This window comes from Styela clava, chromosome 8 (assembly GCF_964204865.1).
Source record: "Styela clava chromosome 8, kaStyClav1.hap1.2, whole genome shotgun sequence".
NCBI lineage: Eukaryota > Metazoa > Chordata > Ascidiacea > Stolidobranchia > Styelidae > Styela > Styela clava.
The window spans coordinates 3,532,044-3,676,222 of record NC_135257.1 but is presented as its reverse complement, the minus strand read 5'-3'; the positions used below and the strand labels follow the sequence as shown (position 1 = coordinate 3,676,222).

The 144,179-nt window shown below is 35.4% G+C and overlaps 10 protein-coding genes and 1 long non-coding RNA gene across 21 annotated transcripts; 6 read left to right on the top strand and 5 right to left on the bottom strand.

Moving 5' to 3' along the window:
* Nucleotides 1–798: 798 nt before the first annotated feature.
* LOC120346314 (uncharacterized) lies at nucleotides 799–6,008 on the bottom strand. Its single transcript, XM_039416022.2, has 3 exons — nucleotides 5,688–6,008; nucleotides 3,288–3,517; nucleotides 799–2,588 (listed from the first exon to the last, which is right to left on the bottom strand). The coding sequence occupies exons 1-3, from the start codon at nucleotides 5,937–5,939 to the stop codon at nucleotides 2,297–2,299; spliced, it is 774 nt and encodes a 257-aa protein (XP_039271956.1). The 5' UTR covers nucleotides 5,940–6,008; the 3' UTR covers nucleotides 799–2,296.
* Nucleotides 6,009–10,907: 4,899 nt separating this feature from the next.
* LOC120346023 (uncharacterized) lies at nucleotides 10,908–13,015 on the bottom strand. The gene is made up of 2 exons (XR_005569944.2): nucleotides 11,771–13,015; nucleotides 10,908–11,513 (listed from the first exon to the last, which is right to left on the bottom strand). It is a non-coding gene; the product is annotated as an uncharacterized LOC120346023 (long non-coding RNA).
* A 9,911-nt stretch (nucleotides 13,016–22,926) lies between these two features.
* LOC120345644 (transmembrane protein 115-like) lies at nucleotides 22,927–27,296 on the top strand. 2 transcript variants are annotated; one of them, XR_013477605.1, is made up of 3 exons: nucleotides 22,927–24,913; nucleotides 25,527–26,355; nucleotides 26,407–27,296. XR_013477605.1 is itself a non-coding variant. In XM_039415173.2 (2 exons), the coding sequence occupies exons 1-2, from the start codon at nucleotides 24,054–24,056 to the stop codon at nucleotides 25,765–25,767; spliced, it is 1,101 nt and encodes a 366-aa protein (XP_039271107.2). In that variant the 5' UTR covers nucleotides 22,927–24,053; the 3' UTR covers nucleotides 25,768–27,296. The 2 variants fall into 2 exon arrangements, 1 of the variants encoding a protein (XP_039271107.2); XM_039415173.2 differs by having other exon boundaries at nucleotides 25,527–27,296.
* An 8,271-nt stretch (nucleotides 27,297–35,567) lies between these two features.
* Nucleotides 35,568–45,596, top strand: LOC120346560 (uncharacterized). 3 transcript variants are annotated; one of them, XM_078115604.1, is made up of 11 exons: nucleotides 35,568–35,758; nucleotides 37,294–37,403; nucleotides 37,965–38,137; nucleotides 38,532–38,587; nucleotides 38,761–38,901; nucleotides 40,757–41,904; nucleotides 42,426–42,664; nucleotides 42,933–43,080; nucleotides 43,155–43,336; nucleotides 43,587–43,904; nucleotides 44,269–45,596. In XM_078115604.1, exons 1-11 carry the CDS (start codon nucleotides 35,649–35,651, stop codon nucleotides 44,533–44,535), a joined length of 2,892 nt encoding a protein of 963 aa, XP_077971730.1. In that variant the 5' UTR covers nucleotides 35,568–35,648; the 3' UTR covers nucleotides 44,536–45,596. The 3 variants fall into 3 exon arrangements, with proteins under 3 accessions (XP_077971730.1, XP_077971728.1, XP_077971729.1); XM_078115602.1 differs by having other exon boundaries at nucleotides 35,569–35,758; nucleotides 38,755–38,901; XM_078115603.1 differs by having other exon boundaries at nucleotides 35,571–35,758; nucleotides 38,755–38,901; nucleotides 43,590–43,904; nucleotides 44,269–45,594.
* Nucleotides 45,597–46,131: 535 nt separating this feature from the next.
* On the bottom strand, nucleotides 46,132–48,457 carry LOC120346803 (uncharacterized). The gene is made up of 4 exons (XM_039416634.2): nucleotides 48,201–48,457; nucleotides 47,910–48,060; nucleotides 47,495–47,607; nucleotides 46,132–47,215 (listed from the first exon to the last, which is right to left on the bottom strand). The coding sequence occupies exons 1-4, from the start codon at nucleotides 48,450–48,452 to the stop codon at nucleotides 46,898–46,900; spliced, it is 834 nt and encodes a 277-aa protein (XP_039272568.2). The 5' UTR covers nucleotides 48,453–48,457; the 3' UTR covers nucleotides 46,132–46,897.
* Nucleotides 48,458–53,872: 5,415 nt separating this feature from the next.
* Nucleotides 53,873–64,974, top strand: LOC120346797 (uncharacterized). Of its 3 annotated transcripts, XM_039416622.2 has the most exons (11): nucleotides 53,873–54,119; nucleotides 54,839–54,894; nucleotides 55,162–55,188; nucleotides 57,382–57,435; nucleotides 57,807–58,026; nucleotides 58,315–58,465; nucleotides 59,084–59,231; nucleotides 62,143–62,283; nucleotides 63,024–63,124; nucleotides 63,340–63,447; nucleotides 64,728–64,974. In XM_039416622.2, the coding sequence occupies exons 1-11, from the start codon at nucleotides 53,983–53,985 to the stop codon at nucleotides 64,887–64,889; spliced, it is 1,305 nt and encodes a 434-aa protein (XP_039272556.2). In that variant the 5' UTR covers nucleotides 53,873–53,982; the 3' UTR covers nucleotides 64,890–64,974. The 3 variants fall into 3 exon arrangements, with proteins under 3 accessions (XP_039272556.2, XP_039272557.2, XP_039272560.2); XM_039416623.2 differs by lacking the exon at nucleotides 55,162–55,188 and having other exon boundaries at nucleotides 53,874–54,119; XM_039416626.2 differs by lacking the exons at nucleotides 53,873–54,119; nucleotides 54,839–54,894; nucleotides 55,162–55,188 and adding exons at nucleotides 57,089–57,241; nucleotides 57,569–57,639.
* A 1,669-nt stretch (nucleotides 64,975–66,643) lies between these two features.
* On the bottom strand, nucleotides 66,644–71,973 carry LOC120346783 (DNA (cytosine-5)-methyltransferase 1-like). The gene has a single exon (XM_039416604.2). The coding sequence runs from the start codon at nucleotides 71,921–71,923 to the stop codon at nucleotides 67,823–67,825; it is 4,101 nt and encodes a 1,366-aa protein (XP_039272538.2). The 5' UTR covers nucleotides 71,924–71,973; the 3' UTR covers nucleotides 66,644–67,822.
* A 20,107-nt stretch (nucleotides 71,974–92,080) lies between these two features.
* LOC120346788 (NADH-ubiquinone oxidoreductase 75 kDa subunit, mitochondrial-like) lies at nucleotides 92,081–94,583 on the top strand. Its single transcript, XM_039416611.2, has one exon. The coding sequence runs from the start codon at nucleotides 92,185–92,187 to the stop codon at nucleotides 94,354–94,356; it is 2,172 nt and encodes a 723-aa protein (XP_039272545.2). The 5' UTR covers nucleotides 92,081–92,184; the 3' UTR covers nucleotides 94,357–94,583.
* On the top strand, nucleotides 94,554–104,227 carry LOC120346799 (phosphorylase b kinase gamma catalytic chain, skeletal muscle/heart isoform-like). 2 transcript variants are annotated; one of them, XM_039416627.2, is made up of 10 exons: nucleotides 94,554–94,694; nucleotides 95,345–95,514; nucleotides 98,111–98,165; nucleotides 99,655–99,720; nucleotides 100,507–100,579; nucleotides 101,058–101,148; nucleotides 101,437–101,557; nucleotides 101,632–101,755; nucleotides 102,099–102,233; nucleotides 102,391–104,227. In XM_039416627.2, the coding sequence occupies exons 1-10, from the start codon at nucleotides 94,612–94,614 to the stop codon at nucleotides 102,769–102,771; spliced, it is 1,299 nt and encodes a 432-aa protein (XP_039272561.1). In that variant the 5' UTR covers nucleotides 94,554–94,611; the 3' UTR covers nucleotides 102,772–104,227. The 2 variants fall into 2 exon arrangements, with proteins under 2 accessions (XP_039272561.1, XP_039272562.1); XM_039416628.2 differs by lacking the exons at nucleotides 94,554–94,694; nucleotides 95,345–95,514 and adding an exon at nucleotides 97,183–97,708.
* An 11,959-nt stretch (nucleotides 104,228–116,186) lies between these two features.
* On the bottom strand, nucleotides 116,187–125,860 carry LOC120346796 (somatostatin receptor type 2-like). 2 transcript variants are annotated; one of them, XM_078115558.1, is made up of 11 exons: nucleotides 125,619–125,860; nucleotides 124,354–124,543; nucleotides 123,061–123,213; nucleotides 122,380–122,600; nucleotides 122,175–122,244; nucleotides 121,950–121,985; nucleotides 121,620–121,646; nucleotides 120,148–120,326; nucleotides 118,844–119,036; nucleotides 118,412–118,558; nucleotides 116,187–117,226 (listed from the first exon to the last, which is right to left on the bottom strand). In XM_078115558.1, the coding sequence occupies exons 2-11, from the start codon at nucleotides 124,524–124,526 to the stop codon at nucleotides 117,091–117,093; spliced, it is 1,335 nt and encodes a 444-aa protein (XP_077971684.1). In that variant the 5' UTR covers nucleotides 124,527–124,543; nucleotides 125,619–125,860; the 3' UTR covers nucleotides 116,187–117,090. The 2 variants fall into 2 exon arrangements, with proteins under 2 accessions (XP_077971684.1, XP_039272555.2); XM_039416621.2 differs by having other exon boundaries at nucleotides 116,189–117,226; nucleotides 121,950–121,988; nucleotides 125,619–125,859.
* Nucleotides 125,861–133,447: 7,587 nt separating this feature from the next.
* On the top strand, nucleotides 133,448–138,955 carry LOC120346790 (aromatic-L-amino-acid decarboxylase-like). Of its 4 annotated transcripts, none has more exons than XM_078115332.1 (12): nucleotides 133,448–133,651; nucleotides 134,146–134,325; nucleotides 134,474–134,682; nucleotides 134,818–134,938; nucleotides 135,623–135,781; nucleotides 135,870–135,988; nucleotides 136,387–136,453; nucleotides 136,721–136,818; nucleotides 137,029–137,096; nucleotides 137,509–137,599; nucleotides 137,929–138,150; nucleotides 138,466–138,955. In XM_078115332.1, the coding sequence occupies exons 2-12, from the start codon at nucleotides 134,154–134,156 to the stop codon at nucleotides 138,649–138,651; spliced, it is 1,512 nt and encodes a 503-aa protein (XP_077971458.1). In that variant the 5' UTR covers nucleotides 133,448–133,651; nucleotides 134,146–134,153; the 3' UTR covers nucleotides 138,652–138,955. The 4 variants fall into 4 exon arrangements, with proteins under 4 accessions (XP_077971458.1, XP_077971457.1, XP_039272548.2 ...); XM_078115331.1 differs by having other exon boundaries at nucleotides 134,139–134,325; XM_039416614.2 differs by having other exon boundaries at nucleotides 134,126–134,325.
* Nucleotides 138,956–144,179: the final 5,224 nt, after the last annotated feature.

Here is a 144,179-nt window from a genome sequence, read left to right as displayed (position 1 = left end):
TATCTGCACACTTACGAATATTCACGGGCAACGTTCTCTCTAAGAGCTTGCCTAGTTGCGCGGAATAGAAGGCCATGTGACTGATGTGAGCTTAAAAAAAAGGCTGCGCGGAAAATTAGAAAAAATAAAATAGAACACAACATTTTAATACGTATGCAGCGCGCGGCAGGACGAAGTACTTCGCGGGGACGCGCAGCTTAGAGGGAACGTTGTTCTCGAGGCGTCGTTACTGCAATCCTGAGTAGCAATTTCTGTTGTCGAAATATCTATTGCTGTTGGTAATAGTTGGTAACACAATTTGCCTACGACGACATTACACGCTTATCATGTGACAAACAACCATCATTCGGAAGGCCATTTTTTCGCTCTCAAATATCGACAATGAACATGAACGATGCGTCATATCACATGACATACGCGTGATTAATTGTACGACAAAATCGCATAATATAGTATAATTTAGGCTCTTTGTACTTACTGGTGCTTAATTGCATGGTATAGCATAATTTAAGTTATACTTATCAGTGCATGTGTGATCATCATGGTTGACAAGTATTTCAATTTTTATAAATTTGTTGTAATTTGCGCATATTTAGTTAAAAGTTGGACAATGGATATAGATGTATGATTCTGTATGAACTTGCGTAAACTGGAGACGCGCTCAATGAATTACTGCACGGTGAAAATGCATATCATCGTATGCCATAATTGAACATACTTGTTGACCAGACCGTCAATGCACCTCGTGATAGCAAATAGTAATATAATAATCCTCCAGCCCATTTAATAATGATCAACTTCTACATGTATGACAAATAAATTAATGTAATCTCAACACAATATTTCACAATGTTGAATCAAATACATATATCGTTATAAAACTTTGCATTGGCTGGCAAAAACTTCAAAATAGCAAACATGGTTGCTTTTTTATTCAGTCACAATCGATCAAATGTTAGTTATATTTTAATTCCTCGTTTATGACGCACGTCTCCTCCCTCTGCCGAAAGGTGAAGCACTTAGTTTTGACTAAGTTACAGAGATATTACTGGGTTTACAGTTGCACTGTTGCTGTTTCGGGCCTCATTCAACGTACGAATATAAACTAATTCTGTCAAAATACATCAATTCTGTTTGAAGGCACAAAATTGAACCTTATTTTTCGCTATTAATGAATTTTAGAATACTGTTCACTCAAATTTGATTATAAGAATATACAAATTTGCAAAACATAATTACTTATTTGTTGGTATGGGAGTATTTGAAAAGAGTATTTAGAAAAATGTAAAAAATTTTAATTTCCACTAAGACTAATCATAAAATATTAATCAGTTATATCGATTGTAGAAAAAAAAAAAATCGCCGAAAAGCCTTCATTTCACCCGAAAGTAAATCGGACTTTCGATATGTTATCAATACATAGTAGTATATAGTATTTCGTTGAAATCCAAAATTATCCAAATTTTCAAATAATAAACAATATAAAGATGATCTATGAAATTTACAATCAAAATTATAGATTGGTAATAATTTTGTATCAAAATTGAAACAGATGTGTTTTGACGATCCTTCAATATGACATCATTTCATCAGCCTATATCTAGTTTATTGTTTACGTTTGTAGATTGCTGGGACTTAAGTAGGTAGTACTGTCTTTCTAAAAGCCACAAAAATGCGTGGCATTGTATAGAAACTTCACGTTTAGCCGTTAGGCATGTTTACTCGTTAAATTCGAAGAAAAAGGAAGAAACGAGAGTTATCCCATTTACAATTAGTGCCAGTGACACGAGAAATTTATCAATCTGCAAAGTATTTATGACTTCCATATACACGACACATCATTTTCAATAATATTGCATATTATAATGATAGTTAATGTATAAAGAAATAAGTAAGAAAACTAAGTAACAAAGTCAGAACATTTTTGACAAGCAGGAATTCCCAGACATATTTATGTACTTCACGCATCTTATGTTCTTGTTTTAATAAATATTGTAACAAAATAAACTTCGGTATATTTGTGGCAGAATTAACTACGACATAATTAAATGATGCGACGAATAATTAAAATATTTTATTTATGACATTTCCGTAACTCCTCCACCATTTTTCAATGAAAGCGAGTTATCTGTAATTGATTGAGAACACACCGCACTCATCATTTACTTCATCATATGCTGAAGTAGGGCATGCAAATGAGGAATTATTTAAAATCCTAGTACGAGGTCAGTGGATTTCACATAGGTCAGAATCGGTATGGATTGAATTGAAAATGCTCAAATTAAAAATAAACTGATCAAATCATGATAAATACACCAACCAATAGACAAACAAATACAAATTTCATAAACAATCCCGAGATTAATTGGTTAACTAATGTCTTTTTAAGTGTTGCCAAATTTTCAAACCCGAGGTTGTCTGGTATGATTTCGCCGTTCTTGTTCACGTGTGGAAAAGGTCCGCGATCCGACAAATCATGACCAAGAAATTCACATAACGGTTTCCAACCGGATTTCACGTTAAACACGAGTAACTGATCAGATCGGCAACGACCTTCGACGTAAGCATTGTGTCTACGGTACGCTGACCTGTGTAATATGAATACATACAATACTGATAGGTGATTTGTTGTACATTGCTCTATTTTTTGGTACAATTTTCAAGTAAGAAAATAAAGCATATTGTTGATTTGAAAATGAAATGATTGAAAAATATAATGAAACACAGAGGTTTATAAATCTGAAACCTTTTGTTAGATAGTTTTACATACGGACTTCGAATTCCCAGAATGCGGTGGGAATTCTTATTCAAGGCAAGGCGAATACAACCCCCTGCATTCGTCAATTGCAGTGTTAAGCTTTAGTAACAGTTTCTGGTTTCAACTGAACTTTGTTCAATATTTGCATTCAGTTACCAATTAAAATTAAAAACAAATAAATTCCAAGTATATTGGATGAATTTGACACGAAAATGTGTCACTTTGAGCACGAGCACTTACAGGGTGACCCCAAAACAGAACCATACATTTCTTAATTCCTTCTACGAAAAGGAAGAAAAAGACTGTTTAGCACTGGAACTTCTGTTCGTGCTCCGAATGATGTGGGTTCTGTTTTAAATGGGTCACTCTGCAGAAAATAGCCGAAGTGTTACATTGCGTTTTCCTTTTTTAGATCATTCATCTAATCTTCTAATCATTTTTGTGAGTTGGTGCAAAATTAATCGTATTTGATGGACAATATTTACAAATATATGAATAACGCCGTCATTATTGAAAAAAATATACATACTTGGCAAGCATTTGGTTTGTGTTGTCTGAGCAAACCTGGAAACCAAAACAGGCAATCAATCCATTGTTAATCGTTTTCCAGTGTCGATTTAAACTTGACGAAGCGAGTCTTGTAATGATTTCGAGTCGCTCAGAATTTTTTGACAGAGGATAGACTTCGCCGTACTTTTTGAAATGTCGTCTGAAACTATCATACCAAGTGTCTTCGTTGTCCCGAACTGTTAATATTACCTGTTATGTTAATATTACCAGTTAGGTTGTTAACAGGAATTAACAATTTCTGTTACAAATTAAATTAGAATGAATATGTCGTGGGCACGATGAATTAGATTAGACTCGGAAAACATTTTGAAATAAAAAAAAAATTGAAAATAATAATCTTTAAATGGTCGTGTTCACCGAACTTATGGGTATTGTAGGAATTGATTTTCAGCCAGACTAAATATCGATATGAACCATATTTTTGCCATTATGAAAAATGTGGTATTTCCAGCCTTGTCGAGAATGAAATAATGATTTGCAATGCTGAAAAGACTTGAATTTATGTGTTCTAAGCTTTACCAAATATTAGCAAAGAAAATGGGTGCGGCAGTTATGACGTAATATTTATTTTTCGATCCCATATATTCTGGACCACTAACAACGAAAAACAAATGCTACATTTCTCATTTATTGTTAAATAGTATTATTATTATTTGGGATAATAATAATTCATACAACCTCGTAATGACGATCAACGTTTGTCCAAACTCTAGGATGTGTTTGCGAACACCATTCTTTGCGAAAATGGCAGATGGCGAAACGACTACATCACGAGCGCTTTAGGACATTAACCTTTATACCTATTTGGCATAGCGGAGATGGCGATAGTTGCGTTATAGATAGCATAATATGCTGATCCCCATTTGTTCCTAAAACCAAATACCCATCATACGAACGTGAACTTCTACCGCAACATAAACCTCTTTTATATCCAAAACTGCGTTAGTTCATGCCAGAGGAATACAGTTTAAATAACAACTATAGCAAAGAAAAATCAATCATGTTTAATGAGGCTTGAAAACTCATTGTAACACTATATTCTAACTAAAAAGTTTCATGTTAAATAAATTCAGCTTATCAATGATATAAGTCTCTAATAAATTCGAATCCGTTTGGGCGCGCAAACGTGTAACGATCGACAGTAAGGTTAACAAGAGCCAGAGTTAATTATTAATTCCATAAAATTTATTGCAGGGCGTGGTTAGTATTGGGAATTTCTATAATATGTTCTGTGACACATGGCCTAACGATATAGTAGTACAAGTCATGCTGTCCATCGAAGTGACGCAACGTTTCGTGCGTTTGACCGCACGCGAAGATAGGTCGACGACCCTTTTCAATCTGATTGATTTTCCTTTTACAACTCAAGAATATTGATAGTTTTATAAATTGATGTATTTAACTTCCTAAGAATGAAATTAAGATCACGAGTTACCAACATACTAGACGCATTAAGAGTCACATGATACTGCATAAACTTTCACCTAGGTGCCCTGTACATGTTGGGCCGGACTCGGCGCTTCAGAAACTATGCTATGAGTGGGTCAGTAGTTTATTTTTCACCAAAAAGAACATACACTTCATGGAAACAAAAACATGAAAAAAAAACATGAAAATGGCATTTCACGGTGAAGGGTGACGCGAAAAAACAATGTCGGTTATCGAGCAGCGACACCTGTGATAAAAGTCTAAATGACGCTGGACAACTGTGCATTTTGTCCACGTTTAGGCACTACTGACAGAAACGTCTTCAACATAATTTGAGTTATTTCCGCTATTTCTTTTCTAAATCGTTTGAGAAGGGTGGGACGGGTCATATTTTTTCTTAATGTAACTTTCAGTATTCTTGTTTGACATTTCATTGGAATGTTTTCAGCTATTTGGTCGCATTTGATGAGCAAAGAATACGGCTTTTTTAAACTAACAATGTTACGACACCGCTGCGCCAAAACCAGAGGTTACTTTGACTCACGACCTGATATGAACCAGATATATTCAACATACGTCACGTTTGTCAAACACTAGGCATCTTTCTCAGGTCACTGTACTTTGTACCAGTTGATCAAATCAATTGAAAAATACAAAAAGTGGGCGGAAAGCTAATGACAATGTTTTCAATTTTTTAGCATTAAACTTATTGTGGAGGTAAAAACGGAGAACAAAATATTCAAGTAGTCTGATTAACCTTCAAATTCATTTTACATTGAACTCTCCTAAATTGGTCGATTGGTTTTTAACGGGAGTTCGCGCTTATCACTAAGTCAATGCTTTCAAGATGAAGTATGAGAGTTCGCGTACTTTCAAGTTGCAATATTACATGCTGAGTTACACTCAAATTACATATAAATACATAACATACCTTTGCATCGGGATAAGCTTCCAGTATATGATCCCACATTGCACAAGCTGGAGTATCTGCCACCGCATCTACATCATCGTACATTTCTAAAAACGCTTCTGAAGTTGTTTTGCCATCCAGTATTCTGCCCCATTCTTCATTGTGAAAAAGAGCATGTTCTGGACTGTCATATACTGTGTATCCTAATTGACGCAAGGCCATTACCAAAGACTTCGTCCCGGTTTTCGGAAGGCCCGCACAAATGATCTTCATTTTATATATGATGTTGTTTTATTTAAAAAAATCGATTCATAGAAAATAGTCTGCGAAATATAGAATGAAAAGAAAGGACATTAGGCAATGGTTGCTAGATATCAGAGAGTAATGTATTGCAGAGCTAGGTACGCTATCGTCTACTGCACACATTATTTTTCATAGACGACAAGAAGTTTTATATAACCAATGGGAGCCAGAAAAGGACTTCGTATAGGTATCCTCCCAGTCTACCAATATTCGTGACATTTCATTATATTTTATACTTGTAGAACAACGTTGACATCCAATCGACGTAAAAAAAATGAGGCAGATTAATTAATAAATAACTAATAGCAAACAGCACGTGAATATACGTAAGAGTAAATACAGGTACTCGTGACTACGTCAGTTTTATAATGCTACGTCACGTAATTTGAATTTGGATAAATATAACTAAATGGAGTATATGTATATAAATTTTTTATTATATAATGCTTGGAAAAAACAATTCAAAATCTACCATGACCATGACTGTGTATGCAATTTTTAAACTAGTTTCCGAGAACAACCTTCATGAAACAACCAACTATACTTCCACATGTGTTTTAATGAATTGATCACGCATCAGTCATGTGCATCACACACACCTAGTACATTGAGATGCATTTTTAAAACATCACACTGGACTGTTAAAATGTATAACTCATCAAATTACATTGGAGTATATGTCTATACAGTTAATTTAGTATTCCATAAAGTACCAAAACAAAAACATAGCACGAATAAAATAATCATTTTACTTCGCCGTCATTTCAACTAATATTAATGGGGTTGGTTCCTCCACATTGGATAGCGAATGTTTGGGCTGAACTTGGAACGCCTGTACTTAGTGTTCCGATTATTTTACCGAGAAAATAAGACATCATCTAAACTCGGTGATATCACAAGAACGGGATCGGAGAGGTACAACTTTTTTAAACAGGTAAATAATAAAACAGTTACCAGATTATGTGTAAACACATAAAAATAATAATTATGTGCCCATCGTAACGTAATACCTAATCCAGGGGTGTGCAACGGGCGTTCCGCGGGCCACAACCCGGACCGCCGAGTCATTTAGTGTGGTCCTTCTCTAAACTCAGATTTTTCCCCATCAAACAGAAATTCCTAATCCGACAGTTTATGTTTGAAAAGGCGCTCATGTGATAAATGCGCTCATTTTCTCTTGTCGTTGCTTCAAATCTTTCGCCGTTTGCCTGGTGCATTCATTACTGTAAGGCTGAGCGATAGCCAGCACATTCTAATTTCTTACCCTTCCCTCGAATTTTATTGAGGGCCCAGCTAGATATCTGAAGTTGGTTATATAGCCCACCGACAAAAATGTTGCATAACCCCGATCTAAGTCCATTGTTGAAATTTGGACTGGTGTCACATCATAAAAAGCAGTCCAAATTTGTTTAGTCGTGTCATAAAAATCTCACAAACTAATATAATACTTTGTGAACATCAACTAAACTCAAGTGTTAAATTAATTCAAATTCAAGACTTAATAAACATAGCAATTTATTCAGAAATATTGCACAACTACAAATATCTTAGTGAAGAAACACCACACGAGTAAGACTGTCCTGTACCAATCAATGCTTACTGTCCAATCAGGTAGGGCAGAGAAACAGCTGACTTAACTACTGCCTGTCCCGTCACAGATCCCAGCATCAGGTTATAATATCAACTGAACTGAATATGCTGAAAGCTGAGGAAATGTATTCCGTCGAAACTACCACAATGTATGCTACCACACATGAGTTGCACTTATTTCACGATATATAGTAAACAGTACAACATGAAAGAGCCAAAATTACATAATATTTAATGGAGTGTCGTTTACGTCACCTAATATGAAATCCTGCAAACTAACCTACTATCACGAGTGAAAGCATCTCCTGAGTAACGCAAAATGCCGTTACTTTGAAACTAATAGTCATTTCTATCGAATTTGCGCAAAAAATGCACTTTAACAAATGTAACTCAACATCTCGTGTGTGTGTAACTAGATTATTTGATTCGACTATATTTACTACAAATCATCGACGAATTTACATTATTTTCATAAGTATAGCACGTGCCTGACACGACTGCAATAATGAATGAAGAAATCAAAACGCAGCATATCGCAATTCAAAAGTCTAGTATATTGATAAGAATTGTCAGAATTCTTCACATTACATTGTAAGTATTGAGTGTTTACTATACTGCGTCGCGGAAATACATATCACGGAAAAGCCGGTCTGGGCTGATACTTCTACTATTCAGTTTCGCAAACACGAGACATCGCTAGATAGCTTTCAATATCAAGAGGATAAAACGATGGAATGAAATAGTTTAACTAGCAATTAACTGGCGTTTGAACAAGTAAATAGAAACAGAACTATAGTACAGCAACCGGATTTAGATTGCTGAATAATTAAATTGTTGCTAGCCAACTACTACAAAAGTGAATTCGTAATATATCTGAAATGCTAATTTGATTGTAAATCACAAGAAATACCATTTCAATTCGATAAACCGGTGGAAATATGAAAAAGTAGAATTAAACTTGATCTGTCAAATTTTTTGAAAATATGTATATTTGCTCATATACATCGTTGGATCTAGGCTAGCGAAATAGATTATACTCTAGGAATGCTTTTTTACTATAACACAGTGGTCTCAAAACCGCTTTAATCCACTTCTTACAAAGTGAAAATCGAATGCATAGCAACATACTACCTAAAATTCCACGCTAGATAAGGCCTATGCAAGAAACAGTAAGAAGGAAAATCAAAAAACCCTAAGTGAGATATTGAACAATGCGACGCTTGAAACTGTATTGTCTGCGCCATAAAAATCCATCAGGGTGACACATGAATCTATTGTAAAACACGTATTTCTCGACGTCACATTGAAGAATTGAAAACAAAATTCACCGCCAGCAAATATTCAACTAATTTAAAATGAGAACAAATTTCGGCTATTTAGGTGTTCCCTAGACAAATGAGCTAGATCCAGAAATATCTACATTTATTTCTCTATGTATATTATGTGTGTAGAGTTATTTTCACGTGTTCACTTCGAATAAATCTTTGTAAAAAAGCCGCAAAAACGCGTGAGGCTACTATTTTTGGAAGAGCTGGGACGCGCTGTATTGCCAATCAAATTCATAGAATTATTACTCGCAATATCCTATCTATTTATTCACAGATTCTTCAGAGAAAAAACCTGTATATTTCAAGGTCTGAACTTGATTGTGCTTGAGGGCATCGGGTTACACAAGATTTTAATGATAAAACGAAACGTCATTAATTAAAATCGTTATTCAGCAAATTTTCTCGCATTTGTGATTATTTACGTTGATGTGGTTTAACATTTATGTAACGTGATCATTGCGTTTAAATATCTTGCAGAGAATTACTTTAATGAAAAATTTTACGGAAATTTAAAACAATTATTGGTACTCCTGAAGTATGCGCACCAAATTGTCGCATAACCTGAACCCTAACCTGGTACACAACATGAGTTCAGGTTGTGCGCCATCTTGCTGCGCATACTTCAGGAGGTCCCAATTATTCGCTAAATGGTAGCACAGCGAATAACAATTGCCGATGGTTCTTTTACGCGGTGTGTAAATCACGAAGCTACGACGAAGTGGGCGCGGTTGTAGCAGATGACATCATTCAAACTCATATTTTCGTTATCTGTTCCTTTTTTAAGATTGATCATTGGTTAAGATGTGTACATTGCTCATTTCAAGTTAGCGATTGTCTGTGGAAGTGGTTTGGTTCATTGGCATTGAACTCGCTCAATCTACAGCTACTCCTAAAATTCTTATTTTCAAATTCATTCTGAAATCTTTTCCCGGAATCAAATCAAAAACATTTTCTTTTACTTTCATATTTCCTCGCCGAAAGAATTCATTCAGTTTAATTGTTGCAGAGCAACAAACTAAACTTGACATACCTACCTTGTTTGCGACCTGACCAGACCTTCAAACTCCTTGAACATCACATATATCCTATCTAGTGCTGAGTACTTTCTCAAAGTAAAATATTCCGTGTTCTTGGAAAAATGCCCTTTTTTGACAGTTTCGCAAATCGTGTCGTTATCTGGTTGACGACATTGAACTGCACGACTGCATCTTCGATATGACAAGGGCGCCCTCGGGCCATCATAAAACAAATCCGTCCAACATGTGTACGTTTCACGTATAGGTATAGTGTGCGGAGAAAACATATTTGTTATGGTTAAAAGATATAAATGCCCGGAATTTAAAGCAGTGTTCGGAGTTGATATGAACTTGATTACAAAGTCACTAAGAAGGAAGGCTTCAAAGATGAAACTTACAGTGTTGTATCAATGTCAGTATTCGTCTTGTGTAGCTGCCGTAGCCTATCTTGCCCTCCGCAAAGGAGGCCCTTCAAGTAGCGGTTGGGATCATTTAACCACCTACACCAGAAGTTCCAAGCACACAAGCACAATATATTGAATGGGCACGAAACACGCTGATATATTGCGTTTGAAAAACAGTTGGTTGAGTTCGTCTGTGTCTAACGTGATTGAATAGTGTCGGAGCCAAGAGTAGGAAATTCAGAATTACTGAAATCTGCCGTTGAAGACCAATATTCACCTCAAAGACGCGAAAATGTTTTGCCAACAACACCAACGTCTTTGTAGCTATATCTTTATGGATAAGAGGAAGACCTCCACATCCCACACATTAATGGATCACATATACACAAATACTATAGATCATGATTGCTCCTATTACATTCTATTAAAGTAGACGATATCTCTGACCGCTTTCCTATATCATATTATGTTACATTCCCAATATTAATGTAGCTAATAGAATTGATAAGGCTTGCACTGAACGTAAAATGTCAAACTTTAGTAAAGAAAATTTTATCCTCGATATTGAAAACGCCTCTGGCAATCTCATCAATACAGAACTATCAAATACCAACTTTAATCAGAAGTTCAACTCTTTTATAAACATATTAAAATGCATACTTGATAAGAATGCGTCCATGGGAAAATGCTCACGCAAAATGAATAGGCTGGCCAACAAGCCATGGATGAATAAGGAACAAAAAATCTATGCATATAAAGCATTACATACTCAGCACCCCAAGTCAACGAACGAATTACAAAAATCATAGAAGGAATCTAGTCGAGCTGACATTGTAAATAGCTCCAAACAGAATTATTATTTTACAAAAGTACAATATAACAAGGGGGATATAAGCCACACTTGGCAGACAATAAAGAATATTATGAATATAAAATCGTACTCGAATTACTAACCCACATGTCATTAATAACGAACTTAGACATTTTTTCACATGTATCGATAAGAACCTTATTAGCAGTGTGCCACCTTCAAATAAAAGTTTTGAAGATTTTCTTCTCTCCCGCAACCAAGGAGTCCATTGACTTTTGAGCTATTAGGCTACTGCTAATGAGGTTTTCAACACTATACTTGCAATAAAAAAAAAGAGGTCGGTGCTGACAACATTTCCTTCTTACTTTTGCAATCATTGACTTGGTTGAATTCATCTATAAAACAAGAGAGCAATGCTCAAATATATGGACACGCAGAACAATTCCCCAAAAATCATATGCGGTGACTTACCAGTACCTGTATAAACAAAGCACCACATCACAGCAATCAAACAGACAAAACACGGTGGTCGCAAATTGGTTGACAAAGATATTATAGACGTATTGGAAATGCGCACCCCCTATCCCCCCTCTTTTAAATGTAAAAACGCGAAACCTTCAAAGATGGGTAAAGGAAACACAACTCTACCCACCTGGCAAGTTTCATCTTTTTATCTCTTATATTTGTATGGATTTTCAAGCTTTCGACACCTACGAGTTAGTTCAGTGTCACCGCGCTATGTTACGGTACCAGAACTTCTCTATCTCTAAAAACATTGGGCTTCTAATTGCATTTCTGACCGTCATATATTTCAAGAACACGGTTATTTCAAACAAAACTCGTCAAATTATAAACAAAGCACCCCATCACATCAATCAAACAGACAAAAACACGGTGGTCGCAGATTGGTTGACAAAGATATTATCGACTTGTTGGAAATGCGCACCACCCTATTCCCCCTCCTTTAAATGTAGAAACGCGAAACTTGCAAAGATGGTTAAAAGAAACACAACTCTAACCACCTGCCAAGTTTCAACTTTTTTATCTCTTATATTTGTATGGATTTTCAAGCTTTTGACAGCTACGAGTTAGTTCAGTGTCACCGCGCTGTGTTACGGTACCAGAACTTCTCTATCTGGGCTTCTAATTGCATTTCTGACCGTCATATATTTGTTACGTTGTAAACGTACGTTGTTTACAATTTATCGTACATTTTGCCACTGTATGCAGTGCATCGTGCGCTGCCTTGTATCCAATCATTGTAGACCCATTATTACCCTTTTTCCCCTTTGTTTGTAGCGTAAATTAGTAATTTTATCTTTTGTCTGGTTTAGCGTTTTCCTTTCGGTCATTTTCACATCACGTATTCGTTGTGAAAGAGCCGCAGATGTTTGTCCGTATTGTTGACTGTTTACTTATCTGTGATATATATATATTGTAATTGTATTAGCCACCCGGATCGGAAAACGTTTGGTGAGAATTTTGCCTTTTGTTGTTTATATGCTTTGTGACTTAATCAATTGTGTTTTATTCATTTAAGAAAACCGCTGTTCTTTGCCAAGTGTATTGTTCTTTGCCAAGTGTATAAAGAAGAAGCTGATTTATGCATGTGTCTTGTTTGTGGACAAAGGGGCTGAGAGTGGCGCGTTTGATACGTTTTCATTGTGTCTCGTCTATATAGATTCCGGGCTATCAAAAGGCGTGACAATATTTTAAGAACGCGGTTATTTCGAACAAAACTCGTCAAATTACAAACAAAGCACCACATCACAGCAATCAAACAGACAAAAAAACGGTGGTCACAAATTGGTTGACAAAGATATTATCGACGTATTGGAAATGCGCACCCCCCTATTCCCCCTCCTACCTGTAATGCCAGACGCTTCTTCTTTGCAAAACCAACTTATTCAATTTATCACGGTATTATAACAGCAGATACCACAGTCTTACAAATATATTCACACCAAGCGAAGCATTTCGACCACAGTCTGAAAATATATTCACACCAAGCGAAGCAGTACAGTACCGGTACGGTTTACCGTAACTTTAGACCAGTCTACAAATATATTCACACCAAGCGAAGCAGTGAAGTACGGTTTACCGTACCTCTAGTCTAGACTCTAGACCACAGTCTACAAATATATTCACACCAAGCGAAGCAGTGAAGTACGGTTTACCGTACCTCTAGTAGTCCAGCGGATAAGAGGTAAAATCATGCACTTTTGGATGCAAGCATGAAACTTAGCATCCCCTGATCAATTTTGGATATGGTGCCATCCAAGAAATGACCTCGTCGCCATGGAAACGAGACATCATCCGTATTGCTATTAAAGGGAAATAAACATTACTTTAGGAGAGGATATTTTCAAGATAAGTATACCGATGTGTATATAAGAAGTAAAGGTTATGAACAGAAATGCATTTTGACAATTTCCCTTGATAACAGAATACCTGTTACCATGGAAACGAGGCATCGTTATCGACCAAACACGGCTATAAGTCGCACAACCTGTATTTTCTGTTATTGTCATGAATCACAAATAGAGCTAACTTCACATTCAAAGTGTAATTCCTTTTGTGCTCAATCAACTGCCATCGCCAATGGTATACTTTCAAACTCATAGCCACGTAAAGCTGGTGAAAATATAAAATATATATCTCATAACTGACGGATTACTGTTATCATGGAGCTATCATATCGTCATCATATATATTAATAAAGATAACCATAGCCACGTAAAGCTGGTGAAAATATAAAATATATATCTCATAACTGACGGATTACTGTTATCATGGAGCTATCATATCGTCATCATATATATTAATAAAGATAAATTCATTCTCTTAACTTTGGCATTAGTATCTCAGTCAGATAAAAAAGAAAAACTTGCATTACATTTCAGCTCAAACTCGGCTGGAATCGTTGATTATTCTAATCTATATCTAACGTCGCCTTATGTAAGTGCTACAAAAAGAAATAAATGGAAAAACGATTGAAATAATTATATTTTCCAAAAATATATTCCACAAAGACTCCCCAATAACTAGTGGAGGCAATTTTACTATTTAGATATATACTCCTGCACTTTTGGATGCAAGCATGAAACTTGGCACACATGTACAGTAGCATCCCCCGATCAATTTTGCGATGTCAGTCGTTATTTCCGCAATCCCCATCACAGAAACATATGCTAAATCAGCACGGAAACATTTGCAGCGAGCAGCACAACCTTTTGCGTAGCCACAATGAATCAGCTCTGTGCAAATTTTTGCTGCTTCAGGGATAGTCATCCATCATGGTAAAAAATTGTCTCCTACTTTTTCCCATCCCCATCTCTGTGCATCAGGTAAATTTTGTGAAACCTCTGTTGCTTTGCTCCAAATAAACACACCTTGGAAGATTGCTCTACGCATGTGTTGCAGCAGAGAATTTGATGTAGGGGGGATGTTTTCTGGCATTTTCCCTTTCTTTGTAAACAGATGATGTCGCAGCTCATTAACCTGAAGGAAAATAAAATATTTATCCGAGAGGAAAGCTTCTGCTTAAGTTTGTTCAATATCCAAAAAGTTTAAATTATTTTTTGGCTTACCTAGCTGGCACATGTCGATACATAGAGGTCAAAATGTTCTCGATTCTAGTCATCAATTAGGATTTAACCGTATTTCAACATCTATCTAACATCTGGGTAATTGCTAAGTTAAACTGTACATACTTGACAACATACTTGTCCGATCATAGAGCAGAACGATGAATCTTTCAATTATTTGAATGCATTGCGCAGGCACTTCGCTTTCTTTATGGTCAGATCTGGAAAATTTTCCCACGTTATCTAAGCCCTCTTTTTGCCATGACCAAGGAAGAAAGACGTTGTGTCACATCCTGTTAAAGCGTGAAATAGGAGTAAACTCTGCGACTTTTCCTTTCCGAGCTTCTTGGAAATTTATGAATCGGTAGAATCCTTTGATTCTTTCCCGTTCCAAACATGATCCAGAGTTCTGAAGCTTCAACTTCATCATCAACCGCAAGTAAAACAACGTCAGTGTCCAGGTTCGTATCAGGATTGAACTGTAACCTGATGCAGCAGCAACTGCAACATGTACCATCATTCTCGTGCCCGCTTCCTCGTGTGAGCATGGTGCAAGCATGTGTGTTTCTCTTGTTGGATGACAAACGACCCCTTTTTTCAGGGTAACAATCAGCTCTTTCCCTCCTGTTTTAAGGTCTCCAGCTTTCATAGACAGAAAGGAGAAAAGCTCCTTCTTATTTTCATCCAATCTCAAAAATGCTTGCCAGTCAGTGGACAGAGGTGCTGACGAATGTACCCTTCTACGTTGGCCTCTTCCTCTTCTTTCTCTTGAGCCTGCTTTTAAGCTGTAATCAAAATAATCATCCCACATGTCTCGTTAGGTTATCGTCAAGATACCTAGAGGCGTCATAATATTTCATTTGCTTTTCTTGTCTATTCTTCCTCTTTTCATCGATGTTTGTTTGGATGTTGCATGTGAGTTTTATTTGCAACATTGGTAGACGAGTTCTGGTTCTGCGGTTAAACATTAGTTGGGCTGGAGAAGCTCTGATATGTTCAAGAGGTGTATTTCTCCATTTTAATAAAGCAAGGTTTGGATCTGATCCATCCAATTTGCATTTCTCCAATAGGGTTTTGGCAATTTTCACTGCTGATTCTGCTTTTCCATTGCATTGCTGGTGGAAAGGCGAAGACGTTGCAAGCTGAAAATCCTATTTGTTTGCAAATTCTCTGAATTGGGAGGATTTGAATTGACTTCCTGAGTCTGACATGACTATTAGTGGAATACCATGTCGGCAGAAATGTTTTCTACAAACAGTAATCAATGTGTTCACTGACATTGATGATACAGGATCAATTTCAATCCAATTCGAGTAATAATCTACCATGACAATATGTGGCTTATTGTCAAGTTCAAAGTAGTCCATTCCTACTTTTTGCCATGGTCCGCTTGGGACATCTTGCGGTTGCATCGGCTCCTTGGCTTGTGAAGGTTGAATTGATGCACATATTCGACAGTTTCCAACAGTATCCTTGATGTCGGAACTAATACCTGGCCAATATACAGATTCTTGTGCCAGTCTACGAGTAGATCCAATTCCTTTGTGTCTTTCATGCAAAACTTTCGGCATTGAAAAAGGAATTACCAATCTTTCCGACTTAAATACCAATCCTTGTTTAGTGCTTATTTCATTATTTACAGACTTATATTCTGGTGGTAATTTATTTGTCTTTATATACTCTGCAAGCACTGGATCGTTTGCAGTTTCTTTCACCAGTTTTTGAAGTGTCTGTGGTGTGACTGCCATCTCACCGTTTAGTTTTGTGTTTTCGATTTCCACACTGAAGACGCTCGACTCTTGTGTTTGTGGAAACAATCGGCTGAGCAGGTCGGCAATCCACATATCTTTACCTGGTTTATAGCGCACTCTGAGATTGTATTTTTACAAGCGAAGTCTCATTCTTTGAAGACGACGCGGAACATCTTAAATGGCTTTTTGAAATATTGCTTGTGATCAGATTCTACAATCACTTCAGGTAGACCAAATATATAATGGTCGAATTTCTCACAAGCATAGACTATAGCGAGCATTTCTTTTTCAATTTGTGCATATCGCTCCTCTGTTTGTGTCAAACTTCTACTTTTTAATGCAATTGGGTGGTCATCTTGAATAATTTCTGCACCCAATCCATATTGCGAGGCATCGCACTGAATTGTGACTGGTTTTGACACATCAAACTAGGCCAGTACTGGGGTCTCAGTGATCAATTTCTTAATGTTTGAGAATGCTTTTTCACAATGTGGAGACCATATAAATTCTACATCTTTGCATAGCAGATTATGCAGTGGTTTGGCAATTGTAGCTAGTCGTGGCAGAAATTTGCTCAGAAAGTTTACAGTGTGTAAAAATGTACGTACTTCTTTCTGATACCTTCTTTGGCGCTGGCATTTGAATGATGCCTTGTATTTTGTCTTTATCTGCTACAATTCCTTGATCAGTTAGAATGTGGCCCATGTACTTTACTGATTTCTGACGCAGTTCAAGCTTTTTAAAATTGAGTCGCAGATTTCTATCTTGACATCTCTTTAACAAATTGTGCAAGTTTGTGTCATGTTCTTTCTCTGTGCTTCCTGTGACTAATATGTCATCAGCAATAACAAATACTCCTTTGAGATCCTCAAGTATTTGGCAAATAGAGCGCTGGAAGATTTCAGAAGATGAGAGAGAGAGAGAGAGTTTATTTCGTTTTGTCAAACCGAGAAAACAATATATACATACATATATAAATATCAAATAAACAGATGTTTTCGGTATATGACTGGGAAGCAACGATACGACCTTTGGGGGTCATCAAAGTCAGTTACCACCCAATTCAATTCAATTAAATAAGCATAAAAATAAATAACAGATTCAGTGTCAATATATCAATACCTCTCATTTTTGTTTACTATATACAATATTTACCTGTAATTACCATTTTTCATTATCCAATAAATTTCAAAAATAGATTGGAGCTCAGGCACTCAGATACAAATTATTTGGGAAATGAGCTATTAGCTTGGCATATTGACTTTATAAAATGAAGAATGTAACATTTTATAACACGATTTGGGACAATTTGAATGTGAAAATTTAATAGTCATGATCGAATACGTAAAATTATCTGAAATGATTTTACAGAGAAAGTATCATGAATGCAATATAAACTTGGCATATTAGCCTTATGAAATAAAATAAAAATGAAGAATGCAACATTTTATAACATTCACATAACACTTTCAATATGAGCATTTAATAATACTATAGTAATCAAATATAAGAATAGAGAGTTAAAGGTTGCTTATGAAATATCATGGATGGGATATAAGGTGAAATTTTCGTTTGGAGCAGCAAAGTACAACGCACAATATGTAACATTGGTGAATATAGCGAAGGATTGCAAACAAAAGAAAGAAAACTGTAATCTCTAAATTCACAATGAGAAAACAATAGCAATTCACTTAGAATGCACAAGTCAAGCAATTGGAATTGCAAGTATATATGATTTCAAGGATACATACACAGTATATATTTTATATTTACACCTGACTAGGCTAAAACCAAATAAATTAATATCATACAACAACAATTGTTTTATATGATGGTATTCAATTTCAAGCGTTAAAAGAATATCACTTTAGATGGCAAAGATACAGATGACTTTGTTTAAACCAAAAGGAATTCTCAGAAATCTGTATCTTTGAAATGGTGTGCTGAATATGGTTATAAAAGATGATTCTTCATCTAAACGAATCTGGTGGTAACCATGTTTAGCATCTAACTTTGTAAAATATCTCGCACCATTTAGACGAGAAGCTATTTCTTCAAAAGTTGGCATAGTATAGTACTCGCGCTTTATTGCATCGTTCAGCTCTTTGCAATCTAAGCATATTCTTATTTCTTTATTTGGTTTGAGTACAGTTATCATCGAACTTTGCCAGTCTGTCGGTTCTGATACCGGCTTTATGATACCTTGTTTTTCAGGTACCTTCAGATACCTTGTCATACAGGCTGGGTTTTCTACATGATGCAGTGTTACTAATTGCGTCTTTATAGCTGATTGAATACCAATTAAGGGATCAACTTGGTCATTCAAAAGCAGAAGTTTAAATAGTGTGTTTTTCCACCGTCATCTGAACAGTTATAGTTGACGTTGCCAATGGTATGCACTGATTGGCCATTATAACACATAAAACTTTCACGAGCCTTCTTTACATGTCGTAATCTGTAGTCACCTGTTGCCTTTTTATACATCCACGCTGGTAGTGTGTTGACATCACTTCCCGTGTCAATTAGAAATTTGATGTGTTCTTTGCCTATTTTCAGGTCTTTTGTTGCTGCAAATGTTCTTTGAATACTATTTAGTGAGCTAGCATAGTAATCTGGTTGTATTTCTTGTTTTGATGATCGAAGCATAGCTGCATTTCTTTGTTTCTTGAATGTCGTCCCTGTTGATCTGCAAACTTTGGCCCAATGATCAATTTTATGGCATTTATGACATTCAGACGATTTCGCAGGACATTGCTCTTTAGCATGTTTAATGTTGCCACACCAACCACATTTCCTCATATTTTTCTTCTTAAAATTCTTGAATGAATTTTGTGGTGATCGGTCGTGCATTGATGAAGCTGCTAATGTTGTAGCCTATCATTTGACTGTTGGGTATGCATGTTAGAAGAAAGAAAGTTCTTTTTCTGCTGCCTTTTCAAAAAAATTGTACAATGTCAATAACTTTCTCAAGCGTCAATGAATCTGCTGTCTCACTACGAAAAGCATTTCGTATCTGGGCAGATAGGGCAACCCTAAAATGCGGGAAACGGGAACGACGGGAACTACGGGAAATGCACTAAAATGCGGGAACTGCGGGAACGACGGGAAATTGCCAAAACTAAAATGCGGGAACTACGGGAACTACGGGAAATTTCACTAAAAAGCGGGAAATTTCACAAAAAGCGGGAATGACGGGAAATCGCTTCAAGGTACGGGAAATATTCATTTTGGGGTATGTTCAGGGGAAATTGTTCCAGAAAACGAAAGCAATGGTTAATATACGCTTGGGGGTGTATGTACGTGAAAATTTATCTAAAATGCGGGAACGACGGCAAATCGCGTTAAAGTACGGGAAATACTCATTTCAGAGTATGTAGAAGAAATTGCACTAGAAAATGGAAGCAACGGGAAATATACGCTTGGGTTGTGTGGATACGGAAATTTCACTAAAAGATTCTAATAATATTCGGATTCGGATAATATGTATGTTAGTACAATTACCCCGTACATGCACACTCAAGTATAAACGGCACTCCGGAAGTATGTGCAACAAGATGACGCACAACCTGAACTCTAACCTGGTATACATACTATGTTCAGGTTGTGCGTCATCTTGTTGCACATTCTTCGGGAGCGCCGTATAAACTGTTGTTCCCGTCATCGCCGCTTATTTAGAGAATTTCCCTTATACCCACTTGATTTTCAGTAAAATTTCCCAAAATATCACATAGTTCCTACTCATGAGTAATATTTTCCGTAATTTCCGCTTTTTAATACAATTTCTTGTACCTACACATTCAAGTGTATATTTCCCGTTGCTCTCGCCTTCTAGTACAATTTCCCGTACATACACAATAAAATGCCCATTTCCCCCATCTTAGAGCAATTTCCCGTCATTCCCACTTTGTGTGAAATTCCCCGCTATCAAGTGAAATTTCCCCCACATACACTCTAAAATGCATATTTTCCCTATCTTGGAGCAATTTTCCCTCTTTCCAGCATTTCGTAACATTCTCCCGCTTATTAGTAAATTTCCCCGTTTCCGCATTTTAGGGCCCTGAATGTATAGGCCCTAATATGTATTTTAGAGTATGTGTGGGCTAAATTTTCACTCAAGGAGGAAAGCAACGGCAAGTTTATACAGTGCTCCCAAGTATGTTCATCAAGATGGCGCACAACCTGAACCAAGTATGTGTACCAGGTTAAAGCTCAGGTTGTGCGCCATTTTGTTGCAAATACTTCCGAAGTGCCGTTTATTCTTAAATGTGCATGTACGTAGTAATCGTACTATAATACATATTTCCTTTATCTTCGAGCGATTTTCCGTCATTCCCGCTTTTTGTAACATTTTCCCGCTTGTTATTAACTTTTCCCGCCATTCCCGTTTCCCGCATTTTAGGGCCCTAAAATGCGGGAACTGCGGGAACGACGGGAAATGCACTAAAAAGCGGAAACTGCGGGAACGACGGGAATTTGTCAATTTGAAATTGCGGGAACTACGGGAAATTTCACAAAAGACGGGAATGACGGGAATTTGCTTTAGGGTATGGGAAATGTGTATTTTAGAATATGTGTGGGGTAAATATGCATTGAATAGCAAAAGCAACGGCAAGTTTATAGGGCGCTCCCAAAGTATGTGCAACAAGATGACGCACAACCTGAACATAGTATGTATACCAGGTTAGAGTTCAAGTTGTGCGTCATCTTGTTGCACATACTTCCGGAGTGCCGTTTATACTTGAGTGTGCATGTACGGGGTAATTGTACTAACATACATATTATCCGAATCCGAATATTATTAGAATCTTTTAGTGAAATTTCCGTATCCACACAACCCAAGCGTATATTTCCCATTGCTTCCATTTTCTAGTGCAATTTCTTCTAAACATACTCTGAAATGAGTATTTCCCGTACTTTAACGCGATTTGCCGTCGTTCCCGCATTTTAGATAAATTTTCACGTACATACACCCCCAAGCGTATATACACCAATGTTTTCGCTTTCTAGAACAATTTCCCCTAAACATACTCCAAAATGAATATTTCCCGTACCTTAAAGCGATTTCCCGTCATTCCCGCTTTTTGTGAAATTTCCCGCTTTTTAGTGAAATTTCCCGTAGTTCCCGCATTTTAGGTTTTGCAATTTCCCGTCGTTCCCGCATTTTAGTGCATTTCCCGTCGTTCCCGTTTCCCGCATTTTAGGGTTGCCCGGGCAGATACATTGAAGATTACCTTGTCCCTGATAAGTTCATCAACAATTTTATCTGGTGCAATTTTTTCAAATTCACATGTTTTTGCAAGGTTCCGCAGTGCAGAAACATATTCTCTGACAGTTTCTGTGCTATCTTTTTTTCTCATCCCAAATTCATATCTGTCAAATATAACACTCTTTTTAGGCATGCAGTGGTTTTCAAATTGCTTAAGTGCACTTTCTGGCTTGTTTTTTATCACCATTTTCTTCCCATTTGAAAGTTTTGTAAACCTTCTTTGCTTCAGGACCTGCTACGGTCAAAAATGTGGAAACTCGTACTTCATCAGCCTTTTTAGAAAGTTCTGTGGCAATTTCATAGTGATGCCAGTCAAATTTGAATTCTTCCCATCCTGTGGCAGTTAATTCAAGTTGCTTTGGTGCAGGCATCGCCATGTTGACATTTGATTTCGACCTCTGCAGCGTGTTCTGAGTCGTTGTTCATTTGCTTCCAACTTTGTAATCCTTAACTTCTGACACCATGACTCGTTGGGTTATCGTCAAGATACCTAGAGGCGTTGCAATGAACATATGAATACTCAAGACTTACAAGAACACAGTTGTATTGTTAAATACACAGTAATAAATACACCAGCATAATAGCAGCACGCAGCATCACCACACTAAATCGACTCGTTGAGCTACGACATCATCTGTTTACAAAGAAAGGGAAAATGCCAGAGAACATCCCCCCTACATCAAATTCTCTGCTGCAACACATACGTAGAGCAATCTTCCAAGGTGTGTTTATTTGGAGCAAAGCAACAGAAGTTTCACAAAATTTACCTGATGCACAGAGATGGGGATGGGAAAAAGTAGGAGACGAATTTTTACCAAGATAGATGACTATTCCTGGAGCAGCAAAAATTTGCACAGAGCTGATTCATTGTGGCTGCAAGAAAGGTTGTGCTGCTCGCTGCAAATGTTTCCGTGCTGATTTAGCATGTACACCACTACGTTTCTGTGATGGGGATTGCGGAAAACACGACTGACGTTGCTTATAAACTATAAAGTTTTTGTTTTGTTAAAATACTCTACAGAGGGGTTTGTGCGTAAAGAACTGTTGGGTAGTTATACGCGAAGCAACTGCCCGGTTGCGGTCTCGTGTTTGAAATAACTATGGATAAACCGAAACCTCGGAGCAGAAGGTGGCAGCATCGAAACACGTACCTTTGACCCAAAACCCGTTTGACCAAAGCTGATTTAGGCATCGACAGTGTCGGTGCGCTGGTGCGTAGGTTTAGGACACATAACTTTATCTTTAGTTTGGAAAGCCATGGGAATTATTACCTGTTTGATCAAGGTTAAAACATAAACTTGAGAACTGGTATTTCTGTATTATGGCAACGCGAGTACTATGATACGCGTAAGGCGGAATGGCGAGCCAGGAGAAATGAATGGGAGCTAGGGTGGTTCACGTACGGTACCGGTACCGGTACCTGTCCGTTGGTCGGTTACGGTACCCGGTACCGTACCGTACGGCTTCCTCCACCATCAAGTCCATGACTCCGAAAACAAATAACTGGCTAACTAATCGCATACCTGACATGGACTGGCAACCGGCCATAGAGGTAGACAGAAAATTATGAAACATGATAAAAGGGGGAAGAAGAATTTTACCCATGCATAGGTTGTATGTATCAAACATAACTATACATGGCAGCATGGAGTACGGTACCGGTACCGGTACCGTTACCTTCTGGCTTCTACCGATGAAATATGAATCAATCAAATTTCAATTGGAATATTTCAAAGAAATCTATGGACAAATAGAACAAGTGAAATAGAACATTTAACAGATGATAAACCAGAAAACTAAAGGCATGAAAAATAGAATAAGAAGAATTTTCGGGTCTAGTAAAGTTTGATACCCCAAATACTTCCAGTGGGCGTAGCATAACGAATTTCGCATAGGCTATGTTTTTTTTAATCCTCACCTGACCAAGTCATCCAAAAATTACGTCACTACGACGTCACCATCATGTCATTGGGCTTGCCAAAGTATATATCATTCAGATACAAAATGACACAAATATAAATTAGACACCTTGGATGTATTTTGAAGTGAGCAGTAAATTTTGAGGTAGAGTAACCAAGTCATAAGTGTAATCGATTTTTTCTTTGCGTTCCTATTGCTATACTGTGCTAAGAAACATAGTATTTTGTCCGAATTGATCAGTAGTATGATAGACAGCCTCCTTTTTTGCATCTTTTCATGTTTTATTTCTCTTATGTTAACAGGTTTTCGTTTTTATCTTATAGTAATTATTTGTGGTAAAATATTTCATATTGTTTAAATTTTCCTGTGCTTATTTTTTTGCATTGCAGAAAATTTTCTGTAAACTAAGACATGATGGATACGCGATCGTTGGCAAATCTACATTTGTCATTTGCCGGAGTAGTTTACAATCTTGGTATAACTGCGAAGATTGGATGTTTATTACTAAGCATGTTCTTTATGCTTTCTTTTTTATTTGATCCTCTCAAACCTCTTGGCGTCACACCTGGATATCTGATTCCACCGAATTTTTGGATATGGACTTTGATTACGCATCCATTTATTGAAACAAACACAATTTTGTTTATTTGTAGCATTGCCTTTGTTGTTGTCGGTAGCAATGCATTAGAAGGATCTTTTGGAACTACGAAACTATCAATTTATTATGGAATAGTTTGTGTCTCATCAGCTGTTCTTTCCGCCCTGTTTTACCTGTTTCTGTACATGTTGACTTTCAATATCGACTTTTTATTTGCTGTGCATGTCAATGGAATAGGAGGGTTGCTGGGTGGTGCTCTGGTTGCAATTAAGCAAGCTTATGGAGATCATTTGGTCATTGGTGCAATAGGATTAGAAGTGAAAGACGTGCCATTGCTTGGATTCCTTGTATTAATTCCATTGAAGCTAACAGGATTCTTCAGAGGAAGTTACTTGCTTGCTTATTCTTTTGGAGCAATTACTGGTTGGATTTATTTACGATTCTACCAAAATCACAGTAGAGGAAGAGGTGACCAGTCAGAAAAGTTTGCTTTTAAATATTTTTTCCCTGTTGCATTCCAAGGGCCCATTGGGCTGATTTCTGACATTATATACAACTTTTTGCTGAAGCTACGAATATGTAGAAAGACTGTTTACAGATATGATGTAGGAGCACCCAGTAATATTACATTAACTCTTTCTGGAGTAAATGCTTTAGATGCAGAACGTCGAAGGTGAGTGTTTTGCTACGTATTTGCAACCATGCGCCCCAGTTTATCCCTGTGCTAACACGTCTGGAATATTCAAGTAGTTCATCGTCATATAAAAACCTAGTGGTGTGCAATATGAGTTAAACCCATTCTATTTTGTTGAATTGCTTACATGAATTGCTTGTTGAATTCTCTTTTGGCTGATTTTTTATGTTAGCCATTGAATTGATCCATATATTATCAAATAGACGGAAGACTTATTGATCGAAAGTTAGGGGATCCCCCAAAACAGCGCTCTTACTCCATAGTGACACCTTGTGTCCAATTATTAATAATTGGATTAATTAACTAATTAATAACTCGCTAATTATACGATATAATTCATCCAAAATCAATAGACTTCTGGTCCGACATATGATGAATGCACATGCAAAATCTGGAGCAGATTCAATCTCGCTTTCTAAGATATCGCGTGTATCTAACAGACAGACAAACAGACAAATACCTATCAACATACTTACCGATTAAAATCGATAAGTAATAAGTCATTAAATGGCACCGAGAACACAACAAGACTAAACTTCTATATTCTCTTTATGTTTGAATTATTATCATTGTTTGCCTTTTTTTCTGATAGGAACAAAGCTATTAAAGCTCTAGATGAGCGATTGAAAAAGTCGACATCTGATTCATCTGCGGCAGCGTGGCCGAGTTTAAATGATGATGATGAAGGGGAAGAATCATCAGAGAAAAAACAGATTCCAAGCACAAATGAAATTTCTAAAAATGGCCATGAGTCGTCATCAGCAGACGGGAGTGCATCCCCTGATATTGTCACAATCGACATGGATTCCCCTTCTGGGGAAAATAATTCATGATCGAAGTAGCTAAAAACCTGATTTGAAAGGTGCTGCTTATATTGGCTCTCAACTATTTGGTAAAAATATGGAAATGCGCACTACTGATGATAGCATTTGCAGATCGGGTGTTATCAAATGTATAATGATGTTTAACTACAGATATTGATTCCAATGCAGGGCACTTTGTTTAGAGTAAAGCTTAATTGGCACTTTTTGGGGATGCGTTATATTTCCTACCCTCAATTGATAACTTGTGATGTACTACGGCATATCTGGAATAGATTGTCCGATAATGAGAATTTGGAATCGTTTTTTGATTGAATTCTTTTGTTTTCGAGCTCAAAGCTAGCTTTTGCTTATTTAAGCTTAATTTACTTATTTGCTGAAGCCTATATTATTTTACTGTATTATATTTTTAGAAGGGAATAGCTAAATTGTCCCAGACTTAAACCTATTTCACTTAGTATACATCATTAAACATTGGAATTTTGATGTAACTCATCATTGGTATTGGATTTGTGGTTTAGATTGTTATCAAAATGATATAGTCATCCCTGGTTGATTTGGATCAATCTAAATATAAGCTTTTTTGGCAAACAGAATTAGGCTGATAAAAGCAAGTTTCTAAATATAAGCTTTTTTGGCAAACAGAATTAGGCTGATAAAAGCAAGTTTTTTTAAATTGGAGCAAAAAAGCATGACATTTTCAATAATGCTCATTTGTGTTTAAATTACACAGAAATTGCTCACATGTATCAAAACTTATTTGTACCCTAATCAAAAAAGTTTTCCTCATAACATATGCCATTTCCTTTTTTATACAATTTTCAATGACTAAATTATCTTTAGAAAAATTTCTTGAAAATTCAAATTGCAGGACTTTTTCATAACCGAGAAAATAATCTTGGCATAAATTAGGTGATGAAATTACTAGCCATACACTTTGGAACATTTGAAAGATTGCCTTGAATATCTTGGTTTTGATTTTTTGTTACCTGAAGTGCAGATGTTGCGATAAAAAATTTAAATTATTCTAATTAGTTTGAAGCATTAATATTGAAATTTTGCATTTAACTGTGCAGATGTGATATCCACATGACCACATCTATAGTATAAATGTTTGAAATGGTAGTGCATGTCTGAATGATTTCATATGTATATGGGATACGTCCACACAGTTTTGCGTATTTGTTATTAGTCACACTCTCAAAACTATTTTTTGATTCATTATTGGGCAACGAAAGATTCATGTCCACCATTCGTGAATATGTGACTTATTATTCATTGTCCCCCCATGCTGGGAAATTTTGTTCTTCGATTCTCGACTGTGTCACACAGATCACATTGTATACTTGTATTGCTTCCAGTGGTAATTAAATATGATTTTATTAGTTTATAGGATATATACATAATTATATATTTATTATAAAGGAAGGGAATGCACCTCCTGTATTGAGTTGTTTTGATTCATTTTATTCTGCTCCAGTGTAGAGATATTTTAAGGTATGACACTTCTAAATATACATTGTGTCAGTCTCACAAACAAGTTTTGGGATAGGATTTTCATATTTATCTGGGCAACGGGGAAAGACAGTGTGTAGCTAGGACTCTTGGCAGATTACGACTCCATCCTAAAAGTCTGGTACAGTGCTGGAACACCCATTTTAGAGTTGAGTAGGATGAGTCGTCTAAAACCACGCTGTGAACACACCCGGAGTAAAGGTATGTCGCTAGCATGATTGATGGATCCGACATGGACTGGCAACTGAAGGCCGTGGTTTGCCATACGATTAAGCCGTATTTTATCGACTTTTCATTTCCCCCGGGATAAACATGTAAATCGTATCCTCCTACTATCGATTACTTTGCAGTGGACAGAAAACCCATTGATATCGCCACGGACGTTGCGCGCTTGGGTGGCCTTCGGACCGCGTACAATTAAAGCCTCAAATCTCCTAAAGTTTAGTTTTATCCTGGGGAATCTGACGGCAAATATGTTTATACATCTTTATTTATATACATTGCTAGAACAGAATTAATGAGATGTATTTTGCCAATTTTATAATTGGCTCCAAGTGCGAACATATGCGTGGCATCAGTAGCTCCTTACGTATCCACTGGCTGCTTATCCAGAGTGATATTTCAATTGAAATAGCGACATGTGCAGACGACAGCCATTTAATGGCTTATAGCCTGCATCAAATTAGATGGATGAGGATTTGGAATTGGAAGCAAGTACAGTTTGACAGTTGGAGTATTAGGAAACCGTATTTAAGAATACCGCCACGAAGTAGAAGGTGTAGAGCAGAGCTGCGCGACACGCTAGTCTGTTTACTGCGGCCCGCCCACAAATGAGTTATAAGCAGACTTTTAAAAATTTCAGCATTTTATTTGGGCTAAAGTATGTTTTGTGATTTTAGCGTGATTGTCTTGGCCATCTACATACAAATGTCGATTCTTTTCATCACGCATGTATCAAGTCTTACGCTTTGGTGGACATCGAGTGAATGCTACGCGTTTAATGTTTCGGTATCTGTAATCTGTATCGCGCATTATCAGCATGAGCAAAGCCCATCCACTAGAATTAAAGAAGTTTATGGATAAAAGATTGGATTTAAAGTTGAATGGTGGACGATTTGTTACGGGTATATTGCGAGGTTTCGATCTTTTTATGAATCTAGTCGTGTATGATGGAACAGAGCGTAGAAAAGATGGGATCACTGCACCTGTTGGAATGGCTGAATGGTGGTCGTGCGTGGAAATTCGATATTAATGTTGGAAGCATTGGAACGGATACAATGATTTTAAAGTGAACCAACCGAAAACGACAAAAGAACCCAATACCCTAATCCATGATTTGTGCATAGACTGCTATGGAACATCCAATCTATTTTAGTAAAAAAAAATTTGTCACTGTGTTATTTTTGCAATATAATTGAAGTAGGCCCACAACATCACCATTTTCCGTCAGCGAGTGTTTTAATCCATATATCTGTATAGGAAAAGCACATACACGTCTCACATTTGAATTTATAAGTTGTTGCCCGATGTTACATCGTGTTTTTGTTTTATTCTGTTTTTCGTATTTAACTTTTTTATTAAGTTATGCCCGTCCTCCAGGTCCTCTGTATTTTGTTTGTCCCTTTGTTGTTGTTTTGTGTTTTGTTTGTATCAGAGTGACCGAATAAAATTGATTGATTGATTGATCGATGTTTAAGTTTTTTCCATTTTTCGCAGAACTGCGCATTCTGATCGACAAACTCGAGAGCAGCTGTATGATCACAGGCGACAAGACCCTGAGGAAATTTATAGGATTGAATTTGCAACCCAGATTTCCAAATAAGCTTCATTTTGATTATTCCTTCGCGTCGCCATTGATAGAAGTGAACAATACCGTCGCTACTGGCTTCAGGATTCGTTGTATTATGCTTTTGCGTTAAATAAAACTCATTAAATATCGTCACTGCGGATCGGTTAAAAAATTCTGATAAAATTGGCCTTATGGCATTTCTACATATTCAAATTAATATACCTGTTCAGAAATCGTAGAAATGTTACTTTATCAGGGACTTGTATTGATGTTTCGAAATTTTACGAAACTGCCCACCAAAAAGTTCTTTAAATTCACGCGATAATGGCATTCATTATGCTCATTTAGGATTTAAAAACAAAATATAATAGCCACTGAAATAAATAAATAAAACAAATCATAACGCAAATATAACACTCAATTTTGACGTCTTTGTCTGTTAGCGAAAAGTGTGTTCAGATTTTCGTGTGTTCGTCAGAAACCCACAAGTGCGTTGTGCTGTCCAGGCATTTGATTCAGCGACGCGCAAGTGACGTTTTGCGGTCCGCAATGAATTTCCTCTTGTGAAAGTGGCCCGCGACACTAAAAAGATTGGGCAGGCCTGTTGTAGGGGTATATGAGCAAATTGAACCAAAAACAATAACGTGCATAAATGCATATACATATCCAATTGACAAAACGTTGCGATAAAATTCAAAACTGAAGAAGCACACAATAAGGTATTATTAGATGAAGGGATAAGATGTAAATATATTTGAGTATTATTCAAGGCGATGCAAAATTAAATTATACATATCAACCACAGAATAACCGACAACAAATGACAATGTGACACGAAATATATTTGAACGAAAGGCTTGGGAGCAAAACAAAGATGCAATACCAGAAATACAAGAAGAACTATGTAAATACCGAGTCAGCATACCATGCAAACATCTAATCCTCAAATTTTCATTACTCGCTATTTGATAAAGGTTCTAGATACATCTAATATTCCCAAATTACTAATAAGTATCTAATATCTACAAATGCCAAACAGAAGAAAGAAAATGAATAGCTCTGAAAACAAAACTGCATCAGAAAAATCATGCAAGACAAGTCCACCAGATCCTGGACTATCACCCATTCTTGCATCAGTGCCTTTACCTGCTTCCCCTTTGGCAGGACATTAAGAAGCAATATCCAATTCCCCATGTTGACCAAAAATATAGAAAACCATTCTGAAAAACATCTATTAAAACCAGCAGCGCGTCAGTTTACATACCCCTAAGTCCAGGTCTCAAATAGTTCTTGGATAACCAAACCCATTCTCTTAACCAAAAAGGAACTGGCATTCATCAGGGAGTCTCAAACTTTTCAATATAAAAGTTTGATCAATTTCTAAATTGCCAGAAATTGGTGGACGACGAACTGAGTACCCAGAACAAAAAATACCGAGTTCGAAATCTTGAAAAAGATGTCTGGTATGCATCTGAGCACGCGGATGACCAGGAAAGGCGCTTCCGGCTTGAAAACCTGGAATTTCTCGGAGTTCCTCCTCTTGTTAATGAAGACACTGATAATCATGCATTGGAAATAACTAAACTTGCAAGAGTGAATAATATTATAAAACCCAGTGATATTCCTAATAGTCACAGATTCCCAACACGCAATCTCAAAAATCACCCGCATTATCGCATGGTTCACAAATCAAAGAATACGCAACAAGATCATTGAAAACCACAAGCACTTGAAGACTTCTCCCAATACCACAAATATTAGAAACATCGCCAAGGTTTTCATTGCTGAACATCTAACAAACAGGAATAAGGATTTATTTTTTCAAGCGAAAGCCTTAAAAAACAAATGCGGGTATGCGTATCTATGGACTTCGAATGGAAAGGTCAGAATAAAAAAGAATAGAATGACGGACACTTTAGAAATCCAGACGAAGATGCTCTTCAGAAAATCAAAAAGATCAGACTCTTTTTATCATTCTTCATTTTATGACATTTTATCATAACTATTCATGACAACTTGTGTTCAGTATATCATTTTTCATGCCGTAGCGATTTTTATATGCATTGAAAATTGTGTAATCCCGAATTTCATTTTACTTGTATACTTTTGCCACCGTCTACCATTAGCTATTTCTGCCATAATCCTTTGATTTATACGTTCATCTATCCAGTACAGAAACTTCCTCTGGGGATCCAATGACTTAAGCTCCATCCATATGCCCTGTTACAAAGAAATATTTCAACATTGGAGTAGTTTCATCTCGTCATAAAACAATCGAACTATCTTTCCTCACCAAAACGTCAGTCCTAAAACTGTTTATGTATATTGCGTCATAAAAGGAAAGACCATGGCATCTATAGATAATACCGGTTTATTTATCTTTCATCAACAACAAACTCTCATGGCCGACACTATTTGGAAAACCCTAACTATTCATTCCTTCGAACATTTGCCCCGACATGAGTAGTTGCTTAGATTCTAGTAGCATAAAAAATATTTCATCAGGATTTAATCATAATTCACCTGAATGTTAGATCAATTTCATAACATATTGATAGACTAATCCCACTCTTAACTTGCTTTCAACGTGCCCCCCGTATTGACCGATTCGCCTATATGTAATATTAGTATTACTGGATTCAACTTCTTCCATCCCCTCTAACACGAAAGCTATTGCATTCCCAATATTAATGTAACTAATATAATTGATAAAGCTCGCACGAAATGTAAAATGTCAGACTTTAGTGAAGAAAATGTTAGGATTGATGCTGAAAACGCATTTTGCAATTTCATGAACACAGATATATCAAATACCAACTTCAATCAGAGGCTTTTATTAGCATAATAAAATAATATTTGATAGAAACGCGGCCATGACTGCGCGCCCATCCGCGAGGTGACTAGACCTACAAAAAAGCCATGGATAACCAAAGGCATCTTAAGGAACAAGAAATTATTACATAAAAAGCATTACATACTACGCACCCCAAGTCAACGGAGGAACTACAGAAAGTATAAGAATGTTTTAACTAACATTATAAGAAGATCCAACCGTAAATATTATTTCACAAAAGTGCAAAATTACAGCGGAGATCTGAAACACACTTAAACAAGTTGTCCTGGTATTAATTAACAGTAGACATTGGGTTAAGAAAACTATTAAGGATGTTGTAAATATAAAATCAAACTCAAGTACTTCAATTTCAACTTCTTCAATGCTTCTTTAATAATGGGCATCTTCCCATCAGCTCTCAAGTTGGCCCAAAAGTTGCACGAAATGTAATTTTATGCGGTTCATTACTAGGAATAAATCCTTTTGCATTCTAACTAATTGTATACATCTAACATTGGTACTAATTTGCCAGATGGGCCTTTGTGCGCAAAATTTCTACCGCTTTATTATTGTTAGAGATTAATTTTTTTTGCCAAAAGGCTATTACTTTTATTTATTCCTAAATTTTCTATGAATCTCATGAGATCTAATATTTCATCCAAAATTGGTAACGTCAAAGGTAAGGACTGCTTCGCTCTGGTCCACGTGGGATAAACATCGTGGTAGAAAAATCCAACATTTACAGCTCATTTCGAGCCGCTGACATATATTTATTCCGGTGACCGTACATTTGAACCCACGTACATTTGAGGGTATAATCTCTATGCGGGTGCTAAAACTAATGGGTTAGGTTTAGTATGGGTTTAGATATCCGAAAAACAAAAAAAAATTTCCATAGGTGCAATAGTATGCTGGTGCAATTGTCGTGGGTTCAAATGTACGTGGGTTCAAATGTAATGGAACCATTTATTCCAACTCAAATTCTTAAGCAGCCAGAACAACCAGGCGGGATATTGCAACAACTCTCCAATATGCTTTTTGTCAATTTTATTCGTGTTTTCGTAATTCCGTTAAGTATGAATGAAATACTGGCCATTTTGTCTGTGTGGGAGCTTTAGTTTAGTTGCAGTAATAATAAAACAACAGAGCGGTGCTAAAATATATGAACACTAAGATCAAATAACTACGTGAAAGAACCTAACTTACAATGAAATAATCCAACCTCCAATATACCAGATGCCTCATTTTCACAGCCAAATATTGCTCGTTTTCTTTCATATGCCTATATATCGTAATCAGAAAATAGTGTAGGTTGAGAAGCATCCGAAGTTATTCGATTTGACGGCAACATGAACGAAATTACTTACGTGGTTTTATCTTTCTTTTTCGTGGTCATTTTCGTGTTTCCCAAAATGCGTATTATTGCTTTGTTTGCGTAAATTCTACCTTCTCCGACAAAAAAGACAGATGAACACGATCTGTGGTGATAGTATTCTAGCGAAAATTTTTTTTTTCCACAACTAAAAAGTCTCCCCAACAGCAAGACTAACATCGATTTAGCAAAACAATTCATATGGTCCAATAATTCAGCTTAATGAAATAGAGTTTATTTGGAAGTTTGCAGAGCTATGAGAAATGACTCGATTTTGCGATCATAGATAACTAATTAGTGGGTTGTGAAATCCTTTTTGGACAGTTTTGCCGATTTCTTGTTGTTACTGAGTAAAAATCGCCTTTTACCACAACAAATAGGTCGATTAGTTTCAAGGTTTCAGTACTTGAAGAAGGAAAAAGTTGCTAGAATGACATTACTCTCATTGTTTTAAATTTCCTTTGAGTCATACGGAACCTGATATTTTACCAAGAACATTATTAATTTAGTTTTTTAATTTATTGAATGGGAATGCTATTTTGTGCTGCCTGTCCGCCTATATTTTAGCAAGCACGATGCTCTGATAACGTTTATACCTTCATGTCAATGACTTGACCAATTTGCGCACTACTCTTGTATTCAATAACAAAAGCAGCTTCTTTTATGAGTGACGATATAGCTTGCCTTAAATAAAGCTTCTCTTGTCAGGAATCCTGCTTAGAGACCATTCTCGACATATCTAACACGGTGAGTGTGATTAGTAACCTTATAGATCGCGTTCAGATAGAACAGAATGCGCTTTGATCACATTTTGAGCACATACTACCATACCAATATTCAGAAGAAAAAAGTTGAGTAGATGTGAACAACGCTGAAAACTGTAGACTCTTACGAAAACGCCTATCAATTAAAAACGAGTATTTGTTTATATTAAAATTTATGATCTTTAATTTTTCAAAGTAGATTTGACATTTTACCTCCGGGTTGTTCGTATGATATAAGGAATACATAAAATTCATGAAATGTATTATAACGAAAACTTTCCCAATCAACTTTTGAAAAATAACCTTTCCAAATTCTTGCTTGTTCTTTTACTGGATATGAATTTTTTGTGAATGTCCTGTTAGCATCACGAATTTGTGAATATCATAATTGCAACTGGTATACATGTAGGCCGTAGAAGCGTAATAACTGACTTCCTAACTATTAGTGGCTGAATTTGGAATTTTGTTCGGGTCAATGAACATATAAAGCAGAAAATTTCAGATAACATATATGCAGAATGTGCGAATGGGCTTTATCTGAATGCTGCCATTTTACATGGGATGATGCCGAGCCCAAAATTCAATGCGCGTTATCGTTATGATTACGTATTGCGCAGAAATAAACTCAATCGTATTCGTTTCAATTTGTTGCGCTATTCGATGACAACCTATTGCGCAACTTTAGCGAAATCATTCAGTAAAATGTTCATTATCCAACCAAGCATGTCGAGTACGTAATACGGCTACAATCGCATTGTTCAGCGCGTATTGTCTGAACAGACGTCACTAAAAATAAACCGAAATTTATTAACAAACTTGATATGACATGACAACTCCTGGTCGCTTTTGTATATAGATGTGGATTAACGGGTTAACATTTATTGAGGTATTGCACCATCAACGATTTTGTAAAGAAAGTATTGTGTAAAATGGGCTGGGCAAAAATTAAACATAGCCTTAGACATGCTTTTGTCACGATCGTGCCATATATATAACGACGCACTTTCGCAGTCTTTTCATATTTGTGTCAATGGCAATATGATATGAGCATACAACGATATTTCTCTTGGCAACAGGCGGGGTATTGAAATATATGATTGTTTCAAAGTTCCAGATTGCGCATGAATAATTCCGTACACAGGGAATACCGTAATCTCATCGCAATGACGTGAAGTACTGCAGAGATTCGACCCTGTGTTCCTCGTAATGCTAATACAGCTAACGTTCACGAAACTTTGTCGGCAATATATTACTTACTTAGAATAATTAATATAAACGTAGCAACTTTGTGAGGGGATGAACCGATGTCGCATATTTAAAAAAGAACCACCATGACATTCATGTTTTTTGATTTCCAAAAAGGAACCCAAAAGCATTTTATTATGGTCTGAATATTTGCTATATTTCTTTTCTTCTCAATATGTGGGATAATTAATTGTCACTACAAGTTTATCAGAGTGCTGGAGTGATGTAGTTGGACGTATTGGTAGGCTAAGCTATATGACGTGTTATGATTATGTATTTGTATTATTTGCTTAATGGTATTGCAAACATTAAATTAATAGAAGATAGAATATCTGTAGATCAAGAACAAGTTAAGTTTGTTTGAAAAACGGGACCATGGATACCGAAGAGTATTATTTTCGACAGAAATATAGCAAACAACAAAAGTTTGAAGGGCGATCGAAACGAAAGGGCAGTACGTTACGAGGCTCGTCCAAATCTGAACGGTAAGACAATAACAAATATAAATACAACCCACAGCGCCGGATTAACCATTAAACAATATAAGCACGTGCTTAGGGCACCAAGCAAAAGGCACCACAGAAATTTTATTTAGTTTATCGGTGTTTATTAAAATATTACGAATTCACCAGACGACTAAAACTTCAAAATGTTCGCTCATTTTTCGTCTTCAAGTATCATATTAATAACCTTCTTTATTAAAAACACACACTGGGACTTTTTTATTGGACACGAAATGGGTCTATAAATCGTTTTCTTAAATAGTTGTTGTTTTTCCTTCCTAGTATTCTCCTTGTTGCTGCATTTTTGTTTAAAAAAAATTTCTTTTTGTTTCAACAATTGGATCAATGAACTATTTACACTATGTGGCGGTTCCACAGTCGCATTTCAACGATCTAGTGGTTAGCGATTTCCCTTTTTTCTGACGCTTTGTGCCTTTATTTTATTAAAAACACTTCTCTGTTTTCAAGCGTCGGCCATGTGATAGTAGTGACGAAACGCAGAACCAAATTAACGCCGCGCAATCCATTTTTTTAGCTAGATCCCGAAATACCAACTTAGACGGACTTGGTTGGTATTTGACGATGGCACTAAGCTTGCTCACGCTGCAAGTTTTTAAATTACTCAATATACCAATTCATAATAAAATGAGTGTCGCAAGAAATGTGACATAAGGAAAACACGGCGGAAACGTATTTCCTTGTCCATCACACAGTGTCTGTTTTGATTTCAAGTACCGTAATATCTGTCACGAAAGAAAATAATTTAAAGCGACATTAAACGCGAGATGCTCAAAATACAACGGTAATTCTCGGGAATTAACTTTAAAATAACTGAAGGCTTTATATATCTTCTTCAAAAGAACGCCACCCATGCAACATAATAATAGTCTGATTAGAACGGTAAACTCGCATTCTTTATTAAATTTGAAGTAAGTACACTAGCGATATTTCGATCACTTAGGGTTTTCTCCGACTTGCGGTCCTTCAAAAGCTTTTGCGGTCCTTCAACCTAGCAACCTTGAAGCACCCTGAGGTAGACTAATTTCAAACTACAGTTGTGACTTGTATGCTTCGGTATTCCGATTCACGTTGAGACTGGAGGCATGAATCTTTATTGCCACACACCCGCGGGATTAGAGCTCAACCGATATATATCGGTCCGATATTGCGTGTTTGCCGATATATCATATATATATATCGGCTATATATCTGTATATAACAGTGAAAAAACTAAAAATGTTCGTAAAAGTTGTTTTATTTACTGTTGGTTGTGATTATTTTTAATGGATATTACACTTATGTGGTTTATTGTTTTTATGATTAAATTACATATGAGGGGGCACCAAAGTCTTCAGTGCTTAGGGCACCAAAGGGGCTTAATCCGCCCCTGACAACCCATGATATACGTCTATAAAATATTATCATGATGGTTATGTAATCATATTTCCAATCTTCTTTTTACTGATAAGATATCCAATTCTCTTAAAATGTTTTGAATTAATAACATTTAAATTTAGAAGTGGAAAAAGGGGAACGCAGCAAATTGTAACAAAATTCATCAAAACTACCGAAGATTGGAATGTGAACAGAATTAACGAGTATTGCGAACGAATATTAGATGATGGCGGTGAGGACAAGCTTGTTATATTTACTAAACAATCCCTTATCATAACAAAGTCACTATAGGAGAAACTCTGTAAGGTAGATATGGAAGTGCAAATGTTTGTTTTAATTACTTTTCGGTTTAGAAACTCATCGCAAGGTAGATATAAAAACTATACGAGAATCAGTCCAGACCCTTATCAGACTCATTTTTTTGACGTATGTAGAGATGTCGAACATCTTTTTAACCGAAAACTCTTCTTTTATTTTGGTAAAATGAAGTTCCCAATGTTTTCAGCTAAGTTTTTGACTTTGTGCAGTGAATATTGCTACATGCTTATAATTGAATATACCCAAACTATGGAATAAACTCATTTGATGCAGACGTCTGTATTATGTTTTGTATAATGTTTTTTCCATTCCTATGAACCTTAAATTCTACATGGATATACGTGAGAATTGTAAGAATCATCTTTTGCACTGTATATGATGCGCAGAATATGATGCAAAGATTGCTACTTAAAGAGATTTCGATTAATCGGTTATTTCAAGTTTGCCTGAGTATATAATTTGAACACGTTATCAGGTATCTGTGAAGATGGCCACATGCCAAGTGAGTCGACTGCACACATTCCAGCAAATCTATATTGTAGAAGGACCGAATATAGAAGCTGTTCTGTTAAGAAGAAAAAGGGTTGGAATTTACGAGAAAGTCTCCGTGAACGCATGTTGGAGCAAATCTATTCCGCAGACACAACGGTTTGAAAATTAATTATTTTTTTAGAGATTTTAATTTTAGGCCGCTTAGCAGGTGTTTCAGGGCAAGACCAATGTTTGCATCAACGTACATAGATATACAATGGCTATGATTACGACAGTGTACTCTGTTCAATATTGCCGCATATATATTGCAAGAAAAAAAAACATAATAGGCAGAGTCGTATAGAGATGTGTTTTGTGTTTTATTTTTCAACTTATGTTTGACATCTATGATTTTGCTCTGCATTTCGACAAATTTGTATGCACTTTAGTTGTCTATATTTTAGCCATTCGTAAGCTATGAAACGGGTTTATTTAAGAAACACCTTGGAACAATTAATACGATTATAGATCGAAACTTTTTGGGAGTATATATTCGAAATTTTAATTTTAGGCTCCTGATATCTCAATCGTCGAGCGAACAGCCAGACCTACAAAACGGCCACCAAGGTATTTATTATAATAAGATTTCAAACTAATATGGCTGACTTCAATATCCATTTCTAATGTATTAAAGTGACCATATATTTAGGCCACTATACCAATTTATCTAGTTTACTGAAATAAAAAAACTGAAAAACTTTTGATATTGAGTTATTTAATATTATACTTGTCAGCAACAGAAATACCAAGAATGACGTCACAAGGGTGACGCTCATGAGCAAATGCGACGATGGGAATAAGTCAGAACGATCAGTGGTAGAGAGAACACCGAAAAAAACATATTCATATGCAACCGATTTGATGGGTTACTCTATAAAAAAGTAAGTTGACGGTGTATTGTAGCTGTTCAAGGGTTTCACATCTTTCAAATTGATATTTCTTGTTGAGTTTGGTTGCCTGCTAGACTGCGGTTGTATTTTCTGAATCCATGCTGCCTAGTTCTTGATCAGACAATGAAACTGCATACACTGATTTCCGAATACATGTGTTGATATCGTATATATTCCCGAATACATAACAAAGTGAACAGTTTAAAACAGGCTGACAGACAGAAAAAATCCCACCCATTAATGTCCGAGTCAAATTTCAAATTAAAAATCGTCCAACTATCAGCTAAAGTTATTTAAATATGCCGTATAGTACCACCCAATAGTTTCCAATCCACTTCCGAATAATCTTGAAACAAACCACGAAAATTCTTTCTGCACGCCAAAATCAATATCAGAATCGACACTGAGCACAAAAGGGCTGACGATGTTACGAATTCTTTTTTCATTTTCAATACGGCTGGATGAGTTGTCAAAAATTCATCAAGTATTTTGCCACCAGCATTTTTGTGTGGAAACGGTTCAGCTGGAACTGGAACATCAAGAAATTTACACAGTGGCTCTCAGCCTTCTTTCATGTTAAACAACAAAAATCTGTCTCTGTGAGCGTTCTGAAAATGTAATCGGAAATTATTCTAATAAATATGATAATAAAAATAAGTTTTATGCGGTATTTGGTGACTAATTTTATACTAAAGACAGATTCAAGCAAATATCAACACAAATCAAATTTGAATAAGAAAAGGCTTTGTTATTAATGAAAATTAGCGAAATAATGCTTTGATTTAAACAAAACAGATCGTAATCATTTAGATTTTAGATGCACAATGAAGATTTGGTAGTTTAAATGCCTGGACAAATATATTTTCATCTTGAAGGGATTGAAACCGCAATTTTATTTTACGTACCTGCAGCACATAAGCATTATGAGCTCTGTATTTTATTCATCGTTTTTCTAACTAGGTTACATTATTATATAGTATGGTATAGAATATTTGAAAATGGAAATCTGTTTAAAGTCACAATGTATAACATATTTGATTGGAGTTTTGACACTACAGACTACACCATTATCGTTATGAGAATATTATAAAAAAACTTTTCTTTAAAAATATTTATGCTGTTTGGTACTGATTGAAAGAAGTTTACAAGTTCCGTATCCAGTATAGCCGTATAACAGCTTTCTTTGAGAAGGTGATAGTATATGCATCAAGCGATAATAATTTTCGTCTCCGACAATCAGTTGTCGCAAAATACTCTTATACCAGACGTCTTCACTTTCTCTCGTCGTTTTCCTGAACATTCCTGTCGTCCAACCATAATTAAAAATCTTGCATTATTCCTCGTAGAGATAAACGCCGTTTTCTATAAAATCACACACTTTGTAACAGAGTTTGTGAGTGAGTTCATGGACTTTGTACCCGTTTTTGGGAAGCTTGCAACAATTACTTTCATATTTATTTTTAATACTAAATTATCGAAATTCCCCGATGTATTTTCTGAAGTGCATCAAATATATATGTTTCTGAAAATGATAGCTTCGCCTTCACTGCAGTTGTAGGTGATACTTTATGTAGAACCAAAGAATCTGTACAACATTTAATTAACTACTAACCAAACTGACCAATATTTGTCACAAGAGCATGAGTAGAAATTGAATACAATACTGTGAAAGGTTTGTTTAGGTGTTTTCCCATCTTAATTAATTTATACTAAGATTTTCAGCTGCAAAATGTTTCTCGAAAAAACATTTTGTTGAATAAATAAGTTATTATTATGGAATTTATGATCATGTAGTTGCGTATATGTTCTAAAATGTTTTATCGGTGATTATGTATTTCACACTCAGGAAGGAAAATAACGATTCCAAAAAGGTTCATCGTCCAGAAGTTATGTATGAATTTTTACACACTCGTGGGGACGTTTCTGTCAAACATGAAAAGCCCTGCAAAACAAGATCCTATTTCTTTGATAAGTACAATAGGAGTGTAAAAAACGCCATACTTGAAGAGTACTGCGATGCGATTGAGTCAGGCCACAACATGTTGGAAGACAAGCAATTTGAGCTAGACAATTATGGTGAATCGGAGACGGAAATTGCACTGACAAAAAACGTTCCATTGGAATTCTTATTGAAACCTCATAGCCGATCGAAACAGAAGAAAAAGAATTCTAGTAGAATGGATTCGGAATGTAGCACGAAAACTATGGGTGGAAAGCCAAGGAAAGGAAACGTAATAAAGTTGCCTGACAGTGATGTTTATTGCACAAAGAAAAAGAATCCCACCACTTCTGAACCGACACTGTGCTATGCTCAAATCAAAACAGACCTATTAGAAGAATTCCACGATATGTACTCGAAGAAAGCGATGAAGAATGAAGACATTAGTCCAAATTCTATATTCTTTGCAAACGTACGACCTTATGTATTTGTTGCACCACTTGGGGAACCATGCAATACATTCGTGGAATCAGGTCATCTTCTCTTTCACACCAATTATGATCCAAACAAATTAGTCGCAGATACAACCAACGATGAAATTCAGTTTGCTCATATGACCATATCTCTACTATGTAACAGCAAAAATTTCACTCGTGCATTCAGTCAGTTCTTTACTGACGCATCTTCAAACGCTGGAATTACTATAACAGATGCCGAAGCATTGAAAGTTCTGATCGCAAATGCTAAACGTTTTGCGCTTGAAATTGCGGGAAAACATGTCAATCCGTGTTCTCAAGACGTTAAGTTCAGCCATCGTCATCAATTGGCAACTGGGCCATCGTTACGTGAATGCAGAACAAGGCGATTGAATAAAATACTAAGAGGAATTGCAGAAAATCTCGGTGTAAAAACCGAATACATTTCACTTGATGATGGAGAACAGATGAACAGCCGAGAGTGTGACGAAGACTTTGATTATGAATTCATCGATAATTTTACGACAAAGAAAGATTGCAATCGTTGTGGATTGAATTGTGATGAAAGTTATTATGCAGGTATCAATTAAGATTCTACTTGTTGCTGTAAAATAGAACCAAGTGTTGACGCAGAAGATTTTAAATGTTACTGCTACGACGGGCATAAGTTTCACTCAACTTAAAACCATAACATCAAACAAGTTTTCAATTGCATGGGTTGAATTATTCTTAATCTTCCAAATTACCGATGGATGACAATAAACAAAACGTTTAACTTTAATTCTAAAATCATTGCAATATAAAATCATATATAAAATCGTTGAAACTGAATTTTTACATTCGTGAGCAAATCATTCCAATTCATTTTACATATATCCGAATGAAAACTATGAAATGATAATTTAAAAAAACTGTTCATTAGAGTTACCTGCCTTGAAATTAACTTTAGTAATATTCTGAATGAAAAAATTCTTAATCTGATTACCTCGATTAAATGTCTATATTCTGCTTGTGAAATCAAGCTACGACTAAACTGCAACATAATTAGTTTTTGCGAATTCAATAAATCTAATACGATTTTTTTTCTAAACATAAAACAGGATTTGCACTTGAGAGATGTAGACATTGGTTTTGCCTTGATTGCTGGAGTCATTTCACAATATCACACACAACATTCGATATTGAATGTCCGGAACAAGATTGTCACGAAAAACCAAACAAAGTTACCAAATTATTGTTGTGGAATCTTTTGATTGTTAAACAACATAATCACCGACAAAATGACAAAAAGAACTCTCCCATGCTGTATGATTGTTCTAACTGCAGTGGAATAACTAAGGTACAATTTATTACTCCCTATTCTTATGAGAGATCATTAAACAACGATGTTTTGTGTCACGAAAAATACATTCAAGTGTCCGTTGCTAAAATAATTCCAATAATAGGAGCATTGGCGATTGCCCACCTATAGTTAGTATGCTTCTGTTATTCAAGTGTTTACTAAGTTACTTTGAACAATTTTGCTGCACAATTTTTTTTTCAGTTATATTTATTAAAATATTGTATTCTGAAATGCCTGTTTCATTTTTGTATTTTGTACAATTCAGATGACAGCATTACAAGAATATCCCATATCCATTACTTCTACCATGGTGACTTGCTTGTGTGGTTCATCAAAATGTGTCGACTGTGAAAAAGATGCTCATTGGCCAGTGTCATGCAATGTTGCAGCAGGTATAGCAGAAGAAATTGAAAGTAGGTTTCAGTCTTAAATGAATATGTATATATATATTGCGTAAATATTGTAATGAAATCATTCTTCTATTCAGTTGTCAAACGAAAGCAAGATTTCCTAGTGAGAGGCAAGACCTGTCCAAAGTGTACATACTTTATTGTGAAAAATGGAGGGTGCCACAACATGCAATGTTTCTGTGGAACACAATTCTGCTGGAATTGTCTTCGAATTTCTGGAGGCTATGCCCAACACAATTGCACACGCGTCTCAGAACAGGTAGAATAAATATCGTCTTATTAAATGCGATATTCAACTTATTTTTCATCATTACAGCTACACTGGTTGTTTTGCCTAACAATTTTGCAATGCCCTTTATATCAATCCGACTATATACGTTTAGATTTACTCCAGAAGCACTTGGTGTTATAGTTAGGCTGTAATACCCACAAAAGTAAAAAGTGCATCATGATATCACACTGAAACGAGTTTGTGAACTACTGTATTGACACTACATGTTTTTTTTGAGCAGGTTCTGCTGCCAACTGGACATACAGTTGATATTGAAACAGCCAAAGGTGACCAAGATAAACTCTCAAAACACATCAGAGCACTTGCATCCGACGAAATCGGATACCAGGCTAGGATACGCGCGATGAAATTCCTTTCGAATAACAAGGAATTCAATGATGTCATTGATGACGAAACATTACTCCGACTGGTGAAAGAGTTCGGATATACTCTCGGATTGAAATACAATATAAAGAGAGAATCTACCGATGTCTACAACTCGGAAAAGCATAAACAAATGATGGTTGTAGAAGATCTTCTTCTTATTAAGAATCAGGTAAGTTAAAATATTGCGCTTTAGAAATAGTAATTTGCGAAAAATCTCCAGTTATAAGTAACAACAATCAATCATGTATTCTGAATGTTTTAAATAATTAACATTTTGCAAATCCATATTATTTTTTCGTTGTGTTTATCTAATTTCATTCCTCTAATTTCACACACATTAGATTGTGTTCACATGTTCGATTGGTTTCAAGTCAAACCTCATTTTATTCAATCTGTTTGAACAAATATTTCACAAGAACATAAATATCATTAGCACCATGTTATGAATCTGTTGAATATTTTGATCATTTTGCCTCGAGTAACATGAGCTACTTAAATCACCACATTGCATAAAATAAATAAAATATCTTCAGCTTCATTATGTCATTCCATGGACTGAAGGATCATTTACATATGGGATTCTGAGAAAGCAAACCAGGCAACGAATCAAGGGATTGATCAGAAAAATGGAAAGCTTGTGTTGCTCTATAGAATGGGCTCTTTTGACACGAGACTACGAATCACGTGACACTCTCTTTACCACGTTTTTTCGAAAACAAATAGTCATTGGTAAGAAGCTGATCAAAGATGTTTCAGAAGCTTTTTACGGAGCAGGAAATGACAGAAGACTCGAGTATTAATCATGTATTTTATTTGAAAATATCAGCTAACGTCCTAAAATGAAACCACGGAAATCACGAGCCTCCAAAACCGATTCAATATATCAGCGATAAATTTGGATACACAAAAATAGTTTACGATTCAAGCATATTAACTTATAATTATCCACAATTGTTTTAATGGAAACATGTAGTTTTAGATGAAATAGGTCTACACAAATTAGAATTCTCCCATCTATCCCAACGAGAAAAACTTTCAAAACATATAGCAAATGGACATGCGTCTTATCGCATATAATCTTACGGGCAAAATTTCAATTTGCGAATCCTGTATATGTGTGTGTGGTAGTGAGGCTGTAACGATTATCACGAAGTACCAGTCGTTGAGTAATAGAAAGGGAGTTGACAAGCGTTTGAGTGAAAACTACATATTTGATATAGGTTTGCTTTGCCCTTTTTCTCTGATATTGTGTAAGGAGATATAGTAACATTTTTATCATCCGCGGATACATGATTCGCACGGGTACTTAGGTAGTAACTATTTAGCGAATGCTCTTTCCCGTAGAATGTAGATCATTGTCAATACGTTTGAAGTGTTTCATACATGCCCGCTAACAGGGATTGCTATAAAGACAATTAAGACTCATTCCTGTTATTATAGTGTGTATCCGGGGTGGGCATAGGTTTTTCTGCAAGTGTCGCATCCACAAAATCTTTCTTGTCAGCTACCATCCCCGTTCACTAAGATAGTGTCAAATTTAGTAGTGGTGGAAATTGTTGAGAAGAGTAAAATCATCATTATTATTATATATATTAACAATTTTCAGTTTACACATTTCAAATAAAGTTAAAATATAAAATCTAAATTTTGTGTGTAATTGTAATAAATTTTCACAACCTTCTACAACAGCAGGGGTCTGAATAAAATGGTTTAGCGGGCCGCATTCGACCAGCGGGGCGCAGTTTGCATATCCCTTGTTTGTGTTGTGCCAATCAATGACTTCTTCGACATCTTATACAGAGCTCTAATCAATTTTTATTTGTCATAGATATAGACGAACACACCACATTTTCTCCACATATTTGAATGATCTAGGTTGCAAATTTACTTGCATTTTCGCTGCATTGGTCACGAAGATAGTTGGGAAACTCAGAGATTTCTTCAAATGGATAAATCTTAGAAGCGCTTACTGAGGACCCTACGCCTTAGTTTCCGGTAGAATGCGAAAGCTTAATGAGCTCAATATTTCACCTTTGATAACCCTCTTTTATTTTCTTGCTCATTTTTTTTTCAGTTTGTTATAATCATTATAATAATCTTCATCAGAAAGTTTCATGTGAAAGTGGGCAAGAACAAAAATATTGAGTTATATCGGCACAAACCCAGATTTGGCCACAAATTTGTCAATTAGTAATGACTAGGGGACAAGTAACTTTCGAAAAACATTTCTTTGAAGAACATGCCCTCTCTTTTTAATTTAATTAAAATGCCAATGCATATTAACTGGAGTTTTTGATTTTGTGAAGTGATTAACTTTATTGATGAGTTCACATATTTAAATATATGTACGCAAATTATAAAAATCATGAAATTACAGAAATACAAAGAATGGCGTCACAAAGGGAACGTTTATGACCAAATGCAATGACAGGAATAATTCAGAACGATCAGTGGTAGAGAGAACCCTAAACAAAACATATTCAAAGGCAATAGATTTGATAGCTGCTCTGCAAAAAGCAAGTTGCAAATAAGTCTAGCACAGTGGTTCTTAATCTTTTTTGCATATTTTACCCCTTGTTCAAACAAGATTACAAGATTTACCCCCATTAATGATCATTTATTAAAAATTCGTCAACCAAAGTAGAACGAGGTTTAAATTTCGACTCGACGATCCTCTCACCTTATTTGGGTTTTGTTGGGGTGGGAGAGTACGGTTGGGAGGATTGAGGGGAAGAGGAGGTTGGTGTGTGTAAAAACGAAAGAGTGGAAAAGAAAAAATTTGGGGGAAAGTGAAGTAGAAAGCTAAAGTGAGTGTGTGTATATTGTTTGTGCTGCAAATTTTTTTGATATTTTCAGAGATTTAAATCTTATGAGCTAGAATTTCTTTTTTCAAAGTCTTGTTCCGGAAGCTTTTCTTTTTGAAATGAAACTCGCGACTAACCGTGCCTCAATGATCACTGCGTTCCTCGATTAGTACCACATCGCTTAAATGCGATGGCGGAACCGCCACACGGTGCGCTATTTTTAATTTTGATGTTGTCTACCCTTTCAGCGATTTTTTCATAACGATACGAAAAAAAATACCAACAAGAAGAATAAAAACAACAACAATATAACGATCCATAGGTACACTTTGTGTCCAAAATAGTCTAATATTCTCTATTACACCTTTCGATCCTTGTACCACCCAATAGTTTTTAATGCACTTCTGAATAATCCTGATACAAAACTGCGAAAATCCTTTTTGCGCGCCAGGAACAATATCAGAATCGCCATTGTGCACAAAACCGCTGAAGATATTACGAATTCCTTTTTCATTTTTATTACGGCTGGATGAGTTGTCAGGAGTTCATTAAGTATCGTCCCGCCCGCATTTTTGTGTGGAAACGGTTCAACTGGAACTGGAACACCAAGAAACTTACACAGTGGCTCCCAACCTTCTTTCATGTTGAACAACAAAAATTTGTCCCTGGGAGCGTTCTGAAAATTTATTCAGAAATTATGCAAATAAATATGATAATAAAAATAAGTTTTATGCGGCATTTGATGACGCAATCTCATACTAAACGAACAGACCGATTTAAGCAAATATAAAATAAAATATCAAGTTGGAATAATGATGCACATTAGCAAAAAAGAAATATAAACAAAATAGAATAAAATCATTTAGATGCCGAACGAAGGTTTGGTATAGTTTAAATATCTCGACAAATATATTTTCACCATGAAAGGATAAAATGACAGTTTTAATTTACGTACCTGCAGCACATAAGCATTATGAGCTCTGTATTTCATTTTCATAAGTTGTTCATTCATTTTCCTACCAAACCACTTTGAATCAAATATTTGTTTGTACCCGAAGACCGCAAGTCCTTATAAAGCAGAATTACATTACCTATTTTTATCACAATTAATAGGATGCTCACTACCTGCATCTCAAATTTGCTTGCCTCAGAATCGTGGCTCTGGCTATCTACATTATTATGATGTACTATGATGTATCTAAAAGGAATGTTTAGAATGCCGTTTAAATCACAATCAGTCAATAAGTCAAAATCATATTAAATATCGGATTGAAATCTTGACGCTGCGGAGTTATCGTTATGCAGATATTGTCAAATTTCATTTTTTCAAAAATATTTATACTTTTTCATACCAATAGAAAAAAGTTTACCAGTTCCGTATCCAGTTCCATGTAACAACCTTCTTTGAGAAGGTGATAGTATTTGCATCAAGCGAAAAGTATAATTTTCGTCTCCGACAATCAGTTGTCTCAAAATACTCTTATACCAGACGTCTTCACTTTCTCTCATCGTTAGAATGATCTGCAGTTAAGTTATTAACAACATCATCAGAATATCATAATCGGTGTTAAAGCATTCGAGATTTATATGTTTTCCAAGATAATAAATTGCAAAGGAGTTTCATAAATAATTCGTGTTATATTACTTGCGAAATATCTCACCTTTGCATCAGGAAAAGCTTTGTGAATTTCTTCCCAAAAATAACACGCAGGTAAATCCACCACTGCATCAATATCCTCATACATTTTCCTGAACATTTCTGTCGTCCAACCATCATTAAAAATCGTACACCATTCCTCGCGGAGATAAACACCGTTTTCGATGAAATCATACACTTTGTATCCAAGTTTTGTGAGTGCCAAGTTCATGGACTTTGTACCCGTTTTTGGAAAACTTGCAACTATTACTTTCATATTTATTTCTAATACTAAATTAGTAAAATTCCCAGTTATATTTTCTGAAGTGAATGCTCAAAAATGGACGTCTCGGTTGAAAACGGTTTATTCCATTTCACTGCAGATTTAGTCGATTTCAATAATCAATGTATACGCAGGGAATACATTTAATGATTATTTAGCTACTATATGCTCGATGTACAAATATTTGTCAGGAGGGCTGAGGTAGAAATGAATGCATGGAATGTTTGTTCAAGACTTTTCCCAATCTCAATTAATTTGGTTTTCAGCTGCAAAAATTGTTCTCGAAGTAACGTTTTGCTGAATAAATAAATTATTATTATAAAATTTATGATCGTGTAGTTGCGTGAATGTTTTATCGGTGATTTTGTATTCCATATTCAGGAAAGAATATAATAATTGCAGAAGGTTTCATCGTCCAAAAGTTATGTAGGAATTTTTATACACTCGTGACGACGTTACTTTCAAAAATGTCAAACCCTGCAAAACAAGATTCTATTTACTTGATAAGGGTTGAAGAGTACTGCGATGCGATTGAATCACATCATAACATGTCGGAAGACGAGCAATTCCAATTCGACAATTACGTCGAATGCCTAACGTTTCGCATGTGAAGTTAAGGAAAAACATGCCAATCTGCGTTATCAGGACATTAAGTTCAGTCATCGCCACCAATTGGCGACTTTCATCGATAATTTTACGACAAAGAAAGATTGTAAGCATTGTGGATTAAATTGTGATGAAAGTTATTATGTGGATATCTTTCAAGATTCTACGTGTTGTTGTAAAATAGAACGCAAGTGTTGACGCAGAAGATTTTAAATATTGCTGCTATGTCGAGCATAAGCTTTACACAACTTGGAAGTTTTCAATTACATGGGCTGAATTATTCTTGATCTTCCATATTACCGATTGGAGCAACAGTGAATGAATTGAAAGGAAATAGTAAGCCTGAATGAAGGCAACGCAGTTGGCGCTGACAACATTTCCAGTCGTTTTCGCAAGTATGTAGCAGACATCATAGCATTTTGACTACCAGAGTTTTCCAATAGTTCACTTCGATTAAGAATATTTCCATTTTCACTGAAAATCGCTAGAGTAATTCCAATCTTTAAATCTGCAATACAAACAAGTTTCAAATTACAGACCCATATCCATTTTATCTGCTGTTGATAAGATATTTGATCTAATTCAAAGAAGGCTAAAGAACTTTTTTATGAAGCATGATGTAATTAATAGTTAACAGTTCGGTTTTCAAAGCAACAATTCCACGTCACATGCCATCCTAGATACAATTTCTCATATATACGACAAATTGGACTGGAAAGTTGTGTCATTATGGTATTAGGGGGATAGCAAATTAACTTCTTACTAGTTATTTGACAAGTGGAGCTCGATATGTTCAAATAGGTACATATTGTTCCTCTGTCTTACCTGTGACCCAAGGGTTCGCAGGGATCTTGTTTGGGACCAATTCGGTTTTTAATCTATATCAATGATCTTGCACACAGCTCCACTATGTTTTTCAAATTGTTCGTTGACGATAGGAACCTTCTCGATAGTGACAAGTCTCATGATGTGCTCCAGTTCAGATTGAATACTGAAATAAAAAAGGTTGCAAATTGGATGGAACTTAACAAAATAATATTAAATGTGGATGAATCAAAAACTTTGTTGGTAACACCTAATAGACCCAAACACATTGATGGCCTAAAAATCCAAACTAGGGGGAACTATATCTGAAAATGTGGAATCGTATAAATATCTTGGCATCCATATTGATAATAAATTGAACTGGGATATTCAAATATCCAGCATTACCGTTAAATTATCTAAGGCGGAAGGAATGCTGTATAAACTTCGTTCATACACATCAATGTCAACTTTACGTATGGTTTATTATTATACTGTTTCAGTCCCATATCCAATATGCTATTATGAGGGGGGGGGGGGGGGGGGGGGGGGGGGGCAGCAAGCACAAAGTTACTGCATCGCATGCAAAACAGGGCAATTCGAGCTCTTACACGTGCCGGACCTCTGTCAAATTTAGACTTCTACTATTATAAGATGAAAATACTTAAAATTGCTGATATTTATAAAACTGAAGTGCTGAAAATTATGCACCACACTATAATAATAAGCTGTCTATTACATTCTCCAGCTATTTCGTTGAGCAAAGCGTCATTCACTCTCATGCAACTCGACCTTCTGCCAATAGCTCTTATTATATGACTCGCCATTCATCCAGCCGTAAACAAAATTTCATTAAGTTCATGGGCATAAAACTTTGGAATATGCTTCCAGTTACTATACGCTCTAAGAACTATAATACATTCCAAAAAAAATTAAAAAATCCCCAATTCTAATTCACCGGTCATCAGGTCTATTTCTGTTACGGGTTTTGATGCCAAATTCGCTAAATTTGCTAAATGTAATGTTTTTCTTATTTGATCATATCATTCGTTTTGATTGTTACCGAATATTTTCACTATTTCTACACGAGCCTTGATGCCTAAATCTCCTCGTTATGATTTACCTCAACTTAATCTCTCATATAGTTAATTCTGTTGCCCAAATTTTATTTATGTATCCATGACTCCAAAACCAATCCCATATTGTGGTTGCTGGGAATTCCCCTTAATTTATCTCCGCAAGATAGCGTCATATTAGTCAGAAGGGTACTCTCGAAGTATCTGAACCAAGATGGCGGACACTGGAACGTAGTATGTGTACCAGGTTGGGGTTAGGCAATAATTTTATTCCAATTTTCCTTATTTCAGTTATATTACGAGTTCGGGGACTGGCCAGGTGACTCTCGTAGTATTGGTACCTGAAATTATGGCCTAACCCTAACCTGGTACACATACTACGTTTCGGTGTCCGCCATCTTGGTTCACATACTTCGAGAGTATAGTCAGAAGCATGACAATTGTAACTGCGCCGACCCGAGCCTGACGCTGTCAATTTAAACATTTTTTCTCCGACTGACTCTCTCGTTTTTCATGTATATTTCCCATTTAGCTATTTTCTCCTGACTGACTCCCTCAATTCAATATACATTTTTCAAATTCTGTTCATTCAAAAAAAAAAAACAAGAGAGCAATGCTCAAATACGTGGAAACGGAGAGCAAAACTTAATGTTATCATAAATCCCCCAAAATCATATACGTTAACTTACCCAATAGCCGTATCGAAGCCGAAAAACTCGATTAAACGGACAAACCTCAGAGACAACTCGACTACACAGGTACCGGTGACGGTACTACAGGTATGGTCGTAGCTCCTGTGACGATGATCCAATCTTCGTGATTCACTTTCAACTTCAATTGAAAAACTAACCGGGTCACTTCCGTATTGCCAGATCAGGTCTCACAGTTCACCGCTCCCCATAAAAAATTTCCCACTTTCGTTAAGCACCAGATCCACCGACGTTCTCTGAGCACGAGATCGGCTGATATGCGACGAGGAACCGCCACATGGTGGCAAATACGAATTCCATAGAGCTCACAGAAATATTTGAAATAAATAAAAGTAATAGCCTTCTAATCTAGACAATCGAAAGAAAAATTTAATCTTTCCCCATTTAGACAATCGGTCCAGTAATCAAAGTGAAAAGCGACTTTTTCATAACAATAAAATTCTATGTCAAAGAACAACATAATAACAAAACGATCCCTAGGTCAACTACGTGTCCTAATATGTTTCAATACTGTTTATTTGACGTCATCTGCTACTGTATACAGCAATTTAGGTGTCGCTGACACGTTAACTTTATAGTTTATGCGCGGCTCCCCGTTTATTGCAATCGAATTATTGTACGTCTGTTATTTTTTTTCTCCTAATTGAATTATTCTTACTGTTTATTTGTATGATATTTCATGCACGACGGAAATAAATATCTGAATCTGATTCTATTGGAAATGCCTTCCAATTTTTTATATCTACACGCGTCTCAAAACAGGTAGAATAAATATCTTCCTATTTGAACAGATGTTTTAACTGCGATATTGAACTTATTATGACTATTATAGGCACTACTGGTTGTTTTGCCAAACATCTATTGACACTGCATATTTTTATGGTTTTGAAAATGTTCTGCTGCCAACTGGACAAACCATTATTATTGAAACAGCCCAAAAGTAATCGAGATAAAATCGCAAAACACATCACTGCACTTGTCCGACGAAATCAGGCTAGGATGTGGCCAATGAAATTTCTTTCGAATAAAAAAGAATCGAATGATGTCATCAATTATATTTTCTGATAATTTACATATTAAAATAATCAAGTCGAATTTATGTAAGCCATGAACGCCAAAGATCTACTTTTTCTTCCAATTTTATACTTTGTCGTCAACACCTTCGCTTTCCATGGTATCTGTAGGGAACCAAAATATATATCGAACATTGCTAAATTTACGTTTAAGATGAATTACCAGGTATGTTGTTATTGAATTCTACGTGCATTTCTCTCTAGGGCGACTTTAATGTCTAGGTTAAAATCATTCCCAGATCACCTTGCTTAACGATAACAGACCACCAGCTATAAATAACCTTCCATTTCTATAACATAGTCATAGTTTGAAATGTTCAGATATGGTTTTTCAATTTGTTTTGCGTGAATGCGGGGATGATCATGTGCGAGAGGATTGCTGGACTCCTCGCCGCCGCAGGGTGGTTCACGTAACCGCTGGTCGGTTACGGCTTCCTCTACCATCAAGTCCATGCTTTCGAAAAAACAAATAACTGGCTAACTAATGCCATACCCGACCTGGACTGGTAACCGGACGAGAGGCCGTGGTTCGCCATATGAGTAAGCCGCCTTACCACTTTCCTCTCCCCCGGGATAAATATGTAAAATCCTACCCTGTCCTAATGTGAGTTCTCTCTGCCGGTTGAAATGAAATGAAATGCAGTATATAAAACGACAAGCGAATATATGAAAATTATCATCACCATATTGTATATGTAATAAAATATACAATTTATAAAACCGAAAACAATATACACCTGTTGCGACAAATAATATCACTTTTACTTTTCATTACTTAATCTCCTCACGTATTTTAGTTATCTGTCAATCGCAGATAACAACGGCTAGTGAGTGACAGTTTTCCGTATAACATCTCTCTTTTAGTTTATCAAGTGAGCTCATTTACGGCCACATTTCACTGTGCGATCCCGTTTGGAATTGGGATGAACCTTAATATATATATTCAGTAATTGAAACGAATTTAATCAACTCATTGCTTAGTTGCCCATTCGTTCAGATATATGCAACTTTTCAGATTATAGATATTACAAACCGTGGTATTTTTAACCGCGCCGAAGGCAAACAAATTTATTACAATTGCAGCATAAATCTTCGTCGAGTTTAAGCTGGTTTAATTGCGCACGTGGGTATGTTTCTGTTATTTTTGTAAATATTTTAGCTGGGCAGATCTATCGATGGTAAAAGCTTGAGAGAAAGTTTCGATTTGTGATTGCTATAAAACCAACTTCAAGTCATCTGCTCTCGGCATTTGCGAATGAACATGATGCGTAAGACAAAGAAAATGTCGGAGTTATGTTTAATCGTTTTGGCCTGCTATGTAATAATTTGTAAAGGTGATTTTGCGCCAAGTCATGAAGAGGAAACTACTTTAACCAACTGCCTTCTAAAAGAGTGAGTATTTAAATCAAGAAATTCTATTCTTGTTCTTTCTCTGAATAAGAATATATATTCAGTTTTTGAACTCTGCCATGTTGCAAATAATGCAATAGGAAGGACGTTCAATAGCATGAAAGATTGTGCTTTTAAAAGACAAACACAAATTATGAGTCACGCAGAGAACATTTTAACCATGGCGATCGTGACCTAGTTCAGGATTGGTGAAGAATAAATTATTCCAGAACGTATTCTGCTCTCCCTGTATTAGGCGCGTAGAGATAGTATCATTTGAGTGAACGATTTCAATCGTAGGTGCAACTTTTAAATTTTTCACACTGTCTAGTTATCTATCATGTTTAGAAGGCAACTAAATTGATATTGCTGCTTTGCTAAATTGGGAAATATTGCCTGTAAAATCAACATACCTTGTCGTATCGTAAACTGGCTATTTCTCTGTTTGTTCAAATAGAAAATACATGCACTAAACTACGCGAAAGATTTTTTTAATAAATACAGAAATATATCATTTTATTAATTGGCCATGGTCAGATGGTGGTACATTGAACAATATCTTGGATTCACAAAATCAAATATACGGTAATGAATAAATATATAATTTCTTGGGTTATTTTTCAACTCTATATATACTGATATACCAGTATCAGAGTATACAGATATACTGCTATAATCAGATATGTATTTAATAAAGAAAATAGAAACATATCTACTTTCAGGTCGGGACATCGTTGTCGTCATGTTAAAAGTTTACTACGAACTGATAGAAGCAAACGTGAGTACACAACTTCAATTTTAACAAAATGAATCTTTTACGTTCTTGATTGATCAAATTGTGGCTGTGGTAAGTCAATAACGTAGGTGCAGTGTATGTCTGTATGTATTCTAGTTCTAATATGTCAGACCCAATATTTTGCCTTGCAATAAACTATTTTTTCGTACATGGCCCTTCTTGGCACAAACTTCTTTGATTACAGGATTAAGCGGTCTACTGTTCAAAAGGATTATTTTTTTGTTAAATAAACTGAAACTTTTTATTTAGACAATTACTGCAAACACAAAGTATCAGGTACAAACGGTGTTTGCTTGCATGCTCAAACTTGGCAGAATGGTGCGATTGGCAGGCAATAATGTTCGCCTTAATTGTAAACTGGCTTTCCCGCGTGCAGTCTGACAGTCTTGCGTTATTTCTGATCGGCTACTTAGCCCAGATGATATTGCAGTATTGTGATATCGCCGTTACGAGACCGTCTGAAGCAAAAAAGCGTCGAAATTTTGAAAGTCAAATGACAAAACAAAATTTTGACTAGTCCTCGAAATTGCAGATCAGCAGATAGGGTTGTAGGTTAAGCCGTAGACTTATTAAGTCACTTGATTGCGCAAAAAGTAGACACATGCAACCCGTGAAAAAAATGCGGGATACATCTGTTAGCACTTCAGTAGTTTATGTTAGTAATCTAAAATCACTCATTTTAAAGTTATCGTGCTTGAAGTTGGTGATTATTTTTGCTTTGTACGACTTTTGTTGATAAAGGAAAGATGTAATTTTGTAGGTGTTGATCAGAGTTCGGGCGCCGGCAACATCGCACGTAATACAGTAATAAGTGGCGAATAGTTTTAAACTTGCGGTATTTTATCTGGATAACCGTAGTCGTTATTTTATAAAGTTTCATAATGTATAGAAGGTTTACATTACATATACTATGCGTGTTTTTTAATCAAATCTCGGAGTTTAACTAGATGTGGTATGAACTGAGTTTCATAGAGGTTAAAGTACATAATAGGAGCGTCAGTAAGTAAAATCAGAATTGATTGAGGATTCGGTAAAAATGACGTGGACTCGAAATCGAATATGAGTCCAAAGAATGCGTGGATTCTACTCGAATCCGAATCTAGGTACGTCCCTCTAAATATATATATTATATTTTATTAATTAAATTACGGACTCGTTTGCGCCCGCTACAGTAATTCTACCACCAAAGCCCCATGTCGCACCTGCTGATGGTAGATATGCCGACAAGGAAAAGTATAATATGTTATATGAAAAATGGAGTTTGTAAAAGGGCCTGAATCATGGTGGGTTCGAAGGTTCAGAAGAACGCAGTCCGTTATAATATTTATGATAATATATATATATAAAATAATGACACGATATATCAATTGACTTTGACCATTTCGTGGTAGTATAAAACATGCTTCATCATTATTTGTTTCTCGGCAAAATTTATTAAAAGTCAAATAATTGTCAGCCTCATTTTTTGAAATAAAAATGACGAATCGACATTGCAAAGATTATGGAAGTCATACAACTGGGAGTTTATTCAGCTTAAGTATTAAGTAGAATACAGATGGTTTGAAATAAAGATAGACTTAAAGATATATACGTGACAAAGATATGATCAATGTTAATTTAAAAAATTGTTTATTTAGCATGCCATAGTGTAATGTTGTGATGTATAGGTTTTCTAACCACATGTACAGCGTGGATTTTAATTATTTCGTTCAAGTGTGGTAATATCAAAATGCTGTTTGAATATTGTTATTATTTCAGGACATATTTACATTAGAGAACGCCACCAATTTTATCATTTCAATCTATAAAATTTACTTGAAGTTGTAATTATGTAAAGTAGCAATAATGTATATATTGTGTCAGATAGGGAATTCCTGTCGTTATAAATTCGCAATTAACCAATGATTATATCCGCGAAGTGGCCGCAACGCACATGTCCCTGAAACGCACGCGTTACATTGAAACAGCATGAAAAACGTTTTATATTTGCGTTATCCGCAGTCTGTGTCATGTTCATGAAAGCTCAGAAATTCTGGAGATATATAACAATCAACATCTGATTAAAAGTACATATTAAAGTTTTTGGGTTTTTATATTAATATTTTGCAAAGTGTGTTTTTGAAATTGTAATGACTTTTTTATCTTTATGTTCTTGCCACTTGTTAGGAGAAAAATATACATACTCATTCTTGATCTTTTAAGAATTTAGGAAGTCATATTAAAAGCTCTCGAAAGTCCAGCAAATATATAAAATGTAGAATCAATCAAAACAATGTTAGTTCGCCTCTATCTGTCTATTGTTTCCATAATGACGAGGTAGTAATATCTGGTAGGTAGAATCTGTCATTATTCTGGAGTGACCATGTAAATCTATCTATAATATTTTAAATAAATGGTACAAATGAGAATAATTCTTCGAACATTATTTATAATTAATTGTGATTCAATCAAGCTTCATTTTTGTTGTAGGAAGCATTGTAGAAGTAGAAGCCAATATCACGGAAGCCAATGAGTATATATGTGGTGAGTTTATAACGAATATTTGGAGCGTGAAAATGACGTTCACTCCCATAGTATATCGAATGTTTACAGACAACACCTGCTGGTTCAAGGTTACTATGTCTATCAAGTCTAACTCCTTCAGTATCAATTATAGGTGCACTTATCACACTGTTCAGTGGGGCGCTCACCGTCTATGTGACACGAATATACCGCTCACAATTCCAGGTACTTAACATACCACACCAGGTAAAAAATAAATATTTTAATAAATCCTTATCCGAATTTGTAACTGGGCGAGGTTTTGAGTACTTGTTATATCGAGTTACACTTGTCGTGGGCCTTTGTGACAATGCAATACGTCAACAACTAATATATCTGTATTACTTGTTCAGCTTTGAATGATTATCAAAACAGCAAAAAAACTACGGCAGAAGTGAAGAAAGCTATATTGGACATTGGAAGCTGCAGTAACATTTTCAAGTCAGTGCGAAAAACTTGGAAAGCTTTTTTAGGCAAGAGAAGATACGAGATGCACATCCGATCCTCAGCGTGGCAAAAAACAAATGGTACAAGGACAACTGCTCGCTTCCCCACACATCATCTAGCACGAAGGTATACAATATTAAAACACAATATTATGGACAAAATTATATTGCTTTTTGCAACTTATCTTTGCAAAAAATAAAAATCACATTTTTATCGTACACAGCAATTTTGTGGGAAGATTCATGATAAATTCGACATAACAGAATTGATTTTGTTAAGTTTCAGATCATAAGAGATTTCGTCTTACTTACTTTAGATGAGTTTAATAAGAAATACTGTCGTTGTTAAATCTATATATTTCAAATGATAGCCATGCCTGGAATTTTTTTTTTTTCACTTGTAATTATTTTTCAGATATTTTCGTGAAGATATACATGACATTGATCTCGTTATTTCTCGCTCTGGGAGAGCGGATATTGAAACATATGGGAGGTACAAAGTCACTCTATATTTCTCACCAACCTCGAGCTTTAATGATAAGGTTATCATTCATCAAAGTGTTCAGGTACAAATGAGATAAACACATTATTCCATTGGTTGTGAAACACAAGATTATAATATTATTTCAACAGATCATAAATCAAAATAGGAGTACGATCTATTTCATATTATCTGCCTATGCCATTGCTACGATTTTGTTATCGACATTGGGAACAATGTACTATAAGGGATGGAACTTTACACATTTAAAATTTCCCACGGCGATGTATGACATTTATAAATGACTGGAAACCAAGTCTACGATAATAAAATTTCACAAATATTTTTTTGCAGAAAAGCATAGTAGCATAGTTCAGAGTGCAAATGTACAAAAAAATATAAGATTAGAGGATAAGAGTAATTCTGCACCCAACGACTTTATCTGATGTTCGGACCAAAATTTAATTCTTATAATATTTGCACAATCAGATTTATTTCATGTACATTCAGTAGTCATCGGAATATTATTTTCTAGATATTCTTGGCGCTTATCATTTTCAGTAGGCTAATTATAAATTGATAGCACTTCGACAAAATAATATGTTGCCCGCAAGCTTCGTAAGCTTTACATAACATTTGACTAGTAATATGACTGTGGGATGAAGATCAAGATTGTATCTAATTGGCTTGTTGAAATATTCAGGCCACTTGCCCGTCGGGAGGACGAAAACGTTACTTTGTGGTTGGTTTGAATGAAAATGGCAGAAGAATCGTCTCAGATTGGTTTATGCGGGAAAATGATGAGATTGAGTTTGACGTCGAAGTATTGCCGCAAAAACAAATTCTGCAAGGTAATAAGTACATTAGTGTCATTGCGTCACCAATACTGCAAAAACCACAAACGAGCCATCAACATGTAAATTCTTAGATATGAACGTCTACTTATCTCTAGGTCTACACTCATAACTTTCTTTGCTACTTATTTTCGTTGTAGCAAAACATAACCGAATATAAATATATTATATATGGGATTAATGAAAAAACAATTTTTTTTTCCGCGGCGTTACGGTTTCGTGTTTGTCGCTAATCGAAATTCCATGTTATTTGTATATTTGCAAGGGGATATTTCGTTGCTTAGGATATTTTTCGTGAGCTTGAACAGACTGCATAAATACGTAAACCGCTCGTAGCCATTCGTGAATCCATTCGTGAGCGATGTAAATATCCAGACATATTCTTATAACAGTTTTACCATAGGTGCATACGACCGCAGAAATCCTTTAATTTTGGTTCAATTAAAATCAAGATTTATATACAATTCGGAAAATAGTGTAGAATGCGATTCCATGATTTATTTTCTTTGAGCTTTCATTTTACTCATAAACATTTAAAGATTATAGTTATGAATAATTTCACTTATTCCTAATCCAAATTTCATAATTTCAATTAGGATTATTTGTCCCATAAAAATAATATTATTTAAATTATTATAAACATTGCCAAAACTTATCTTATAATAAATAATGCTAATTTTTAAGTGACGTCATTTCGCGTCAGCTATTATTAAAAAGTTGGCTGCTTTGGGTATGTGGTATCTGAAAACTTTTAAATACTTCCTTTTACAGTAATGTTACAAATAACAAAATGAGCTTTACTGGCAAACCGGAATACGCAACAGCTTAGTTTCACACTGCCGTCGTTTAACTTTCGTTAAGTTTCCCCTTGGTGGCGTTTATCGCCTCATAGTGAGCACATGCAATAGTGCTCGAGAAACTCTTGTGGGGTTTCAAAACGTTATAAATGGCTATCTGTCCTAACTCGTATTAAAATACTATCAGAAATGTGCTCATCATTTTGAGGGGGCATTTGTTTCACAAGGAAAATAATAAGTCGAACATATTCTTCCGTAAGCCGAAACTTGTACGTTTCGTTTTACCGAAAGCTGATAAACATTTTAAAACTGTTGAATTAAATCGAAATCAATTGAATTTATACATATTTAGAAGCATTCTTACCATTGCTCGAAGTATATCCTATATGATTCCTCACAATCTACCACGTCTATCAACTCTGTTTGCGTTCCGTTATTATTCAGCCGATGCCATTTTAGTGTATTATGAGACCCTATATTATAATAATGGTATTATTGTCACGTTTTTCGAAATTACGAGAAGTATGAAAATATACTTTTAGAATCACCGTAATATATTTATTGCGTTGTTAGGAAGAGTTTGGTTATCCCGCTCTATATCTATATATCATGCTTGGTGATTTAACACAGATGTCATTTGCTCTATTTCCACCACCCTCTACCAGATGATTAAGCAATCAAACGCAGTTATATGAAACATTTATTTAAAACCTTGTACATAAATGATCACTCGCTCTAAAAACGTCATCGTTGCACGCGTTCAAATGTTGTCAAATCATGTGCCTATGCTCACCGTTCATACGAGTGCATGTTGAAGTTTATTGATCATTCTCGTTTTTTTCTGTGTGTGTGCTTTGTGATTTTTCATTGAAGATGCATATTCTTTGCCAAAAGTATGTCACATAAACACGGGATATTATTTTAAGTTTCATTCTTTTATATATTCTGTTGTCGGTCCGCTGGGAACAATTATTTGGTCTATTTATATTTATTCAAACTATATTTCAGAGCAGGTTCGAGGCATATTTCTACTACATTTACTCGTAGGCCGGTTTAATTCTAGCTTGTTAACAAATAGCCTACACACAAGTCGTGCTTGGAAAAGTTTTGCACTATAATGCTGAATGATTATCGCACCAATATATACCATTCACATTGAACAGGATTGATTGAAAGCATTCTGCCACTCTTCTACCGATTAGATTTTGCGTTAAACTATTGACTTAATTGTAACAGTAAACTGAAGATCTAGTAGAAAACAATCCGGTCGATTTATCAAATGAGAGGCGGGGTGGCGGAATGCGTGATTCCTTTGGTTGGGAATGACATCTGCGCCAGAAGACGAGTCCTCCCCCATTTTAGTGAATTTATTTATCTTAACACTATTACCTGTTACTCCAAAATGGGATAAAATGTAAGAAGCAATAATAATTGACCCAATGGCGTTTCGCGGAAAGTTGGTTAAGAAAGTGACATCATAACATGGCATGACTATTTCGCTGGAAATGCCTTCAACCGACCTAGACCTAGTACATAGTATAGACACTATGTCTCGTACTCCCTTTTTGCTTTCGATAGAATAATTGATAAAAAATATTTCAAGCATTCCATTCTAAATAATTCAAATATACTTCCTTGTCGACAAATTGACAATTTTCAAAGTGATGATAAAACAGCAATGTAGAAACAGGAAATAATTAGGAATAATTTTGTAAGTTAACGACCGAAACTCCCACGATAAATTTGGAATTTGCAGTGACCTCCGTTGTGTAATCTTTTTGAATACGCTTATCCCAATTTCTGCGTCGACGTTGGGCACGAAATTTCTGTATTAATACGGAATTTATTATACCGCAGCGCAGACATAAATAAACATCAGATCTTAATGATTATGCTCAGGTTCAATACATTCGTTTCGAAAATTCCGACGGGAGATGTAAGGCTGTCACTTATTTTTATGTTTACAATGGTTTCATAATTAGGCGTTAGATCTCATCGTATATCAATCGCTTTTGAATCAACAACGATTGTCTAATTGTAGTATAAAATGAAATAAATGTTGTTATATATGAACACATTGCCTGTAATTAAAATTTCATGGTTTTGAACAGGTGGTCTTCAACGAAATGTTACATACCATGAAAGTGAATTTGACGTCGAAATACAAGTTTCAGCAATAGTTTTCCACTTGGAAAGCAAAACAGACATTTTGCCGCTACCAACTGGACTCATTGATCGCTCCGAGAAAAGAGGTGGGAATATAGGTCAAAAAAATAAATAAAAATGAGCCTTAGGGAAGGAACATATGACGTATTTGACTAATCTACTTGTGGTATCTGCGGTAACACGTTTATGAATTGTGAAGCGGTTGCAAGTTTAAACGAGTAGGCTACCTTTGATGTAAAATACATTTTACAAATTGAGATAAGATCTAAGAAGTTAATGAAACCAAGTGGAAGATATACGGGTGTACTGGCATGCACCGTCGGAATTTAATGCCTATGTGGTATCACGCTTACAATACCTTTGCCTATTATGCCGATGAGAAGTTTTGATTTCAAAATACGGACCCAAGGCATGTTACGAATTAAATATTTGCGTTATAACCAGCAGCACAAACAAAAGTTTTATACGTGCTGCTATGTGCACTTGGTATGATAACTCCGCCCATGGTATAATAACATTTCAATCTTTGTGTTTCTGCCACGTGAACCTAATCTGGGCATTTGATAAAAGCTTTAAAGTTGCTGAATTTGGGAATATATAAAGCAAATGACGTGTGCCACCACGGCATTGCCTTAGGCAATTATTTCTTAATTTGAATATATATCATGTAAAATTACAACTCAAAAAAAAAAGTTGAAATATAATTGTAATATTTATAATTGTAATTTAATCAGAATCATATTGTATAATAATACTTGTACTGATCAGTCATATTATAGTTTTTAAAGTTTGGTGATATTCATTTCAATACATATGGCTATGACAGGACGGATTGATCCGATTCACGATAGGCACAAACGGTCGATAGCAGGAAAAGAAGAAAATTGCCACCGGGAACATTTTTTTGTCAACTACAGGATAAACCAGGTAAATTTAATTAAATTGCGCAACATTTCAATGGGTTTAAAATTAAAGTAGTACTAATCACGTCTTGCTAAAAATGCATTCGCCAGTATTACATGACTTGAGGTAAAGTATCACGGCTTGAGGTATAGGCGTGGCTTTTTTTGTTTTGGCTTCGTAGACATAACATCCAGAAACTAGTGCCTGCTAATCTAATAATATTGGCGACTTTTAATCAGGTTGTGGTAAGGCCGCTAGAGTTTGACCTTGGAGAATGTGTCGGGAGTTGCAAACAAGTTTTTTTCATGGATCTCAACGCAACAAATCACGCATTGAGCATGCAATCGGTGAGCAGATTCCATACGTATTTTCAATAATAGATTTTATTGGCTGCGCAAAATTCAGGAAAATGATACGATATAAGTATTAAGTATATATAAACATTTTTAAGTTAAATCAAAAAAATCTAATTCAATCGAAACAATAATTGCCAAAAGCCATAAATAGTTGTGAGGATATCGAGGTGATATTCAAAACAAAATCACAACAAATATTTATCTGAAAATTATGAGCTTTTTGATAATTTCACCCATTAACCATAAGCCTATTATTTATGTTGGCATTAGATGAAATAAAGTATAGGATCCCAAAAAACGGAATCTCATAAATTTCCTAATTACTTGCACGAATATGAAGTAAATCAATTAATTTTGTCTGCACTTGAACTTCAGTCTGTGCATGATTGTACCCAAAAGTTTCAGAAGTCTAGGACGATTTGCACAATAGTTATGTTCTTTCTAGAATATATTCCAAATGTCGTCTTCGGCGTTAGAGACAGACCTGCATCCATTTTTCAAAATTGTCCATCACTCGCACACACTCCTCTGAGAATTTTTCTGATTTTTGCTGCAATTGTAGCATCGAGTTCACCAAATGTTCTGATAACACTGTCCTTCGAATACCCTTATAGAATAAATGTGGGGGTTTGTCCGATGAATAAGGTACCCACTACAGGTCACTGCTGCATGCTGATAGGCCTTTCTATAAATCTCTCTCTCAAGGGCGTGATTTGATGTGCAAGTCTCTTTGTCATGCTGGAATCACTGGTCATCTCGAGCAATCCCTCTACCTACACTCTACATCTACACTGTCCAAGTGATATCTAGAATTTATTCGGCACCGTCACGTAACGTTCCACATTCACGGGTTGAGCTCTTTTATTTTCTTTCTCAAACTAATATGTGTATTTACGCTATGTTTAAAAATGATTACCCGTGTCGTGCACTTTACTGAGTGTAACGGTCTGTGTAAGATTTCGGAGGTGATGCTCCCCAGTAAATGTCATGTTCTTACAGCGGAAAATACGCTTCAGCAAAAAAACAAAAACAAGTGAGTGATTGACAGTTTTGCGCAACGGATGCAAGTCTGTCTGAAATGGCAGGAGGTAATTGGAACACATTCTGGAGAGAACACAACTACTAGCTTTCTGAAACTTTTGGGTATAATCATACGCAAACAAAATTGAATTATTATTTTTTGTATAAGTGATCAAGAAATTTGTAAATTTTGTTTTCTGTGTCATTCTGTATTTGGTTTTTGAATTCACACTGTACTATTACGTATCCAGGAAAGACGGTACAAACGAAGGGGCTCTACAAATCCTACTCCAACTGTATGCTGCGTGCCGATATCTTTCAGAAGATTCCACTACGTGAAACTAGATGAACGGGGTTCTCTGATGAGTTCTTATGTTGACAACATGGTTTCGGAATACTGCGGTTGTCGATGATTTTGTAAATATGTGCCAAGATGAATATTTCTAACTGGGCATTCGACACCGACGATGTACACTTTGAAGCAAGCTTTTCTAGCTGGTTGAATCCAAAACAAAGTGTTACGTTGATTTGCACGCTCACCACATTCCTATGTTAAAACTCTGGCTTTGTGCCTCTGAGCTTCTATGATGTTTAGTAAATGTAAAAATTGTAAAAACTTTATTAGTATCGCTTTCTTTGCACAAAAAATTGATCAGGTATATGTCACAAGGGGACTAAAGTGGAATTCATGTAGGGGCTTCGGCCTGGGATTCAATGGTTAGTTTAAGAACGTTTACACAAATTGGCTAACAGGATTTACTCTGTTTGTACAACATTTACTAATTACATCGTGTTGCAACGCCTTCCATTCTTTTGTTCAATTTTATAGGATTGTATATTGAGACTTACAGTTTGAGTTATGCGGAGTAAACACTAAAACATTCGTTTCTACATAAAACGCTGAATTACGGATGATCTTGAAAGTTGTTACGCGTACAAGCTATACACGATCTAAAACACAAGGTATATAATATTTGTATCCTACATAAATATTATATCCGAAAAAAAAGATAGGAAGAAAAATTAAATAATATTTTGCCAGTGACAATGAGATCTAATTGCTACGTTTTTCCATGACGATGTTTCACCACCCAGTTCAAATCATCAAAATTTTTTGGGGTCATTTATAAATTGAAAAAAGAAATTGATGGAAATGAAATATCTATATTTCTACAAATATGAAGAATAGCATTATGGTATAATGGTATCATTACCGAAGCCTCACTCACATGATTAAATTTTTGGCATGTTTTTTATTGAATACAAGCTCCGAAACTGATGGACAGACCGATACATGATTTTCAGCACACAGAAGTGGAAAAAATCGCTATAAGATTATCACTATTATTTTTAAATTTTCTCCGAGTCTTATTGGACTAATTTTGCTGTTTTATAACCCACGGGACACATTCCATGACATATGAGAACATTGTATTCCGCCACTCTTGTCCTCTCGCTGTTGCATGTTTTTCACAAGGAAAAAAAGATGAGCAAGTCACTTCATTAGTCGCAATCAGTTGCAAATCCTTGTTGAAAGTAGTGCTTGTTATTCCTCGGGTATTCTATCACCTAACTATTATACAAACTGCGATACTGGTTTTATCTAAAATTAATCTTGCAGCCTATTTTTTAACGCGCCCTGAACCCCAGCCGTTACGTCGCGCTCTTCTGGCCACTTCCCTTTACTGGCCTTGAAATTTTGGCCCACGGCCAAATAAGTTTGGGAACCTCTGATTTAAATGAAACGGATTTTTGGTCCTGAGACTCACGTCGACTTTTTGTTATCTCAACGTAAAGCCAGATATAATTTCAACAGATAATTGTACCCCCAGAAACATGACCGGCCAAATCTAATATGAACATGCGACAATCACTCCGCTTAATAGCTGGATGGTCAAAATATTTTTTCTGTAAACATCGTACTATATTTATTTGGATGACATAATGGTATGGATGAAACACGACTCGTGCTACATTCGTCTGCTAGAATTTTTTTACTCCTAAATTTTTCTTCTAAGTTGAAGAGATCTTCAACACTCAATTACATTACCTACCTAGTTGCAGGTATCCGCTTAACATGCTTTCATAAGATATATGTTCATCTTCAATGTACGGAGTTATTGCTGCACTTTAACAAACAGATAACAAACAGAAAAAATAGTTAGGATCAAGCATTGGTATGAAACATGTTTATTTAGACAAACTGTTAACAATTTAAACAAAAAAAAAAACACAAGGTGGGAACCAATCTTTATACAAAACTTGGTACTTATGAAATTCTACTAAGTCAAGTGCATGATCCGAGGTTATAATTAACAATTTGTAAACAATGATACTCAATCCAGATGGAAACTTAATTATATCAAGTTTAATCAAATAATATGTAATCAATGCATTGAAATTTCGGAAATATGTGTGTGTATGAAAGGTGGAACCAAAGCCAGGGTTCCACACTCATTCAGCATTCAAGATATGAAATGAGGCTTGAATTTATTGCACAAATTAACCAAGAGCAAACACCTTAAAGTTAATGATCGTTTCTCAATGAAATGATTCAGATCCTATCAAAGTTGTCATGTCTTCTTTACATATAAACCACATTATCCGACAGAATACATACAAAGATCAACTTGAATTGTAAAGAATACATATGCAAAAGGTTAATGTATACGTTTGTTTCATTTTGTGTAAATAATATAAGTTTACATTTATTATATACTTCATGAACGATTCACTTTGTGAAACTATCAAAAAATACACATGCAGAAGTTCAAATTTAGTTGCACTTGACAACATATACAAAATATTAAGACATTGAAATCTGCACATATTGAGTAATTGTATTACAAGAAATATCGGCAGTGTAATTGAGCAGAAAATCCTTGTATAAAAGAGTGCAAGGAACATGACTTAGAAAATTATAATATAAAAGTCCGTCCAAAAAGTTGGAACAACCTAAACTGTACCACATACAACACAAGTCAAAATTTTTTCTGAAATACATTCAAAAATGAGTGCACAATTGTAATTTCATATATTGATATAATGAAAAACTAAGTTGGCATATTACATATTAAGATGAAAGTACATTAGATATCATTCATCATTCAGAATTTTGAAATATACACATGAAAATGTTTGATCTAAATTTGTTCCTGAGTGTAGCGACATTGAATTATAACTTAATTTATCCAGCTCTACCGTTGTTAACAACTTGGAAATCAATAGCAACACACATTAACAAAGTCTTATAATTCTTTTCTGAAATTTTAATAGCATTCAATGAGCTTGACATATGATACAACGGTATGTTGCCAAAATCGAAGTCCATAACAGAGAATCAAGTCTATATGTTATCAATTTTTTCTTGTTTTATTTCTGGCTCTGGTTTAACTTTCACTCCTTGTTCCACTTTCCACTGGAGGCATTTTTTGATTTCCAACCCGATAGCCTTTGCCATTGGAGGAGGGACAGCATTCCCCACTTCTCTATGCTTGTCCAAGACTGTGCCAAAAAATCGATATGTGTCAGGAAACCCTTGAGAACGAGCACATTCACGAACACTGACAACGCGGTGTTGCTCAGGGTGCAAAACCCGCCCTTGTTTACCCATAGGTTCAGGGTTAGTAACAGTAGTGCTGAAAAATCCATCCCAGTCAAGACGACCATACAAACCTGCCCAATGGTTATGACGATTGCCAGTGTGGGGAAGACACCAAGGTATCAGTGTATTGAACTGACGATCCATAGGATCACAGGACTGTCCCGTCGCACATTGACAAACACCTCTTAATGCACCATTTGGGCCTTTGCCTTGCTTCTTATCATTATGAGTGTATCTTAATAACTTGGAGGTGGTTCCATCTGCGAATTTTACAGTTATGTTTGGAAGATCTCTCCAATCTGAACCAGGTGCATGAGGAATATAAGACATTCTAGCTGCGACAAGTGGACTCATCTCTTTACATATATGATCCCGTAGAATAGGCTGGTAGCTTGTGCCACGAATTTTTCGTTGAAAGTCACTCAATGGTTCTGAATCATACTGCCTTTCCAATTTAGAGTATCCGTTTGGAATTTTCGGCAAATCAGACATCGCATCTCGTACTGTGATAGTTCGAAAAGGTGCAGAGCTAAGACGTGTGATGTTATTCATGTAACGTTTATCATCAACCTGTGCAGTCAAAGATCCACTTTTCAGCGAAAATCCATGTAGAGGCTCAGGATACAGAGGTAGTTTTTCTCCTGGTGCTGCAGCAAGAATGATTGCTCGTCGTCTTGTCTGAGCAACACCATAGTGACCAGCTTGCAACACTCCGAACGTGCATTGATAACCCATTCTCACTAGACAAGCCAGAGTCAATTTTAACACCATACAATTTTTAAAAGAAACAAAATTGCGCACATTTTCAAGCAAGAAAAACTTTGGGCGAAGATAATCACAGTACGACAAGTAAGATACGACTAGAGAATTCTTGAAACGAGAATATTCTCTTGAGTTGAACCTATTCATTCCACTGAATCCTTGACAAGGTGGACCACCACACAAAAGTTCCACATCCCCTTTTCGTGGAAGAGTTTGCCCGCATGAATTTTTTTCTTCCCCATCCATGATACGTCGAAGAAGGACATTACAATCTTCTGTAAAAACAGTAGCACCGGGATTATTCAAACGATATGCCTGAGCAGCTGGATCCCAAAGCTCAACAGCATAGCAAGATTCTGCAATACCCGCTTGGTGAAAACCTTCCGAGAGGCCACCACAACCAGCAAATACATCCAATGTACGCAATTTTTTAAAACTGTGTTTTGATTCACATTCATCATCAATCTTCTCTTTTTCATCAGTAACTTTAATCTTTTTAGCATGAACTTTAACATTTGTTTTCTTTCCTGTTGATTGTCCAATGCGTCTTGCAGACAGTGGTGGATCATCAAATGACTTGTCATCTGCATCATATGATTCACTGAAATAAAATCTGTCAGAACCACCAGCTGTGTATTCTACGATACTTGATTTCAGGTCTAACTCATGTTCAACTCTACATTTACCTTGAACTTCAGTGAAGTTCACGATAGTCTTTTCACTAGACCAGAAGAGAAGATTTAAATCAGCAGAGTAGCTACCGCTGATACCTTTATGTGTGTTTTCAGACCGATAAAACTTTCTAACTTGAATTTTGACTTGATCACTTGGATTGCCATTTGTCTTCATATTAGAAAATATTGATACTATTCTTGCAACCCGAAAAGGCTCAGGGACGTTTTCATTACTCCCCTTGATGTGTTTTGTAGATTTGCGATAATATTCAGGGTATTTTTCAAAGTCTATTTTCTTGTTCTTTTTTGGCTTTTCTTCATTATTGTTTGGCTGAACGAAATCGAATCCATATGCCTCCACTGGAAGATATACAGAATCACCAACAGAATAGCTCACTCCATCATATTGTACTTTATTGTAAACAACTTTCTTTTCGGTCCGTTCTATTTCATCAATTGCTTTTGGAACACCAGCTTCATCTTTAGCATTGAGTCTGGCACATGATTCACATTCCCCCTCTTTGCATGAAGAGATCGGGGGGTCCTCAAATCGAGCAATATCAGAATCATACCATTTCTGACAGAAGAAATCGCTGATTCCATCGCAGTTATGCTTTTCAGGAATTTCACCTCCAAGCGTAAACCAATTCTCAGGAGTGCTTTTCATTTCAACATTTACCTTACTATTCACAAACTCAAGTTTTGTGTCTTCACAATCGTCAATTAAAAATAATTCTCCTTTATCTGCAACCTCGCCTAGAATTGATTCGGTAGCACGAATGTACCAATCAATATGAATCATTTTTGTTTTGTCAGGTTCCTCCCACATTTGAATAATCTTACCAATGAAAAGATGTTTACTTTGATCCTGAGGAAGTACAGAGACACAATCACCAAGAGTTATTTCATCTTCATTAATTTTGGCAGTGCCATAATATATTTTATTGGAAGTTTCAGTCCCAAATGGGACATAGGGATCACCAACCCACTTGTGAAGATTTTTTGATTTTCGTAGACCCTTCGATTTCGGACTTTTTGGTAATTTTTCAACAATTACATCTTTTTCTTCTTCAGTTTCTGAACCCTTGTCTACATCATATATCATTTCTTGACATTTTCTTTCCACACAAGATTGTTTGGCGATTCCCTTTCCACCAAATTTCACCATATCTTTACAAGCATTACAATTTCCACAATCTGGCAATAAGCATCGTTCACAAGCACCACATCGTTTTCGTCGTGGTGCACTGACTTTTGTCTCAACTGTTCCTTGAAAAAACGACTCTGTCATGAAGGCCACAAGAGGCGTTGTTGTAGCTTTTGTTGATGAAGCTTTTACAGCCTTTTTGTCTTTGATAATACGCTTTCGTACTGCTTTACGTTTACCCAGGGTAACACCAGCTAGATGGACAAGGTCACGCATGCATGGATGAGATAGTAATGAATCTTCATCTTCTTCCCTGGATCCATCAAAAGAATCTACTTGTTCAACAACAAATTGTGCATGGCGTAGGAGACTGTCCTCTGTAAAATGAGTGATATTTAAGTTGGCAGGTGGAACACAAGTCTGGATACGATTTACTAAATCCTCATACACTGCCTCAATTGTATCAGTAAGGAACTCAATAACGATTTTACTCATATAAATTTTCTCTTGCATGCTATTCCATAGCTTAGAATAAGAAGCACTAGCCTCCATCAAATAATAATCAGCAAATGCAGTTGAAAATCCAACGAGAGCTGCTTCACCACCATCAAAACCTGCAGTCCACCACTCATTGATCGGTCCCAACCTGGTTCCAAGCACTCCATTTTCAACACCTGCATCTTCAATATATACAGGTTTGATAACACCACTGAAAAATAGCTCAACATTTTTCTCAATCAAACCAGCATCAAACGGACACAAATGTGTATTCTTGTCATAAACACTGAAATTAGTGATCTTGTGCTGAGGACGGCCAGTCTCTTCATTGCCCACAAACAGTGCCAATGATTCGTGAGTGAGAGCAATGAATTCTTCACTCGCATCTGGTGTGTCACCTTCAAACATTTCAACTTCGTCAAGTAACTGTCTGCAATATTTACATTTCATTGTATTTGGTGTCTTTTTTTGCAAAATTTCCCCAACGATTTTGTCTTTTTGTAATTCTGTTTCTTTGTGTGATTTCAATTCAGTAGTTCCATTCTCACATATTACATTATTTTCAATACTTGTCTTCAGTCGTTTCATATCTGAGGTGTTATTTACGACCTCATCGTTGAATGAATTATCATTTGGACCATTTTCTTTATCTTCTTCAGATGCTTTTCGTTTTGCTTTCCTCTTGAACATATCAGCAATGGTAGGTTGAATACAAGCCTTTTTGTGTTTTTTCTCATCATTTTGGGTTGAACTTTTCAGCATTCTTCAAAATTTTAATACTGAGTGCAATAACACAATAAGACCTAAACTGTAAAACTAAGAGTGTAACAGAATTTAAAACCATAATGACCAAGAAGAGCACAATATAAATAGCAGATGCATGAAGATATACTAAGCTAAACTTACGCCAATATACCAACCTGTTTGTTCGTATGTGGTAGAATGTAGCCTAAATTTTCCTATCAATAATAATGTAAAATTCCCGAATTTACAAATTGACTATGGACCATAACATATATAGAACATGAGCACAGCTTTATTTCTATTAACTGACCAATATGATGCAAAAAACAAACACATCTTCACTGCATGAATGCATACTGGGAAAAATATTTTTATACTGTTACAAGTTTTAACATACAGTCAGCCAGAAAACTTGTTATTTTCTAAATTATAAAGACAAGTAAATTTATTCTACTTTAATGTACAATAAAAATATTTCTACTCCTAATGTGGGATATTTTAGAGAATCGCAGATTAATACGTCGAAACGCCCTTTTATCTTTTGAACTAATGTGGATGCGTATTATTTTTTAAATTCTAAAGACAAGTAAATTTAATATACTTTAATGTACAATAAAAATATTTCTACTCCTAATAAGAGATCTTTTAGAAAATCGAAATTGAATTTCTTGAATACACTCTGATTCTCAGCAATGTATATTTCTATATGTCGCGGTAATGGCACTTTAATGTCAGATTTTTGAAGTGAACACCGCTGGGATTTGTGGGTAAAATATTTCGCCGCAATTTCGCTAGGATCACGATGGCAAATAGATTGTTTGTTTTTTTAAACCAAATGTCTGGACATTTCGAAATCAGAGAACTGTGCCCTACAGCCTTTACGTCTGTACTTTGATTGTTTTAGCCGCAACTAGCAAAAACCAAAAAACTAACTGATAACAGGATTTGCTCAATTCTTCACTCAGCATTGTGCAACAATAGAGCAATTTTCATATTGAATTTGAGGTAATATATAAAAAAAATATTGAATAAAATTTTTTTTCTTTACTTCTGTATATAATAGGACAATCCAATATTTGCCATCGACCATTTCACAAGATTTGCTTGTAAACAGCAAAGTTAATGCATAGAAGAAAATAACGACAGAGTATAAATAATAAATTTATGATAAATCTGAATATCAGTAGTTGTAATTAATATCACCAACCTAGAAATTTCCTTTTGATAGTCAAGTTGGGAAGTGGTATACTGGTAGTAATATTATTTATTCATCATCATGCGTAACTCAAACATACATTATTAACAAAATGAAATAAAAAAAAACATAGGTGAAAGAACTCTGCAGAGGTTATCTAGCTGTTGACCCACATTCTGACATTACATTTTTGTTTGTTATTCAGGCAGTTTGCTTAGTCAGATCCAAAAGTTGTAATGATCTGTGTATTGTACCGCTACCGCCACAGCAGCTCTGATTAGGATAGGATTTACATATTTATTTGGGCCATTCCAAGCAAAAGTTGAATTCCATCAATTTTTTAAAAAGTGTAGTGAAAGTAATTTTTTTTATTTCTGATATCAAAAGACATTGGAATTTTATTGGACTGCATTCATTTCATCGAACAATTTAAAATTTCACCTAGGTTTTTGGGGTCTGGTATAGTTTAGTACCACATGCACTTCTAATTGGCCTGGCTCAATAATTTTTGCACATGTCAATCCTAACCCCCATCTGACTACGTCACCGAAAAATTACGTCATTCCGACATCACAGTAGCGTAATATGGTCCATCAAAGTATGCGGAAGGTTGTCCAAAACGTGCAGACAATCACCCGAAATCGAGCAAGCGATTTCTCTCGTTTACTCGTCACAGCGTTCACGATAGGAGAGAGATCGCCGGCTTTAGCGAGTTCGTTGTCAACGGCGCAGATGCCATTTCGGGCGATCGTAATTATAATTTGGCAAGCCCCATGACGTGTTGGTGACGTAATTTTTGGATGGCATAGTCAGGTGGGGGTTAGGAATAACATATGCAAAATTCGTTATTCTATGCCCGCTGGAAGTACTTGTGGTACTAAACTATACTAGACCCGGTTTTTGATGGTTTATAAAAAATGGCCTGAAATGTAGAAATTTTGGTATAATTGTGTGGTACAGTTTTTTCATATGGAATTGACGCACTGGGTTTAAGTTAATAAAGTTTAAATGTTTGCAGTGCTGTAGGACATTTCTTTACCCATTTAACAATTTATTACCAGAATTTTAAGAGATGATAGAGGCCGCTATTTCGAAGTGGAAAAATGTCCTGTAGTGTCACATACAATATGCACATTATTGGCATGGATTTACAGTGTTACATTAAGTAACTTGAGCAACACATAGAGGGTCTCGTGTAGTTTCTTACCCAACATACTTCTAGTGGGCGTAGCATCACAATTTTTTGACATGTCAATCCTAACCCCCACCAGACTATGCCATCCAAAAATTACATCACAATCATGTCATAGAGCTTGTTAAATATACGTACTATCGCAAGAAATGGCATCGGCGCCGACGATAAAGAACTTACTAACATCAGCGATCTCTCTCATACTGGAATCGTCGCGACGTAAAAACGAGAGAAATAGCCGTTTGATTTCGGGTGCGCGTCTTGGATGAAAGTTCGTATAGTTTGAAGGTCTCTATCACGTCACTGTGACGTCGTAGAGACGTAATATTTGGATGGCATAGTCAGGTGGGGGTTAGGATTGACACATGAAAGAGACCCCACATATAGGGGTAGTTCAGCTACTGCACCAGAAAATATTATGGGCTCCTACTGTACCATCGCAAAAATTTACAGCACAACACAACGTACTGGTAGTGCATGGTGGATTTGCCGTCCTGTAGTGTCACAATATATTTTTTTATCTACCAAGTACCGTAAGTCCTGGGTGTAACTTTTGTGCAATTTTTTACATATTCAATAAAGCAACTGATTGGACAATGAAACAAAACATGTAGCTGAAAATGTAAAATTATATAGCATCCAACAACTTGCAAAATTTCTGGAATTGTCCTGTAGTGTCACTTTGAATAGCCCATTTCAGCATTTACGGTACCGTATGTACGTTTTAAAGATTCAGATATTTTGTTTGCTCTCCTGATTTTTCATAATCAGTTTTTACCCAATTGTTTTTATCAATCATTTTATTGTTATGCTGAATATGGAGTCGAAATAAACTTATACTTCCTGCAATAATGACCTGAATATGAACGCAAAATATCCAAGCCTTTTCCCAAACAAAAGCAAGTATCGCAGTTTCCCGCGAATAGCGTTCTATGCTAAAACTCGGCCACATCAAGTTTGGCGGCAAAAACCATAAAAAACGCAAACGCCCGATGTGCCATATGTACATAAGATATGCGATGTTAAGTGCAAAATATATAACGTATTTTAAGTGTATTTGGACAACAGAAAAGCGATATATCTCAGATTTTCGTGGAGTCACTCGTGTACCTAATGGACTTTTCCCCGATCATCGACTTCCTTGTTTACTGCGTGACATTGGCCAATCAGCAAGATGCAAAAAGTGACGTAACAATGCTCCCTTTTCGCATCAGCTCAGACACTTTTCTCACTCAGACAGATTTTCAAGCGTGGTCTGTAAACATTACCTCGTTTTCGCGTTTTTGAACTCGTTAGTTTTCGGTTGTGTTCCGGAAACCTAAATATAAATCAGATAATTTATTGATCACTATGTCTTCCTAGGAGTTTTAATTTAACTGCAGTAATAAAAGATTTGTGTAGAAATAGCTGTGATAGACTAGGCTAAAATTCTTCACCGGTACTTTCAAAAAACAGATTGTTGTATGCAATGAATCATAATCATGGTTTGAAACATACCACATTTTACAGGCGCCAACTCGCAGAAGCACTCTTAAAATTTAGCCTTGAAAATTTTGCAATGGTAAAGTAGGATAGGATTTACATATTTATACGGCTTATCCATATGGCGAACCACGGCCTCTCGTCCGGTTACCATTCCAAGTTTGGTATGGGATTAGTTATATTGTTTGTTTTCGGAAGCATGGACTTGGTGGTGGAGGTCGGAGGAAGCCGTAACCGACCAGCGGTTACGTGAACCACCCAACGACGGCGAGGAGTCCAGCAATACTCTCCCATGCGAACCCATGCAGAGTAATTAGAGGTGCGGTGGCGAGCGTATTCCTAACGCTTAGCCCGTTGAGCCACATCGCCGCGCCTATAGGTATAGGAAGAATTTTCGGGGGTCAACGGTTGGGGGAAGATTCATAGTCCAGAGGGTTCATAGACCATAGCGCGTTCTGCTTCCTCAGTTTCATACATTTTCTTAGGGGTATGAGATAGAAAACATTGTACTTTAAACATCAATATCTCCTGCTGTAGAGTTTCTATTTATGACTAAGTATTTAATGCACCTAGTTGAGTTTTCGACTTCTCAATCAGTACAACCCAGTGGCGGCGCGTCAATAGGGCCAACCGACGCAATGCCCCGGTTGTTTTTTCGGTATAATAAAAAATATTCGAAAAATACCTCAATATCGGTTGCACAGACTGTCTACGAGGTGCGGCTAAAAAGAAACGGGACTGACGTCACAGATTGCGCAACACGATTAACCATCGGTAATCAACACTTTTGCAGTGTGGCGTAATATGTGTTCTATGTTTAACAATTGAAGAATGACGATTGAGCAAAGAATTAACATTAAATTTTGCGTCAAACTTGGAAAAATGCATGTCAACTCGGCATGCATTCAATCGTTGAGCTTTCTGCTCCTCAGTCAACTCAAGAGCCTTTGGCATCATTTTGGCACACACCTTTCGCATTCCCAAAGTGTCAACCAAAATGGTGCGGACCGTTTCTTTGTCCATCCCAATTTCGTTGGCAATGACGCGAATTGTTAAGCGACGGTCACTGCGAACCAACTGTCAAACCTTTTCGATGTTGGTATCAGTAGTGGAAGTGCAAGGCCTCCCTGACCTCGGATCATCCTCCACCTCTTCCCTGCCTTCCACAAATCGCTTGTGCCATTCAAAAACTCTTGTTCTGGACATGAAAGAATCTCCATAAACAACACGCAACATCTGCAAAGTCTCAGTCGCCGTTTCTCCAAGTTTGACACAAAATTTGATATTAATTCTTTGCTCAGTCGTCATTCTTTAATTGAACCCCCTATCGCCAAAAAACTCCATCAGACCTCGCACAGCATTATTTTCAACAAGAAATTTATCACATTCACTTATGGATCCTGAAAAGCAAAAATAATTGCGATATTGTGTCAAAACAGCTGTTAAACATAGAACACATATTACGCCACACTGCAAAAGTGTTGATTACCGATGGTTAATCGCAGTGGCGGCGCGTGGTCATTTTGACAACCGGGGCAAGCTACTGCGGGACCAAGTCACCCTCATCTACGGGGACAGGATGAGCGCTGTAAGTTCTCCCATCATTTTATGAGTATGAAAACCATTCCATCGGTAACAACCAATCGGCAAAAGCGACAATTTTTAACGATAAGAAAGTGTCTTTAAAACCGGTCCAAGTCAAGGGATTAATAAATATAGACATAGTTTATTTTGAAACCTCTTTCAAAAGCAAAGGCAATATTTACCCAGATAAATACAATGACATATTAACAGAAACTTCGGGAAAGCAGACAAAACCTAAAATAAGGTTTAAAACGTTGCTATGAAGAAAGGAAAGTTAATGCAAAGATAAGGACATGCGTCGCTCACTCATAGATATATATGCTGCTAGACTTCTACTGCTTGAACATATATGCAACACGCCGCGGTTTCTTGGAAGCAAAATGCTCAATAACGCGCTGATTAAAGTCATGCATCCCAGAAATAACGTCTCTGTGAATGGATAAAACAGCCAGGGAATTTAATCTATCTTGCTTCATTGTGTTTCTGAGATACATTTTAATACGCTTCAGCGTGCTGAATGTTCGCTCTGCGTCGGCGGAAGAAATAGGCGTCGTCAAAATGATGTCCAGAAATTTTGCAGACGCCGCAAAGGTAGTTACTAGAGTGTTATCTATGTGGAACCCATAGAGCGCGCAAGTTGATGTGATGTTCAAAAAAGTTTGATTGGTGTATATACATCGCAATTCATTTTCCAATTTACCCACGTTTATCATGGGGTAAAATTTGGAGACAGTAGCCAACAAATGGATGGGAGATTGACGTGCAAATTTTGAAAAATTTTTGGGGTTCATCAAAGAGAACGCGGCAAGGTGTTCAGTGCGCAGACAATCGCCTATTTGATTCACCAGAATGTCACAGCATTCCTTTGCAGACAAAATCAAACGCTGCGTTGTTTGCCCGCGGTGTAAAGAAGCACTCCACGTGTCGTCGTATTTTATTGTTTCCCGGATACGAGATACAGCATCGCAGAAGTCTGAAATACACGACTGCACAGACGCTCCATCCATTAGCCTTGACTGCAATGCGCCGTATAATACATCCACGTGATAGAATATTGTGGAGAAAAAAGCGAGAAAAAATGAAAACTCACCATCTACTAGCAGACGCTTTAGACCTGCCGCCTCCCTCACAGAGCGTTCGTCCCAAACCGGAGAGCTCTGAATGCCATTGAAACACTCAATGAGCTCAGACCTAATTTTGGACACGCCCTACACCACGCGTGATTGGAAGTTCCAACGTGTTGGTGCACAAGCTGGGAGACGTGGCTACATATCTGGCGAAGGAGGTCAGAGCGCTTCGGCGAAACGGAAAAAAATGAAGAAAACCCCGAAACATTTGCAAAAAATATACGGACGAGAGGGGTATCAAGACACATATTTTTAATAACGAGGTTAAATTGGTGTGCATAACAATGTAAAAAATGCGCATGAGGAAAATCTTCTTTTATATAAACTTGAACACCATGTTTCGACCCACTCATGACTGCCGCGCCGTCATAAGTTTGAGCTATCAATTTTGACTTCGCGTTGTAAGGCTGTAACACTTCTTTTAGTACAGCCGATATCCCGCAAGCCGTGGGATCAACGATTGGTACAAAGCTGTGAAATCTCTCGGTAGGTTTACCATCTTTCACAGACCGAAAAATCACAGCCAGTTGGGAAACGCACGTGATGTCAGTTGTCTCGTCAGACTGAATCGAAAGGAACTGGCAATTCTCAATTTCCAGAGCCAAATGTTGTAAATAAATTTTATACATTGAGTCGAGCAAATCATTTTGGATATCCTTAGATGTCCCTTTCGAAACAGTTGCGGCATCAAGATGATCTCTCAATACTGTATCTAGGGATGCGGTGTATTCCACCATATCCAAAAATACCCCTCTATTAGAAGAGCCAGCCCGTTCATCGTGCCCACGGAGGGACAGCTCGTGACAACCAATGAACTTCAAAACATCTATCAATCGACCGAGAACAGTCAGTCAGTCAGTCGTTTATTTTTCACCAAAATGAAACATACACGTAATGCGAACAAAAATTAGAGAAAACATAAATAAAGGCATTTCATGGTGAAGGGTGACGCGAAAAAACCAATGTTGGTTATCTAGCAGCGACACCTGTGATAAATGTCTAACTTTGATACAAGTAGAATAGAATAAATCGAACACATTTAACCCTTTCCATGCGATTTTTATTTTTTATTAAATAATCGTATTTGCTACGCCGACTTTATGCATTTGTACCCCCACAACTAATCGATCGACTAACGAAAAAGTAATGATCCTCTGCTGCCCACTGACGGCTCGTTGGAAAGCTTATTTAAAGAGCTTGCAATTGGCGATTGAAAAATTTTTTTTTTTTTCAAAAGGGGTGGTCTGAGTCACAAACAGGATAGAAAAAAGACATTTTTTTTCTTGGGTGTTGAAACTTCAAGCCGTGATAAAAAATAGAAATATTCGCTAAATCCTTTACTGTTACCGCTTCTTGGTTGGCAAACAATAGCATAATATTACTGTAGCAATTTCGTTATCTAACTCAAAATACTTTGGTAGATGGAAGGGATAATATGTCTTCTATTACCACCCAAAAAACACCGAAATTTGCATAAATCAAAAACACTCCCTCGTTCCGCCGCAAATAAAACTCCCATGGTAAACGAAAGCGAGATTTACCGTCGCTTATGTTAATCTCGAAGAAGGCTTCTTATCAATAAACTAAAACCCGGAAAAACTAGACCAACAGTTTGCGACCGATTGCTAAATAAAACAGTGGAGTACATCAACGTACCCGCCGCAAACTAGCGAGTTTTGTCGTGGGTACGTATACGTGCCCACCGCACGGAAAGGGTTAAGCAGTGAAGGAAAGAATGTCCAAGAAAATCCAAAACCGTAACAAAAAAAGAGACTCCAGGCACAACCATGGTAATCATGGGCAACAGTATAGTAATATAACAGCAGTCCGACCACAGTCAGCGTCGTGGAACCCTACAAGAATATTGCTTTTGAGGCCGCGCGGTATGATAGTGGCCATGTACGCCGGGATACGTAATTAAGGCAGTTAGTTATTAGGAAATATATTTTGAAATATAAGCACATCTTGATGGTTACAATTATCTTAAATATGGGAGCAAGTTCAAGAAAGTATTGGCACTGTGGTATGGTTTCCAGAACTGGAGTCATTGGGGTGGAGTCATTGGAAAATTTGAGGAAGGAATTGGTATTGGATGAAAATACAATCCAATTCATGTAAACAGAGAAATGGAAAATTAACAGGTAAATACATCATTCAATTCTATGTTGTGAACTAAGAAATGCAAAAAGTTGAAAATACCAGACAACACAATTAGAATATAAAATATAGAGACACTAGTTTTTAAGAACCAAATAACAATTAATATAAATAAATCAATATTAATTCAGAGAGCAGGATCACTAAATCAAAAAGACCCTTATCATAGAAATCAGAACAAAATATGACCCATGAATTATTCGATTATATCCTTAGGTAGGCATAATCTCACCCTTTAAGGTTTAGTGAGGTAATCAATTACTGGGTACATTTTTGCATATACAGCGAAGGGCAAAACTGTGGGGATTATGGAAGAGAATCACTAAAATCGGATCCTTCACAACAGCCTTGATCCAGGTTCTGGGGGACACTTTTATAGGCTGTGGATCTGAACAAGTATTGAACTAACAATGGCAAGGCAAATGCTGATAGCACATCAAATCAAGGTGCTGGCAGGAGACGGGTAAGAAGAAAGTAAAAATTTTTTATACTTTACTTTGAATGTGGCATAGGTGGAGTCACGCAAACCATTGAGAATACTATTCCATGGCTGTTTTTCTCGACGTTTTGGTTGTGCCGACGAATAGAAACCGCGCGTCCTTCATCCAACTGTGCTGCAATATTAACATTTCCGAATGTTCGGTATTTTACTGCATTGTCCAGATGCTCCATAGAAGATTGATGATCCCTGGCACGCTCGGAAAGATGTTTAAGATCTCTAAAACCAAATTTACACCAACGTGAGTCACGGGCGGTAGCAAAAAGTAGGCAATAAAAACAAAAAAGTGCATTTTTGTCCTCGCTGTAACACAACCATTCGTGTTTTTTATATCAAGTTTCTGCGCAGAATGTACGCCGACGCTTTCCTCCGTCATGGGACTGTTCCAGCGAACAATTTTTTGGTTGATAAGGCCCAAGACGTTGTACCTCTAATTTTTGTTCCAGCGGCAGCTGCGAAAACGGAGTGCGAAGTAGTGCATCAACCTTATTCATTATGAGGTCTAAGGCTAAGAAATGCGAAGCCGGAAAGAAGTGAGGAGCTCAAAAGGAATGTGGAAAATCGAAAGCAAATGGACTAAAGGTCTCTAACTGATTCAAATAGCGAAACAAGCGACAAAAACGAAGGCGAGGAAACTATCAACTTTTCAAGCAACCAACGAACGAGAAGGAATGCGTGAATATGTCAACATGTTGTTGTAAGAAACGTCGGCATTGTGTCGTCATAATTTCGGGGATAGCCCCGATCGGCCCCGATGATTTAGTAAAAGAAACAGAAAACAAACGAGACAAACGCGGCGAGTGGAAGATAAAAGAGAGAATACGATATACAATGAGTAACCGGGGCAAAATCGGCGTCGCCCCGTCGACGTTCGGCGAAGGTTTTGCGAGCGAAAAATGAACCATGTCGGGAGAATATGGCTAGTGTAGACAGTCTGTGCAACCAATATTGAGGTATTTTTCGAATATTTTTTATTATACCGAAAAAACAACCGGGGCATTGCCCCGGTTGGCCCTATTGACGCGCCGCCACTGGTTAATCGTGTTGCGCAATCTGTGACGTCAGTCCCGTTTCTTTTTAGCCGCACCTCGTACACTAGCCATATTCTCCCGACATGGTTCATTTTTCGCTCGCAAAGCCTTCGCCGAACGTCGACGGGGCGACGCCGATTTTGCCCCGGTTGCTCATTGTATATCGTATTCTCTCTTTTATCTTCCACTCGCCGCGTTTGTCTCGTTTGTTTTCTGTTTCTTTTACTAAATCATCGGGGCCGATCGGGGCTAGCCCCGAAATTATGACGACACAATGCCGACGTTTCTTACAACAACGTGTTGACATATTCACGCATTCCTTCTCGTTCGTTGGTTGCTTGAAAAGTTGATAGTTTCCTCGCCTTCCTTTTCGTCGCTTGTTTCGCTATTTGAATCAGTTAGAGACCTTTAGTCCATTTGCTTTCGATTTTCCACATTCCTTTTGAGCTCCTCACTTCTTTCCGGCTTCGCATTTCTTAGCCTTAGACCTCATAATGAATAAGGTTGATGCGGGCAAACAACGCAGCGTTTGATTTTGTCTGCAAAGAAATGCTGTGACATTCTGGTGATTCAAATAGGCGATCGTCTGCGCACTGAACACCTTGCCGCGTTCTCTTTGATGAACCCCAAAAATTTTTCAAAATTTGCACGTCAATTTCCCATCCATTTGTTGGCTACTGTCTCCAAATTTTACCCCATGATAAACGTGGGTAAATTGGAAAATGAATTGCGATGTATATACACCAATCCAACTTTTTTGAACATCACATCAACTTGCGCGCTCTATGGGTTCCTCATAGATAACACTCTAGTAACTACCTTTGCGGCGTCTGCAAAATTTCTGGACATCATTTTGACGACGCCTATTTCTTCCGCCGACGCAGAGCGAACATTCAGCACGCTGAAGCGTATTAAAACGTATTTCAGAAACACAATGAAGCAAGATAAATTAAATTCCTTGGCTGTTTTATCCATTCACAGAGACGTTATTTCTGGGATGCATGACTTTAATCAGCGCGTTATTGAGCATTTTGCTTCCAAGAAACCGCGGCGTGTTGCATATATGTTCAAGCAGTAGAAGTCTAGCAGCATATATATCTATGAGTGAGCGACGCATGTCCTTATCTTTGCATTACCTTTCCTTTCTTCATAGTAACGTTCTAAACCTTATTACTTATCGATCTTAAGATCGGTAAGTATATTGATTGGTATTTGTCTGTATGTATGTCTGTATGTACGTATGTCTGTCTGTCTGTCTGTTAGATGCACGCGATATCTCACGAAGGCGTGGTTGAATCTGCTCCAAATTTTGCATGTGCATTCATCATGTCTCGGACCAGAAGCCTATTGATTTTGGATGAATTATGTCGTATAATTAGCGAGTTATTAATTAATTAGTGATGAAGAGATCTGGATTTTCACAAATCGAGAGATTTTCGAGACGCGCTGAATGTGTGTGTGCGTATCAGATGCGCAAGTTTTCACGCTAGTGAGTCAGAGCGAAGGATACACACCGCTAGATCGTATCTCGTGATTAATCTTTGAGCCTTGTCCATATCTCTCTTGTAACTTTGACGTCGTCGCGATGCGCGAGTTTCCTTCGAGAAATTTTCCACACTATTGAGTCAGAGCGAAGGATACACGCCGCGAGATCGTATCTCGTTACTTATAATTACTCCTTAAAGTTTAAGCAATGTCCATATCCCTAAATCAGGTTCGGGGTTGCAGAATTCCTCACCAAAATATCGCTAGGCTGTGTTTGAATAGCCGTCGCAAGCTGGGTTAGCGCCGTTGTATTTAACACAAACTATAGGATTGGTAAATACAGAAATAGGCTATTGGCTGGAAACTAATCGAAACAATCCAGTTCGGATTTGCAGAATTCTTCATAAAAGTATTTCCTCGAGTAGTATTTCGACGACATGGGGAGTTGGCTATTGTTTCCTACATTTCTGATATTGGCTGAAAACTAATCAAAACAATCCAGTTCGGGTTTGCAGAATTTTTCGAATCGAAACCGCAGTTTCTGTTTTGGGGGATCCCCTAACTTTCGATCGATAAGTCTTCGGTCTCTGACCGATATTCTCGTTTTAGGTTTTGTCTGCTTTCCCGAAGTTTCTGTTAATATGTCATTGTATTTATCTGGGTAAATATTGCCTTTCCTTTTGAAAGAGGTTTCAAAATAAACTATGTCTATATTTATTAATCCCTTGACTTGGACCGGTTTTAAAGACACTTTCTTATCGTTAAAAATTGTCGCTTTTGCCGATTGGTTGTTACCGATGGAATGGTTTTTATACTCATAAAATGATGGGAGAACTTACAGCGCTCATCCTGTCCCCGTAGATGGGGGTGACTTGGTCCCGCAGTAGCTTGCCCCGGTTGTCAAAATGACCACGCGCCGCCACTGGTACAACCTATTGTAAAATGGAAAGGTAAGATTGTGATATCAGAAAAGCCATGAACGGTAGATGTTCGATAACGCATAGAGCAGATTCATACATGGTATTACACTTGAAAAGACAGTAAGTTTGCGGGATAAAAAATTTACCGTTGGAGAATATTAAACCTGATATAAGTTTAAATAGCTAAAATCAACCAGATTTCCATGTTTGACTCTACATGACAAAATAGCATATTGAGTTACGAGAAATGTAACCTACGGTTGATTTTTAAATAATAGTTTTGTGTTGAGTTTGAATTTATATTTCTTTGACACCCGCGCTTCTTGAGCACATGCTATTTTATTCATTTGATTAGGAAGGTGGGAGTGAAGAGAATGAATGGCATTGATTTCTCTATCAGTAAACGCGAATGGAAACATATGTGTTCAAGCATTGATATTCGCAGTGAATTAAAAACTGAGTAACATAATTTATTCGGCTTGAATCTAAAGCACATTTGAATGAATCTAAAGTAAAATACAACAAAGGTAAATGGTAACCAACTAAATATATGAGAAATAACAAAATAAGTAGCGAATTGCTGACGCTAGCAGTAAGCGGTTCAGAAGTAAAATGAGTTAAGTTGAATGGAGCAACAACACACATGAGCAATAATCGCCGTCTGGTTTCGAACATGCTGCAACAATCATCGTCGGACTGCCACTGTGTAAATAAACAGTTATATTGAATTGCAAGCTATATTACATTATTTGAAACTGACGTTGTTTGCAACATACTTGTTTTCATTCAGCGGGGAAGATGCACGGCTATCTTCGTCAACAAATTGATTATTCCCAACATAGCTTAAAACTGGACAAGAAGCCTCGGTTTGATACGTAATTGAGCCGAAATGTCAGAATTTTTTTTTTATTTTCAAATAATTTTAATCAATACTAAAAATTTCTAACAGTGTTGTGTGTTTTTGCTTAGTCAAATTTGCACATATATATCGCACGTGTAGCAGGCTCTAATTTTTATTAAAACTGCACGGTGAGTCTTTTTATATAAATAGGTGCAATTATTCGCAGTACTTATTGTTATCATTCGATTGTAACTTTTGGGCAACAAAGGTCGAATGTGAATAAAAATAGCGAATTCCCTTGCAAAATATATACTCGAATTATTTTGATATGTTTCGAGACAAAAAGCGCCTTCTCAAATATTTTCATTAGAATTAGAATGCATTTAAGAAATACGATATTGTTGAACAGTTTGACGTCAAAATCAGTTTTCAAAATTACATAAATATTCAAACATGAAAAAATATTGAAAGTTTATTACGCTTTCCTCAAAGCGAGAACATAACTAGCATGGAAGTGTCACCACATTGTAAAGCTGAAAAGAAGTACCGGAACCGTGATTTTTTCTCCACCTTTATATATATGATCAAACATGAAATAAATTCGGGAAATTCTAAATACCTTTTCCTCATATTAATTTCTCTGTTTTAATTCAATGGTAACGTGCTTTATGACGTATGAGTCCACTTTTATTCTGCCACGCCCACTTTTATTCTGCCATGTCGGTTCCGATACGCAAACTTTGTATATATATATATATGGGTATTGCTATCTTGTTTAAATTTCTCATGATTAGTAGACAAACATAAATTTTAACTAAAACCCGACAAAAAGGTAAAAAGTGTCTTATCGACAACTATAGCAGCAAGTTACAATGTTATTACTTTTTATCATTTTCAAACAACGATCACTAGAACAAATCGGTTTCTGTTAGGTTATTACGTTATGGTCTGACAATTCAATTTATTCCAGTTGAACTTGTTTTACCACAATGATGCTCATAATTTACATTTTCTCGCCGAAGAAGAAACTATTCCTCTTATATATAGGTGCAATTATTCGCAACAGTACTTATTGATTTATTAGATTGAAATTTTTATGCGACACAGGTCGAATATGAACATCTAGTCGGTGTGGATAAAAATGGCGAATCCCGCTGCAAAATACTCGAGTTGTTTTGATAACCCTAGCAAACAAAAATCGCCTTTTCAAGTAGTTTCATTAGAATTTGCACGAAAATAGTAGAAAGATATTTTACTCGTGACCTAAATATGTTTAAACTAAAAGATACTCCTAATGTTGTATATTAAAATATAGAACGGGAAATTTTCATCACATTCAAGAACTGAGAAATATTAGTGCTTGAAGTAAGACTGAAATTTTATATGAGAGCAAAGTAAATATTGACCATTTAAAATGTTACTATGTTCAAGTTGTGTTTTTGATATTTTGGAAAAACAAAGCATTTTTCATTTCTAGGGTGCCTTAAAAACATTTGTAGGTTTAGTCAATGTTTTTCTATTTCGATTTCAATCTGCCTATTGTGATAAATGATAATAAGTTGACCGATTTTATATATACAAAAAATTGATTCGTACATGGTATCCAGATTGAATGAAAAACATCAAAAACATCCATATAAAAACAACACAACAAATAAACATAAGCAAAACAAAAATAACGCAATAAATACATAAAATACCTGATATATCAGATTCACAGTAAGTCTCAAAAAATATTTATAATATAGCAATTTAAGAGACCAAAAGTGAGGTATAGAATCTAAGATAGCCCGTAACAAACAGTATCTGGGAATCAAATAATGATTGTAATAAAATGTTATTGGAGTTCCTGCATCTCGTCATGAACAACCACAGATTTTTTTCTATGGAGTGCTTCGAAAGAGGGAATGTTCCCAGATACCATTTTGTGACGAACACTCTCAGATCTAGAGACACAGTGAATTACGCGATAAGCATTATTATATGAAATTTTAACTTTTTTATAATCATAATTATTGAAAAACAACCAGAGCTGGCAGTTATAAATGCTACAACAATACGTCCTTAATAAAAGATTTTTCACAGTAGTGGAACAATTGACAAATTTTTTCAAAATTGTATGGGCTATAAAATAAATTGATTTATACTGACGTTTCAAGTCAAGGTCATCTCTAAGATCACTGGATAGGAAAACACCAAGATATTTAGTGGACGAAACATAAGTCAATACAGAATTACAAAGTTTGATATCAGGCAAATTATTCAGCCTAAACTTTTTATTCTGGATACACATACAAACAGATTTTTTCGAGTTGTACAAGATGTCATGTTCAATAGAGTATTTATCGCATATGTTAAGTTCGTTGCAATATCGCAACGTTGAAGACCTTTGGCTGAAGGTGAAATGCAACAAATGTCATCAGCATAAAAATATGATTGATAATATTGTTATTTGCTACACATCCAATGGTCTCTTGATTCAACTTAACAGAAAGGTCATCCATGAAAACAGCATATAAATATGGACTTAATATACTATCTTGCTTGGTACCATTATGGACAGAGAAAGGATCTGACACTGCTACAAATCTGACAAAACTGCTACCCATCTAACAAACATGGATTGATTACGATACATGTGTACAATCAGCGACAAAAATATTTTGGGGATTCTTCTGTTGATTAATTTACGAAATAGAGTCCAGTGATTAACTTTATCAAAAGCTTTAGTGGCATCCAAAAAAGCTATGAAAACTGGTGACGATTCTTTGGAATAATAAGTAGCTAGCTGCTTTATTGTAAAAATGCACATGTCAGTCCCGTGACCAGGCTTGAAACCAAACTGGTTGTGAGATGTAGTTAAGTAAGACCCAATGTTATTTAAAATGTGTTTTTCAAAAATCTTAGATAAGACAGAGGCCACTGCAATAGGCCTGTAGTTACTTGCACTACAAATGTCACCATTTTTGTTCTTAATTATAGGCTGAATAGAACTTGAAAGGGAGGATGCTGGAATATAACTATGGTTCATACATGTGTTAATATACAAACATAAAAGCACTGATAGAATTGAATGAGAATATGCCAAATGTTCCTTGGTTATCCCATCAGGACCAGGTGAACAACCAGATTTAAGAGAAGAAACAATACTTGCAAGTGCATCGACAGTGAGCAAGTAATTACTGAAACAGTTATCAACATCAGAATTCAAAAATCCTAACACAAAATTTTTATCATTTTCATTGGGAACACTATCAAAAATTTCTTCAAAATGTTTTTTCCACATATTAGTAATTTCATTCTGCCCAGTGGCACCCCCAACACTAGCTGGAAGTGGGCCGTTATTGTCCTCTGAAATGATCCGCTTAGCGCGAGACCAGAATTGTTTGGGATGGTTACACAATAATGATTTGGCAATAGCATCACATTGATTCCTTGTTCGCTCTCTTTTACAAGCTTGAAACAATCGTTTGAAATGCAATTTTGTTCTAACATATGCATCAAAGATACAGCCATGGCGAGGATTGTTATGATAAACCCACTCAAGATATGCTTTTCGAGCAGCAACATAAGAGTCTCGGACCTCACTGTTCCATCCAGGAATAGGCTTAATGTGCTTATGTAACGATCTAACATGCACCATGTGAGACTGTGAACTAATAAGGGCGGAACAAATATCATGGTTAAATTGATCAATGCTTTCACGGTGAGACTGGCAATTGATATTATGACATCGAATAGCCCCAAAAGAAATTTTTATAGAACTTAGGTTTTTAAAAGTTGAGTCAGAATATTGGTTCAGCTGCGATGATGAAGCTGAGCTCCAGGAAACAAATTGCTTGACTGCATGGTCACTTTTTGTATCATACATGATAGGAATATGTGAAACATTGATGGACACAGATAAAGGTCTGTGATCTGAAATTATAATGTCTTGAATAACATCTATAGATTCAATAGAATTATGCATATTCATACGTGTAATACAATGGTCTAACCAACTAGTTGTTGCATGTGCATCACTAATGTATGTAAAGGAACCAGGCTGTAGAAGTTCCATATCAGATAAAATGAGACCATTTTCTGAACAAAAATCTTTCAATAAATGACCAAAAGTATTTGAGTTGCTGGCATTAAAATCACCAATGATAACAATATTGGATATAGAAGAGTTTTCAATGATAGATTGCATTTTACAAAGTAAGGAGACAAACAAGTCTTCGTTTTCACTGCTGCAACATGGCATATAAACATTTAGAAATAAAATAGAGATTTCCTTATTTTGAAAAGAAATTCCCATCAGTCGATCATCTTTTATAGTATCAATTACAGAAATGAATGGATGCAGTGATTCATGCCATAAACAAGCCAAACCTCCAAATGGACGACCTGAGATTGGACTGTCATTGGCATAATCTATGGGGGAAATAGCAGCACTACAGAAATTTTTGTGTACCAAATTGAGTTTATGAAGATTTTGTTTTGAAAGCCAGTGTTCTTGCAGAAATATCATCTGGAAGTTCTGCTTACATATAGCCTTCACTTCTTTGAGAGAATTTGTGATACCTCTGCAATTGAGAGACAGAATATTTAACTTGCTATTATTAATTTCAGGTGTCGCCATTTTTAGGTTTCTTTGGGTTGAAATATCTCTTCACAATAATTCCGGAAGGCCTATTGTGTTTGAAATGTTTTTTTTTTTTTTGTGATACGTTTATTTTGTGCTGACGAATAAAATGATTGATTGATTTATGAGTTCATTTCATTTACCAGTTTCTGTTTGGTTTTTGTGTCGATATATATTTGAGAATAGGATGGTTAATCCATCCCTGGTCTTCTAACATCGTTTTCTGAAATTTGTAAAAAGATAATGTAGGCTTTAGCAGAATGTCAAACTACTTTGAAAGCAACAATGTTTTCCACTCGCATCAATTTGGTTTTCGACTGCTGTTGTGCAATATGACATTTCCTTCTCTACTAATATTTGTGTCATGAAGAAAGGAGTTCCTTAGGGATCTTATATTGGCCCAATACTCTTTCTAGCTTCCATAAATGACATGAAACAATGACCAAACATTTCAAATTTCAATATTTTTTTCAATTTTTAACACTAGAGTCCTGTTCCAGCAAAAGAATCGAGAAATTATGTTTAAAAATACAACCAAGAATCGCGTATTTGGTCCCTAAAATGTTTTTTTATTATATGTTCCATAAATTTAAATTTCTGATCGATATGTTGTTGAAAGTATGTCGTCACAACAGTTTTGTAAAAATATACGAGAAAGTATGTTTATATTTGTATCGTTGAAAATGTATATTTGTATATTTAATAATATGCACTAATTTATGTTTTTCTTCCCATAATTGCATTCGTTCGATTTTTTTTTTTGGACCTCCTAAGCCTAAGGTATGCGCACCAAGATGGCGCACAACCTTAACTCACATTGTGTACCAGGTTAGGGTTCAGGCTATGCGACATCTTGGTGCGCATACTTCAGGGGCACATTTTTTTATATTTTATACACAACTTGCATAAGTTTCATTCCTTTTATAATTAGAAGAAATGCATAGTAAGACTAGAAGCCTTGTTCAGAAGCAAAATTCAAATATTTCATTATGGAGATTATTTTGCTTCAGACCAGTTATCACCAAGCACTCAGTCTAATTGTTTAAATGATTTGTTAAAATTTATTTCTTACCTATTGTCTTTGTTGTTGGTGGTAGCGATGATGATAGACAATGATGTAGACTTCTCGGTGTAAAGTTCAGATATTTGGACTGCTGGAAGAAGACTGCGCAAATTCATATAACAAAATCAACCTGGAGTCTTTCAATTTGCTGCCGCGGTAACGGCAGCTCGACATTGGTTTGTGGCAGCTAAAAAGTCAGTCGCCATCATTGAGTTGGCCGTAGCGGCCATGGTATGGAAATACCGCCATGGTTTTGCGGCAGCTGAAGACGCCACAGAATACTTAAAACTGCACTTGCGTTATTCTGTTCTTGAGCTGGTCATTTAACCTATAACAGTACCGGTACCGGTACCGTATAACGTTAACCGAAAACGGGTTTGCAAGGTACCGTACAGCTGTGCAGTAAGGTACGGTACCGTAAGTTCGTTTGTCATGCTGTCATGGAAGCAATTTCAGAATTTTGTCGTTACCGGTAACGCAGTACGCAGTAACGCTGAAGGTAACGATTATATATTAGTTAGATTTGTGTGAACCAGTAATATAAAGCTGTAAAGCCTGTTATGTTACTGTGTTAATGCAGTGATGTCAGCGCTCACGCATACTCGCATAGGAACATCTGAACATACCGCGTACATCAGTATAGTACAGTTGGGGGATTCAGAATTTCATGATACTGATGATTTCATGAAACCCACAACAGTTTTTCCCCATCCTGCCATCAGGTCAAATGGATTGTACAGTTGTATAATACATAATTTTGCCGAGTGGGTGACTACCGTAACCTTACTGCAGTACTGTAATTAATTTTTGGAGGTTAGATCTCGTCATAAAATATTCATTCCTGAATTTTGTGTTGTACTGTATGTAGGCTATGGTGGGTGGATGAAAATGATGAAAACGGGACAGGAAATCTCATATTACTGCTTTTTTACAGATAGAAACTTTATATTTTTGGTATTATGTTTAATTACTGAACAAATTTTAATTCATTTTAGATGTTTCTGTGAAATTCAACAAGGCCTATCTACAATTTGGCGTCTATTTATTTATTAGTAATTTAAGAAAAAATATTGACAATGCTTCGTGCTTCCGTATCTCAACTTTCTCGTGCTGTCTGGCCGCATAATATTTCCAAAGCTTCTATTAGTCTCTGCAACCGAATTTGTGACAATGTTGAAGTGTTTGTGGATGGCAATCCCATAGAGGTATCTCAAGGATCAACAGTGTTACAAGCTTGTGAACTGGCTGGTGTACAAATTCCTCGTTTCTGCTTTCATGACAGATTGTCAGTTGCTGGAAACTGTCGCATGTGTTTGGTAGAATTAGAAAAGGCACCCAAGCCAATTGCCTCATGTGCATATCCTGTCATGAAAGGGATGAAAATTCTCACCGACTCTGAAAAGTCAAAAAAGGCAAGAGAAGGTGTAATGGAATTTCTTTTGGCAAATCATCCTTTAGATTGTCCCATTTGTGACCAAGGCGGTGAATGTGATCTTCAAGATCAGTCAATGATGTTTGGCTCTGATCGTAGCAGGTTCAAAGAAACTAAACGAGCTGTTGAAGATAAAAATATTGGACCACTGATCAAAACTATAATGACCAGATGCATTCAATGCACCCGCTGTGTGCGATTTGGTGATGAGATTGCTGGCGTACCTGATCTCGGCACAACAGGCCGGGGAAATGACATGCAGATAGGAACCTATGTGGAAAAAATGTTTCGTTCTGAACTTTCTGGAAATGTTATTGATATTTGTCCGGTCGGAGCTCTGACATCGAAACCATATGCCTTCACTGCAAGACCATGGGAGACTAGAAAGACACAATCAGTCGATGTAATGGATGCAGTCGGTTCAAATATTGTGGTCTCGAATCGCACAGGGGAGGTTATGAGAATTCTACCTAGACTGAATGAGGATATTAATGAAGAGTGGATATCTGACAAAACAAGATTTGCTTATGATGGACTGAAAAGGCAGCGACTCACGCAACCAATGATAAAGGAAGGTGGTAGATTAAAAGCTGCAGCATGGGAAGATGCTTTGTTGGCAGTAGCAGAAAAATTGAATTCTACTAAACCTGAAGACATTGCAGCTGTAGCCGGTGGATTTGCAGATGCTGAAACTCTGGTTGCAATGAAGGATTTGCTGAACAGAGTAGGAAGTGAGAGATTGCATACTGAGGAAATATTTCCAATGGATGGACCTGGCACTGACATTCGATCCAGTTATCTACTGAATACTGGAATTGCAGGTATTGAAGAAGCCGATTTGATATTACTTGTAGGAACCAATCCAAGATTCGAAGCACCAATGGTCAATGCAAGGATCAGAAAAGCCTGGGTGCACAATGAAGTAGATATTGCTTTGCTTGGCTCAAAAGTTGATTTAACATACACATATGATCATTTAGGGGACACTGCAAGTATTTTGAAAGAAATTTCTGAAGGCAAACATCCTTTCAGCAAGAAATTACAAGCAGCCAAACGACCCATGATAATTCTTGGTGCAGAAATGCTTGGTCGTGCTGATGGAGCAGCGATTCATGCTTCTGTATTAGAAACTGCACAAAATGTGCGTTCACAAGGCAAATTAGATGATCCAAATTGGCGAACACTCAATATCCTGCATCGCATGGCAAGTCAAGTTGGGGCATTGGATGCAGGATATAGAGCTGGAGTTGATGACATTATTAAAAATCCACCAAAACTGATATTTGTTATCGGTGCTGATGATGGAGCATTGACAAGAAAGCGGTTAACAGACAAATGTTCCGTTGTCTACATTGGTACTCACGGTGACCATGTTGCACCATTCTCTGACATCATCCTACCTGGAGCAGCGTACACTGAGAAAACTGCTACCTATGTCAGTACAGAAGGCCGTGCTCAGCAATGTTTTCCTGCCGTTTCACCACCAGGTATGGCCAGAGAGGATTGGATGATTATTCGTGCTTTGTCTGAAGTAGCAGGATTTAATTTTGATTACGACACTTTAGAAGAGATGCGTGACAGGGTTGCTGAGATATCACCGAATCTCACGAGATATGATGTCATAGAACCTGCAAATTTCTTTGCCCAAGCAGCTGAACTATCGAAGTTTATAGAAGCTCGATTTTCAAACTCACCATTAAAACCAAACATGATTGAACTGTCTGACTTTTATATGACTGATTCGATTAGTAGGGCATCACAAACAATGGCAAAGTGTGTCAAAGCAGCAAAAGGACTAAGTTCAGAAATGCCATAGACTGTATTTATCTAGTTCCATGTGTTTGTGTTCCATTTTCCTCGATTATTAAGATGAAATTTATATATTTGTGGTGAATAAATTTTTGACCAATTTGTGTGCTAGTGTAGTCTGATAAGTTTCTATTTCTTGCAAATTCACAAATCCAGTTTATTACTGTTTCAAATCTTGCATATCTGCTTTGTCTCATCTGATGTTTCCTTTCTTTTATTGTCTATTATTTAAGATTTTATATAGGTTTTAACTTTTATCAACATGACTAGAGCAGAGGATCTACCTGATGTTACTTCTGCGAAAGAATTTTATGAAAAATATGAACCAAAAGAAATACTTGGAATGTAAGTTTTTCAATTAATGTTAGTTTGCTTTATCATATGTAAAATGCTGACTTCTATCATGTCTTCTATGATGTGTGAACATATTCCTGTTAAGTTGTAATTCGGTATAGCACATAGCACAAGTTGTTTATATTTTACTGTTTTATTTATGGAGTGACAGGCAATCAACACCTTTTGCAATAATTCAATAAAACTAAGCTACATAAACTAACTTACCTTTTAACAACTTTAATAATACCAAACACATATATGGAGTTTTTTAAGGGACACTAGTGCTCATACTATGATTCTGATATTTTGCATTGTTTTGTACTTGGTGCTACTTGTGAAAGTGGAGGATTATGTTGGACTTATTATTGTACTATTCTGGAAACTAGTGTTAATTAAGTTTTTCTCTCCAGCAGTTATCACATATTGATAAGATCTGGTCCAAACTTTGAAAAAGGAAATATATATGGAAAATCACCGATTTTAAGAAATAAATTTCCGATCTTTTAGAAACCTTTCTATCAAAAACATACCACTGGGCATAATAGATTTAAGTAAGCTATGGGAATTCATTCCTAAATTTTTATTGAAGTTCTGCTTTGATTTTGTTGTGTATTCAATTTAGGATATTTCCAAAGCTTTCAAAATTTATTAAAATACAGGGGAGTAAGCAGTACGGTAAGAAGATGTATACACAAACAGACTCGGAGGGAATACGCTGTCAAAATAATAGATTTGATAGGAAATGGAGAACTGTTGGCTGAAGAGCTTAGAGATGTAACACACAATGAAATCAATATTCTTCGATTGGTGTCTGGACAAGCACATATAAGTAAGAGATAGAATAAAGTTGTACTGAATCGATACTTTATTAATGTTATTTTTTATTGGTATGATTTTGATTTATTTGTAATTTCAGGTTCAAAATGTCAATTAGAAATGTTCCAAACATCCAATTTGAAATATTTTTAAAAAGCATGTATTTTATTTTCAATAATTGATATGATGAAAATGAGTGTTCCTTCGAAGTAAAAATTTTACAGTAGGTTTACAGATAGGTATTTTTTTGTAAAATGTGAAAAATAATCATCGCTCTAGTTGAATATTCGGCATAAAAATTAGTTGTTTGCTGAATTCTAGAGTACCAAATCATTCAAATTTTGCAATCCCTGTCTTGCATGCTGTATTTTTGCCATTATCAACTAGGGCACAGCACAAGTCTTCCCATTTACTTGATAATGATATGAAGGCGATTTGTTTCGTGATTTTTGGAGGTGGAGTGTAAAATTTTTTTATTATTTCGACTATATATGTATGCTTTCATAGAACTGAAAAGTAACTGAAATATTTATGCCAACCCCAAGCTCTGAAGTGTGTGCAAAAATACAATTAGGCAAAAATATTTACACCAGTTTAATATGAAAAAAGGACTCAACAGTTAATTAAGATACCGAAAAGCGATTTTCCAGCATAAAAAAGGTTTTCTCTTATCATATACTGAAGTTTCGTTCGGGTTTAAAAACTGTTTTGTTTAATGATAAATGGTGTGAGAGGAAGCATGTATATCTTCCCTAATGAGATCTTGAATTCTTTTATACTAATGTTGTTTATTGGAGACTCATTCGAAATCACAAAATATTTACCAGTTCCTGTATAAGATTAGACCTTGGTGAATCATTCAAGATTCCCTTTTCAACTGTAAATATGTTTTCCAAAATTTGACCTCTCCCTTAGTTTCTCATTTTTGAGACGAACAATGCATGGTTTTAATATGTTCACATCATTACATTAGGATATTATGTTCACATTGGGATATTAGATGTTTGTCTAAATCCTCGTATGTCGTATCCTTTTCCACTACTGGTAGCAAAAAATTAAAAGTAATAATTTTAGACTGTTTAAGAGGGATGGGGGACATAGCGTCACTATGGTGATGTGTTGTTTTCCTTATCTATCTCACGCAAAGCTCAGAACGTCTGTAAACATCAATTTTACGTGCAAGAATGACGTGCCTCCCAGGCCTGCGTAGTGATTGGTTATTTCAGGAGGCGTTGTTCCATGACCAAACTGAGTGAATGGCGATAATCCACCGGCGCGAAATTTTTAATCTTCAGTTTCAAGGTTCCTGCTTATTTACTCCTTGACCTTCCAGAAAGTTGGCGTTAAATGGAATATTAATACTTTTCTCTCAAATTTGGTAATGATGAGGTCTAATTTGAAAATTCTATATCGAAGTCGAACATGGAACCATAATAAATTATTACCTATCAGCAGAGAGAAAATAAAATTACCGAATAGCAATAATAAAACTATAAGAATTTTTAGAGTTACGGAATTGCTGTTTTTTAGACAATTTTTCGTATTGGGTGGTTTAAAGTCGTGTTCAACTCTAGTATATTAGACTGATTATATTATAATGTTTTATTTTCAATATTTATTTACCGGTATTTAGAATCTAAATTTTAGATAGTTAGGTATTTTTCTTTCTATTCGATTGTCCAAGGTACCTGGTCATTTATCGCTGAATAAAATCACCAATGGACAAAAAAGTTTCGGTCCGATACGGCGAGAAAATTTAAAACTTGTTGGCGAGTTTAATATTAAAAATAAGATGTTTTGATGTTGAAGAAAAAAAAGCTGTCGGATTCGCCAGTTACATAAGCGCCACCCGGGCGACAGTTACATAACCTATCTGAACTTAAGATAAACAGTTCAAACTCAACAAAGCATAGCCCAAAGGCTATGTCTGGCGGTGGTGATAAGTGGGCGGGTACTGAGATACGAGTCCATTTTAAGGTTCACTTAACCGGGGGAGGCACCGCCAGACTGGCGCACGTAAAATTGTGGTGTTTTGTTCGTATATAAGACGGTAATATTTTGTCGCTAAATCAGAATATAAAAAACACTGATATATAGAATATACGTGTGAATACTAGACTGTATATTGCAATCAGATATACCTTGAATCGTCATGAAAGATTTGCAATACAGAGGCGAATTTGAAAAATTCAGGACCAACATTACAGGTTATTATTATTCCATTATCCAGTCGTTTTAAGAATATAATTCATGGAATAAGCAGGATAAGCATACAGGCAATTAGAAAATTAAAAAGGCCATTTGGAAAATGTTTGAAACATATCGATATGTTACCTAATTTCATATATTATTGGCTCTAGTTGTAATAATTCTTTTTTATGAGTTGAGAATTAAAAGGAAGCATCATGTCTAGTAACAGCTGATATTTGGATTTTTATTCATTATCCACATGAGATAAGATGATATGAAAAAAATTATGTTGTAGAGTTTGTGTAACTGGCAACGCTGACTTGAATTGGCTTTGTTTATTTTCTGTATAATAACTGTACATTAGGGTTTAAATTTACAAATTTACCAGCTATTACCTAACCTTTTATATTTGTTTACAGTTGAACTGGTTGATGTTTTTGAGACGAATACTTTCATCTTTCTTATTTTTGAATTGTAAGTTGAATATTATAATTATATCTCATCTGCAAAGCCTGCGGTAATTCGCGTCTATTTATTATTAAAACAACAACAGATGTTGTAGTGAGAATGTGCATTTGTTGGTACAGGTTTTCTTGATTTGAATATTTTTATATTTTGTGAGCGGTATCATTATTTTATTTAGCATCCAAATTTTAAACATAAATAATGGTGGCGGATTGCTTATTTCGTAGCAGTTTTTATCGACTTTTTGTCGAGCCTACAAGTATATATCAGCATTGACCTGGCTGGCGCGTGTTCTGTATGTTTTTTGTTTAATTAAACAGATAAAAGAGTTTTAGGTTTGTGGAAACGCATAAACGGCAACACCCAGTTGATGAACTTCTGCTATCCTTCACATTCTCCCAAGTCCCAAACCATTGAGAGAGTTAGGTCAATATTGTCATTTCGTCGCGGTGACGAACATTACGTAATCGACTGAAATCGGAGTCATACGAGATGCAAATGAATTTTTTAACGATTCTAAATTCTCGCAAATAATATATAAGATGTTTTACATATCCAAATTGTTATATAAAATAAAAAAAATATCACAACGAAGCCGTATTTTAATTTAAATTCATAGTCAAAATGACCATTCGATAGTGACCCGTTTTTTTTATTCATGTGATAGCAATTATTTGTGAGCAATACAATAAATCCATTGATCAGTTATTCAATCGTTAGTTCATCAGTTGTTTTAGGTACGTTTTTCACCGGAACACAATCGGACATAGATAAACGTATAGTTTCCGAATAAGGAGGCGCTGGCAATATGGCGTCGTGATTTTATTGAGGGCAAGATGGTAGCGATTAATCACGGAAGGACGAGCAAGATGTCGTTCTATAATCTTTTCCCCGTGCTTCCCATCTGGATATCATTCTTTTCCCTGCAATAACATTTGTCTATGTAGAACAGCACCGTGTAATTGACCGAAGAGTTCCAATATACGAATTATTAATTAATATTTCATAACCATCGCCCCCTTTATTGAAATAAAATAATTTATTTGTTGTGAAGCGTTAAAATCATTTAGATTCACGTCACCGCGACCTATGCGTAATGTAAATTCTTAAAATAGTGTACCCGATTGCACTGATCATTTTCAATATGTTGTATCACAGAGGGAAATATTGTAGGCAGAATATATTTTATGACAATCCCGGTGTAGTGCATCACATGCACTGCATTAGCGTCTTAATCGTTCATAACTGTAATTATATACTTGTCGTTAAGCACATACTCAAGGTTAGCGCTTTTGACAATCTGCCACGCGCGGGATAAATGTAGATTGTGTCTTCGGACATAATCCATGCATATCCTTACTTGTTATTAGATGGTAATGATGATATTTTCCGGATATTATTCCATACTTAAAGCGCTTTGACTTGCATAATGCATATCTTACAGCTTCCACGTAGTCCACTCAAGTAAAAGTACTTCAAATCTTTTTTCTTCTTCTAGACTACGTAAAGGGGAACTGTTCGACTACCTCACAGAAGTTGTGAAATTTAACGAGAAGCAGACGAGGTATGTTTACTATTTGTTTAACGACATTTCTTTAGGAAGGTACTGCTGTGGGTAGATCCCCAGGGCAAAATTCACGCAGCGTGGAGGGTTTATTTTGCTATAAAACATTGTGTTTTATTACAAAATCTTTGTTATATTTGTTGCTTATCATTTTGACATCCACAACAAATTTATTACTTTTAACGAATGCAATATTATGAAGTCGCTGAAACGTTTGGGTCTTAGCTTAGTCTCTTTTCCCACTCGTAATGTGAGACCAATTATCCTTATGTTCTGTGATGTATGGAAGTCGTAAAACGAATTGCCTCGTCGCATTTAGCGGTGCCATATTTTCCAATATTATTGACGTCTTGTGTAAAACGCGTCGTAATTCTTTGTTTACCACCTGTCGTAGAGATTGCGCCATTAAAGCGAGAGTGCGAAGTTCCCCTTGGGAAGGTCTTAAAAAATATTCTATTTGATTACTCATTAACTCACACTTTCGACTTCGTGTCGCAAAACGAAAAATTTGAAACAAAGAAAAAGGCGGACAGACTCAACAACAAACGAAGTAATATTATAGTTGTCATATGCTTATAAGACATGTTCAAGGTTACGATAATTCCAGTAGTGGGATGGGTAAGGTGTAGTGCATTGATTATTTTTCTCACAATTATAGTTCAGTTTCATCGGAGTTATGTGAAATGGTTTACTTTTTATTATTATTGATCTTTCGTATGGCCAGAAGTGAGCCAGAACCGACATGTTAATTCTCAGTCACTAAACTGTATTTTTAACTTTGTTCAGATCAACTATGCAATCATTATTAGAATCAGTTTCTTATCTTCACAATAGGAATATAGTTCATCGTGATTTGAAGGTAATATTTGCACTATTTTTATAATTAAAAATTAAGAAATATAACGTTATGGTAATAATTAATAATTGTACTTATGTTCATGAAAACATGCCATAATAAACTTGGCCAAGTTTGTATTGTTGGTGAATCAATTTGCTTAGTTGATGTTCATGGGACCATATGCGTGATGTACATATCGAGAGAGAAACGAGATTTAAATCTCCAGTAATATACTTTGTGATGCTCCATATTTTTTAGTTTGTTTAAATGAAGAAGATCGGCGTCTAAATCTTAATGTATTCACAAAATGCTTCTTTGGTCAAACCTCACTTTTGCGTTCTTGAATTGGAATCGAAGCATGGACAGAAAGTTATAAATTTAAGATATCCTGTCACAGTATGAAATTTGGCATTATCACTAAAAGTCCAAAGATCTCGATTCAATCATCAATAATACAATTTTTGTTGGCAAATTTTTAATATCTTTAATTTGCATACAGCCTGAAAATATTCTTCTCGACGATAATCTGAAATTACATTTATCGGACTTCGGGTTCGCCGTTGTTTTACAAGAAGAGCAATGTCTGAGAGGTGAGTTTGAGAACTGTTGCTGTAAGATCATGAAATTATTTCATTTTCATCTTCCATTAATAGAGAGAAGTATCTTAAGAGCGAATAATAGAGACTAAATATGGCTAATCAAGTATCTAATGAAAAGAATTATCTGAATATATATTGCAATATCTTTGTCATCGTCTTTGATTATTGTTCATCTCTTATAATTTTTTAGTTAAAAGCGGAACTTTGACATTCTATCATATTTGTTATGCCGATGTCAGCCTATGAAACAACAATATCTAAATATTTTTCGTGTTTCAGATTTGTGTGGAACTCCCGGTTACATGTCACCTGAAATGCTGAAGTGTTCGGTAGATGAACGTAACCCGGGATATGGGCGTGAAATAGATATGTGGGCTTGCGGAGTCATTATGTATTCATTGTAAGTGCTACATTATCATTTACTTGGTGACTGTGATCAGATTGTAATCTAATGCTTCCTGTTTTAATTAACAGATTAGCAGGTGTTCCTCCTTTCTGGCACAGAAAACAAATGATTATGTTCAGAAGAATTATGGAAGGAAAATTTTCATTTCCTAGTCCAGACTGGGATGATATTTCAGAACCTGCAAAAGATTTGGTAATTTTTTTTTTGTTTTTGGTTTTTATCCACTGGTTAAAAAAAAATTCGGGATTGGGAGTGGATTTATTTAAGAAATAAAAGCAATTTGTTTTGATCAATGCACCACAATCTTAACTTTTTCCTGAGTATGTTTATACGCTCTTTTTAGTAATTGCCTAGACTAGGATAACTTTTACACATATTTCTTCTCTAACCGATTTGTCTCTTATTTATTTAAAACTGAGTAGCTGAGAATCCATAGTTTTAGCAAAGCATCTATTAAAATCATTTCATGTTATGGTATTGCTTTTGATGAATGAATGCGATCAGAATCATTAAATTAATATTGTACATTATACAGATTGAAAGACTATTAGAAGTTGATCCCTCACAAAGACTGACGGCAGTCGAAGCTCTTCAACATTCATTTTTTCAACACGTTGACGAAAGCAGCAGATATTTTAGTAAAGCTTTCAGAGCGAAACATAAATTTCGAGTGAGCAATCTTATCTGTAATATTATTTATATGAAATCTTAACCAATAAAAATTAATTCTGGAACAGAGGAAGCCTCTGCAGATATATGTTTTTCCATCTTGAATATTTCTGTAATATGGCTTCGATATGTTAGTCACTATTAATCTTGTTTTTCAGGTTGCTGTTCTCACTGTCATGGCGTCGGGACGAATCGTACGCATGTATCAAAACCACCGCAAATCACTGTGTGAAAGAGCAAAATGTGATCCTTACTCTATCAAACCCCTACGTAAGCTTATAGACGCTTCTTCATTCGCCGTTTACGGACACTGGGTTAAAAAATCTGCCGATCAAAACAGAGCAATGCTTTTTGAAAACTACTCACGGGTTGATCAAAGACGACTCGCAAGTCTCGAAGCAGACATGGGTGACCAAAGGACGACACCTAGCGAATGTTTTCAAGATGAGGAAGAAGAATTCAATTTGAGACTTCGTCGAGTTTCAACTTCACTGTCGTTCGAAAACGCGAATTACGAACGCGATGTCCGATTGCATTAATATAACTCCACTTGTTACTTTTTTTTCGTTTTTGTTCCAATGGGAAATATTTATTGCTTTTTTGCATGGTGGAACACTTTTCTGTTCAGTCCGTGTCAAGTTAATATATTTTGTTTACACTGTAGATAACGATGGTTACTTTTCAAATTTTAGTATCAATTGTCCGGCAACTTTTAAGATTAGGATAATAGCTAATACCTTAGAAAGAATGAAACGTATAATATCATGACGAATTTTCATTTTTCCATCGCCACTTTGAACCTCGTGTCTTTTAGTTCAATTCCTGTGTCATGAGAAAATAGGTCATTAAGTCGGCGGCAAATGGTGCACGGCCTTGTCAAGTTTTTGTTAACGTACATACCGGTAGTCATTCTTTGGGTTACGAATATCTACCTCTTTGATTGGCAGAATTCAAACTAGGACGAACACATTTTTAAACGGACATGTAGAAAAAAAAGACGAGTATGCTAGGAGTAGGCGTTCAAAAATGGCAATGAAATATGTCTTCAATTTTTGAATTCGTTTCGTTTTATTTTTTTATGAGCTATGCCACTAGCCAAATTTTTTTAGTTGTTTTATTAGATCAATTTTCATACTCTCTGCTGCTTTTCGGAAAAATGAGATTTTTCCAACTAGAACGAATTTTGATGTATTTTTGCATTTCCCAAGTTAGACACAATTTATTGCATGCCATTTCTTTTTTATTTCAAGACGGTAAAAAAATTTTTCATGCTATTTTGTCTTCTATTTCAATGTCACCATCCCAGGCAATGCTCACAAAAACTTGCCTCATTGTAAGCATGAAAACTGATGTCGGAAAACTAATATTATGTACATTTCTGTTATTTCTGCCTGCTATTCAGACAGAATCTTCAAACTTTTTTTCACTTAATTGGTTAAAAATACGATACTAGCAGAAATAAAAGATGCTTTTCATTGTGCAATTCACTTGGGGTCTCGCTATCTTTATAAGATAACGGAGTTACAAATTCTTTTGCATGTTATCATTTCATCATCCAATGTTTGATTAACCACTAAAGTGTATTTTTGATGGTATTTATTGGCCAGAGCAAACTAGTTTTATACTGAGCTCATTTTTCATTTATTTTGCCACCCAACACTATGTGAAAATACTATTTGTATATTTATTGTCCAGCGATGCTTGGTATCATTCTAATTGGAATTAAATGAAATCATTGTTTGTCTATGTTTTGAAGCTGAATGGAAAACCATTTTTCCAGAGTATTTTAAATTGATTTGCATTATGTACACCATAAGGCTTGCTTATTCGGAAATATCTAACTAATATGAACCTGACAATAATTTATAAATTGTATTCAATTATCTATATTTACATATTTTTCGCGCGAGTCTTTATATTTATTTTTTTGACATATCCTGCATGTTTTCACGGTCTAAACGTAAAAATTCAAATTAAAATACGCCAGTAAACAAATTGTGTCTTGCTCGGAGGGTTGGGCCGAAGGATAAAGAGATATAATTTGGTTGAACTTTTGTGTCGGAGTCGTGATTACAAATTCTGCATTCTGTTAATCGCATATCTCGTGTAGATTGATAATATCTCAGTAACGCGTCGCATTGAATGGTAAATTACAAAATTAAAATCTGTGTCTGATATTCCAATGGGAGCTCCAGAACTAGTATGTGCACCAAAATGGCGCACATCCTGAACATAGTATGTGTACCAGGTTAGACTTAGGGTTGTGCGCCATCTTGGTGCACATACGTCTGGAGCGCTTTCGAATGATATCTTACCGATGTACTCTCTGAGATGTATCAACCTGAAATTTGTACTCAAGTTAAATATCGAAATAAAGTTAAATATCGTCAATCATCCTTTACGACCAATTCCAAGAAGTTGGTTACTAGCAATATTTTTGAAAAGGATTCTTTTACCCGGAAAACCTAAATATCGATCAGACTTTGTCGTATAATATGCCTTCTGAGAGGTTTGTTGCTGGGTACCCACCGTATTGGGTTCAATGTCTCTATTACATAAGCAGTACTTCTCATATACAGTTAGAGTCAAATATATCATTAAACAATGAAGGAGAAAAACCATGCAAAAGGAAGAATAGGCCACAGAGTTGGTTGTAATCATGAAACGGAAGAAACTCTAACGCGATTACGTAAATAATTGGTTATGAGTAGGTACAGGCAGGAAAACCTGATTATTTGCTATTTCGATGTGATCCGCAATATAGTGTCCCGCCAAAGAGACGAAATATGGTATAAGAATGTCAGGGAAAGGAAGCAAGATTTAAAATATCGGCAAGTTTGACAACCTTGATCATATAATTTCTTTGAAAAGTGACTATTCCGGTATTTTTTAAGTCGGGGAGTAAACAAACCTATTCTACAATTAGAAGGTTCCATATTCAAACAAGTTGTAACATTTGAGTGTGGTGAAGAATGTAGTAACCGGAACGTAACTTTTCTCAAGGTTCAGTCTGAAACTTTAAATCTACTTTGACAAGTTGCAATGGTATGCTTGTGGGTAGACTACTTTTTAATATCAAAAACTTAGCAAAATACCCTCCTGATTATTATTTATTATCGATTTGTACTTTGGCTTGTGTGGGCATAAACACAACTGATCAAAGTCAAAGGTGGAACGGAGTGCCCATTTTTACGCTTATCCCAAGACTAGCCGACCCGTACCTGTTGTAACTCTAATCCAGCATGAAGCACCGATACTGCCATAACGTTTCAAACATGCCTCCGGATTAATTACGTCTAATGGTTATAGAAATGCGCCGTAACATTGATGCAATTATCTTTTGTTTTTCTTTGATGTCTATGTTCACCTTTTATAGATTAAGAGTAATGGAAAGGCCTCAATAAATTCTTTTTGATATATATGCGCAAGAATATTAGCGAACAATAGAAAACACAAACACTTCACTATCATTTAATCGCAAAAAGGGCTTTAAATGGAACAAAATATTCAAGAGGAAAAAGGATTCATATGAAAACCCCGTTGTAGTCCACAAGCGGTCGAGACGACTGAGGTCACCAATTAAAAATGAAAAGAAGAGCAAAGCGAAGAAACAACTCGACTAGAATGTGACTGCACACAGAAGTGAACTCGAGAAATCTCCTGTTTTTAAAGAAATCGATAAAACCATCGAAAAATTTAAATCACTTGTAATGAATCTAGAGGCAAACAATTGCTACTTTCTAGCGAAGACAACGCTTACAAGTACGGCAAGTTATTGCATAGAAACGATATTCCCGCCTCGAATTCTGATGTAAAATTAAGATCCTCTAGTCTTTTGCCTATAGTTGAACGTAAAGTGTCAAGCATAAAAATAACAAACAATTTGGAAAACCACGATGAAAATAATCGTTTCCTTCATCAATACGTTCTAGTAGTATGAGGCTTCGGTCTAAAAGCTTTGGGAATCTGATCGAATTTGAAAAATCGGAAGCGTCTGATTTTCGTTCATTATTATTGAATAGTAGTCTGAAAAATATTCACGGTTCAACGGTAAATTATGAATCACAACAAGCTAGGCGTTCTTCATCAAGCCAGGGTGTAGGCACACACGACGATACGATGAATAGTCGTGAAACGCTACTCAAATGCGATAATGTTCTAGAATCTAGATGAATTACTGCAAGCTTCTACTATCAAAACGTTTTATAAAAGCTGTTGTTGTTGTTAAATCAATTAATATTAATTTAATGCACAATTTCTGCTCATGGTTTCAGCACAATTGCAATTTTTGATATTATATATATCTCTCTTCCAGCTATGGACCCATTTATTTGACATGGGTACTTTTAAAGTTATTTTTTTTGTTAACCATTAAGCCCTAAAGCTTCTTTCGTGGCTTTTTAAAAGCGTGTGCTAGAGTTCTATTCAGAAATATATCTATAATAATGTGACTATACTCGAGTACCAACTTACTATGTGACGTCGCATTGAGTATTGTTATAGGAACGGCTAATGTTTCAGAATTATTCGTAAGCAAACGACTACGTAGAATTTGTTCGGTTATTAAAATACATTCGAGGTTTTTGCACTCTGCTGAAACAATGGCAGAGCAAGGATTGAGAATAAAAACAGATATCATAGGCATTATTCGGAAGAAAGTATAAATTGAGAAAGAGTGAGATTCTGAAATTACCCCGTTGCATAATGCGCATTATGCCACGATTCGCGTCATTACCCGAACTAATATTGGGTACTAATATTTCGGCGAAGGCGTTGCGTTAACTTATCTTTGCCGTATGTTTTGATGTTAGTGATGATGATGATTTCTGCTTTCTGATGTCTAAACTAGCTCGAACTATTCAGGCTGTCGATTATTAAGTTTATAGTATTAACACGAAGTAATCAACAAATATTTTGCATAAATGGATTCGCTATATATATATATATATATATATTGGCATAAATAATGTGTGTTTGTAAATGACCTGTAAGTTTTCGTAATCATGATGGTATGTATGGTGAACCCTCTAAAACGCTGATTTTTCAATTTTAAAAATGGTAAATTTTTCTGAATATCAAAAAAAAAAATGTGCTAATCAAGGTAATATTGTAGTTTCATCTCGTGATAAACCTATGCCATATGAACCTCGAATAACAAAGATTATTACATTGCTGGTAAAACCTATGTTTGCACGTCCACGATAAAGTTTTTGGCATTTCTAACGGTAGTAGTATTGTCTGTCTGATTAGATTTTTGTACATATAATATTTACTTATACTCTTCTTTACCAAGAAAAAAGTGTGAATGTATTCAGAAAAAAAGGCCATGTCAATTGATTCTCTGAACGTCACTGTGACTTTCTTCTTATTCTGGTCTCGAGCGTTTACTACACAGTGGCAAATACCAGCAGGTATCTTGAATTCTACACTGCTTAACCTCGCCCAGGGATTGGCACATGAGACTTTGTTTCGCAACTTTAAATAACGAGTAGGGCTGTCCAAGCGAACCAAATATTCGAAATCGAATCGCAAATTATTCGAATCGTTTTTCGCTAATTTTCGAATGCTAAACTTAGGTACCGGTACATAAAGCGGAAACCACCATTACGGGATGTTTTTCATCGGGCAAGCGACGGCGCTCCGAGCTCAGACCACTCTCGCTCCCGGCTTAATTGGTTTCCCGATATTTCTCTCGCCTTCATTTTGTGATAAACATGTCATTTCTAATGCCCGCCCGGTGGCACGTGATTTGCCATTTCATGCATGGTCATCATAACAAGGTATAATTGGTCTTGACGTTTTTGAGAGAGAACAAGGAGTAAAAAGAGACAATTTAGAAAACGATAGTTCTATAAATACAATGATTTGAAGCTGTTGAGTTAGTTATCATAGGAACATGGTACAGGCGACTCAAATCTGAAACAGGTGTTTTGGGATCCTTACGATGGCAATACCTTCTTTGAATGGAATTTGTAATTTCTTATGATGGCATTACTGTATTATCCATCAATATACCAAGACAAATAATTGCACTCTTGTATTTTGATGGCTGTTGTACACTAACAATATTATAGTCATCAAATAATATTGTCATCAAACTAGCTTGGAATTTTTAAATGCAATTTTGAACTTGAGCAACAGTTTTATCTATATTGATGGTTGTTATTATTTTACTGAAATTTACACAAAAAACATAAGACTAATGAATAGGATTGAAATAGCATCTACAGGCTTTACATGTCCTATTAAAACTGAATCCATCAAAATTGAGATTGCAATTGTTGAATAGTGCAATTTTTACTCTTAACACTCAACAGTTTTCGAGACCCAAATTTTGGAGTTCTCCAATTTTTTGACCAGTTCATACAAGTGTGTGATCTCCTTTTATAAATCTGAAAACATTGTATTGCAAAATACCAGCAGTAAGTAAGATGTAACTGCACATACGTTACCACGACATCGAAGGGCACGCGTTTATTGTATAATAGAGACAGATTTAATATTGCGCAATAATATTCGATTATTCGGTTCGATTTGGCAAAAATATTCGATTCAAATCAAAAAATTATTCGATTTTGGACAGCCCTAATAACGAGTTGAAAACAAATTTGTATAGAAAACACGAAATTAGATTTAAAATTATGTTTATGGAGAAATCAGCAAACTAAAATCAAGTTTGCAAAATTCTCTCCAGAGTTTTGTCTTCGCTATTCACAAAATTCTCTTTTTAGTTGCTTATATAATTTGCAACCGTTTTCATACTATATAGTAAATGCATGGGTAAGTGGATGTAGCAGATGTACTAACATAAAAACGATCAGGATGCAATTCAGGGATACGCAAATGATTTTTAATGGAAATTTTTCGTTATGGAGAATCGAGTACCTCGTGCAAAAAATCAAAAGGGTTTAATAAAATAAAGTGAAGTCAAAGCTATTTATTGTTTTCTTATAAATTTCAGAAATGTACTCTTCTATAGGCGATGAACCAGATAAATATTCATATTTATAAATAATAATATTTACTTTTTGATCCTTTTGAATTGTCTATTCGGCTAGACCAAGTATTCTTCTTGGGTCTTTTCCTATACAATGAAAACAATACGCAGCTGAAAAAATTGATGTATTTGAAAGCTTCATACGCACAGCTTCCTTCACACCAAATGCTACATTTCGTCGGAAATTTTGTTTTGTTCAAAAGTCTTTTCACAAAATCGGACGTTGATTAAGCTCAATAGGATGTTTCACGTTGGCTCAGCTGTTTCCCAAACAATGTAGATTAAAAAGCCTCGCGCAAATTTTATTTCGACAAAATGGTTACCGCTTATTAAATGGTTTTGATATCGACTCCTATTGCTACACATGATCGCATATTGCTAATAATTTTATATCTATGTTTGAAAGATACGAACTGCTAGTCTGCTAACACACTCTCTTTGATGAGGGCAAATCGTACCGAGGTCTGGAATCAGATACAGAAAGTGGACTAACATGCCAACGATGGGATTCACACAGTCACGCGAAGTAAATCTTTTTTTTTTGCATGTTTTGTTTGCGAATGAGTTGTGTTTATACTGCAATCATATTTTACCAGTACCGTTATATAGAATTATTGCAGAAACCCCGATGGCGGCGATAATGGCCCTTGGTGTTATACGATCGATGTGAATACCCGAAGGGTAATTTGCTCCATTCCTATGTGCAACAGTAAGTTCACTGATTTTCGTGTCACAATCTTTTACGTATATCCACTGTAAGTTGGTATAATTTAAATCTGTGAAAATTGTAGAGCCGAACAAGTATGCAACTGCACAAGCTACATCCTTGGTTAACTGGGAGCAAAACTCCTTACTCTAAAAAATGAAATTAGCAATAGCACGCTTAGTGCAAAATTCATGAAGCATATGAGCTAAAGAAATACAGTACAATAATCAGTAACTAGAACTAGTGAAAATTGGTAAGAAACCAAGCTGTATTAATATTACTGTGAGTGGTACGTCATCTTTTATGAACTGTGCTTAAAACATTTTTCTTGTTTCTACCAGACTCAACCCAGAATAGATACATATTAGTACACATTGCAACGATTTTAAACTTCGTGAGCGCCACTGTCTAAGCTGGTACACTATGACGACATTTGATCGTATGATATCAGAGAGCAACAATTTTCAGTATTTCAATAATAGCTACTATTTTAATAAACCACGTTATGAATATAAAAATATAGCTAATTCAAAAAGAGAACCTTAAATGTTACATCCAACTTCGAATAAAAAAGCTGTATTTTTGAATCTGCATTCATTTTGTTCAGCAACGAGTTGTTATGAAGAGAGATATTTGGGAATGTTTTGCCGTGGCTTTGTCAATTCTATAATAAATGGTAATACATGCCAAAAGTAGGGAAAACAATATCCCCATAGTTACGACAGGTAATACACTACAGCGACGCTTGAATAAAATGAGAATAGTCCTATTTTTTATCATTAATCAAGCAATTTTACCAAATATAGAAAACTACCCGAATGGGACTTGAGGGATAACTTTTTTAGAAACTCTGCTAATGATGGAATCAAAAACCTTGGTGCTGTACAAGCAATCCAGGGATCCGTTGGGAATATTGTTCCATACCAATATGCATATGTAAGTGCCGCGTTTGTGTGTAAAAAGGGAAAATTATCAATGTTTGGTTGCGACATGTCGTAGGATGCCATTTATATCGCCTTTACCGCCGAATAAAGTTCTTTTTAGTCAATTGGGCATGTAATGGCGTGAAATTTCGTCTTTACTATCCGGTTTTCAGACCCCGGCATTTACTAAAAAACGACAACCATTCGCAATACTTAGGACTCCAAATATCATTCAAAAAGGATATTTGGAATGTGACAGAAGCTACGTTCATTCTTTCTGAAAAAGAAAGTCCATCTTAATGGCGGTTTCGTTGCTAGGTCATCCCGACGAATTTGGTGAATTCCACCGTCTACAGGCGTAAATGACTATTTGTGGCGGTGAGGTGAAGGAGACATTGAATGGGTACCTACAACTGGTCGCAGCCAAATATTAACGCCAATGTTGCATTTAAAATTTGCCATTTTGACACACTATCGCGGTGTAATTGAATCGTTAACGTCCTTACCAAGGGGAGGGGAATGGGTGGAAAAGTTATCTGGCATGTGTTTGTGTTATTTTCTTCCAGATTTTTCACTTAGAAGACAAGAAATACTTTTCTATATATGATATCAAAACACTAAAATATACCACCAGACTATGTTATTATGAAACTTTTGTGCTGCATTATATGATATTACCTTTTCGCCACACACAATAAAAAGCGATTTGGGGGGAATCCATTCCTCCCCTTCACAAAACCAAAATTTAAAAACGAATAATATGATTTTCTTGTATTACAGATTGAAGCTAACAGAAAATCAAGGTTGAAAGCTGGTAGCAAAAACATTCTTATTTGTCTCGCAGTGCAGTGTCACCTGTAATCCCACGTGATTAGCAGATTGCCCTCTCGCCTATCATACTTTGATTCGCAGCAATGGTAACATACCTGAGCATGCCCCATTAAATTGACACTTACTCATCGCATCACAATTTAGAATATTACAGGTCAGAAAGAGATATTGAATATAAGGCAAAAAAGTAAAATACCACGATTAGTAGTTATATTCATGGTGTCATTGACTCGTTGGATATCTGCATTGCCAGGTATTATAATCTTGGATTATAATCTGTTTTTGCACATAAACAGTTTACTTGAGGTATTTATGTTCCGGTCATTTTATTTATTAATAATATCGATATTAAATTTTTATTCATGTTTCTGAATTGACCACTTTTCAAACTTGAATTGTATTTGGTCGCATATTTTGTTCCATTATGCCTGAGAAAATTGAAGATGGAAGATTGCTATCTTATCCTATCCAAAACAAGAATTATGCTGTGTACAGTATATCATGTGGGATGTATTTATTTACAAATGAATTACAGATTCTCTGTGGCTTGATTATAACGTGAGAAATTGAAATAATGAAATATTATAATTCATTTATATATAAAATTATACTGATCAGTTTGAAACGAAATTCAAATCAAAACAAAATATTGTTTGTTTATACATATACAAACAACGAATGGGTATTGAACCTATCTTCCTTCATGCGCGCAGTTTGGCAAATATTCCTAAAAATAACTAAAATTCTTTGTAATTCTAACTTCCATAAATTAGAAGCGAGTAACACTATCATTTTTAGTATTGGACTATGCGTCGGTCATATATAATCCGTGATTCCTGATTATGAGTTCGTCTCAGACCTTTTCTTCGTCAATTATTTCGTTATTGACAGGAACGATGGTGTGCTTTGTAACGAATGAATTCATGCTGCTGGCATCGTCTCTGTTTTTGTCTCTTGCTCCGCTGTTGGAGACACCGGATGATTTACGCCTTGGAATAAAGTGAATATTAACTTATAAATAGGCATCAGTTTAGCTACTGATTGATAGATGGCATGACATTTATCAAATTTAAAAATCTACCACACCAGTTGATGCGACGACATTTGCACAATAGTCACGAACTTGAAGAGAATTTTCAAACCCGAGCACTCTTAAAAACTTCGCCATGGGCATTATCTTGGTTCAACACCAGACACGCATGGTCACATATATTTATAATCTAATCATTTGTAGTTTTACATATCGTCACGCTAATAACCGAATTGCGTAAGTCATTTTTGACGATTTTGAGCTTTTTTATAAAATAGGTATTTATGTAATGCTGCGCACCTGTCTGTTAACTCAGATTTTATTTTAAGAATTCCGAAACCCATAAAAATCGAGATTTAGTATGGCATGCACATTTGTGCAATTGTTTCGTCATAATAAATTATCTTTGTTATCGCAGGACTATTGTGACGTCACAAAGGCAAAATAACCTCTGTGAAGTATTTTCGAGTTTTTGCATCTTGGATTCTAGCTTAGCGCGAATTAATTTGAATTTATACTACAGTATAGGAAGACGTGCACTTGTGATATTCACTGTCCGAGTCCAATTCACCTTGGTTGGCTTTTATATTGGGTGCATTGCTGTTTTATTCTTTATATTTAATCTTAGTCTTATTTCGGAGGGTGTGCAGAACGTGTTATATTGATGAAATATATATTTTGCTATTCTTTCTGAAAAAGAAAGTCCATCTTAATGGCGGTTTCGTTGCTAGGTCATCCCGACGAATTTGGTGAATTCCACCGTCTACAGGCGTAAATGACTATTTGTGGCGGTGAGGTGAAGGAGACATTGAATGGGTACCTACAACTGGTCGCAGCCAAATATTAACGCCAATGTTGCATTTAAAATTTGCCATTTTGACACACTATCGCGGTGTAATTGAATCGTTAACGTCCTTACCAAGGGGAGGGGAATGGGTGGAAAAGTTATCTGGCATGTGTTTGTGTTATTTTCTTCCAGATTTTTCACTTAGAAGACAAGAAATACTTTTCTATATATGATATCAAAACACTAAAATATACCACCAGACTATGTTATTATGAAACTTTTGTGCTGCATTATATGATATCACCTTTTCGCCACACACAATAAAAAGCGATTTGGGGGGAATCCATTCCTCCCCTTCACAAAACCAAAATTTAAAAACGAATAATATGATTTTCTTGTATTACAGATTGAAGCTAACAGAAAATCAAGGTTGAAAGCTGGTAGCAAAAACATTCTTATTTGTCTCGCAGTGCAGTGTCACCTGTAATCCCACGTGATTAGCAGATTGCCCTCTCGCCTATCATACTTTGATTCGCAGCAATGGTAACATACCTGAGCATGCCCCATTAAATTGACACTTACTCATCGCATCACAATTTAGAATATTACAGGTCAGAAAGAGATATTGAATATAAGGCAAAAAAGTAAAATACCACGATTAGTAGTTATATTCATGGTGTCATTGACTCGTTGGATATCTGCATTGCCAGGTATTATAATCTTGGATTATAATCTGTTTTTGCACATAAACAGTTTACTTGAGGTATTTATGTTCCGGTCATTTTATTTATTAATAATATCGATATTAAATTTTTATTCATGTTTCTGAATTGACCACTTTTCAAACTTGAATTGTATTTGGTCGCATATTTTGTTCCATTATGCCTGAGAAAATTGAAGATGGAAGATTGCTATCTTATCCTATCCAAAACAAGAATTATGCTGTGTACAGTATATCATGTGGGATGTATTTATTTACAAATGAATTACAGATTCTCTGTGGCTTGATTATAACGTGAGAAATTGAAATAATGAAATATTATAATTCATTTATATATAAAATTATACTGATCAGTTTGAAACGAAATTCAAATCAAAACAAAATATTGTTTGTTTATACATATACAAACAACGAATGGGTATTGAACCTATCTTCCTTCATGCGCGCAGTTTGGCAAATATTCCTAAAAATAACTAAAATTCTTTGTAATTCTAACTTCCATAAATTAGAAGCGAGTAACACTATCATTTTTAGTATTGGACTATGCGTCGGTCATATATAATCCGTGATTCCTGATTATGAGTTCGTCTCAGACCTTTTCTTCGTCAATTATTTCGTTATTGACAGGAACGATGGTGTGCTGTGTAACGAATGAATTCATGCTGCTGGCATCGTCTCTGTTTTTGTCTCTTGCTCCGCTGTTGGAGACACCGGATGATTTACGCCTTGGAATAAAGTGAATATTAACTTATAAATAGGCATCAGTTTAGCTACTGATTGATAGATGGCATGACATTTATCAAATTTAAAAATCTACCACACCAGTTGATGCGACGACATTTGCACAATAGTCACGAACTTGAAGAGAATTTTCAAACCCGAGCACTCTTAAAAACTTCGCCATGGGCATTATCTTGGTTCAACACCAGACACGCATGGTCACATATATTTATAATCTAATCATTTGTAGTTTTACATATCGTCACGCTAATAACCGAATTGCGTAAGTCATTTTTGACGATTTTGAGCTTTTTTATAAAATAGGTATTTATGTAATGCTGCGCACCTGTCTGTTAACTCAGATTTTATTTTAAGAATTCCGAAACCCATAAAAATCGAGATTTAGTATGACATGCACATTTGTGCAATTGTTTCGTCATAATAAATTATCTTTGTTATCGCAGGACTATTGTGACGTCACAAAGGCAAAATAACCTCTGTGAAGTATTTTCGAGTTTTTGCATCTTGGATTGTAGCTTAGCGCGAATTAATTTGAATTTATACTACAGTATAGGAAGACGTGCACTTGTGATATTCACTGTCCGAGTCCAATTCACCTTAGTTGGCTTTTATATTGGGTGCATTGCTGTTTTATTCTTCATATTTAATCTTAGTCTTATTTCGGAGGGTGTGCAGAACGTGTTATATTGATGAAATATATATTTTGCTATTCTTTCTGAAAAAGAAAGTCCATCTTAATGGCGGTTTCGTTGCTAGGTCATCCCGACGAATTTGGTGAATTCCACCGTCTACAGGCGTAAATGACTATTTGTGGCGGTGAGGTGAAGGAGACATTGAATGGGTACCTACAACTGGTCGCAGCCAAATATTAACGCCAATGTTGCATTTAAAATTTGCCATTTTGACACACTATCGCGGTGTAATTGAATCGTTAACGTCCTTACCAAGGGGAGGGGAATGGGTGGAAAAGTTATCTGGCATGTGTTTGTGTTATTTTCTTCCAGATTTCTCACTTAGAAGACAAGAAATACTTTTCTATATATGATATCAAAACACTAAAATATACCACCAGACTATGTTATTATGAAAATTTTGTGCTGCATTATATGATATCACCTTTTCGCCACACACAATAAAAAGCGATTTGGGGGGAATCCATTCCTCCCCTTCACAAAACCAAAATTTAAAAACGAATAATATGATTTTCTTGTATTACAGATTGAAGCTAACAGAAAATCAAGGTTAAAAGCTGGTAGCAAAAACATTCTTATTTGTCTCGCAGTGCAGTGTCACCTGTAATCCCACGTGATTAGCAGATTGCCCTCTCGCCTATCATACTTTGATTCGCAGCAATGGTAACATACCTGAGCATGCCCCATTAAATTGACACTTACTCATCGCATCACAATTTAGAATATTACAGGTCAGAAAGAGATATTGAATATAAGGCAAAAAAGTAAAATACCACGATTAGTAGTTATATTCATGGTGTCATTGACTCGTTGGATATCTGCATTGCCAGGTATTATAATCTTGGATTATAATCTGTTTTTGCACATAAACAGTTTACTTGAGGTATTTATGTTCCGGTCATTTTATTTATTAATAATATCGATATTAAATTTTTATTCATGTTTCTGAATTGACCACTTTTCAAACTTGAATTGTATTTGGTCGCATATTTTGTTCCATTATGCCTGAGAAAATTGAAGATGGAAGATTGCTATCTTATCCTATCCAAAACAAGAATTATGCTGTGTACAGTATATCATGTGGGATGTATTTATTTACAAATGAATTACAGATTCTCTGTGGCTTGATTATAACGTGAGAAATTGAAATAATGAAATATTATAATTCATTTATATATAAAATTATACTGATCAGTTTGAAACGAAATTCAAATCAAAACAAAATATTGTTTGTTTATACATATACAAACAACGAATGGGTATTGAACCTATCTTCCTTCATGCGCGCAGTTTGGCAAATATTCCTAAAAATAACTAAAATTCTTTGTAATTCTAACTTCCATAAATTAGAAGCGAGTAACACTATCATTTTTAGTATTGGACTATGCGTCGGTCATATATAATCCGTGATTCCTGATTATGAGTTCGTCTCAGACCTTTTCTTCGTCAATTATTTCGTTATTGACAGGAACGATGGTGTGCTTTGTAACGAATGAATTCATGCTGCTGGCATCGTCTCTGTTTTTGTCTCTTGCTCCGCTGTTGGAGACACCGGATGATTTACGCCTTGGAATAAAGTGAATATTAACTTATAAATAGGCATCAGTTTAGCTACTGATTGATAGATGGCATGACATTTATCAAATTTAAAAATCTACCACACCAGTTGATGCGACGACATTTGCACAATAGTCACGAACTTGAAGAGAATTTTCAAACCCGAGCACTCTTAAAAACTTCGCCATGGGCATTATCTTGGTTCAACACCAGACACGCATGGTCACATATATTTATAATCTAATCATTTGTAGTTTTACATATCGTCACGCTAATAACCGAATTGCGTAAGTCATTTTTGACGATTTTGAGCTTTTTTATAAAATAGGTATTTATGTAATGCTGCGCACCTGTCTGTTAACTCAGATTTTATTTTAAGAATTCCGAAACCCATAAAAATCGAAATTTAGTATGACATGCACATTTGTGCAATTGTTTCGTCATAATAAATTATCTTTGTTATCGCAGGACTATTGTGACGTCACAAAGGCAAAATAACCTCTGTGAAGTATTTTCGAGTTTTTGCATCTTGGATTCTAGCTTAGCGCGAATTAATTTGAATTTATACTACAGTATAGGAAGACGTGCACTTGTGATATTCACTGTCCGAGTCCAATTCACCTTGGTTGGCTTTTATATTGGGTGCATTGCTGTTTTATTCTTTATATTTAATCTTAGTCTTATTTCGGAGGGTGTGCAGAACGTGTTATATTGATGAAATATATATTTTGACACATAAAAAATATTGTAATTGAAGTTGATTAGCTATTTTGGAGATTAGACATTGTAGATACTGAGAATTACATTCGTTTTTGGAATGTTTAGTTTCCAGGACTGGTGCATATAGTGAAGTTGCAAAATTGCGTATGTCCCAAAGTCATAGACACATTTCTGCCTAAGTCACAGTGCGCCATTATGACGTCACTTAACTGCGGCATACAAATTAACTTAAATCCGGCCACGATCAAAAAATTGAACCAGGGCAAATTATTGACTCTCAATGGCATAACAATATCAAGTTTTTTACGTTTTTCTCAAAACTGCTAAAAATGACTTACGCAATTCGGTTATTAGCGTGACGATATGCATGTCTAAAACCACATCACAAATTTCTCATCTAAATTTGATAACTGATTTTTGAAAAACAAAACGATTCATTAAAAGATGTTTTATTAACAGACAATTCGTTCTCACCGCATTTTCATCGAGGATCCTGGGGTGTAATCACCACTGTGACTGAGTATACTTTGTCGAATTCCTTTCCTTGCTTTGCCAACGGCATTTCCCCATCTTCTACGAAAGTTAGTTCCAAGAAACGTGTAAAAGAACGGATTTATTGCGCTGTAAAGATTTTGTGAAATATCGGTGATCTGAATTCATTCTCAAAAACTTTATGGTTATCATATTATACTGAAACATGCTTGGTCAGTGGGAAGCTACAAGAAAAAGATTTTATCTGAAACACCGAAAATGAGGAGATTGACACGAGATATTACAAAACTTTAAGACCTTCTTAAAGGTAAGATGCAAACGATAACATCTTGATAGTGATGTTCCATTTTAAACCAATCGTGTAGTAGATTGCATTGTCAGGACAAACGATATCTTTTCGAGCATCATAGTTACCTGTTTGAATAGGCCAGGACAATTGTGAAATTTGAAATATTTTCACACGCTTGAGCAAACATTCTTACGTCATTGAGTCTTGCAAGATGAAATGCATGATATGGAAGCCAACAAATAATGAATGCAGACACGAGCGCCGTTACCATAATTGTAACTCGTTTTCGTGTCTTGTTTGATTTCTGCGATTTCGTTCCTGGGAATATATTGTAAATCACTGATAGAGGTTGCTCAAATTCAACAGTAAATCATATTATATATTAAATTAGTTTGTCAATCCATTTTGTATAAAATCTATCATTATAACACAGCTATTAGTAAAAGGCAAAATCGCTCATTTGTATTGGAAATTTGAACAAAAATGGCATGAAATAGCTTCTGTGTGGGATGTATATATAACTACCTGTTCAATTGAAAGTGGAGAGTTATATTTTGTTGATAGTGACAGACTCGCTGCAGAAAGTACTGTTTCTTCGAATCAATAATATTACATTATCGCCAATTACCTTATTGCGAGTAAAGATAACCATGACATTTTTTCATATATTCTATAAGGAGTTACACAATATTTTTAGCAATATGAAAGCAACATCGAACTGTGTAAATATCTCAAAATATAGTCAATGAAGAATTCAAGAGTTGATAACATGAGCATCAAGAAACAATATTCAGGTGATGTCACGTTCTCTTGGATACATGAAAACAGCTCTCATTTGGAGATGTCAAACGCAGGAAATACCTGATTGACGTCAGCATGACGTAACCCCTGGAATTGTATGATTATTGACACGTGATTACAAACGGAAACAAGGTACATATGCAAAATTATATTCGCGCATGAATATAAAAACCTCGCGAGAGCAATTTTGACATATAGATATGCAAATCATAAGGTTATGATTCTGCCACTTACCGTTTTCACCAATGTAATCTATGTTTGTTACTATTGGAAATTTTATAATCTTTCAGATATCGTTGTGCAATTATATTCAGTATCTATGAAGCTGCACGCTCAAGTGTATGATAATCATATCGTTGTTGGCGGGCCCCATTGACATGATTCCAATATCATATGTGAGGCGATACCCGTAGTTCATTACGAAAGCAACATGAGAATTTTGTGGTTGTAAGTTGGGCCCGGTTGGTGGTTGCCCGCAAACTAACATTTGTTTGTTTCACTCATGCTGCAATGTATTATTCTTTTCAGAACAGAAAGTTTTTTACACGAAATTGATTTATGGTGTTATGAATTTTGATACTCTAATTTCATAATATGGAATTATTAAGGTACAACTTTTTGTTCTTACCTATGACCATTGGCTTCAATATTCTTCTAATGATGAGTGCATACGACACACAAATAATAATTAGTGGAATAGCAAATGCTAGCACGAAATTACAAACAATCCAAGTCTTAAAATATTGAGAATATTGCGGTTTTGCAAAACTACAAACGGTGTCGTCATTCAATATTTCTTTCAAGTATCTAAAGTAAAGAAATAAAACAATGAACAGTTAGCAAAGGTATTGAATTGGCGCTGACATAAACAAAAAGTGTTTGATGTTACTAAGAATATTAAACGATTAAATAGTTTACAACGATAACAACAAACTGTCAGTAGTTCTAAAAAAAGGATATTTTTTGCCTCAGTGGCATAGTAAATAATACACTTTTGAATAGGTGTTTCCCCAAGCATTCTTATCAATGACAAATTATCAAGAAGCCCAAACACCCTTTACACATATTTATGAACATGGTTATAAACAGTGACTCGTTATTAGTGGTTTTGCATGCTATTTATCAATATTTCCAATATATTCATATTCTATTTTAAAGGGCTTTAATTTAGGTGCAGTAATCAAAATTAGTTTTAAATTGAGCTATTTGTACATTTAGATGAAATATGGTTAAATATTTTGAATCAAAATGATGGTTATAAATATAAAACAAATTTGTAGGCACCAGATGGCGAAAACACTCTCAAGATATGTTTATACATTTTTCAATAGCTAAGTATAAAAAGAATATTTTATGTTACAAGGGTCGGAGAAACACCTTATGAAAGCCCTTAGTTCTTCAATATTAGAAAACCACGGAGTCGGCATTTACTACTGGTTTGCCATAAACATGTCTTACATTTTCACGAATCATGTTTATTAAATTATCAAGTACAATGTCAAGCATAGAATTTTGCGTCATGGTTCTATTTCAGGACTCGAAAATATATTTGGATCAGGTATAACAAACCTTTTTTAATGAATGGGTTAAAAATTTTAAGCTTTTTATTGAAAAGAAAACAGCGGGCCATATATTTTAATCTATGCCTGCTGCATCACTTAAAAACTTGCGTTTGCATTATTTGGAAAATATTATAATGCTTGGTTGGTATATTATAATTTTGGGCATTAGACATTTCACTTCCACCATTGGTTCTTGGTAACGAGTCAAGTTGGACGAACAAAAATATCAATTATATTGCTATGTCATAAACGTTATAATAGCATTGTTACTAGTGTCGCTAAACTGTTGTTATAATGCGGTAATTCAGTTATTGTTAGATTAAAAGGGGTCGGGTTTTTATATTTCACTCAAATGTTATCATGCTTTAGTGTTAATTTTCGACTTGGGGCCACCGATAAAAAAAACACGATAGTTCAACATTGTGACCCGCGGCTCAGTGATTCGCTATTCCCGAACCAGGTTAACAAACCTGCATAATTTATAAATATACATAAAATAGTCTTAATTTTATATTCCAATAACGCAAGTGATACTTACTCATCGTAGTCAAAAGTTGAATTTGATCTGTTGGATTTAAAAAAATGTTTTCCTCAATTTTAAATGATTAAAAAAATACGTCATCATATACAGAAAGAAACTCACTTTTCTATGGTAATTGAGAAAATCATATAGTATATGAATTACATCATACTGTCCATGTTGCCCAATCACTTTGAATTAAGTAAATTAGAAGAACAACATGCCCTCCTTACACTTAGAAACTCGATGCACAAAATGCGGAGGCACTATAGGCGATTTCTAATCTAATTACTCGGAGGAATCTCATTATCATTATACAAAACCTGCAATGTGCAATAGTCTACTCACCCGTAATCGACTACTCCATAATCTCCCGAGTAATCGCTACTGTAAAAAAAGTAACAAGATAATAAAAAACGATATTTATCCCATATTTTTATGTTATATTAAATTCTTCGAATTTAATTTCATTTTTATTAACCTATAATCAACTCTCAAGAATAGCACTAGAGCTTGAGTATGCTTGCGAGTTACTTACTCCAAATAGTTCAAAAAACAGCAAATGTCGCATACCTTCCGTAATCCGTCAAGTCTGACACATTGCTGAGATAATGCGTAATATTTTGGTGAAGATGTTCTACCCCTGTAAACAACAATGTCACTTGATAATTATTATGCTATATAAACATAGCAATTTTATTTCATCATTGCCGACAACTATCTACGTTTGTTTAACTAGATTTGATGATTTAAAAGATAATACGTTATGAAATTTTACCTGGGAAGAAAATTTGGCAATCACATCCTCGTACATCAGCATGTATCAAAATATTGACGACACTGACAAAGGATAGAATCCATAAAATTGAACTTATGACGAAAGCTGCCCGTTTTGTTCGAACTTTTGCAACTTTTTGATTCATCGCAAAATTTATAGCGAGATATCGATCCACTGACATTATGGTTAAGAACATGATCGACGAATAATAGTTGAGCATCCTGAATAATACGAGTAGAATTATAGGAATAAATAGGAATATTTGTAATTCAATGTTTCTTGTAATTTATAAGTCGTCTTTTTATATGTTGAAGACTCTCAATCTTGAGAATATAATAAGGGACATAAAAAGAAGCGTTGTTGTTTACGGGCCGATTTCCTACCGTTTATCGCATGGTATACTGAGTCGTTATTCCACGAATGAAATCGTTGGAGATCGAATCCTAGACTACACCAATTTGCATTTTTGTTAGTACCTTAGTCGTTTCTAAGTTTGTTTTACTAGAGATGGAGAATTGTCACTGGATAGTTCATGCTACCCGTAACACATACCCATGCAAATAATTGTGTATTTGCAAAATTGCAAGAATTTCATTTAACTAGAATTTACCTAGGAAATAAAAACTTTTACAAGAAGGAATTACTAAAGTACCACACGTCTATTTGGTAATACATCCTTACTTGATTCCTTCTGATAATTTGCACCACAATACCCCATACGTCCACTGACCGATAACCATCGTTCGAGCTTGAAACGGAAGTTGGAATAAGAATATAAAATCTGCAATGGCAAGCTGGAGAACGTAGATGTTTGTTACAGACTTTGTGTATTCTCTGAAAAATAAAATCGTTCAATAAATTCCATCTGATTTTAAAATTTGTTCACGTTAATCGCTCGGCAATATTCTTTATAGCTGTGTTATTTTCCAATCGCCCTAATAACAAATTGTTTTCAGTCGCTCCCGTTTTAGGCGGGACAGTACCACTTTTCAACATCTTGTCCCGTCGTCCCGACCGGCCAGCCAAAAGTCTCGCTTTCGCGTTCAGCCAGTCAGCACAATACACAAACATTACCATTTAGCATGTTCTCGATACTGTTGTTGCTGTGTAGCGTACCGTTAGCCTACTTACTGAAGTTGGATGCATGGTTTTGTTTGTTTCGTTGTTTTTCACTGATAATTATTGTTAGCGGATAATTGATACAATTTGTTAGGTGTAAGCCCCGTATGCTAAAAGGGTGCTTAACGTTAACGTAAATTCCTTTGTATTTCCCGCATGAACTCTAGATGACAATATGGTCAATGAAGACAGCCGGGATGGTTTTAAATGTAGGCCCCTAATGTAAAATCGGTAAATTTAAAGTTAAAAAAATCACTGTTATGGTTATTGGAGGTCCCGCTTTGAGGTTCGAAAAATATGGTAACCCTAGCCATTACCCGCTTTCATCCAAATCAGTTCATGAAATGTTATGTCAGTGAAGGTCATTTCCTAACTTTCTTAGCTTAGGTTTTGATTATTTATAATAAAGAAAGAAATACTATAATGCGGCTTATATCAGGACTCAAGCTTAGGCCACTCCGAATTTACTGGTTATTTCTTTGTTTAAACACATGGACCCAAATACTCGTATCCATGCGGTTAGATGAGCTCATTGCAACTTGGGAGGTATAACATTCTTTTGCACATAATCAATCGCATTATTCAAAATTGCAAACGTATTCTTCAATATTAAGTATCCTTCGAACGTTTAGCAACTTTCGGTCTCACAACCGAATCTTATCTAGCCATTTATGCAATGACCGAAATATGCTAGGGTTAACATGGAAAAAGATTTTGTAGTTTCGCAAGATGAATTATACCTATAAAGTAATTTTACCTGGTATTGTGTAAGTACCAAGCCTTGGCGACCCATCCCAACATTTACCTACTTATAAGTATACATAATGAGTGCATATATATATAAAAAATTGTTACCTGAGTACGGTGACAATAAAAATCACTATGGTGTTCGCAAACAGCCCGATTGCAGCGATGAGTGTGATGAATATCGGAATCGCTACTGGAATGACGGGACCACATTCAAAGTCATTTTCATTTTCGTCCAACCACCGAGGTAATCTTTCCGACGCATCAGAAAGATCCATCATTCAACTAAGTTATTTATCTGTAAAACGAAAATGCACAACGATAATATAATAATCCTAAGTGATTCAAGAGTCTTGCTGCACACTAACACAACTATATTTCTGTTACGTTTCTTCAGACATACATAGTTCAACTATCAACTATGTAATATAATACATACGACATTAGTAGAGTGATGTCAAGTGTACAAACTGTTGAACAAAAACTCATAAAAATAAATTAGGGTAGCAGTCGTTTTGTGACTCACAACTATTAAATTACCCCATTCCAAGCATGAATTTGGAACTAATAAAATTTTACTTTGTGTGTTGTTCGGCAAATGATTATTGCAAGTATATGAAGTGGGATTCATAGTAAAATTGAATGGTTGCTAAAAGAGCTTCTCGCAAACGTCATCGTGGGGACAACTCCAGTTCACGTTTAATTTGTTATGTTTGTTTTTAAATTGCACAAAAATGGGTCGCAATTTTGTATTGTATTTTGTATTGTAAGTCCTTATGGCTTATACTATTAACTATAATCGTGAAAAATAATACGGATGCGAGCCATTTTAAATTGATTTTTTAATTGACGATTGATTTTAAATATAATGAAATATATGAATATCCAGGACAATTATTTTCAGAAAACTCCAGACTGATGTTGTGAGATTATTTATTCAATACTGGTTTATGAGATTGCATAAAAAACTATATATGATACTTTGCGATGATATGAACCTTCGAAAAAAAATAAAAAATAAAAACATCCAAAAATTGGCGACATGCCTGCATTTGATTTGTCACGTGGTGATCAAGTCGAGCAAAGATTTAGATTTCGTAAATACCTGTATATGCGCGTAAATGACAATCAGTAATTGTGTAGACTGCAGACTACATATTTCGATAATCTATTTATCGCTGGGGACATTTATATCCAAAACAAGGTTTTGAATTCTAGAAGAACTGCAAGGGCGCGAGTACACAGAGGGTTAAAACGACGATGCCCAGCGAGTAGCGACTGCATATATCTATTGCCACACCAAAGTGACTTTACATAATCAATTTGATGTTGTATAGTTATCAATAGTTTCTTTTCATCAATAATTTTCTTACCTTGGCGAATCGGCGAATTGGCACAAATATCCTGCAAGGTTGTCAGCAGAAATTTATACGATTAAGCATAAGTAATTCGTAGATGAATTGTTTCCTGGATTGAGAGAGTTACTTATTAGTCGTGATAATTTCTGAAGTCATCAATATTGCTTGAAAATTAACCCCATTTTCACAAGCTGTGAAAGACTACTATGAATAGTTTAAAATTATCCACCCATCTAAACAATTAATCGAATGAAGTTGAATAATCTAGATTACTTTGTGGCATCTACAAAATATCGGTTCTATTTGTAACTTTAAACGGCGGGCTGTTCCGTGAAAACTCATTTAGAACATGCTTGGCCGTGTGAAAGCGTCAAGAATCTTCGATTAATGTGGGTTTGCATATTTGATGGGTATACCGTCGTCTGATCTCAGATACTGTTTCACCTAGAAAAGTATTCAATGCAAATGTTACTAATTGTGAATGACTTATATACTGCTATTATGCCATGAACTTTGTGGCAATCAAATTTACCCAACGGTAGTAATAACTAGAAAACCTTAAAATTTTTTGAATCAGATTTTTATTAGTGGCACAACCATTGAATGATAAAATTATATGTAGCTCTTGCACACCAGTTCATCTTTATTAGTTTTTTTTAATCGCTTCCGCTTTCGTATTTTCACGGACAAAACGATTGAGCAAAACTGAAGCGCCCATGTATTGAAAATAGGGGAAAGAAACATAAAGGATAAGCCTATAATGAAACAGACTAACATTTCTATACGACTATCAGGCATCCCAATTTTCATCCAGAAATAAATATCGCATACTCTTTACTACTTATCCTACTAAAATATATGTTGTTGTTTGCGGATATTGTTTCCGGAAAATCAGAAATACCGGTAATTCCTGCATCACCTCAATCATTCGAGATCCGCGAAATGGCAAAAATGTATCAAAATATTAGGCAGATTCCTTTTGAATAAATCACAGCTGAGGACGACAAATGAGTAATTTTTAAAATCAGTGCAAAATAACTTGCCTACCTTTGCGATCTGGTTATTATTTTATACAATAATTCGTCGTGGTTTTTATACGATGGTATTTCAACTTTTGTAAAGCTTGTAAACGCTATAATTACTCTGCTTAACCTTGTGAACGTCAAAAATAACCCCACTACCTATTCCCAATGTATTCAAACAGTCAACTTTTATCATGAAGCTTCTCTTTCGTTTGATCTGCTACTCGGTTGTTTTATGAAGCATTGCCACGAACGCATGACTAACACTGCCGGTAGTATTGATGTGCACCAAGCTTGTAAACCGCAAACATCGCGTAAGACTGAATCAAAAAGTAAAATTGCAAAATTGTTGACGCGTTTTAAGACAGTTGTCTTGATCTACACTCAATACATCAAAAAACTTCATTTCAATGTAATCTAGTAAACTATATACTTAAGGCTTAGGCAATTTATTTTCAACTATCGACTTAATATCAGCTCCAAGGTCACACTATTTCCTCCTTTCTGTTCACTCTTTGGACGAACATTATTACGTCAGTCATATACGTGTGTAGATCTGCTACATGCTCGATCACGATAACCATCGAAATGTTTTGTTTACAAGTATTTCTTTGACGACATTGTTTGTGACGTCATTCATAAAAATATAACGAAAAATTTCATAACGCAAATCCCTGCTGTGAAAGAGCGTCATTAACATAGAAACTTCCATTTTGACCACACAAGTTTCTAATCCGCCTTAATTCCTTCGCAATTTTGTCGTTCGACTGAAAGAACATGCCCTCATGTATTTTCTATCCTGAATAACACTTCCGACTATTGAAATTCAATTTGTTTTGACTTGTGTTAAGTATTTTGATTTTAGGTTAACTTGTCCGAAACATATTTCATCATTCAATATTCAAATGAGTCCTGGTGTAGAAAACTGGTCATAAAATTTTGACGCAATTTCGATATTAGGTTATTAATATTATGTTTTTCAGAAAAATTCAAATTAAGAAATTTAAATAATGTATTCATGGGATACTGAAAATTTCAGGCTAGAAAAAAATCGCCTTTGTTGTTCTTGATTTTTGGAAATAAATTTGATCGACAACTTTTAAAACTGACTTCCCGGTCTGGTTATAGAAAAGGCACAAATGCGTCTGCGAGTATAGGGTGTAACTCGACACTTTTATTTCGTAGTTTTGAGAGGGTGATTTAGTGGCAACATTTTTCAATTTACTCAAAATTGGCTCTTCATCAAATTTATGTAAATATTTGATTCATTTTACTGTTTTAATTTGAATTTTTGGCAATCTTGTTGCCTTTTGATCATTGTAGCGTAATGTGTTTGCTGTAATCAGGGCCATAGATGTCCCGTGGCCAACGTGCATAATTAAGTCAATGTTTTGTTTTTTGGGATTTAATTGTCTGACTTTTCTTTGCTCCATAATTGTTATCAATCATAATCATATACGATACGGTTACCCATAACTGACGTTTGTTCAACCAGTAAACATTACCAGTAAAAGATGTATAATATATTTGCGGGTATGCGAACTTTTATAAGATAATGCGCAATGGAATTTAAAAAAATGGTATTTGACTTTTGTAGTTATCTAATAAGATCAACCAGGATGCTCCATTTTGTAGTTGTTGAAAAACCCTTCTCACGTTTGAGATTTGAATATGTTGAAAACAAACATTTTTATTCAAAAATGAACTTACAATTTACACAGGGGTCATTACACGACAGAGACGAACAGTAAACGACACGAAACGTAACTAGCCTCAACGTATGGGATGGCCATGTCATTTCATTATTTTACCTTTTAGTATAAGTTTAGGCCATGTAGCAATGACCTAAACGAGACTTTTGATTAGGAATAGCATGTTATTTATTGATGAATCTATTTATTAGAATGTGATAGAATTGGCAATAATAGCCATAACATGTTGAAAAAAACAATTCCATAACAATGTTGTACGTTGCATTCCGTCAAACAGATATTAGTCGTTGTGCGTTTAGTCAATTATTGAACAATTGTTGGTTAATTAAAACGAATATCCTATATTTCCACTGTCCCATATTTATATCGATAATAAACTAATTTCTATCAAGTTCAAACTGAGATAAATAAAGGAAACAATGTAATTGCAGCCAAATCAGCATCTCCCATAAACTATTTTGCGGTTTTAGCTATATATTACAATGAATATACTCTGTTAAGTGGTAATCTGTGATTTCAATCGTTTCCAACAGTACAATGTAAATTTTCTAACTATATTAAATCAACATTCTGCCATTTTTGTTCAAAATCAGCTATTTATTGTCGGTTCAGGTCAGAACGTTAAAATACTGAAATGTGTAACACTTTTGGGGATGAAATTAGATAAATTAGAATTTTACTACAATTCAAAAAGTATTCGAAATATATTTTGGAATCAAATTAGGATATCTTTGTGAAATATTTTAAAAATTTTTCCCGGGTTTTAAGGCAGACGATATTATGAAAAAGAATTGATTTTTTACACAGATTTCCCTGCAGTATGGAAGTAATCCGTATCATTTTGAAATGTTTTGCTGTATATATATTTTGATTATATGACGTCAGTCAGTATTATGGCTATTCACCAAGTTTTCAGTACCTGATAGATGACTTGCAGTTGTTGGACACGTTAGATGACATAACGATCGTTTCAATATTATGCTGTTGTTGTTGTTGTTCATTAACACTTTTTGGACACCTGGTAAAAAACCTAAGAAGTCGCTTTCTCTTTAATTATTGGACCAATTGCTCTGAAATTTTCAGTGGTTAAAGATAAAGTTTTTCTTTAGGCTATTATTTTCATTAAAGATGGAATTTTTTTCTAGGAGGCTATCACTTTATTTAATTTAAAATATTCCTGTGAGCTTTATGGGATTCGTTTTCATTTTAAGCTATGACGTCATCAGAATTTGCCACCACGTGGCGATTCCGCAAACACATATTGATCACGTGATCGGCGAACAGGTTCCGTAGTCAAGCCTGCTGGTAAGTTACCGTATCACCGTGAATTTCAGCGTAACGTGTCCATATATTTGAGCATAGCCCTCTATATCGTACTTTAAACCCCAACTTTTTTGTCTGTTTAATTTCTGTTTTTATTTCAATATCAGTTCTTTACAATCATTTATACTAATCGTCATCATTTATATACCAACCATGCGTCGAGAGCGTAAACCTTAGCAATGGTCTTCTAGGCTAGGTTAGATGCCAACCAGAAATTGATTATTTTAGCCCTTAACGCCTGGTGTGTGCTGGATCCATTCTCTATAAATGAGGGGTTAAAGGTATATAATATTAGATATAGGAAACAAGAAAGCAATGCTCAAATATATGGACACGTTAATCGGAGCGAAGCAGTCGTTACCGTACCTTCGACGCTACCGGTACCTACGCTTCGCTCAGAAAAACGTCCCTTCTGTTTCGAGTGAGTGGGCTTGAATTTGCCTTAAATTCAGTGAGTTTGCTCATAAAATGTCTGCTCATCATTGTATCGAGATCTTGGAATGACAACAATTCTTACCATACAAGTAGTTAAGTATTTCACGAAAAGACTGATTTATTATTGTCCAATTTTACGACGTTGCAGGTGTCTTACAAAGAAAATGGAAATCAAAATGCGTAAACAGGTGTCATCGATTAAGTCAGTGGTTCCCGAACTGAGGGTCGCGACCCGGATGGGGTAGTGTAAAGATTTTTCGTGTGCTGGTTGGTAGTAATGAATGCAATTGAGTGATAGTATTACGATCGCCAACAAGACTATTCCTGTATGATAAAAAGAAAACATATAAAAGATAACAGTTCTGATACTGTAAATGCCGAGCATATCAAAAGTCTGAAATAAATTTCATTTTACCAGAACCATTGAATTGCCTGACTTGGAAACAAATTTTAAATCAGCATGACATTGCCTGACTAAAAAATTGTAAATTGAATTATTATTTAAATTTTATTCTGGCAATATTCATTGGGGCCGCGTCGACTAATTGGCGCATTAGTGCATCTGATATTAGTTTTACAGGAGTTCGTTCACAAAAATAATTAGTGATGATATAGTCATACAAACTTCATGAAAAGTGGTAAGTTTTAAGTTATTTGTCACGTGAGTAAATACATAACTTTCTGAACTTGTTTCTCCAAACACGTTTTAAGTTGCCAAACTCGGTCGACTATGAGATCTCCCCTGTACTAGACAAACAAAAAATATGTCCAAAGTTTTTCCGAAGAACTTGAGTTGTACGGAATTCATTTCCAAATAAATGTTTTTGTAACGTATTGACATGAACTGCTTTAGGTCTCGCGTCAAGCAGTATTTACTAAAAAACAATTCTGTACTGTAATAATTTATTGCATCAGTAGCACCTGGCACTTGAGTGGTCGCTCGTAACTTCACTCTCTTCACTCATCTCCTATATTTATGAGTGAGCGCCCGTGACCTAGCTTTGATCAAATTTCCTTTCCAAAAAAGGAAAGACATGAAAACTCAAGTCGTTATAGACTTTGTAAGTGTCATTAGACGGGATCATTTAACCCAATTGTCAGATTTAGGATTTCCTATATAGCTCACTTTCAGACGATTGTGTTTATAATTTCAATATTATGAAATTTGAATTTTAAATACTGAAACTTGGAAGAAAAGTTTTGCAGGCACTGTGTAAAATGCCCCTCTATGCGAACACCTCCCACTCAATACACTTGGCAAGGCACTTGTAATGATTAAAAACAATTTTTCCATAAATCTATTTGAATTTATTAGCCTAATTAATGAGTTTAAAGGTTTTCTATATATCTCCCTGGTACAACAAGTTCCCTGCGTGTGTCAGAAAGAGCTTTTCAGTAAACGGAATGAAGATTTTAATTATATATAGTTCAATCATGAAATAGTTTAATATGAGTAATTTGCCATTGCAAAGTTTACTATCCAAGTCAGTTCGATTTTGCAGGTACCATTAGTTAAAGTTTGAAGGAAGCGATAAAACTGTTCTCAGATAAATCATCAGTTCAAGTATATATGAAGTAAAATTGAAAACAAACGAATACCGACTTCGACTATAAGTGTTGGTGTTGATTTCGAAACTGTCGGATCGTCTCGCATAACGACGTAATCATGTTACCTGTTAGCTTCTAGCTTATTATATTGTGCGTTTTCAAATAAATATGTCAGTAAAATCCTTATGGCAATAATATGAATCATAAATACCAATTTACAAAAGTACCGCTCCTACGTGCAGTATTCGAAACACTTTAGAAATAAAGTACTCCGACCTCAACCAATGGTGAAAGAACCAAGAATAGCCATTCTAGAAATCTCAACAAAACGGGATTCCTAGAATCATTCACTGTCTGCCCAGGAAGGTCCTATCATTTCCAAAATACAACTGTGAGACTGATTTATCTCTTGAAAAATATTAATTAGATATTTATGTCGTAGATGCGGTTTAGTTCAAACCTATGTCGAAAAACAAAGGTTTTAGCACATGATCGATCTCTTTTTAGAAGCATGTCTTGTGACAAGACGGTAGACGCGCCGGGAAACGAAAGGTGCAAGTGCATTTCCTCTGCCATAAAGATGTTTTTGTAACGTATTGACATGAACTGCTTTGAGTCTCGCGTCAATCAGTATTTACTTAAGAACAATTCTGCGCTGTAATAATTTATTGCATCAGTTGCACCTGGCACTTGAGTGGTCGCTCGTAACTTCACTCAGAGATTCATCTCTTATATTTATGAGTGAGCGCCCGTGACCTTGCTTTGATCAAACTTTCTTTCAAAAAAAGGAAAGACATGAAAACTTAAGTCATTATAGACTTTATAAGTGTCATTAGACGGGATCATTTAACCCAATTGTCAGATTTCGGATTTCCTATATAGCTCACTTTCAGACGATTGTGTTTATAATTTCAATATTATGAAATTTGAATTTTAAATACTGAAACTTGGAAGAAAAGTTTTGCAGGCACTGTGTAAAATGCCCTTCTATGCGAACACCTCCCACTCAATACACTTGGCAAGGCACTTGTAATAATTAAAAACAATTTTTGCATAAATCTATTTGAATTTATTAGCCTAATTAATGAGTTTAAAGGTGTTCTATATATCTCCCTGTCACAGGTACAACAAGTTACATGAGTATGTCAGAAAGAGCTTTTCAGTAAACGGAATGAAGATTTTAATTATATATATGTTCAATCATGAAATAGTTTAATATGAGTAATTTGCCGTTGCAAAGTCTACTATCCAAGTCAGTTCGATTTCGCAAACACCATTAGTTAAAGTTTGAAGAAAGCGATAAAACTGTTCTCATATATATATATCATCAGTTCAAGTATATATGAAGTAAAATTGAAGACAAACGAATACCGACTTCGACTATAAGTGTTGGTGTTGATTTCGAAACTGTCGGATCGTCTCGCATAACGACGTAATCATTTCACCTGTTAACTTTTAGCTTATTATATTGTGCGTTTTCAAATAAATATCTCAAAAAAATCATTATGGCAATAATATGAATCATAAATACCAATATACAGAAGTACCGCTCCTACGTGCAGGTGCAGTATTCAAAACACTTTTTGAAATAAAGTATTTCAACCTCAACCAATGGTGAAAGAACCAGAATAGCCAGTCCAGAAATCTCAACAAAACGGGATTACTAGAATCATTCACTGTCTGCCCAGGAAGGTCCTATCATTTCCAAAATACAACTGTGAGACTGATTTATCTCTTGGAAAATATTAATTAAATATTTATGTCGTAGATGCGTTTGTTCAAACCATATGTCGAAAAACAAAGGTTTTAGCACATGATCGATCTCTTTTTGGAAGCATGTCTTGTACCTAGACGGTAGACGCGCCGGGAAACGAAAGGTGCAAGTTCTTTTCCTCTGCCATAAAGATAAATTCAGCAGCTCATTGACAGCGACGTTCATTTTGAATTGGAGATTATACAATACGCTTCACCATTTTGGGACATTCTGCGAACCTCGTGTAAAAATGAAGTAGGTAAATTGTATTTTAGTATGGTTGAAAAACTACTGATTGACAGATTGAGATTTTCATTTGACAAAGCAAACATTTCTATACAAAGTGTAAAAAATGCAGTTTCGCGAGGATTTGCGTTACCAAGTGATTAGAAATACTTCAGAGACATTTTTCGTTACTTACAGAACATTTCTAGAAATATCCATCAACAGTCCCAAATATTACTGCGACTTATTTTCTGATTTGATAGGGTGTATCACATCGGTAACGTATAATGGAATTCTATTCTCAATTTTTTACGCTAAATTAACTACTGAGCGTGATTTCGCAGTTCAGTCTTTTGCTCGAAAGAGTATTTTCTACATTTGAAATACTTTTACGGCAAAAATTATAGTTTCACAAATTCTAATGTATGTAAACCAAAATACATGACAAAAATTGACCCTTGAAACTGAGCATGATTCAAATTCTCAATTTGAATATTCTTCTAGTCAATGTTTTAAGTGTTAAGGTGATAAAATGCCTGGAAATAGACATCATGCAGACAATTCAAACGGTGAATCAGGAAGCTTTGCAAGGATGGGAATGAATTACAACGAGTTTCGAAGTGCAGCCCAGGAAATAGTTGATTATGTGATAAATTATCACCAAAGTCTAGAGGGAAAACAAGCTTTTCCTTCAGTGAAACCAGGTAAAAAAAAGGCAAATGCGAATAATTTGTGTTAACCATAGCAGTGCGTATCCTAAATCGTTTGCATTCACCATTTGGGAGTAATTTTGATTTGCATTCTAACATGCAGTAGAAAAGACCTTCGATTTAACCGTGTTTTCCATTTTAGGTTTTCTAAGAGAGCTTTTGCCCTGGAATCCGCCAGAGCATGGTGGCCAATGGGAAGATTTACTTGAAGATTTCGATAAAATCATTATGAAGGGAATGACACATTGGCATTCGTCCAATTTTTTCGCATATTTACCAACAGGAAATAGCTATCCATCACTTCTAGCCACTATGTTGGTTGATGGATGTGGAAGTCTAGCTTTCAGCTGGGTGATAATTATATAATATTTTTCGTGTGTTTTTCTTTTAAGAAATTCAATATAGTTTATGCAATTAAGTTTATAGTACGGTATGAAAAAGAAGGACAAATATACGTGATACAAACAAGATGTTTATTTTTTCCAGGCTACGAGTCCTGCCTGCACAGAACTAGAAACCTTAATGTTGGACTGGCTGGCGAAAGCTATGAATCTTCCTGCATGTTTTATTCATGAAGGCGTTGGTCCTGGGTGCGGAGTGATTCTAGGTAATCATTTAGGTATTTTTCGATGTTAACTCATAAATGGGACATGAGTATATATATTTTTAGTAATTTCCTTGTAGCTTTTTCCACATAATTTATTTTAGAATTTTTTTTTCATTCATCCACACTTGTCGCGTATACTTAGTGATAAGTGATTCTAGCCATATGTTCATAGCCTCTACTATACTACTATTACCTTAATTTCAAATATCTACTTACATAACTACCGTGTTCGATGCGAAGGATATTAATATATTCTTTGGTCATATTCCATATGTTCAGGTTGTAACGATTATTAGTAGATACTGCCTTCATTCGAACCGAACGTTAATCATTAAAAACTATTATAGTTATATATTAAGAACCATTTCTAATAGTAGAACGTTATCGACCAGCAAAAATTTCTCAATTACACAATATCATTTATTACTTGTTAAAAATTAATATTTCTAACAAGTAAGAATCAAATTCACACTACAACTTCTTTTCACAACTTCAATGTTTGTGAGTATCAATAGTGCTGACATATTATGATTGATTCATATTTAAAAATCAATACGAAACATAGGGAACCAGTCATTTGTTTCAGATGCATGGACGCGATAACACATAATGAAGAATATGCCACATAGTTCAAATTGTTAAATATTATTCATTGTGAACTGATGTGCTATCAATCTTTGACAGGGTCATGCAGTGAGGGTACATTGATGACGTTGTTGTCTGCACGGAATAATGCCCTGAAACAACTTAGCTCAATATATCCTGATGTCGCTCAGCATGAACTTGCATCGCGATTAGTTGCATATACTTCAGAATACAGTCATTCTTCGGTTGAGAGAGCAAGTGAGTAAAAATTCTGAATTATAATACCCATTAAATAAAGGCATTATTATCCAGGTGTTTGTCATTTCGAAATGGAAATTTTGTATAGGTTTATTGGGATTCACAAAACTGCATAAAGTACCAGTGGATAAAATTGTTTCAATGCGTGGGGAGGCATTACAACGCGCAATAAAAGAAGATAAGAAGGCTGGGAAATTTCCGTTTTATGTAAGAGACAGTTTGGTATTCTTGACTTATTTGTTACCAAATTTGGAGTCACCATATTCAGTTTTATATCTGTCATTTCCTTAGAAAAATAGCATACATTCAATTTTGAATCAAATAACAGAAGTAGATGAAAACGAAAACATTTTTACAAAATAATTTGTAAAATGATTTTTAGACAATTAACTTTTGCTTGTGTTTGATATAGAAAATGTCTGATCTGTTAAAGTCGCTTCGAAATACCATCAGTTCTAATACAGTTTGATTTCTGGTTGAAATAAAAGATATGAGTTAAAATTCAAAATATAAAGATAACAACTGAAATGGCAATCCGTTCATGTCAATTTTTAAATAGTTTCAGTAGAACAAATATAAAATAAGTAACTCAATTTTTTATCAAGGTGTGTGCAACGCTGGGAACAACGTCCTGTGTTTCATTTGACAATCTTGACGAAATTGGACAAGTTTGTAAGAAATTTAATTTGTTTGACATTATTTTCATAACGTTATCTAAAGTTTTTTTGCAATATAAAATTATAGAGATATCTTTAGTAATAATAACAAAACTGACAAAGTTAGCTTTATTTTTTATGTGAATATGTACAAAAGACTGTTCAGGCTATGCGTGATGAAATTTCTGAATTGCTTCTAACAATTCTTTTACATTTTGAATCTAATAAAAGAGTTACTTATAGGCAAGTTCAAAATAAGAATCACAACATAAAATTTCATCAGGTCAAGAAGAAAATGTATTTTGGTTGCATGTTGATGCCTCTTACGCCGGAGGCAGCTTCATTTGTCCGGAATTTCGTCGCCATATGAAAGGAATAGAGGTAAGATATATCGACAGAATTAACATTGATTTTTTGATTTAGCATTGCACAAATTACCGCATTCATTTTTAGTACGTTATAGGTTATAGGTATTGTTTCAAAATTGAGTCCATTTTCTATCCTATCGAAAAGATGCTGTATTCAACAAAATACAATATTTTTTACAAAATCCTTCTCCGTTGAGGTATATTTTTAATTTTATTTTTTCAGTATGCAGATTCCATCACATGTAATCCACAAAAGTGCTTGATGATAAACCCTCAGTTTTCGGTTCTTTGGTAAGCAGAATACATAAAGTGTTGAAAATCGTGAGAGTTCGCAAATTTTTCGTTGAATATATTGAATATATTATAATCCCGTAGTCAATCTTTCTGAATATATAGCAGAAAAGTGAATTGTATCGCCTTGAAACGTTGCTTAACAACAACCAAGCCTTTGTAAAGTAATGTTTAGCAGAGTTTAATTTAAAAATGGGCGTATTTGATTTAGAAAACCATTAGTGAAATAAAAAAAAATAGAAAAAAACTGCAGTTAAAAATGATGACTTCGCAAGCTTTAAAAAATATCAACAAGTATCTTTTCTTTGAAAGGAAATTGTAAAATAGGTATGCAGGAATAAGCTCATGAATAGTAGATGTATTTAAAAAAACTAATACTAATTACCTAATAAAGTTACTTTTATAACACTAGGGTGAAAGATAGAAAAAGGTATTCAGAACCTTTCAAAGTTGACCCGAGTTACGTTCGACACGATGAAGAGGACGTCGTAATTGATTACCGGGTATAATGATATATACGATAAACAACATTAATAAAATTTTCAAAACACATTACATTTCAAACAGAAGCTGTGTACTATATCCTAATTCAATATATTATCGTCTTCAATTTTCCAAATTATGACTATTTTTTTTTAAAAATATCTGTATAATTTAGCTCATAGTATGATTACACTACGATCACCATAAAAATGATGGAAGCCAGATATTAATTCTATATTCAATCGAAAAGTAAACAAGAATATTCTGTGATATTGAACAAAATTACAATCTGATTGATTACTTCCGGCTTGGCTTCTATGTTAACTCATATAAAACATATTGCATTCAGCACATGGGTGTTGGATTCGGGCGGCGATTTCGTTCGCTTAAACCGTGGTTTGTTTTTCGTCTAATTGGAATCGAAGGTCTTCGCCACAGAGTAAGAGAAGACGTGAAAATGGCCAAATTATTCGAATCGCTTGTTAATACTGACGATCGGTTTGAAGTTGTTTTTCCGGTGGAATTGGGAGTTGTGTGTTTCCGACTCATAATTTACAAAGACGACACAAAGGTGGGAGTTACTACTGAATATTGTAAGCGCATATGTCGGGCAACATAACCATGATCGACTACTAACTTTATTTAAAAACAACTCTAATTTGGCCAATAAAACTTTTTAAGTTTTGAAAGAAAACATCGCAAATCTTTGAAGAATGTTCATTTTATGAAGTTTTTAATGTCTGATGTTTGTGCGCCGAGAAGGTTAAGATTCGGAATTGCTATATTTTCATTTCATTTTAATTTTCTAAATTAAAACAATAACTAATTAAATTATTTCACCTGAGTAAACAAAAGTAGTCATTGTTCATATTTACTCCTATTTCAGAAAAGTAACATGATCAACAGACAGCTACTCAAGCAAATCAAGGATTCAAAAGATGTCTTCTTGATATCATCAGAAGTTGAAGAAACTTTCTTTCTTCGATTATGCACCGGTTTTAATGCGTGTAACGAAAACGCAATCCATAACTGCTGGAACGTCATTTTAAAACACACTGATTTAATCTTGTAGGATTTGTTCAATGTACTAAATATTACAGATTGCTAGATTAGATATAGAGAAATTGCTATATTCAATAAATAGAAATATACTCAAGATATGTTACAATTTTTGTCATTGTATACCGGTATTTATTTTATCATTGTTATGGATTTTGAAGTGGTGACATTCGTCATTGTAACTCACTGTATATATTCTGGTATTACATTTTAAATATCAGAGCAGTAAATATCACAGACTTCTATCTATAAATAATGTTAATTTCAAAAATATATGTGAAGTGAAATTAATGCTTGAAAATTAAAAAATGAGATGAGAAAAATTGTACAGTGAATTATTGTCAACGCGGGGTTGTTCTTGGTTGTTACAATTGGATCGACGATTTGAGTGAGAGTTGATAATATAAGCATGGAATGAAAAAGCTTCCTAAATTTTCATTAGTAATTATGATCCAATTTATTGTAATATAAATTTTACAAATATTAAACTTGAAAAGTTCAGATTCCTCTATGTCGTTGTGCTAGATCAATGATTCCCAAACCACATTTTTCCGCGACCCAATTTTTGTGAAAGCAGGGAATACAGATACTCGATACTCTATCGTTTTCATCATCTTCATGAAAACATGTGCCTGTATATTGGCTGTAGGTTTGGGTAACGTGACGTTTGGGGTGTGACGTTGTTGTATGTAACTGTTTTCTAACTTTTTTACAGAGGCGGGCCATTAACATCAAACGACCTTGCGGACCGGTAACAAAATATTGGAATGAGGTTTCTACGTGTCCCAATCGCCCCACTTGTATCAGATGTCCTAACTCCCACGTGTACCACTTGTCCTATATGTACCGCGTGCCTTACTTATAACACTTGACCCACGTGTGCCACTTGTCACACGTGCCCCACGTATTTCACTTTTTCCACTTGTCCCACGTGTCTGATGTATTCTACGTGCCCTCATGTGTCCCACTTGCCCCATGTGTCAGACGTGTCCCACTTGTCTTACGTGCCCCACTTGTTCCACATGTATGAACATTTGCATCCTCGGACATTTGCACCCATGGACATATGCACCCACAGACATATGCACCCATAAATATTAACGTTCGCGTACATTTTCAACCATGTACATTTCCACTAATGGACATTTGTACTTACTTACATTTGTACCTATGCACATCTGCATTCACGGACATTTGTACCCATGCACATCTGCATTCACGGGCATTTATACCCATGACATTTTTACGCATATGCATTGGCCCCACGTACGCACCCACAGTCATGTTCACAAATTAATCGCGTTCAGGTTCGCAGTGCGTTCGTCTTTATCACTCATTACTATTCATAACATAGGGAAGTCAGTATTTCGGCGCAAATGGTAATAGAACCTCTTTTACTTCAAAGACTTGTAAATGTTTACGGGTGCAAAATCCCATGGTTGCAAGTGCCCATAGATGCGAATATCCGTGGGTTCAAATGTTCATGGTTCCAGAAATACGTGGGTGCAAATGTACGCGTGTGCTCTGGGTGCAAATTTCCATTGGTGCAATCTGTATGTGGTCGCTAAAATCTGCGAGTGCAAATGTATGGGTGTAATTGTTCGTAGGTGAAATTGTCCTGAGTGCAAATGTACGTGGGTGCAAAGATAATGAAACCCACATAGTAGTGATATTTAGTGCCGGAAGATTGCCGATAATAGTGTCTTAGAGTGTTAATTCTAAATTCTCGACTCTAGTCTAGACCAAGGGTCGGAAACCCGGCAACCGCGGACCGGATCTCTGACCCGCGAAGCTTCACTGAATTATTGTAACAAAATGGCTGTTTTGACGAATGCATTTTTTTACGTAACAGAATTTATTGCGAAACACGTGTAGATTAAATTATAATATATTCTAACAAGTATATAATTCCCAAGTACTCGTTTAATGTGACTATAATTTAATTATAAATATACAAATTGCAACAAAACAACAAAGTTGATGCTAAGTGCAAAGGGTTCAATGGCGCACAAAATATTCAAATGAACTTTGTTTTTTGATGCAATGCAATGAAGAAAGAAATCTATATTTTATTCGAGTGATGTATCACTGCTTCATTTTATCTCCTTGAAAACTTTCTCCAAATTTGACAAACCATGCGAAAAAATTCATACTGATGTTTGGAAGTACATATGTGTGCGAACAATTATTTTCGAAAATTATCATTACAAAGAATAAGTGGAGAAACTAGGGCAAGTGATGCCGATTTGGAAAATGTTCAAATCTTAACTTCATCCAGTGTGTCACCTGATGTCAAAAACGTATCAAGCGTGATGCAACAAAAATATCAAATCAAATGTTATTTGTAAATGAATTGTAAGATGGGCGCTGCTTATAATTTCAATTTTTGATCTGTGTGAAAAAATTGTGATTCATCGGCCATCCGTTCGATTTTAACTTTTTAAAAATATGTGCCACTTCATAATTGGCCCGCGAGCAACAAAAGGTTGCCGAACCCTGCTCTAGACAATCTGACAGTTTCAAAATATGCACGTAGTAGACGTCTGCACCGGCGTCTATCACTTCCTCCGGCAAAATCAATTTGATTTTTCTGTCAGGGAAAAAAATGTATTATGGCATGAATTTGAGACGGGTAGTTACTGCATATTATGTGGTCTTATAAAACAGAATGCGTGCAACAGACTTTGTATCAGTGTACGACTGCGTGAAGTGTATTGTCATTGACAATACTTTTACTTTGCATTTTGAAGCTTTCCGCGCAGTAATAATTCGGGAGGGATGTCATCGAACGCGTCTTGCTGAATTCATAACCCCCTGACGTTTTTAGCTATTATAGTGGTTATGGTATCGTTGTGTTGGTTAATTAGAAAAGAAATGTTTTAAATATACATAAATATACATGCAATGCTACATAACAGCCAAGGATAAATTCTTCACGAAAAAAGACATATATAATTGATATTTTCGAAAATATAAGAGCAATGCTTCAATATATGAACACTCAAGTCAAAACGAAGTAGTATCAAATTTATTACCGTACCGGTAGTATTACATTTTACTTAAACAACTTTCAACTGAAACAATAACCATGCTTTCGCTATTTCCCCCTAAGAAGCAATAATAAAGAGAAACAACAATTAAGCTTTCGTTAATTCATGCGTCCAGTCTCAATGTGAATCCATATACCAAATCATTGATTCGAGTCACCATTGTAGTATCAAAGGTTTTGAGATACAGTAGTAGTATTAGCCTTTGCAACAACAAACTTTAACAGCGCAATTGGTCAAATAGTTAGTAGGAGAAGCGATTTTTTTCATAACAGTAACAACAACATCAAGTCCAATGAACAATCCACTACTTAATTTCTTACCATTAGTCATTTCATTCAATAAAATATTTATTATTTGTTATACTCCAACCTCCTTCACTAAGAAAATGTTTATGGATCAATATTCAATAATAAAATCCTTCCACCTCCAAAATTTTCCCATTCAAAAATTGCAGTAAAATAGCTTAGTATGATCTCTGGTAAACAAAAAATGACCTATTTGTCACATGCTGCCACTTAGTTGCGGTGCACTCTTTTCTTATTTTGAACGCCCTCAGAAAAGAGAATTGGGGATAAACGCTTCACTGAGAATTTGCATCAAATTTCGAGTTGCGTGCATCTACGAAACCACATGAGGGTTAGTGAAAAATTTTATGTGGCCGTATCTAACAAACTTTCAGATTTGTACATTTTTGTAACAACAGCATCAAAAGTGTTCACTTTGCAATGTATAAATAAAGAAGCAGTGAAAATAATATTTGTGTTTTATTTTCAGATTGTTTATACATTACGAAATCCGAAGGACAGGCTTGTTTCGTTCTTCAATTTCATAAAAGAATTTCCTTACGAGAGCGAGCTAGCGAGATTTACAATCAACGATTGGAACAAATATTTTGGAGGAGCAATAAAAGGTATTTGTTTCCACAATCTGTGAACAAGCAACAGCATTCTACAAAATCTTTACTGTAACAAAAATAGCATCTTTTGAGTGGGAGCAGCTGAAAAACGCTCAGCATGCAAATTGTATTAGGAAACAGCAAATATTGGACTGGAGATGCAGATTGGAGACCGTGAGAATAACATTTGAAATTGAATTGAATAATTAAGCATTTGATTTCTTTATTAATAGCCGTATCCCTTTGGCCTGCAAAAAGAAGAAACATATTTCGATCACATCCTATTTTGGCTGACTCATATAAAAAACAACAACAACGCAATATTGATGATGTATGAAGAAATGATTAGGGTATCCTAATCTCTAATATATTAAAAAGTTATTTGATATTTAAAAAGCATAATTGGTCATTTCGAATTGCTACTTCTAATTATTGTATTTTCAATTGTTGTAACACATAATTCTTTCAATTAGACTTAGGTTTTGCTTTCTATCCAGAGTCCTCATGAAAAAACAAGAGAGTTGTCACAATTTCTGGGAGTTGAACTATCAGATGACGAAATCAATGAAATAGTTGAAAAATGTTCAATTGATACCATGAGAAAATCTGATATGGCATCGAAATCAGAAGATGCAATTTTCGCCATTCCACTAAAATATGCATGACAGGTACATATGAATGCGGTTTCTGCATTACATTTATCTTAGTAAATGTATTAATCACAATAATTTGTAGAGAATATATATTGGTTTCTAGCACTATGGTTATTTGTATATAATTTCTTCTTGTATACAGTAACTCTCATTTCAGGAATTGGAAGAATCATTTTACTGCTGAGCAATCTAGTGAAATAGACAGACGAGTGGAAGAAAAAATATAAGGAAGAGGAATTAATTTTATATATGAATAAGTTTTATCATTGAAACACTGATCTTGCTTAAGCTAATTAGGCTAAACAAATATATGACATAGTAGACTACAATGTAATCCCATATATATTATTCAGAGCGTACGAGAATCACAATAGAGCTTATATATTACCCATTAGTGCCATTGTGTTCTCCATTTGTTAATTTTGTAAAAAAAAGTTGTTATAGGAATAGTCATCAATTTGATGTTTTTTATGTATAATAATAATTATGGTAACCGTAAGAAATATAGTCTTCCATTTTAAATTTGGTTTCAGTTTTAATTTGGTTTAGTTCAACTTACTCGATGAATTGGGCATGGTTTCGATTTAATTAAAATACAGATTTCTTTTTCAAAAACTATCAGCAATCGTATTGAATATTTCGATTATAATTAAAATAGTAAAAATAAAAACCCAGGACCTCTATACTAAGAAATATAAAGCACGTGTTTCATATTTACCTTCATTTGATCTAAAACGTTTAAATATTTATTGAGTTCGTGGTACCATAACACGTTGGTATCGGCAAACTGATTTTGTTTTAAATATTGGATATTAATGTACATTTACTATCATTTATAACTGGCCTAGTACTTGGGTTCGGTCATTTGAGAAGCATATATTTTACCATGAAAAAAAAACTTCAAATGCATTATGTAACAAAATACAAGAACAATACTCAGATA

Excerpts from the sequence above, each read along its gene's own strand:
- LOC120346314 (XM_039416022.2), bottom strand. The coding sequence starts at position 5,939 with ATGAAGATCATTTGTGCGGGCCTTCCGAAAACCGGGACGAAGTCTTTG. Across the intron at positions 3,518-5,687 it reads AAGCTTATCCCGATGCAAAG|GTAATATTAACAGTTCGGGA; the intron begins GTATGTTATGTA and ends TTAACATAACAG. Across the intron at positions 2,589-3,287 it reads ACAAACCAAATGCTTGCCAA|GTCAGCGTACCGTAGACACA; the intron begins GTATGTATATTT and ends CATATTACACAG.
- LOC120345644 (XM_039415173.2), top strand. The coding sequence starts at position 24,054 with ATGATGGATACGCGATCGTTGGCAAATCTACATTTGTCATTTGCCGGA. Across the intron at positions 24,914-25,526 it reads TTAGATGCAGAACGTCGAAG|GAACAAAGCTATTAAAGCTC; the intron begins GTGAGTGTTTTG and ends TTTTTCTGATAG.
- LOC120346560 (XM_078115602.1), top strand. The coding sequence starts at position 35,649 with ATGGATACCGAAGAGTATTATTTTCGACAGAAATATAGCAAACAACAA. Across the intron at positions 38,902-40,756 it reads ATGGGTTACTCTATAAAAAA|GAAGGAAAATAACGATTCCA; the intron begins GTAAGTTGACGG and ends TTTCACACTCAG. Across the intron at positions 43,337-43,586 it reads GCACACGCGTCTCAGAACAG|CAGGTTCTGCTGCCAACTGG; the intron begins GTAGAATAAATA and ends GTTTTTTTTGAG.
- LOC120346803 (XM_039416634.2), bottom strand. The coding sequence starts at position 48,452 with ATGAAAGTAATAGTTGCAAGTTTTCCAAAAACGGGTACAAAGTCCATG. Across the intron at positions 48,061-48,200 it reads AAGCTTTTCCTGATGCAAAG|ATCATTCTAACGATGAGAGA; the intron begins GTGAGATATTTC and ends ACTTAACTGCAG. Across the intron at positions 47,216-47,494 it reads ATAATGCTTATGTGCTGCAG|AACGCTCCCAGGGACAAATT; the intron begins GTACGTAAATTA and ends ATAAATTTTCAG.
- LOC120346797 (XM_039416622.2), top strand. The coding sequence starts at position 53,983 with ATGAACATGATGCGTAAGACAAAGAAAATGTCGGAGTTATGTTTAATC. Across the intron at positions 59,232-62,142 it reads GCAAAAACAAATTCTGCAAG|GTGGTCTTCAACGAAATGTT; the intron begins GTAATAAGTACA and ends GGTTTTGAACAG. Across the intron at positions 62,284-63,023 it reads TGATCGCTCCGAGAAAAGAG|GACGGATTGATCCGATTCAC; the intron begins GTGGGAATATAG and ends TGGCTATGACAG.
- LOC120346783 (XM_039416604.2), bottom strand. The coding sequence starts at position 71,923 with ATGCTGAAAAGTTCAACCCAAAATGATGAGAAAAAACACAAAAAGGCT.
- LOC120346788 (XM_039416611.2), top strand. The coding sequence starts at position 92,185 with ATGCTTCGTGCTTCCGTATCTCAACTTTCTCGTGCTGTCTGGCCGCAT.
- LOC120346799 (XM_039416627.2), top strand. The coding sequence starts at position 94,612 with ATGACTAGAGCAGAGGATCTACCTGATGTTACTTCTGCGAAAGAATTT. Across the intron at positions 94,695-95,344 it reads CCAAAAGAAATACTTGGAAT|GGGAGTAAGCAGTACGGTAA; the intron begins GTAAGTTTTTCA and ends ATTAAAATACAG. Across the intron at positions 101,756-102,098 it reads CAGAACCTGCAAAAGATTTG|ATTGAAAGACTATTAGAAGT; the intron begins GTAATTTTTTTT and ends TACATTATACAG.
- LOC120346796 (XM_039416621.2), bottom strand. The coding sequence starts at position 124,526 with ATGATGGATCTTTCTGATGCGTCGGAAAGATTACCTCGGTGGTTGGAC. Across the intron at positions 121,989-122,174 it reads GACTTGACGGATTACGGAAG|TAGCGATTACTCGGGAGATT; the intron begins GTATGCGACATT and ends CTTTTTTTACAG. Across the intron at positions 121,647-121,949 it reads TATGGAGTAGTCGATTACGG|ATCAAATTCAACTTTTGACT; the intron begins GTGAGTAGACTA and ends TAAATCCAACAG.
- LOC120346790 (XM_078115332.1), top strand. The coding sequence starts at position 134,154 with ATGCCTGGAAATAGACATCATGCAGACAATTCAAACGGTGAATCAGGA. Across the intron at positions 134,683-134,817 it reads GAAGTCTAGCTTTCAGCTGG|GCTACGAGTCCTGCCTGCAC; the intron begins GTGATAATTATA and ends TATTTTTTCCAG. Across the intron at positions 136,454-136,720 it reads TGACGAAATTGGACAAGTTT|GTCAAGAAGAAAATGTATTT; the intron begins GTAAGAAATTTA and ends AAATTTCATCAG.